This window comes from Bidens hawaiensis, unplaced genomic scaffold (genome assembly GCF_021521415.1).
Source record: "Bidens hawaiensis isolate Kalapana, Puna unplaced genomic scaffold, B.hawaiensis_p1.1 tig00028457_1, whole genome shotgun sequence".
NCBI lineage: Eukaryota > Viridiplantae > Streptophyta > Magnoliopsida > Asterales > Asteraceae > Bidens > Bidens hawaiensis.
Window position 1 is genome coordinate 150480 of NW_027494639.1, and position 127570 is coordinate 278049.

Here is a 127570-nt window from a genome sequence, read left to right on the forward strand (position 1 = left end):
GTGTTCAATTCGTGTGTGCGTTTAATCCTAACAGTGGTTACCTAAAAGGGTCAGCCGAGGCTCCAAAGCCTCGATTTCAATAAACGCAATGGTTACCTAAAAGGCGTCATCACTGAAATCATCGTCGCAATAGTTACCCTTGCAGTGGTGCTTCGCTTGCTCGCGTCACCTTCCGTCACCAGCTTCGGTACAAGCACCAGAAGGAGTTATTTATCGCTGCTAAAGGCATGTACAACGGTCAATTCCTGTTTTGTAGAAAGAAGGCTAACTTATGGCCGAAAATGTGCTGCCTCTTAGATCTTTATGGTGTGGGGAAGGTGGTGGTGGTGGCTGGTGGTGGATGAGGGGGGGGGGGTAGGCTAAGGTTTTGTGAAGATGATGAAAAGGGAATAAGATGTTTATTATTTAAATGGGTAAAATTATAAAACTACCCTCATGTACTTTGATGGCTGGAAATGTGTTGTTGCTTAAATCTTTACGGTGAGAGGAGGGTGGTGGCGGTGTGGTAATGGTGGGATGGTAGTGGTGGCTAGGGGTGTTCACGGTACAGTTTTGAGAACTTTAGGGTCAAACCATTAATAACGGTTTTTAATCATTCAAAACAGAAACCAAACCATTAAAAATTGAAACCGAACCATTACTAACGGTTTGGTTTCACGGTTTAAACCTTTTGACCTTTATACAAGTTGTAAACATTTAAATAAGTATTGTGTTATTTTGTTTTACCATTCCTTCTGTAAAATTTTTCATTGTAGTTTTAGTGTGATCTTCAACACAATTGAACCTCAAATAACCAAGAGTCTTAAGTAATGAGCTTTTTAGTTTTCACTACTGTTTATTTAGTTTAGGTATTTAGAACCAACAAATAATATTACCATTCTGTATAATCTTTCTAAATTTGGAGGGACAGGCATGCACTACTTTGTAACTTGAAAGATTAATCACTAATTATTTGATATCTGTTTTAACAAGTGCATTAAGAGGATGAGCTGCTTTATAACCCACTTATATTAAACCTATAATTACATGAAGAATGAAAGCTAAGCAAGTAATTTACCTATTTAGAATTAAGCCTAATGCACTCATATATATATATAAAATAATAATATGTTATAATTAACGGTCCGGTCCGGTTTTATACAGACGGTTTTTGGCACAAACAGCAAACCAAATCGTTAGTTACGGTTTGAAAATTTAGAAACCGACTGACTGAAAACTAGGCCATAAACCAAACCGAAAACCAGTTTAGACGGTTTCATGGTTTTAAACCAAACTGTGAACACCCCTAGTGGTGGTGTGGTGGATGATGGTGGTAGGCTAGGGTTTTGTGAAGATGGTGAATGGGGAAGAAGATGCCATATTTTATAAATGGACAAAATTACAAAACTATCTGCATGTATCTATCTAGACATAAATCTCAGAAATAATGTTCAATTTTTTTTACCATATTTCATACAATGTAAACAAAACAAAAGTAGAAACACGATAATAAATTCAATTAGACACATAAGTGCAAATTTCTCCTCTTCGGTTTTTGAAAGCTTGAAACCGAGCCATTACACACTCTTCTTTTATTTTATCAACATTTCTCTTTCAACCGTACAAATTAAAGCAATGTTCAAATACTCGTCACCCATTTGTTTGCGCAAACCCGCATTGATAAGCTTCGTTTTAGAAAAAAAACATATTTCAACAGTACCGGTTGCAATCGGTAAAATCAACTCTAGCTTCAGTATTCGATAAACCAAAGGAAAAGTGGTGCACTTTCCGGTTTCCACCATTACACGAGCAATGTCATACATTCCACCAAATCTTGAAAATTTATCATCTTCCCTTAAAATATGATAAAAGGTCGTAAGATCACCTGAAATACATCCTCTTTTCATTACTAAAATCGTTCGGATACATCTCCGAAAATGCCACTATCTTAGATATGTCAAACATTGAAAACGAATCTCATAGATTTAAACCAGACATATTTCCTAACAAACCAGTTGAGACCTCATTGAATCTATTTCCAAGTTCCTGAATTTGCATATCCAAAACCGTATTAAAAGCTTCAACCTCAAAATGATGATTCTGTTGAGCCTGTTTCTGTTTGATATTTCTTGTTCAAACAAAAGAAAAAATGGTTAATGGTTTTTATTTTCTTCAGGCTATAAACTTTGTTTAGACTTTATTTGACTTGAACTTTTAAAAAATGATGATTTCGTTGAGCATATTTATGTTTGAGCTTGATTCTGTTTGATGTTTCTTGTTCAAACAAAAGAAAAAAAAAAGAAAATGGTTAATGGTTTTTATTTGCTTTGTGTTATCAACTTTGTTTGGGCTTTATTTGATTTGAACTTTTAAATTGGCTCAGTGGCGGACCTAGCATATAACTAGGGGTAGCCTCTGCTACCCCTCAACTTTTCAGTGGTAGTACAAATTTTATATGTTTTGATCGGTTTTCTTATTTCGCTACCCTTGAAAAAATATAGCGTTACCCATGTTTCTTTAAAGCCCAACCAAATTAAAAGCCGAAACCAATTAAAGCCCAACCAAATTTAAGCATAGACTATATAAAACCATTTGTTTGTTTTTCCTTTATGCTTAAACGTTTGGTTTAGATCGGAAATCAACATTTAGCAAAACAAAGTTTCATTCAATCGTGGCTTACACCCCACACTGCCCCAACCCCCTGCATGCTACAGTTGAGTAGCCAACAGTCAGTGCTCCTTCAGTCCACATTCCCTCATCCACGGTTGAAATTTCACTTGTTCAATTTAGGTATTCTTCTACTTCTACTTAAAATTGTAACTGTTTATTTGTTTATATAAATTGTTAATTTGTAATTGTTTATGAACAATTAAATGATTTTTTTAACAGTAAACTTCTTTTAATTTTTGTTGTCTTTAGGATTTAAACCCAAGACCTCCTCTCCAAAATCGGTGTTTTAAAGACTTTGTCTTTGGTAACGAAACACCACCCCATTAGTAGCAATTGAATGATTGATTATGCTTTGTTGGATATTCGGATAATATAAATTGGAAATTGTAATTGATTAGAGATTTAGGGTTTATGTGTATTTTGAAATTGATTATAAATTTATGGTTTAAATTTTGTCCCTTTTAAAATTACGGAACTTGGAAGATAAAACAACAAAGTCTTATTATCAATCATTTTAAACGAAAATTACAAGAAAATGATGATATCGGTCCAAAGGTAAGTTAAAAAAAAGAAAAAACTATTGTATGAAATATCGTAAAAAAACGGTTATTGTATGAAATACGATAAAAAAATTTCGTTTACATTGTATGAAATACGGTAATTTTTTTTTTAACGTTACTCCTGAGATTATGGTCTAGATCCGCCACTGAATTGGCTAGACTTTAAACAAATAGGGATAACGTAATATTTTTTCAGGGGTAACGAAATACAAAAATAAACCCTAAATGAAAAAAAAATTACAATATCAACGAAAAGTTGGAAATCAAAGACAATAACTGAATTTAATACAAACATAAAAAACAATATTATAATTTTGTCTTTAAAAAAATCTATGTGCCGCACCCGCATTAAAAAGAAAAAACCATGTCTCAATAAACATGAAAAATTCATTCATGTAACAATATATTTTTGGAATATTATATCATATTATACAAATTGATTTTTATAGAAATCGAATACGCGTATTCTTAGAAACTTATATATCACCTTAATAACTTAATTATAATAATAATAATATTCAACCAATCCAAGTGAACCCTATATAAACACCAGCTGAAACCGACACGTTCAAACTCAAACGCAATTCGCTCAGATCTTTCGTTCCTTCAATTCTCCACGCGTTTAATTTCTATTCATTTCGGTGAGCTTTCATCATAATATTAATAATAATATTCATGGGTTTCATTTACCAGATCTTATTAATCAACTTATTCTCGTTTTTTTTCAATTTTCTTGAAATACGATGGTTTATTACTTGATCACATGTTTTGGGTTTATATTGAAATTATTATGCAATTATTAGTTTAGATTATTTTGTACTTGGAAGTTGAATATTGTAAGGAGTTTGAACAAGATCTGGTTTATGCAGAAGAAGACAATGATATGATAGTGTTGTTATTAGATCTGGATATGACACATTGTTGCTTATAAGTAGATCTGGTTTGATATGCAAGTTGTTTATTATATCTGGTTTATGTAGATTTGATGGTTTAGATGGTGAATCTGGGTGGGTGATAACTGGTAGCCAATGTTTTGGTTTTAGTTTTGAAAATTGCACACGTAAAAATCTCGTCTTTACGTGTACAAAAAAGAATCATTTTTGCACAATTTTGTTTTGAGTTTTTGTATATAAACACGTATAGAAGGCGTTCTAATAAAAAGAACGCATTTTTGTAAAAAAAATTATTTTACTTTTATTTACTGCTTATTATTTTTATTTTTATTTAATTGGCTTTTTACATGCTTTTATATGTTAAAGCTCTGAAAAAGATTATGTAAAATGAGTTTTTTACATGAAAAATGATTTTTTTAATGAATTTGTTACATGTAATTATGTAAAACACATGGTTTCCCACTCTTTTTTTTGACTTCTCATTAATTCACCCTTGCAATCTATTGCTAGATTTTAGATCTACTTATTGCCTGTTTGTGATGCAAGTATAATAGCAATTCTTCTGCTTTATTTTAATGCTGTTTCAGTGTCTGATAATAGATTATATATATATATATATATATATTCACTGATATGTGTAATATTTTGGACTGTAAATATATTTTAATGCCTAAATGCAAATCTTAATGATTATGAAGAGCAGGAGAGATAAGTTAGAAGCAGGTTCTTCGGAAACAATCTCCATACTGCATCTATTTGGTTTTTACTTGTTTATTATGCCTTTTAGGACCATTTGTCTTTTTTTTGTTGTCATTTTGTAGTTGTTTTGGGGCTAAAGGTTCTGTATGATTATTTAAAGTCCAAATGTGTGTACACTCCTTTCTTCTGTTGTAAAGGGGATGCATACTAGGTAGATTAAAATATATACATATAAGCAACAGGTAGCCACATTATATACTTGTTTATTGCTTTGACAAAGATTTTGACTACAAGGTTTTTGGTTGATTGCAGAATTTATTTATACTAACTGTAGTGTGAACTCATGGGGACTGTTGAAGCTGCCAACAAGGTTGTTATGTGCTCTGTTTTTTACTAATTTATTTTTCTTTATCGCTTTGATTTCTTGTTCGTGTGTGCCTTTTGTTCCTAACACCTATGGTTGTATCGGTTACAAATTGCTTTCTCAATTACCGGTTATTAGGCCGGTCGGTTTCGGTTAGATTAAACCGGCTAGGATTTGCAGCTCTACTCGTGTTCATCAACGATTACAAGAAAAGTTTACACGTGTAATTAAAATGTTTATGCATTTCTGATTGCAGCAAGTGATTGGAAAAACTCTTGATCAAAAGAAGCCCAAGGTTGTATTTGTTTTAGGTAAGAACTTTGGTTTCATTGTGTCTTTTTTCTGCTGTTTATATAATTAGTTTTTTGTTTATAATTTCTTTTTCAATGTTTCTGACAATTTTACAATTGAGCAGGAGGCCCGGGCAGTGGAAAGGGTACACAATGTGCAAACATTGTAGAGCATTTTGGGTACACTCATCTTAGTGCTGGAGACCTTCTTCGGGCAGAAATAAAATCTGGCTCTGAAAACGGGTAAAAATGTTTTCTTTTTTTTTTGTTATAAAATAAATCATAATGTTTGGTTATTGTCTATCGACATTAAGTTGTTTATAACATTTTGTAGGACCATGATTCAGAGCATGATCAAGGAGGGAAAAATTGTTCCTTCAGAAGTAACAATTAAGCTTCTTGAAAAAGCAATTTTGGAAAATGAAAATGACAAATTTTTAATCGATGGATTCCCACGTAATGAGGAAAACCGTGCAGCTTTTGAGACAGTTGTGAGTTTTACATTTTGTAACCTTGTAAACGAACCTAAAGAACATGGACGCAGCATGTTTGTCCGTTTATCTTTAAATAAACAAACATTCGGACATGAACAATTAAACTAAACAGAGTTTTCTTCGTGTTTGTTTATGTTCGTTTGTTTAACAGTATAAACAAATGAACAAACAGAACTGAAGATAGATGAATGATACAACAAACGTGTTGGGCCTAAAAAGTAATTTAAACTAAACTAAGTTGTAATGGGCCAATAATTTTAAATGAATATTCTAACGTATGAACGGTTCATAAACGTAAACTAACGATCTTAAATGAGGAACATGAATGAATTTAAATCAACAAATATTCATGAACATAAATGAACGAAGGAGTCATGCGTTCATGTTTGCTCGTTTAACTGAATGAATAATTTTTTTTGTTCTTGTTCGTTGTTATCTAACGAACTTCCTGCAGTTCGTTTATTAAATAAACATGAAGAAACTTCCTGCTGAACTGTTCACTGAACGTTTCGTTTAAAGGCCATTATTTAGTAAAGTCATCAACAAAACTAATATTTTAATGTAAATTTGCTGATATGCAGACCGGAATTGTTCCAGAGTTTGTTCTTTTCTTTGATTGTCCTGAGGAAGAGATGGAGAAACGACTATTGGGTCGCAATCAGGTTGGAACTTGGTCATGTTTTTATAAACTTAGTTTAGTTTTTTTAATAACACTTATATAATTATTGATTTTCTATTGTATGAACAATGAAGGGTAGAGAAGATGATAATATTGACACAATTAGGAAGCGTTTTAAAGTTTTTCTGGAATCTAGTCTTCCAGTTATTGAATATTACAACTCTAAGGGGAAGGTTCGCAAGGTAAATATTATTATTATTATTATTATTATTATTATTATTTTAAGTCAATGTTAAGATGCCAAATGTTTAAACAATTTGACAAAATTTGCTCTTAGATTGATGCTGCCAAACCAGTTGGAGAAGTTTTTGAAGCAGTCAAAGCTCTTTTCACCCCTGTGGAAGAAAAGGTACAGTTATATTAATCATGCCAAATTCCTAAAATGCCCCTTACATAATAGAGAAATATGTGTATTAAATATGTTGCAACTGATTCAACATGGTTGTTATGGTCTTGCAGGCTGCAGCCTAGGTGTTGCTGTGTTACATCTTGGATATCGATTTCAACCGAGGTTGGTTTTAGCAGCTTGGTGTTTAATATATATTTGAAGCTTGAACGGTGTTATAATGATTTATTTGGTTTTTAATAATTGGTGCAGTTTGGTCCTGGGACGAGAAGTTTGGTCGATTATATGTATTTTTACGTTTTTGAAAGTTGATGATTATTATGGTGTGGTATATGTTAGAAAGGTATTTTGTCATCATTTCTACAATTTAAACAGTACACCATTTAAACAGTATACCACGTTGTTTAAGTGTGACATATACTCGTATTATTTTTGATTGAAATGCTAGTAATAAAATATATCTTATTGTTGTTACTTTATGGCCCTGTTAATTTTGTATATCTCTAGTAAACTTGTCTCCAACTTTGGGGTAATCAAAAGGTATCTTGGAAGTCTTATCTGTTTACAAAATTACAAATATCGAAAATATAACCGTGTAACATAAAATGAGGCTTCTATGTATATAAAGTTATTATGATGTTACGAGCTTTAAGAACTGTCAAAAATGACATTATCAATGTAATTAGTATACTCCTAAAATCATTATATAGAAAAATAGATTATTACAATCATATTATGTCATATTAATAAAACTTTATGTGTCTATATGCCACCTCTAGTAAAAGCTTGTATTCATAATCCCATCTTTTTTATTTGAAAAAAGGGACACGTAAAAGCAAATAGGTGAATAAATATCTCCAAACTTGACACACTTAGCTTTAGTGTTCTATAATATAAAAATATCATATTCATATTCATATTCATATTTTCATTGTAGCAACTTAATAGTAACTTCATCATTATGTTACTTATTCAAAACAACTTACTTCGTTTAACAGTTTGGATTAAAAAGATGTTATATTAATATCCTCGAAATTGTTTATCTGCTTTAATAAAACACGAAGTACGCATGTTGTCACAAATACTAAATCTCTTATATTTTATTTTCAAACCATGAATACAATCTCGAACAAAACAAATAACAAAATTGATCACTAACACATAGATTTACAAACAATCGAATACATGAGGATTACAAACTAGGCAATTATCATAGTGATGAAACCCTAAAACAAATGAAAACAAAGAAGAGGATTCTGGGTGACAAGACGAGAGACGAGGAGTCACAATGATGATATAGCATTTTTTTTTTTGCAATGTTAATTTGCTATTTCTCATTAAACTCAAAACGTGGCAGGCAAACGGGTAACAAGCTGCGCCGCAACCTCCTTTCGAATAGCATGATCTCACTTGAACGTGCGAAATTCTCCCATATATATGAAAGCGGAAAGACTTAATGACACGCCTTGAGCCCACTCGCATACATCAGCCCAGCCCAACTTCAAGTCTTTAGCCCATACTTAAACAACTAGCCAGCCCAAACCCAACATTCTCAATATCACAAAAAGCACAAAACATATTAATCATTAGTTTACACACAAAAAAAAACCACACGTTTGTTATTGAATTGAAACAAACACATATATAGTTTAAACACGCAATCTTAAGCGCCCCTTAGTCTTTGTAACACATATTTATGGTCATATGATATTGCTATCTACTTCAGGACTCTCCTCAATCTCAAACCTGATGCTTGGAAGTTGTAAGCAATCTAGCATAGGCGATATTACCATGAGCTGTATACTTAGATCGGTAAAACTGCTAACAAAATTGTGATGAGTAACTAGGCGTAACGAGTTCATTCACTGAATAAGGTCAAACAAATACTCAAATGTTAATATGGTTTTGAACCAACACACAAAGATATGTATGTAATTTACATCGAAGGATATAAACAGAAAACTTGCTAAGCTATCCTAGACTTGTTAATCACTTAATCTTATACATGGCTAATGTTTAAAGTTTAATGCCTGACCTTCCTTCCTTTTGAATTTTGATCATATCACATTAATAAAGTTTAAAGGTGTTTCCATAAGTACATTCAAAAAGGATGTATGAAAAATGTGTAATTATTCTCGGGAGTGGGTATAGTATAGGTGAAAAAATGTACCGTTTGGCGGGTAACCGGTAGGTGGCATATATACGCCATCAGTCACGGGTAAACTAGACCACCAAACTCAGCATGTTTATTCATGGCCACATGTATGCTCGTATGGTCTATAAAATATATATTTTGTATGTTAAAATGTCATAGTCAATAGTTGAATAGATAAGTAGAAAAATCACATATTCACGTACGAATAATATTTTAATATAAAAAGTGAGTGAGTGACGGATCTAGACATTAATCTCAGAGTAACATTAAATTTTTTTTTGTTATCGTATTTTATACAATGTAAGTGAAACAAAGTCAGAAACACGATAATAAATGTTATTTTCTTGCATATCGTTATCAATATTTGAACTTGATATTTGAATATTTGAACCGGTGTTGGAGAGATATCATCATTTTCTTTTCTTTTTCGTTTAAAAATATTGCTAATAAAACTTTGTTTTATCATCTTCCAAGTTCCCTGAACAAAATTTAAATCATACACCCATAGTAATTCCAATTTAGACATAAACCTAAAATCTCAAATCACTTCCCATTTCTAATTTACATTATTCAAATATCCAACAAACCATAATCAATCATTCAATTGCCCATAAATCCAAATTAACAATTTATATAAACAAATAAACATTTACAATTTTAGATAAAAGTAGAAGTCTAGAAGAATATCTAATTGAATAAGTACAAGACGAACTGTGGAAGAGGACCCTGTCAGACGTTGACTGCTCGGCTGCAACGTGGAATTCCGGTGAGGGGTGATTGGAGGAGGGACAGAGGGTGACTGGTGGTGGTTATGGAAGGCTGGAAGCGGCCGTTGAGCATGTTTTCCGTTTGATGTTTCTCGTTCACATATAAAAGGTAAAAAAAAAAGGATTAATAGGCTTTGTTTGCTTTGGGCTTTATTATTTGAACTATTGAATTGGTTGGTTTTAAACAAATAGGGTAACGTAAAAACTCTTGAGTAACAAAATTTTACATCAATTAAGAAACATATAAACGAATAAGATGATGATATGCCCTAAAGAATACATAAACGTCGATAGATCGATTAAATACCATAATAAAAAGTTTCAATAGTTAATAGTACATTATTATTATATTATATAGTATAATTAAGGATTTGGTGCCGTAGAGACCTGATTGGTTCACATTGCGATACCTGATTGGTCCAAGTAAGTTATGGTTATAAGGTTCTCATTTTTGTTTTTTAGAATATGCATTGCAATCTCGTCTACCCATTTTGCTAAATTCCAGAAATAGCCCCTCTAAATTTAATTGTGGCGCTGAGATTTACGAAGTCAACAATTAGTTTTAAAAACCTACAAAAAAATTGATAAGTAGACATCAAAAACTCATAGTGACGATGAGTTTTGAGCTCAAACTCATCTTCACGATGAGTTTTGAGGAGCTTAAACTCATCTTCGACGATGAGTTTGAACGCTACCTGTCATCCTGTCATTGGTTCATATATCTCGTCGCCATGATTGGATTTGGAGAGGTTATTTCTAGAATTAAACAAAAGTTAAAAATATATTTAAACTTTCTCTTAAAATGGGTTATTTTAATAATTTTCTCTTTAAAACCCACAAGTTTACCCACACCTGTTAATACCCATTGGAGATGAGTACACGTGTAAAACAAAAACCGATTGGTAAATACCCGTACGTATGGAAAAAAAAATCTCGAGCACAAGTGTCAGGTAAATGGAATTCGTCATCCGTGCACGTCACATGAAAGTGTCGTCTCTTATCTTTGTATTTACCTAACTAGATCATTTATTTTAATACATGTTTTGTCTTAGTCAAAATGTTTTACCATGTCTTGTTTTAGTTTGGTTGGTTGATGAATGGTAAGTTCTAGGTTGTAGCACTTGTAACATCATGAATGGTAGACTGGTAGTTGGGGTTGGTTACTTGGTTTATATATGCATGCATCATCTCAGAAAATGAAGTTGTAATAATTTAACAAATGCGTATATAACCCACCGTTACCTTTTATGGATGTTCATTATTCAGCATCTATGTATGTACCTATCAATGATGCAACATTTCTGAACCTAAACAATGTTTCTTTTGGTTGATGATGCTGATGCTAAAAGACATTTAACGTCTGATAATGAAATAACATTAAAAGGTGGTTGATTTCTATAAATCATTTGGAGACGTAACCACAAATGAATACAAAATACAAAGTCTAGACTCGAGAATCTGAGTGTAATTAATAAAATTTGTCGATATATTGTTCTTCTTGTTTTATGTATCGGACGTGTCTAATAGGGATGAGCATTTGGTACTTGGTACCGGTACCGTACCGGTGTTTTATGTATCGGACGTGTCTAATAGGGATGAGCCTTTGGTACTTCTTACCGGTACCGGTACCGAAATCGGTATCGATCATGTACCGAATCGGTACCAAAGTTTTGAGTTTCGGGATCGGTACGGTACCGGTATTTCCCGAATTTTTACCTTCAATACCGGTATCGGTACCGAACCAAAGATTTGGTGATTATCGGGATCGGTATTTTCGGTACCGGTACCGAGCTCATCCCTAGTGTCTAATATAAGCAGAACAGAAGATATACACTACAAATAAAAGGCCATTTAGTGGCACACGTTTTTAATGACATTTAGCTTTTGTGCCACTAATTTAGGTTTTTAATAGCACTTTGCGTATGCCATCTTTGCTTATGACACATTTTTAGTGACATTTAGTTTTAATGCCACTAATTTATGATTTTAGTGGCACTTTGCGTATGCCACTAACAATCTAGTGTCACACGTTTTTAATGGCATTTAGCTCTTGTGCAGCTAATTTAAGGTTTTAATGGCACTTTGCGTATGCCATCTTTGCTTATAACACATTTTTAGTGGCATCTCGTTTTAATGCCACTAATTTATGGTTTTAGTGTCACTTTGTGTATGCCACTGAAAATCTAGTGTCACATGTTTTTAATGGCATTTAGCTCTTGAGCCACTAATTTAGGTTTTTAATGGCACTTTTCGTATCTCATCTTTGCTTATAACACATTTTTAGTAGCATTTAGTTTTAATGCCACTAATTTATGATTTTAGTGGCACTTTGTGTATGCCACTAACAATCTAGTGTCATGCGTTTTTAATGGCATTTAGCTCTTGTGTCACTAATTTAGGGTTTTAATGGCACTTTGCGTATTCCATCTTTGCTTATAACACATTTTTAGTGGCATCTAGTTTTAAGGCCACTAATTTATGGTTTTAGTGTCACTTTGCGTATGCCACTGAAAATCTAGTGTCACAAGCTTTTAATGGCATTTAGCTCTTGTGCCACTAATTTAGGTTTTTAATGGCACTTTACGTATGTCATCTTTGCTTATAACACATTTTGGTTGTAAGACGAGCCTGCTAATCCGAAGGCTTTATCGTTGGATTGGCTGTTAGCTCATCAACTTCTGAAGGTTTGCCCTGCTGTGTTGGTCTTGATATGTATCATAAATCATTATTTTAATATTTAATTTGCTTATAAATTAAAAACCACTACTAGAAAAAGGGGCTTTCTTGACATGCGCATAATGACACGCGTCGATTTATGACGGGCAATTGTACGAGCCATTAGAAAAATGCCATAATTTTTGAAAACTAGAAGATTGATGACACTCATTTTTGAGTGTTATTAAACAAATGTCATAAATTATAAAATTATAATTTTACGTGTCATATATGCGAGTCATCTTTCGGTCAAAGTTAAAAGATCTAAGTATCTAACTCCCTCCGTGTATACTTGTTAGTATATCCAAGTTCATTTTACCTAATTATCATATCAAAATATCTACCAATCCATCAATTCAGTTCAGTTGCTTGTGTATTTTGTGTTTTATTCATTCAAATGGATTAAGCGGAACAGAGAGTCCGGTGTACACACGGCAGTGGAACGGTCATCATCACCGGCGCATCCTCAGTCAAGGTTAGGTCAACCTTCTGGAAACTCAACGATTAAGCAGGCACAGAACGCAGCCGCGAAGGAATCTGCGAAATGTTTGGCGCAATTCATGGCTTCGCAGACTACTAACGATGAAGGCAGCGATGGCGATGAGGACCTAGGGTTCCGCTTTGCTTCTCCGAATTCGTTTAGGAGAAGCAGTGCTAATACTAATGGAAGTAGTAGTGCTTTGTCTGGTGTTTCCTTTGCTAGATCGCCGTCACCTGCGGTAAGTCAACGCAGCTCCTTGACTAGAGCTTAATCATATGATTTTGAAGAAACACTAATCGGACCACGGGCAGGTTACGGGTAACCTGGGTGTTAGATAGATGTTTCCCACGAGGGGTTAGACCCGGCAAAGATGGTTCTTCTGATAACCTGCAAAACAGACACCGTGAGCTCGTCACTGAGAAGGGGGGGGGGTTCCTCCTTGTGACCACCCTCCGGCGTGAGAATCAGACTAGATTGCTCTTGAATATAAATGTATATTAAGAGATTGCTAGAGCAGATATCAGGTATAATATGTAATACGAGATAGTATATGATGATCATACCATTTGGGGTATTTATAGCCGAAGGTAGGTTTCCAAGAAGGTGTGGCCGGCTGAATAGTATTCCTGTTCTACCAACTGTGGCCTACGCACGTGCCATGCTGGTAGTTGGTGGGTAGGCAGCGGCTGACAGTGACCAGGCCTGCTGTGTACTATTCCTTTTCCACCAACTGCCGGCTATGCACGTGGTATGACAGGAGTTGGTGAGTAGGCAGCGGCTAAGAGTGACATACAGTACAAGAGCATGCTGCTCGCCATACTGTTGTCAATGAGCTGTCGTATCTTTGGTCAGATCTTTTGCCCATACCTCGTCAGGTACAGTACAGAAGATCTTCCCGTATCGTACGGACTGGCTTATTTGGGCGGGAGTATTCCCCCTCCCGCCTTTGTGCGGGATTGTTCCCGGCTTTGCTCATCCCCTCAGGTGACTGCTGAGTTATTGAGAGCTAAGTGCCTTGTGCATGTAGCCTTGCTGCGCGGGTGGCCTTCCCTGATGGCTTGTATCCGCAGCTGCGGGAACAGGCAGAGTACTTCACCATTGGGAGGCATTTCCTGCGGGAACAGCTTGCGTACTGCACGTAAGGACGTCACGTCTCTGAGCATGGTGGGTCCTGCGGATCCAGTTGGTTTCTGCGCAGACGTCTCTCTTCAAGGTGAGTCTTGCGGGTCCAACTGGGCTCTGCTGGGACCTACCTCTTCAAGTCCCCCCAGTCCAATGTTCTTCTCATGAATGTTTAATAAAGTGAGGTGAACTTTTGGACTTAAGCAAAGGGTTTAGTTTTAAGGTTTTCCATGGGGATTCTTCCCGCGGAAGTCCTTATGTCACTTGCAGAAATTCCCGACTTTCCTGCTTGATCTTTGGGTATGATGCGGGTAGGTCTGTAACCTCCTCGCAAGTCAGGAGCGTTGAGTCCCACTTGTGTGGATTTTCCATGAGGTTTTGGTAGTTTTGAACATAGTGATCAATTATGTTAAAACCACCAATTCCATCCTGGAGCTTCAAACAATGTAGTTCTCGACGTTCCCGCTATGCGGGGATGTTATTTCCGTTTCCGCAAGCATTGCCCAGGAGATCCTTCTTGGTTTCAATTCCCTGCGGAGCGCTAGGTATGTGAAGGGTTTTGCCTTAACACTGTACCCGCGCTCGTCTTACGGTTACTTTACTTCCAAGGTATTCCTGGCGTCAATTCCCTGTGGGTGCTAAGTATGTGAAGGGTTTTGCCTTAACACTGTACCCGCACCCGTCTTATAGTTACTTGGTTGCCAAGGTATTCCTGGCGTCAATTCCCTGCGGGTGCTAAGTATGTGAAGGGTTTTGCCTTAACACTGTACCCGCACCCGTCTTATAGTTACTTGGTCGCCGAGGTATTCTTGGCTTCAATTCCCTGCAGGTGCTAAGTATGTGAAGGGTTTTGCCTTAACACTGTACCCGCACCTGTCTTACAGTTACTTGGTTGCCAAGGTAAGGGGTATTTTCCCGCTTACTTTTGAATCTTTTTGAATTTTTTGAAATTCGAAGAGTTGGTGAAAGGATAAGAACAGTCCAAACCTCTGAAACGTCGTGCGACGGTTTCTTCTGACTGTGTCAGGACGTGCAGGAAGTTATGGTGACGTGACAGTACATGGTCATTCCAGACGCTTTTTCAGGCGCGTGGGCGCGATTTTTCCGGCGCGTGGCCGCGAAATTAATGGTACGCGTCCTTTCAACAGCTGTTGCCAGCTTGCTTTTTGCCACGTGTCATAGTTTCATTGCACCTTCGATTTCTCTCTCTTCCGCATTAAATTCATCGCATTAATTGCGATTAGTATATAAAGGGGGAGAGGGTTCTTTGTAATCCACACTTTCACTTTTCTCTTCATCTTCAAAACGATTTCCGGCGAATACTCACCTTTTCAGTCGAGCATTCTCTTGAAATCGTTTTCTTCTTCCATCTGCAAGATGTCGTCTCACGATCTTGAGGCTACAGCCCAGGAGGCTGGGGTGTACGCCGATGACAAGAGTATTGCTGGCGAGTGCCAGTGTGCTCTGCCTGTCGATCTGTATCAGTACATCGTCAGGAAGTTCATGCTCGAGTCTCTCGAGCCTGAGTTTCCTGAACCCCATCAGACGGTGTATGATGCCCCCAGAGGCAAGATCGGGGTTTATGCTGCATTCTTTGTCTATGGGAATCTTAGGTTCCCGTTGACAAAGTTTGTGTACCGTGTCCTGGAGAGGCACGGTGTGCACCTGACCGAGGTGCACCCGATGGCGATCGCGAAGATTCGCCACTTCGAGTGGGTGTGCCGGATTCTGGGCATTGAGCCATTTGTCGACCGCCTGATGACCTTCTACTCTTGGAGGTGCATCCAGGGGTGGTATACTCTGATAACCCGGCTCAAGGGTTTGAAGATTAGCGCAACCGAGCGCAGTCTTCGCTCATGGAAACGGGAGTTCTTTTTCATCTCCGCTCGCGCCATCCCCCTTGCCATGAAGTTCAAGAATGGGCAAGCACTTCCCAGCCTTCACGCCTCCAACTACCAGGAGGCGGAATGGTTCTCGAAGATATCCCGAGTCCAATCTCCGGTTTACCGGTTTGCGGAGTCCGGGATGGTGATGCTCGGGATGAGCCGGGTGTGGAAGGATGCGGATGCGCAAAAGATCCCGATCGTCCTCGAATACGGTTTGAACTCTGTTCCTTACGGTATGCTCTGTTTCTTTTTGTTGATCTAGAATCTCTTCTAACTGCTTTTCTTTTATTTCAGAGGGGAACGACTTGCAGTCGCTCCTGTATCCGCGGGAGGCTGACAGTCCCGCTCGGATGGGTACTCGTGCTCTAGATGAGAACGAGTTGCCCATCCTAGCACAAACGGCGGATCGGTTCGTGGAGGTCTACCCGCTAGGCCACGAGATCCTGAGCGCCAGGCGGCCAGGTAAGGCGTTATTCAACCCTCGACCCCTCAATGCTGAAACCTCTGCTGGAATTCCTCTAATCTTATGTTCTGATGAGGAATCCGCAGATGGTCCTCCGTTGGTGCGGAAGAAGAAGGCTGCCGGCGGGAAGGGGAAGGAGAAGGTGGCCTCCACTGCCGATCCGGTGCCTCGGTCTGACTCGGAGGCCGAGAGCGAGGAGGTGGCGGGGAACCCCGGTGGTGATAAGACCACCGCTCCGGAGGCTGCGACAACTGTCACCTCCGGAGAGCCCAGGATGACAATGGTGAGCGGCGTGAAGAGGCCGGCTCCATCGGGTTCATCCCCGCCTGTCCGCACTTTTAGGCTCAAGAAAACCCGTAAGTACAAACTTTATTTTTAACTTCATAGCTTTCCATCATTAATACTTATCTTCTTTGTGCAGGCGTGGATGTTGACGCATTCCAGGGTGGAGCGCAGAGGAGTACCTCTCCGCCCATGACGGTAGGCTTGGTCAGCCTACCTGAGGCGACGACCCAGGCGGCTGCGCCTGCGCCTGCTTCCGCTGGTTCAGTTGCTCACTCCGTTGAGCCGACTGTTCCAGCTGTGATGACATCACCGCCGGCTGTCAGTGCCATTTTTACCGCATCTTTCACTGATCCGGCGGTTACTTTTGCTGCGGATTCCGCAGCGGCGACCGCGGCGGCTTTTACCATGCCTCCTCCGTTATCGGCAACGACGGCCGATCCTTCAGGTATGCATGGGGCTTATCGCCAACCTCTGCCTCCTTCCCATCTGCCTGACTTCTTGGATGGATTTCCCTTGGGTTCAGGTGATGGGTTTGGCGGCTATCGGCCTGTTGTTGACCCTACAGGTGCGTAGGGTTCTTTTGGCCCTTTTCATATTTTTATCATCTTTTCCTAACTGCTTTATGTTTTTTGCAGTGTCGGATTCCAATGAAGTGTATGTTCAACGATGGAACATCCGCCGAGGAACAACCCTTCGCACACCTGTGGAGTGCGTGGAGTGGGCTCGTCACGCAGCTCCCAGTGGTGCGTTGGGGGAAGCCATGGCTAGCTACCTGGAGGGTAGGCTAACCAATGAGCTTCGGGTTCTCCTGGCCCAGATGCAGCCGCGCGTCGAGCTGCTTTGTCGTGAAAACGACAAGTTAAAAGCAACTCGCATTAAAGAAGTAGCTCAGGCGCGGGCTGTCCGGGAGGAGAATAGGAGGCTCTCCGCGGCTGCTGCGGAGAAGGAGAAGGCGTTCAAGGCCCTTGAAGTTGAAGTTCAGGCCCGTCTCGAGGCCCGTTCCAAGGCTGCCCAAGCTGTTAACGAACAGCTTCGGCTGGCTAAGGAAACTGCTAGGAACGCAACTGAAAGGGCCACCAAGGCTGAAGCTGTTGCTGAGCCTCTACGCGTGGAGAATGAGGAGCTTAAAGCCAAATTAGAGGCTCTCCAGCAGGCTCATGATGCCTTGGCGATGGAAGACGCCAAAAAGCTCCAAGAGATCTTGGACCAGAGGGGGGTGCTTGACCACACTGAGCGGAAGCTAAAGGGCGTCGAAGAGGCTGCGGCTAAAGAAGTGTTGCTTGCCAACCTCAACAAAAGTGAAGCCGAACGCGCCCGTAACGAAGCTCAAGCTGCCCTCCAGGAGGCTCTGGTTGCCAAGGAATGGCTTCTTCGAGAAGCGTTGTCTCAGGTATGTTTAGCTTCATGTCTTCACGCTTTTCTTTGTAAATAGAAAAGGTTTTGATACTTGTATTTTTTCTTGTAGGTTGTGCATCGGGTCTTCGCGGGTACGTCTTATGACGATGCTATGAGTGCAGCCCTCAACGCTTCTCATGAGGATGGGGAAAAGGCCGGCTTCCTGCTTGGTCTAGGGTTCGTTGAGAAAGGCATCCCGCCTTCCAACTTCCCTTTATTTGATGTGGATACTGAAGCTGTATACGACCAAGCAGTGAATCAGTATGCCGCCTTCCCGCATCCGGTGGTGGAGAAGGTGAACGAAGCTGCTGCTGCTGATGATGGGCTAGCTATCCTTAAAGCTTTCCTTGAACCGCCACGCTCTACTGATGGTGCTGGTCCAAGTGGAAGTGGCCCTGAAGCTTGATCCTGAAGATCCCTTCCCACTGCTAGGATAGGTTTAGCTTGTATAGATTTATATTCTTGTAGGCGGGTAGTTACCCGGCCATTCTTGTAATGAATATTATGAAATATAAATCTTTGTGCGGTTAAGACCGCTATTTTCACTGGATTCCTTGCTTTATAAACGTTATATGACTTGCATACTTTAGTTTAAATTAGCAATTTTCCAAGTGTTTAGAATAAGTTAACCTTTGAACGTGGTAGATAATAGGTTGAAGTTTTGCTTCCTCTTTCGTGATTGTGCGGGTAGGACCGTCACTTGCACTTAGTAGGATGGCTAAACTTTACCTACATCTGACCTGCGTGGAGGTTTTCCTCATCTTTTTTAAAATTTCTAAGTGTTTAGGATAAGTTAACCTTTGAACATGCTAGATAATAGGTTGAAGTTTTGCTTCCTCTTTCGTGATTGTGCGGGTAGGACCGTCACTTGCACTTAGTAGGATGGCTAAACTTTACCTACATCTGACCTGCGTGTAGGTTTTCCTCATCCTTTTGTTAGAAATTCTCTGTTTTGAATAAGTTATCCGTTCGACGCGCGGTTGTCAATAGGTTCGGTTTCCTCTCATGATTTGTGCGGTTAGGACCGGCACTTTCATTTAGTTGACCAAAGTTTACCTATGACTGACCTGCGTGAAGGTTTGCCGTTTTTTGGGTTTATGCGGGTTTTGCCGCCTTCCCCACGCAACGACTTTCCACGTAATTATGCGGTGAAAACCGGCATATCCGTGTTGAATAAATTATCCGTTCGACGCGCGGTTGTTAATAGGTTAGTGTTCAGTTTCCTCTATCATGATTCATGCGGATAGACCGGCACTTTCATTTAGTGGGATGACTGAACTTTACCCTTCAACTGACCTGCGTGAAGGTTTGCCGCTTTTTGGGTTTATGCGGGTTTTGCCGCCTTCCCCACGCAACGACTTTCCACGTAATTATGCGGTGAAAACCGGCATATCCGTGTGGAAAGTTCATAAAGTATAAATGTAAAATCATCAGCGTCGATGTTCTAAGGAGGATTCATTTCCATTAGAAGTGGCTCTGGGCCTTTTCTTTACAAATTTGGAATTGATCTACATGCAAACTGTGTAATTGAGCTCCCTTCCATGTTGTTGGGATGGGAGTGCCATCGAGCCGATATGCACCTGGTTCGGGATCTCGTTCTTTACGCAGCATGTAGTCTCCACATTGAAGCTGCAATTTTATTCGTGTTTTCCCCAGCTGGGGTTCTACACGCATCAGCCTGCTCAGCGTTCATTGCGCCACGAGGTGCGCGAGCGTCCCATCTCTGACGAATGCTTCGACCATGTCCTTTACGTCTGTGCATTCTTCAGTGTTGTGGCCTTTTGTCCTGTGAAAGTCACAGTATTTGCTCCGAATTCCTCAGGCTGTTGGAGTGAACGTAAGCGTTTATCCAACTCGGCTTGGAATTCTTTTTGACGTGCCTCCGCCCACGCTTTAACTTCATCGAGTGTTTGGCGGGGGAGCCTCGTTCGTTCTTTCTCTAACCGGGTATCAGTGAATCCCAGTGAGCGATTATTTACTGCACTTGCCCCAGCTTGGGTAACTGGGGTAGTGTTCGTAAAATTTACTGTACTTGCCCCGGCTTGGGTAACCGGGGTAGTGTTCCTAAGAACTGTGTAGTCGCCAGTATTCCCCCCAGTAGCTGGGGTTGTGGTTACCGGAGTTTCTTTAACCATCTTTCCAGAAGTTTGAAAAAACTGAAAAGAAATGAAGTTCTAGCTTTTATGCACGGATGGCGCCAATGAAGAAACACTAATCGGACCCCGGGCAGGTTACGGGTAACCTGGGGGTTAGATAGATGTTTCCCACGAGGGGTTAGACCCGGCAAAGATGGTTCTTCTGATAACCTGCAAAACAGACACCGTGAGCTCGTCACTGAGAAGGGGGGGGGTTCCTCCTTGTGACCACCCTCCGGCGTGAGAATCAGACTAGATTGCTCTTGAATATAAATGTATATTAAGAGATTGCTAGAGCAGATATCAGGTATAATATGTAATACGAGATAGTATATGATGATCATACCATTTGGGGTATTTATAGCCGAAGGTAGGTTTCCAAGAAGGTGTGGCCGGCTGAATAGTATTCCTGTTCTACCAACTGTGGCCTACGCACGTGCCATGCTGGTAGTTGGTGGGTAGGCAGCGGCTGACAGTGACCAGGCCTGCTGTGTACTATTCCTTTTCCACCAACTGCCGGCTATGCACGTGGTATGACAGGAGTTGGTGAGTAGGCAGCGGCTAATAGTGACATACAGTACAAGAGCATGCTGCTCGCCATACTGTTGTCAATGAGCTGTCGTATCTTTGGTCAGATCTTTTGCCCATACCTCGTTAGGTACAGTACAGAAGATCTTCCCGTATCGTACGGACTGGCTTATTTGGGCGGGAGTATTCCCCCTCCCGCCTTTGTGCGGGATTGTTCCCGGCTTTGCTCATCCCCTCAGGTGACTGCTGAGTTATTGAGAGCTAAGTGCCTTGTGCGTGTAGCCTTGCTGCGCGGGTGGCCTTTCCTGATGGCTTGTATCCGCAGCTGCGGGAACAGGCAGAGTACACCATTGGGAGGCATTTCCTGCGGGAACAGCTTGCGTACTGCGCGTAAGGACGTCACGTCTCTGAGCATGGTGGGTCCTGCGGATCCAGTTGGTTTCTGCGCAGACGTCTCTCTTCAAGGTGAGTCTTGCGGGTCCAACTGGGCTCTGCTGGGACCTACCTCTTCAGATTTCCATTTGTTCCAGACTTCCAGTGTGTTTTTGAGTTACATCTTTCACTTTCTTATGAATTTAGGGTTAATTAGTTTGGAAGTAGAAGTAAAATTAGGTGCAGATTCCGATAATGTCATAAGTCTATTATTTACTTTGTCAGGACAGGAGTTTAGATTAAATTAGGTAGTTCTTGGTGCATGAAGTTACGGTTAGAATCTGAACCAGAGCATAATTAGTTCTAGAGTATTGCTTGATAAACTGTGGATATTTAATTAGGTGCAGAATCCGATAATGTCACAAGTCTATTAGGAACATTGTTGAGTTAGAATGAAAAATTTGTTTTACATAGCAGTGCGAAGATCAATCATCGGTTTGGTTAATTAAACACATAATGATTAAGATTGTGTTTGAATTGTATGCTTATTGTTTACTTTGTGTGTGTTGATGTTATTATCACTTTTGTATGTTTCTATGTAGTCAGGTAGGAACTTTATGGAGCATACTACTTCTAATCGATCCACCGGGCAATTTTTTAGCGTTTGCAGGTATGTGGTATTTGATTTCAATCCACATTGCATTATTTGATTCCATAATGGAATATTAATTTTTGAATCATCTGTTTGTTGTAGATAACTGAAGTTAGTTCTATGGATTTTAATAACTGAATCTGTGACATTCTTCAATTTCGGGTCTTGTTTGTATTTGTTTATTATGTAAACTGACCCGATTTGTAAACTGAAGCTTATGTTATAATCAAAATGATGGATTTATGTTACAATATTGTTTCACACTTGTTGGGTTTTGAAAACATCCTACCTTTATTTTTATTTTTATTTATTTATTTATTTTATTTTATTTTTTGTTGTTTTGTGTTTTTGTCTTGATCCATTTTGCATGAAAACTCTTGTGTCTCACACCCATATTTGACCACCAACATTACCCTATATATACATCACCTTTCCTCTTCATTTTCCTTTACTACAACTCCAAAAAAAAAAAAAAAAAAAAAAAAACTCTCTCAAACATCAAAGATTCAAGGTTATCTTCTTAAGTGTTCTTGAAGGTTTTTAGTCTTTCATCTTAATTAGTTTATGTAGCCTTATTAATACTTGTTTATGGTTGAGCAACATATATATAATATACACCCCTTGTTTACCTTTGGTAGTTACTTCTCCGATTCCGGTCGGTGAGGGTTCGGACCTCATAAGGCAAGGCTTCATGGAGGACTTCGTGTCCTTGATATATATACATCTATATAACTTGTTCAAACATATTAATCTTGCTTATTTTAGTTTTTTGGTCATGTTTACAAGTTCCATGGTTATGGGTTTTTAAAAGTCTATGCTTCGGTTTAACCGTAAATAGCTCTAAACCGTAAACCGAACATTGTTACTAGTTTTGTTAAATAATTGTTTAAACATACTTATTGTTAGATCTAAGTTTCTAAAATCATTTTTACAAATTCTATGGTTATGGGTTTGTAGAATCTTACCTCGGTCTTAATCCGAAACACGATCCGAACCGAAAACCGAACTTTTGTTTAAAGACTTTATTGTTAACTTTTGATTGTAAAACTTAAAGTATTTTTTTTATTTGTACATTATTATACAAGTTCTTTAGTGTTTGGACATGTGGAAACCAAACCGATTCTTACTCGCTTAAGACACACAAGTGTGTTTTTTTTAGCCATCAAGACTTGTATATTTCTTTTAAAAATAGTTACAAATTGATTTTTAAATATTTTCTTAAGTACTTGGAAATGTTGGATCCAACTTGATCTCATAACAAAGTTTGGACCGACAAAACCGAACACTCGCTTAACGTGCGTTGTTAGTTCTAAAACAATGGAACTACATACTTGGTTAAGTCTTATTAAATTTTATTGAGTTATCTCATAACATTCAATATTTTGGAAAGTTGACTTTGGGTTTGACCAATTATCAAGACCCGAACCGACAACCCGAACACTCGATAAAAAAAAACCGTTTTAGTATCTTTATTCCAAAGGGATTTGCATTCTTGCATTTTACCCACCTTATTACTTAACAAAGGTTGAGTAAATATTAAGGTTAGATACTTTAACCCGGTTTCGAGCAAACTTACATTTTTAAAGGGTTATTATTATAAATTCTTAAATAGTCACATTTTAAACCTTGAACTTTAATTATTTACATTTCTCAACATTTATTTTGTTTAAAGACCTTCAAGACAACCTTTCTAAATTCAAGACTTCTTTTCTTTTTAGGCATTGTGCGTTAAACTCGTCGTTCCGACAAATCTCCAAATTATCATCTTTCAAGTTTACTACTTGAAGGTGAGTACTTCATACCCCATTTTTCATCTTTTATTTTGGGGGTGACATTTCATACTTATTCAACAAAATGCTTTATATTTGAATCTTAAACCACAAACGTAGTTGTATACTTTACCTAAATAATTGCTCGATTTGGTGTTCTATGCTTATATGCCTATGTGTTTATCGCTTTTGGTTGGTGGAACTATAAAATCCTAGACTATTTGGCATCCCCTTATAGCAAGGTGTTGTTAACGTAATGCAATTAACGATAACTATAAAATCCCAGACTATTTGGCATCCCCTTATAGCTAGGTGTCGCTAATGTGTGTAGCGATATCTATTTATCCAAATTACCACTTTTATTTATCGTTTCGTATGCAAGTTTTGTGGCTATCTTTATTATATACTAATATGATTAAACTTATGAATTGCTCACCAACCTTTGTGTTGACAAACTTTATTTTATGAAATGTTGCAGGTTTGCATCTTGGTTGTTTATGATTGTGAAGAAAACGACATCAAAGACCTTAGGATATTAGTAAAAATGAACAATATCAAATTTGTCATATTTTGTGATCTCTTGTTTATGGTTATATTATGGATAATTGTTATATGACATTTTCGATGTTGTGAAATGAAATGAGTTTATTAAATACTGTCACTTTAATTAGTGTCATGTGCTTATGGACAATCGTTACACCTCGGCATGTTCCGCCGCCTTTGGTCGGGGTGTGACAGAATCTACAATTTAGTTATGTTATATTTAATATTTGATTTTAGTATGCCGACATGTTTTTGTTTATGTATCGATGTTAATTTGAATTATGGTCTGGTTATTCGTCTAATTATGACCAATGCATAATAAATGTTCTTTAGATGTTATTAACACATACAAAATGAATGTTGTTGATGTTCGGTTTATTTGTACATATTTTCGTGTGTTAACGTACTCGTTTTATTCGTTTAGTATAGGAACTTTGGTACTTCATACATGTTTATTGTGTTTCAGGTTACAGGTACTTAACGCGCTTAATTTGGACCTGTACAAGCATGGAATGAAGACCCGGGATGTCCAGCACGCTTACCGAGGCAGTTAAACGAAGTTGCTGAGAAAAGAGGCCCATCGCGTAGCGCGATGGGTGTTGAAGGTGGGGCATCACGCTACGCGATGCCCTGTAAGTTACAGCGTTGACTTTGGTCAGGAGATGAGGCCATCGCGCTACGCGATGGTCCCTAGAATCGTGAAAGTTAGGGTTTGTTTTATATTACGTTCTTGACGGCCCTAGACGCTATTATTCACCTTCCAGGCGATTTCCAGAGCAGAAGAGAGAGTCTCCATCACCTCCAATCATCTCTAAGTGTCCTACATGGCCTACCAGATCATAACCGAGGCCCGAGAGATGCCGATGAGCGGCTAGTTTCTTCGAGTCATACCCGGGATGTATAGTTTGAAATCTTTCAGTTTTTTTTCTAATGTACTAGAACAACTAATTGTAATTGTTTTGATGTTAATCTATGAGTATTGATGTTTAGTATGTTCGTACAATCAGTCGGTTTAGGTTTATTTCGATCAGAACGATTAGTTTGTCGATTGCTATAATAATTGCTCGTTGGATTGTTTGATCTGTTAATTGCAATAAAGCATACGTTTGCCCTTAGTTGAGTCACACTGGCAGAGACCGTTTGATAACCAGTGCCGTGTGTTAGTGAGCGTAGATGCCTAAGGTTTAACCGATTAGTCAGTCTGTAGTTGACACAAGATAGTTAATCTGTTAAGTTGCATGAGATTGCTGTTTGATTGCTTACTTGGATTCCCGGGTGTAATTTGTCTTTGTTAATTGATTGAATACGTGACTACTTGTTTGCTTATTATAACATATAAACTGTTTGCTAGTGTGATCAGCACTTTAATTGAATTACTTCATAATGTTAGGAATCATTGTCACTGTACACTGACCACATACTCCTGGTGGATACGATACCTGACTTACCCTAGCTATTTATGTTAATTAGGTTTTTGCACGACTCAAACGACGGTCATCAGTTGTTTATATGTTCCTTTATATGCAATTAGGGGTGTTTGTTGGGTCGAGTTTCGTGTTAATCGGGTTGGGCTATTCAAGTTTTTCTTTTGAAAAAACAAACCCGAAACCAGACCCTATTAAGAATTCGGGTTGTTCGGGCAATTTTGGGCACCCCTATATGAGATGTTCAGTACAAATTACACAATGAAGTGTTTTAAAGAATTAACCTGTAATCTATGTTTTCTCAATTAGCTACTATTTTTATACATTAGTATTTTTTTTTCTTCATAAATTTAAAATGCATTTGCTGCCATGAGAACATGTTCGTTCCATATCAATATTTGTTGAATTTATGAATAATTTTATTTAAACTATTATGATGTCAGGGCACATGTATGACATGCTTGGAATTGTGTGGGAAGTGTATGTTTTCAAGTTTTGTCCATCCAGTTTATTTTTTATTTTTAAGGATATATTAACTGCATTAAAATTTAACCAACTTGGGCCAATTTTCAGGTAACATTTCTTATTTATATAAGGTAAACCAACTTTCAAATGTTTTTATCTGAGGTAATTTAAGCAGGTAAAACTTAGTTAAAAAGCAAATTGATTGATCCGGTTAAATGGGTCAAATGTTATCCAAATTTCTCTGAATTTTTGGATCACCAAAGTTCATTTATTAATGTAAGAATTGCATCTCCAACTTACTTGTGCATATGTTTTTTTTTAAGTATTACTGTATTATATTAGCCATGTTCGGTCTATAACTCAGTGTAGGTATTTGGTAGCAAAAATTGACTTTGATATACTGAGTCAATTAGGTGCGGATATGGTCAACATGTTGTTTAATAATTAATATGCTAGTAATGATATTTGTATCGTATGCTTTTTTGAATGAATAGTATGGGTAAACGCAAAAGGCTACGTATAATTTCTAGCGACTTGAAAGAGACTATTGAAGAAAATGTTGTAGATAATGAGCAAGGCGATCATCCCAATGAAATGCAAGGTGCAATCAGATTCTGAAGAATGTTGGTCTACAAATAAACAAGGTATTGGTTAATCTAGTGATGCTCGTGCTATTTGATCTTGTGAATTACTGTGTGTTTTAAGCTTTGTAGGTGAGTTGTTGTCCCGAGTGTGTTTTTATGAAAAAAAAAAGAAAAAAATTCAGTTGGTTTTATGGTTTGTTGGATTTTTTTAATGTTTTTGGTAATGGTTTCGGATCGAGTTGAATGAAGTCTGGTGAGTTTTGTTATCAAATTGTAACCAACGAAAGGAATCGGTTAGGACTTTTCACATAGGAACCATTTAGAGTATTAATATATATATATATTATAAAAATGTTTGGCTCGAGCTCAACAATGAAGTTTGTGTTCGTTTATAGAACGAGCTCATTTTTGGCTCGGGCTCGGGCTAGCTTAGCTTTTTCACAAGCCAATCTTGATTAGCTCGCAAGCGTTAATATGGTTGATTTTAATAGGTTATTATCAATTTTAGATTAATAATTAAGCCGGCTACACAATTTAGTGTCCATATATTTACATATTGAAAAGTTTTTATTTTTCTTATTAGGTAACTTGCATGAAGATTGAAGATGGTGAAAGAGGCTAACAAGTGGTGAAATTTTTAGTTTTTATTCAAATATTTGTTACTTTACTTTTTATATGATTGATATTTTGACTTAACTTGAGAGTTATTAGACATTTAATATACATTTGGAATGTGATTGGCGTGTTTTTAGAATGCGATTGAACTTTTAATTGTGGTAGGGATATTATGATTTCTATATTTGATGGTTTTATTTTTATTTGTATTTTTACTTTATGTTGTTAAAAGGTGCTACTAAGATCCTAAAATTTATTGTGGTAGACTTAGTGTCACTAAGAGTTCAAGGTTTAGTGGCAGACAAAAAAGCGTCACCAATACCCAAAAGTTTGTAATGGCATACGAAAAAAAATGCCACCAAAAGTCCAAAATGTTTTTAATGGCATATGGAAAAAATGCCACTAAAAAAGTTCAAAATTTTTTTAATGGCATACGAACAAAAATGTCACTGAAAGTCCAAAATGTTTTAATGGCATACGGAAAAAATGCTACTGAAAGTCCAAAATGTTTTTAATGGCATACGGGGAAAAAAAGCCACTGAAAGTCCAAAATGTTTTTAATGGCATTCGAAAAAAATGCCACTGAAAGTCCAAATGATTTTAATGGCATATGGAAAAAATGCCACCGAAAGTCCAAAATATTTTCAATGGCATCTGGAAAAAAATGCCACTGAAAGTCCAAAATATTTTCAAAAATATTTTCAATGGCATCTGGAAAAAAATGCCACTGAAAGTCCAAAATGTTTTTAATGGCATATGAAAAAAGTGCCACTGAAAGTCCAAAATGTTTTAATGGCATATGGAAAAAAGTGCCACTAAAGCCCAAAAGTTTGTAGTGGCAGACGACAAAAGTGTCACTAAAAGGCTTTAGTGGTAGCGCTTCTAGTGGCACTTTTTTTGTGTGTCACTCATTCCAACAAGGTTCTTTAGTGGCACTTCTTTGGTTTCTTGTGACACTTTTTGTGTGACACTAAATGGTTTTTTATTTGTAGTGATAGTACATACTTATGTGGTAAATCTTAATAATACCATGCCACACACTGAAACACATCTCATGCCAGGGCCGTCCTTGAGAGTGCGTCGACCTAAAAGGGTCCTTTGCGAGTAAAAAAATGGGGTCATAATAATATAGTAATGTATGTAATCAATAATAGAACGATAAGAAAACATGACAAACACAATAGTTTTGTAGCAAAGTGATTTATTTGAAATAGTTACACGAATTATCAGGCTCTCATAGAATTTTTTTTGTAGCAATCAACTCTTTATACTTATATCCTGTAATTTCTTATTCATGATAGCTATCATGCAATGTCAATCAATTAAGTCTTTTTTCATATTTTATACCCATTTAGTTAGATAAGGGTTGTGCTGGGAACACCCCAAACACCACCTAATACGTCACGGATAGCTCCATGCACGGCGTATTAGGTGTCAGTCAACCTAGGCCTGCAAAAAGCAGTCTTAGGTTGTCACCTCGTACTATAATACGACCCGTATAGTACTATACGGGGCGTATTATGCCTATTTGAATTATTGGAGCCTGGCTCCCCTTCCTCTCCCTTCTTTCTCTTTATTATTATATATACATGCGTTTCACCGAAGTGAATTCTCATCATACACACAACACATATTTTATAACATATACACACAATGTCGTGGTTCAACCATTTATTTCTAGACTCGAACTCCAGCTCGCCGTTAACGATCAGCCTAGCAGGTCGTGGTTACCGGACTTGAACCAGGTTTCGTTTTATATTTATTTAGTATGAAGTTGTTAGTCTCTTTTTTAACTAAGATATGTTACATTACGTTTTGTTAGGAGTATGTTGGCTATGATATTCAGCCTGAACAATCTTACGGTCAGCCTAGCTCGCCGGGCTTACCAAATTTGAACCAGGTTTCGTTATATATATTTATTTAGTATGAAGTCGTTAGTTGTTTTTTTAACTAAGCCATGTTACATTATGTTTTGTTAGGAGCATGTCGGTTATTATATATGCATGCATCATCTCAGAAAAATGAAAGTTGTAATAATTTAACAAATGCGTATATAACCCACCATTGCCTTTTATGGATGTTCATCGTTTAGCATCTATGTATGTACCTAACAATAATGCAACATTTCTTAACCTAAACAATGTTTCTTTTGGTTGATGATGGTGATGCTAAAACACATTTAATTTCTGATAATGAAATAACATTAAAAGGTTGTTGATTTCTATAACTCATTTGGAGGCATAACCACAAATAAATACAAAATACAAAAGTATAAACTCAAGAATCTGAGTGTAATTATTAAAATTTGTCGATATATTGTTCTTCTTATTTTATGTATCGGACGCGTTTAATATAAGCTAAACAGAAGATAATACATACTTATGTGGTAAATCTTAACACTACGCCACACACTGAACACATCTCATGCCATGGCCGTCCTTGAAAGTGCGTCGACCTAAAAGGGCCTTGTGCTAGTAAAAAAATGAAGGCCATAATATAGTAATGTATATAATCAATAATAGAACGGTAAGATAACATTAAACAAACACAATAGTATTGTAGCAAAATGATTTATTTGAAATAGTTACACGAATTATCAGTCTCTTATAGAATTTTTTTATAACAATCAATTCTTTATACTTTATGTCCTGTAATTTCTTGTTCATGATAGCTATCATACAATGTCAATCAATTAAGTCTATTTACTTTTTCATATTTTATGCCCATTTAGTAAGATAATTTTTATATAATAGTATGAATAGTGGGCTTTTGGTCTTTCATTTAAAATGATTTTATTAGGCTTTTGTTTAAAAAACAAATTGCATATAAAATATAGATGCAATTTTTTTTGAATTTATGGGCCCAAGTTAGGAGACTCTCACACACACAAAATAGTAAAACATATAAATAATATTGCTTAATGATTTGAGTGTGAAGATTTTTGTCGAGTGATCAGTATTTTCATAATTAGGCGATGTGTAAAATAACGTGAAACTTACATTACATTATGTGACTAGTTAAATGCACATCGATCTCAGGTTGTTTTTTCTATTAATTAGGATTAACTTAGACAAATCATTTTTCTAAATTGAAAAACAACCTCAAGTCACCCTTAGTTTAATGGATATTTGACAGCTCAAAACAAGCCGTGGCTTCGACAAAAGAAAATAAAAACTTGGTTTTGACATTTGTAGCTACCATCCTTCGAAATTGAGTAAACCAAAGAAAACAATTGTTTATTGACTCAAAATTATTAGAAAGCAAGACCATAAACAATTAATTCCAACATAGTTTGCCAACAAACAAAAGGAAACGCGTTTTCTTAACTTTTGACCAACAGTAAAAGTAACCTTAAACCTTGTACTTTGTGAAGATAGAGTTGTCTTGTGAGTAAATAGAGTTTTCTGAATAAACTAATTCTCATCCATAAATTGACAAATTCTTCACACGTCTTGGTGTTTACGTATCTAGCTAACAACTACTAGGAATATAAGATGCACTTTCACAATAAGTCAATAAATATGAACATCAATTTAATATAGCCGTACACTTGGGTTAAAACTATTACGACTTCTCTTAACTTATATATTAAACTTATTACACCAAACACAAAATTTGATTGTTTTTCTTATTTAATATAGTTTTTGAAAGTAACTTTGCACAAAGAAACTTATATTTCGACCCGATTAATAAAATAATGTGGCATTACATGACTATGAGCACTTTCCGGTTCTATTTGTGTGACGTCAAATCTGTCTTCGAGTCCGTGGTCACATCTAAGTGGCCCCGAATATGGCACTCATATGGCATTTCCTTTCATACTCCACTGTTTTATTTTTAATAAAATAGAATACAAAAACCCAAATAAAACTAATTACCACAAAAGTAGCTATTTAAAAAAAAAGAAAGAAAAACTGTTTGGGTTGGATGGAGTATCAAATATACTATTAAAACAATAACTATTTTCATAGATAACATTTATTCTCATAATTTTTTACTAATAAAATAATTCAAAATTAAATTAAATTACATTCAACTCAATCACATTCAATATATAATTCAATATAAATTAAAAATTATCAGGTTTTTATTTTCAAAGTTTCATGATAGTTATTCTTATTTTGGTTTCATTTCGGTTTTTGGTTTTTGTTCGGTTTTAATTTTTATAAATTTATTTCGTTTCAGTTTCATTTTAGACGGGGTTTTCTTTATTCATTTTTTGTTTTGGTTTTTACAATTTTTGTTTTTGGTTCAGTTTCAGATTTATCGGTTTTAGTTTTTCAGTTTCATTTCGGGTTTGTTTTAGTTTTATTGGTATTTGGTTTTATTTAGGTTTTCGGTTTTAGTTTTGTTTTAGTTTTTTTTTTTTTCAATTTAGTTTCGTTTCAATTTTTATTAAGTTTGTTCGGTGTTTGGTTTTAGTATCTATTGAAAAATGAAATAATATGGAAGGTTCACAAATTAAGTGAAAGGTTCACATGGGTTTTAACTTTCAAATATTTTAAAGTTATTGAAGCTTTATATTTTTTTTGAATCTTCCCAACCACTAATAATGAATTCGCATTTGATAGAAAGGATTTCAAAAACTAAGAACGTTGTATGTGTTACCCTTCATTTTCTTCTTAATCTGCAAGTGTGTTATTATTTTCTTTAATGAAAATGAGTCGTTTAAGAAATGTTTTTGATTTGCTTTGGCTCGGATCAAAACGGATCATTTTAAAAGGGTATTTATTTAGTTTGGGTCAACGAGTCAATATAAAAGGCATCGATTTCATTCTGGTTTCAACGGGTTTTTTTTAAATCTCATTGATTTGGTTATAGTCATACCGGGTTAATTTAAAAGATATCGATTTGGTTTGTGTTTAAATGGGTCATTCTAAAAGCGTAACGATTTGATTCTGGTCAAAACATGTCATTTTAAAAAGGTTTAGATTTGGTTCTGGTTCTTAAATGAGCTTTGAATGTGCTTCTGTTTATGAGGGTGCCGGACTTTTCACATGAAACGTAAAACCAGTTTTCGTAGTCAGGCCGATACCAACCGAATTCGCGTCAACTTATGAAAACGACGCCCGAGTGTAACCAACACAGAACTGGCCAACGCGCCGGGTAACAACCTAATTTTGATTAATCATATAAGTTTCGTTGGTCGTTAAAAAAGAAGACATGTTCCTTTTTTATTTTTATTTTTTTATACTTCAAAAAAGATCACATGATCGACAATATTGAGTGGCACCCACAAATTATCAATCAAAAACCCAAATTCACATCCCCTTATTGTTCATCATACGTATATATTTTTCAGAAAAAATAAAAAGCATATGTATGAAATGTCTTAAAAAGATAATGCAATTTAGCGAAGAGATGGTTATTAAATTTGAAGAACCAACTAATCTACAAACTTTTGACGCACTTTGCTGTCATAGTTGGATCAAATAGGCGACTTTTGTTGTACCATCTCTTGTAGATTTTCCCATAATTTTGGGTCGTTATAATCCTTGATAACGAGCGATGCCCTGGCATCTAGTAGCATTTGTTCAGGGTTTCTAGTAGCCATACCAACAGCCGCCATCCCGGCTCCATTAGCTGCTTTAATTCCCTAAACAGAATCCTAGGCAACACACAAAAAGTTGCACATGAAAACACATGGCAATTGGCATACGTATTGAAACAGTTGGTTATTTTAACAGATGATTGAGTTGAGTTCATACCTCAAACACAAATGTGTGATTTGGGGAAAATTTAAGTGCATTTAGAGCCTTAAGGTACGGATCAGGAAAAGGTTTTGGCCTTGCACATTCTTCAACTAAAACTATCACTTCAAATAAATCTTGTAGTTTAAGCATTGAAATCAGCAACTCAGCATTTGATTTTGGAGCGTTTGTAACCGCAGCCCGTTTCAGGCCAAGATCTTCTACCCATTTGCATACATCGTTTAAGCCGCTTATAGGTTCCAATTGTTCGGCTGCCAATCTGTTTGTTTTTAGACAAGAATTAAAACGTTACATTTTAAGGTCAAAATGACTTGAATAACAGTACAATAAAGATTATAACTTTAAAAGGCATCATGTTTTACCTCAACGGGACAGCAAATCAGGTCTGAATGTGTTAAGCGGGCCAGACACGATTGACAGAAGTATTAAACACCAACACGCACGATTAATTAAATGTTTCATTTCCTCAAACACAAACATGGGCCCTTTTAACACGATTAATATTAAAATTTTTAACACGAGTTACTCAGAACTTTATGTCAAAGAACATATCTTTTTTTAGTTTTTATAGATTTTATCTTTGAAGGGCAAACTTACTAGCTTTTACTTAAATAATGATACAAACTACTAGGGGTGCAGACGAGCAGAGACGCACGTGAGCTACTCGTGATCAAATAAATAAAAAAAACTCGAAATGAGCCGAGCCCGAGCGTCAAATAAAAGCTCGTTTAGTTATCGAGCCAAAGCTCAAGCCTCGTATGGGAAGATCGTTTAGGTTTGTCGAGCCTTAACGGGCCTAGCGTAGTTTTGAGTTTTAACTTTTTTGAACTTCTATGTATTTATTTCACACTGCAGAGCCGAGCTTTAGGCTCGTTAAGGTTTTCTCAATAACACAAATAATTAAAAATAATAACAAACAAGCTGCGCACAAGCCGGGCTTGAGCTTGAAACATGAGTAATGAACCGAGCTCGAGCTTGAGCTCTCGTAAGTCAAAGCAAGCTGAGCTCAAGCCCAGTCGAGCTCGTACCCCTACAAATTACCTTCTAAACAAAGCTTCCTTGTCAACCATGAACTTCATGGCCTTTTCAAACTCCCAGTTGGGGAGAAGAACATTACAAAGCTCTTCGTTATGCTTGCCGCTATCGTTATTTATGAAGAATTCCTCATCGATAAAGCCTATCTATAAAAATCAAAAATGAAAATCAATGCTCTCTAAGTATGTTTTAGCAAGATTTAAAATGACAAACGGAGATCAAAACGGTTGAAAAAAGTACCTCCTGGAGCATATCACGGAAGGCGTAGTAATGAAGAGGATCGGAGTCACAGAGAGTTCCATCAATGTCGAAAAGGATTGCTTCAAGAGGAGCAATGGAAGATAATAAAGCATTGATGCATTAATAAGTTAACTAATTGAAATGCGCCTAACCGACATTTAAACATGCGTAACTGGTGCCGAAACCAGAAGCAAAGCTGAAATGTACAAGAATTTCAAAAACAAAATTGTAAACCAACCCGTCTCGGTCAGTCCTAACTGTATATATAACAAAGACTACATATATACCTGTTAATCGGGTAGGAGGTTGATGATATCGTTGTGGAGAAGAATGTGGTTTTGAGCGTAAAATAGAAATAGGATTATTGGGGAAGAGATGAATATAAGGAGCGAGCGTTGACATTTGTGTTGCTCAATGAGTGTTACTCTGTCTTTCACCAGACATTTTGGTGCTCTGTTCTGTCGACTGTTTTCTTGCCATAGGATTTGGGTGGAGGAAACATAACATAAAACATAGCTCCTGACACTGACAGGAAGCGATTGCAGCCAACCATGTTACTTTGGATTATACAAGGTTTAACCACAATTTCATACTCTTTCTTTCACTATAAGTTTTTATATTTTATCTATTCGTATGCTTTTAGATTACTTCGTGAGAGAGAGTGTAGTGGGCGACAAATTCCTTAAATTTTGGGCGATACACACTCAAGAAAATATTGGAAAGTGTCGATTTAGGCATTTAGCTTTAGCTTACGCTTTATCTCGAAGGATTTTGATTAGAACATGTTTTATGATGTTTAGAAACTAATCAAACATCAGAAATATGTATGTCCTATATTGCGTTGCTCAAAAGATGTAGATTATTGTTCCAAACCTATTTCAGCGTGAACAATTACATGTTCCCAACCCGTCCATCTTATCACCTCTTATATTAATTGTCAAATAGTTATTATCAAGGGTTACCCTTGTCGATCCCGACTACAGTCTTTACTAATAAATGAAGTGCTACAAAGATAATAAAATCATAATAACATAAAAGTCTTTACTAATAAATGAAGTGCTACAAAGGTAAAAATCATAATAACATAAATAAAATATTTATATAATTTGAATTAACAAAAAAACTTAACCACCACGTCAAATGGGTAATAAGACCTTGGCCGAGCATGTAAAACTCAAAGTTTAATTTGTGGTAAATCACTGTTAATATGCTTTTTATGTAATATATAGCATATAATATAAAAGCCATTTATAGCACACTATTATTTTCACCTATAGCAATGATATGCACGAAGTGTCAACTTTATGCAACTTCTAATTTCTATACAAGGGTAGGATTAATGTAAGAAAACTAATAATTTTATGAGAAGCATAAGAATAGATTTATCTCAGTAACAGTCGGACAAGCAGGGAATGTTAGGGTGAACCAGAAAAGTTTGGGTAGAATCGGATCTAAGCGTTGGTAGGTAAGCGTCCTGTAATAAGAGGAGTAGTTATAAACCCTGTAGACCAGAAATTCACGAGATGGTTGCAAAAAAATGTAGGATGAAATGAAATGTCTAAACAAAAGAAGGTATGTTAAGATAAGTTGGGCAAGATGTGAACCAGGAGCTACTATAAGTCAACATAATAATGTATTTTCACAATCTTCTACTTTGTGGAATTAATTATTTTATTCTCCTAACTACAAAAAAAAATTATTATAAAATGATTGCTTTAGGAAGTCTTTATACTTTTTAGACCTATAAAATGTGAAAACAAGATAATACTATTGTTTTGATTTACGGTGAGTATATCTTTTCACTCCACACAGGCAACGTGTTGGATCCTAAATGCCCCCTGGCTAAATGTTGGGTTTATTTTTTCAAGTCACGGAATATAATGATAATGTAATTTATATGTTTTATACTAGCTTTTATCCTCCACATTATGGGGTTGTTTCATATTTTTCGTTTCTAATATTTATATATTTTTTGAATTTTAATTTTATTTATTTTAAGGAAGTGAATAATATACTTAGGGATGAAAGGGCTCATAAATAAATGACATGTTATAACCCGTTTAAAAGCTATTTGGGTTTGGTGAGACCCATGACCCGCTTATTTTATTTTTACTATAAAGTTGTTTCTTAATTATAAATATCTTTTTTATTAAAAAGAATAGGATATTAATTTTTAGTGTATCCCTATTTTATAGGATTTTCAAATCAAATATTTGGTAAGATTAATTTTTAATGCAATGAGATGTTATAACCTGTTTAAGGGGTATCTGGGTTTGATGAGATAGAGGGGGTGGAGAGCAGCCAGCGGTCTATAAGGTCCAGACCATCAAAGGATGGATTGGTCTGGTTTTTGTCGGGTCGGGCATTTGTATCCTGGTCATTATAATAGCCCAGAAGTCTATAAGGGGGTGTTTGGTACAGAGAATGGAATTGTAGAGAAATGGAATAGAGAAATGGAATTGCAGAGAAAGGGAATTGGTCTGGAGAATGAGAATTGACTGTTCTGTTTGGTAGTACAGAGATTTCAGTAGAGAAATATAGCTGAGAATCATTTCTCTTGTTTGGTACATAGAAAATAAACAGAGAATTTATATCAACTTTATCATTAGCACAAGTATTTTTTTCATAACAAATATTTATTAAAAAATAAAAAACATATAAAAAGATGCATAAATTCCAACCAAAATATGCATTGATCAAACCAATTCACATACAAAACATAGTTTTTAAACAAAAACATCAACCATAGTTAAAACCAATTCACATACAAAACATACTTCAACCATACACAACTATCCCATTGAACCATCGGTATACAACTCGACCATCTCAATTTTCTCTTCTATTGTCAACGCAAGAAAAGAACGTCCTAGATCCACATCTTTACCAATCAAATGAGCTGCTTTGAACCGTTTTTTCGTAGTGATACCTGGTAAAGCTTTCAACTCATCACTAACCTTTTCATAGATTTCACGAGCCTCCATACCTTCTTTGCTAAGTTGTTCACCCACCATCTCCCCAAATCGAAGCAAAACTTCCTTGATATCTTTGCAAGACTCTCGATATATCTCATCTGCATCCGTGCTTCTACCTCCTTACCGAATATGGTACACAATTTGTCATAGAAAGGAAATGACTTGTCACGAAAATTCACAGCACCTTTGTGAGACTACAAGACAATTACAAATAAATTAGACTAAAATTTTAAAATCTAAAAAATATATTTTTTAGAATATACCTTCACGTATTCATTCCAAACACTTACGTTTTGAGGAGTTTCTTTGACGAGCACTTTCCCCCTCTGATCTGTAACCAGGAACCACATCTACAACAAACTGCTGGACATTACGCCCCGGTCTTTGTAGGTAAAAATCAGATGGTACACTGCTTCCAGCGGGATTAGGTTTATGCATCACAAGATCTTCGTCTCCAATCAAACCTTGTACATCCGTAAACAGCTCACACACATCCAAACCTGCTATCAGACATACAAGTTTAAAGCAATTCAATAAAGAAATTATTTCACGATGCAAATATAGCCAAGGGTAATAGCACATTCACAACTCACCCATCCGCCGCTTTAGGTTTTGCCTTTGTTTGGCTAGTCTTTCTTTCGAGTTGCTGCCAGAATCACTTGCAAGGTCATACTCCTAAAACAGAATAATCAATATATCAAGATTTACTATATCCACAAGACTCTAAGCTAAAAGTTCAAAAAAATACAGTACCTGTCCTCTGGAAGCCAAAAGAGCCCCATGTCCCAACACTTTAGAGAGTTCAAAGCTGTCAATAAAAAATGTCAGATCAATAGCTGAAACAGAGCAAAAAATGGGCGTACGTAAGGGACCAAGAAAAACCTCTGGAATGAAGTGCTAGCACTTATTTTGGGGAGAGATGTTGGCCAAAAAACAACCTCTTCAACAGAACAGTTTATGCAAGCCTCCTTCATCTTTGTCTCAACAAGATTAAAGAGATCAGTCATAGATAAATGCTTGAAACATCCAGCAATTGCTCCAATGGCATGAGCCGCCGCAACTCTGGTATCCCAGTTTTTGCTATGAAGATATTGTGATACCTGAAAAATGCATTAAGCAATAATCAAACCAATTTGAATGCACAACCGCCATAATATGTCCCAAACTAAAAAACAATACTAAAATAAATCAATGCAGTAATACATACCTTACGTAGCAAAGAGCTTAAATCTTGAGGATGTAATTTTGCAATCTCCCCTATCTGGCGAGCTGTAGTGAATCGTGTGGCTTGTGTCGAGCCAGCTTAACAACGGTCAAGAAATACAAGCAGCCAGCATGAACATGAAAAGGTACACATTTTCACTCTACCTTATTTCAAGCTAATATTAACCTAACTCTAGATTAAGCTGCTTCTCTCATACCAAATCCAAATTGTGACATTCAAGTTCCAACCGTTAATTATGTCAATCTGCTGCATCAGGTAGTATCACCACTCTAAATCCATCTAAACTATATATATTAATGATTTTTCAACTAAACTCCCATATTGCATGATTAGGCATACATGCATGGCACCTAATCACTTTTTAAACAATTCAAAGGCAAGTCGGTTATGAAACCAAACTATAAACTTATTGCTAAAAACTCATCCGTTTTCCCACAAAATATGCATTTACAATATAATAATGATAATAACAACAATAAGCCTAGAAAAGAAAGATTGCAATAAAAAGATTCGAGTAAAGTCAGCAACCGTTGGAGGCGAGAAGATTGTTGCTGTGCCATATCTCTTAATAATTATACCACTCACAACATTTCTCATTCTACCAAAAACAATAATCTTTCACAATCCTGTCAAATGATTTCATTCCTCTCACCAACACACAATCCTACACCAACCAAAAATTATAAAAAAAATATACAAATCAACATCCAAACCTAAATAATAATAATAAATACATTCCAATCGAATTACACTAGCAATACACAGCATTATCCAATAACTATTAACAATTTCGTTATTATAACGATTGAATCGTTAGCAGTGATGGTAATATACAGAAATTAAGAGAAATTGAACGTACCTTAGGGTTTTTTCGTGAATGGAATTGAGAAACCTAATAATAATTAATAATAATAATAATATTAAGTGTGAAGCATTCGATTCAATTGACGGTTATCGGCGTGGTGACGTGGCGGATGTGTGTTACGGTGATGGTGTGTGTGTGTGTGTGTTGTACGGTGAAGATGAAGAACGAATGAGGGTTTCGGGTTATTATTATTATGATGATGATAACTGAGATCGGTTCTTGGATTGGAGATGATTTGTGGGTGATTACAGGCTGCAAGTCGATCGAGCAGGGAGAGGCGTGAGAGAGTGAGGCTGAGAAATGAAACCTGGAAATCCAATTCTCCGTTTTTTGTAGAGAAAAAAAATCAGAGAAATGGAAATGGTTTATTTCCATTTCTCACCTCTTTCTTTCATAAACAAACAAGAGAATTCTTTCCAATTCCATTTCTCATCCCTCAATTCCCTCTACCAAACACCCCCTAAGTGTCCAGTTTATGATTTTAATACAGATCATCAATATTTGATAATTAAAAACAATACCAACCAATCTTTGACCACCGTTGACCTTCACACCATATAATCTATGCATAACATTTCCAGAAGCCCAATCCAAAACGTGACAACCTACAATAGGAAGAAGAACAATTGTTAATCTTCCAGAATTTGAAATTCAGTACCCTCAAAAAAGAATATAGAGCAAAACAGCTTCAAGAATGAACAGATCGGTTTTTTGTTTTCGATAGCCTATTGCTGCAGTTTAAATATTTATTTAAGTTCAGTCTCGAGTTTCTTGGTTGGTCTCTGGTTCAGACATAACCAACCCAAAACCGACTACAACATGTATATTTAAAATCGAGGCCCAAACTGGTTGGTTTCTTGGGCCGAACCGAATGTTGTTATGCCATAACAGGCTAACAAGAACCATAACACCATAAACATTATAAAGTTAAAAGCACCATGTTTCACCTTTGAACCCATATGTATTTGAGCAACTTAACAGCAATACATCACCAGTTTATCACATCAATCCAAGAACGGATAAACATCATCCATTAGCAGTTGACAAGTCATCAGTTAAGCAAAATCTGATCTGAATACACCAGCAGCACAAGTAATAAACATGTTACACATTCGGTTCTTATTAAAAAATATTTTAAACTTGTGCCCTGCACCAGTTAAAATAAGAACATGTTCAATATTTGTTGACTTTCTAAGTCAAAATTATGTGTATTATTAAATAATTTATGCACCAGATTTATGTGTATTCATTATATTTTTTATGTTCTCAGGTAAATATTCGTATACAATAAAGTTACACATAATTAATAATATCAGTTTCAAATATAAAAAACAAGAGTAAGAGAGCTAAATGGTGGAAGGGTATTTTGGTCATATGGAATGTAATTAATAACACCGAGGAACTAGTACACAAAGAAAATACAAATTGAATATAAAGAAACAAACATAAACGAAAACGATAGAGAATTGAAATCATATGATGGAACAAATCTATCAACGGCTTATTGTTAAACTCTTAACGAACTTATTTTCCAAAGTTGCAACTTCACCCCCTTTAAGTTCTTCAAAATGTACATCTTTATTATTAACTTCGTTAAACAAGATGTTTAACATGGATTTAGCATAAGCATCATATTTAACAGCATGCTTGCTTAACATAACGAATATAAAACGTATTTAACGCCCTAGTTCGGTAAAAAGTCACATGACTAATGATTAAAAATTCTTTGTCCAAATCTAAATTTTAATTTCTATTGGCCAGAGTTGACTTCTTTTTGTCAATTTTGACCAATAAGTCAAAAGTTGGTTAAATGGGCTATGCTTGAGAAATGAGGTGTCATGGGTTTATCGAAATGGTAAAACGAGAAAGGGGAATTAGATAAGCCCGGATAAAAGTGACTCCTAACTAGAACACTTAATGATATTTATAGTTCCAATTGTCCATAAACCACTGTTTATTTATAGCCACGAGTTTAAAGTTTATTTTTAAGGTCAAATGACTTAAATAATTTCAAAGTGACCCCTAACTAGAACACTTAATGATATTTATAGCCAAGGTATCAGGTATGACCGAACCGAATCGAAACCAAGAAAGGCAGTAAAATTGGCTGCCGGTTGGTTCAGGATCGAGACCAATAATTAGCTGCACATTACCGGGTTGATATAATGTCTAGGCGAGTCAGTTTTTGTATGAAATTAAACATGCTAATCATTTGTTTGCGGATAAATTACCTATAGTTACGTGTGATGTTACCTATACAGTCATAATGATGCTGAATTGCAGATAACAGTGCAAGTAAGTGCAATTTTACAAATTGATTTGATCATATTAGGGCACTGCTTATTGCTGCAGAGCTAATGTGAAAGTTCTTATGCTTCACCTTGCAGGCAAAGAATAATTTTACTATTGCATATTCAGAAATATTACTGTGAACATTTTAGAAATAAATATAATTGAAGCAATAATGTAACTTTTATCATATGTTTTTTGAGTCTTGAAAGATGAGGTGGAAAGTATGAAGATGAAAAAGAAACTGGCAAAGTTTGAGTTTTTAGTCAAGTTTGACTTTTGAGTCAAAGTTGGCTCTTTTATGGTCAAACCTGAATTTTTAAAATTTTTGACTATTTATTTAATCATGCTAGACTTTTTAAATCAAATTTGACCAATTTCGAATCAGCTTTGACATTTGTATTTTTCATTACCATTCTAGCCCGGAAATAGAGGTGGCAGCACCATGCTCTTAGGCCTGCTATTTACTTGGTACAAGATACTGCAGCTGGGAAAAGTTTGAAATTCATGTTTTGGTTGAATTTTTCTTTTTACTAAAAGTAACTGAGTAGCACTAATCCTCATATTCACCAAAGTGAAGCCTTTGCATTAATGGAAGACGAAGTATCTAAAAGATCGTGGTAGTTCAGAACCCTTTGAAAGGTTTTTGACAAAAGGGGTATTTTGGTCATTATGGAACAAATGGAAAAGAGAAGAAAACTGGTCAAAACTGGCACTCCTATTTGGTTTGACTCTTTTGGTGTCAACTTTGACTTATGGAGGAACTATGAAAGTCAACGGAATGTGTATATCAAGATTTGGAAATCTATTTGTCAAGAAATTGTTATGACCATAAAGGGTATTCTAGTCTTTCTGGAAAAAAATGAAGTTGCGAATTCTTTGTGCAAATCTGAAATTTTAATCAAACTCGAATTTCTATTGGCCAGAGTTGACTTTTGGAGAAGGTGGACTTTTTTGGTCACTTTTGACCAGTAAGTCAAAAGTTGGTTGAACAATAGCTGGAAGTCTGGAACTGTATCTTGATGGTGAATAGTATCGTTAACTGGGCTATGCATGGGTTTATCAAAATGGTAAAACGGAAAGGGGAATTAGATCAGCCCGGATACGGACCCAATTGATCAGGAATCGTGGGTTGAATGACGCTCGAAGGAAATATAGTGAGCCCTAATTAAAGATCGTTTGTAGTCAAAGTCAATCAAACTTGCAATGTTTGACTAATGAAAGTCAACTAATTCTAATGTAAACATTATTATACATTAAGTTGTCTGCTCAAACGAAAAAGAAAACATAGTGCTTCGTCCATCTATACAAAACGTATATCAACTTACAAGAAGATTCATTAATACTAATGTTCAACAAAAATTATATAACAGAAAAGTTTTGCAAGACGTAGACCTATTTGCTCTTAGTATACGAGCAAGTACCCTCTTCATTTCCATGGACTGTCCACTATTTCATTGCATTGGTGTAGATAACAGCTCCTAGAACATAAAAGAAAAACATTGACGGACAAGTGATTATAGGCTTATAGCAAAGTAATTTGAAGGTTAAGTCATTTAAGTTATTCATACAGTTATTCTTTTAGTTTAGTTAGAATAAGAGAAACAAATATCTTCCAGAAATGTTTAAACAAGCACAAGCTAGAAATAAGTAATAATATAATGTTTGTAATTGTATTAAATTCAAAGACAATCACAGCAGTTTGACTTTCCATACTGACCAAACCGTGTTCACAAGTTTAAATATAACAGAAAGTTATGTATAAAAGGATGGTTTCATATTAAGGGTTCATCAATTGACAGTTGACCTTTGGTCAACCTTTGGATTCTTGAACATAGACGCTCGTGATCTGTGATCAGTTCAGCAATATCAGAAGCAGCCATTATTAATTGAAGGTATGCTTGACAGATCTAGTGAAATATATGTTTTTCTGAAGAGTACGTCTTTGATCAGATGATTGCAAAAAGAGTAGCAATGTTTAAACAGAAGAATACATAGTAAACTAATGTCAGCAAGGATAAGGAGACCTGTTAAAAGTCAATATAATGTCAACATATTGTACTTTTACTAACTTTTACATTATTAATTGAAGGTATGCTTGGCTGAGGATTTCTAAATTGATTTCTAAACATGATTGTTTCTAAATTGATTGTTTGGCTGAGAAAATTTTTTTGATAATAACCATAAAGGGTATTCTGGTCTTTCTGGAAAAAAGTGAAGTTGCAAAAACAAAAAAAATAGAGCTCAGAGGACCTTATGGTATTTAACAAAATGGATATGGGCTAATCACCGGATGCCTTTGTACTCGTTTATGTGGGCCGAGAATAAGCAGTATTCGATCACAGGCCCTGGAATATACATTGGAAATTTGGAATTACAATTCTATGTGGGCCAAGAGTGTTAGTACATATTTTGGTTGAGTCAGGATTGATTCATGGCATTTTGACACGAGCGGGCCTCTATTTTGGTTATTATGGATTTTAGAGTTGTGATTTTGATTTGTAATAAAAATAGTCATAAAACGTATGTCATTAGGTTTGGTTCCTTCCAATATCTTTTTTAGTTTCTTTTTGTTGTTGGCGGTTATAGGCGCCTTATCAAAAAAAAAATAAATAAATAATTAAACTTTCGGGTTACTTGATTTAATCGAATTGACTTATTAATGGATTAATGAATTATTTCAGAGCACCCGCTGAAGCTTCTTGTAGATGCACTGATGCAGTAAGTGGTTGTTTTATTATCTGCTGTTTCCAATGTGTTATATTATTTAACAAGTGTTTGTATTTCAGGCGCATTTCGTCCTAAAAGAACTCGTGAGGAAGTCAATTTGAGAAACCGAGGTCAAACTCTTTCACTAAATTATAACAAAAACAGGATTTAAGGCGGTTTCCTACTCTGCAAACCGTCTCCCTGCTGCCGCAGGTGAAGCATTGGAAAAGTTTCGTGAAGAGAGTAAAAAGACAGTTGTTAGACTAGTAAACATGGAGTCTTCATATCTGACCGTCAATTTTTTCCGGAACTTACAAAATGGGGCTCACTCCTTGACATGGAGACTGCAGAAGCCCACCTGGTCCAGACCCATTATTTGACCGATATGCAGAAGCATATTTCAGAAGGATCAGGTCAAACGTGTCATTGTATATTGGTATGGTATCGGATACACAGAGAAGCATGATTCCCAAAGTGGTTGTTTATTGTCAAGTTAGCGTGGGTAAGCAAAATCTATTGAGTTACTTAACGCAGGAAGTCAATCAAACTTGCAATGTTTGACTAATGAAAGTCAACTAATTCTAATGTGTAAAACTTTATAAGAAAACATTATTATACATTAAGTTGTCTATTCACATGTAAAAGAAAACATAGCGCTTCGTTCATTTATCCAAAACATACATCAACTTACAAGAAGATTCATTAATACTAATGTTCAACAAAAATTATAGAACAAAAAAGTTTTGAAAGCTGTAGACCTGTTGTCTCTTAGCATATGAGCAAGCACCTTTTCATTTCCGTGGACTGTCCACTGTTTCTTTGCATTGGTGTACTTAATAGATCCTACAACATAACAGAAAAACATAGACGCTTAAAATATATAATCTCAAGATCATTGTCAAGTCATTTAAGTTATTCATCCAGTTATATATTTAGTTGAGTTAGAATAAGAGAAACAAATATCCTCCAAAAATGTTTAAGCATGAGCAAGCTAGAAATAAGTATAATGTAATGTTTGTAATTAGATTAAATTCAAAGAAAATCACAGTAGTTTGACTTTCCATAATAGTCAAACTGTGTTCACTAGTTTAAATATAACAGATATGTTATGTATAAAAGGATGGCTTAACATTAAGGGTTCATCAATTGACAGTTGACCTTTGGTCAACCTTTGAATTCTTGAACGTAGACGCAGGTGATCTGTGATCAGTTCAGATACATCAGAAGCACAAGTAACATGTTACAAATTCAGATCGATTGCATAAATATTTACAAAAATGCCCCTGATGCCAGTTAAAAATAAGAAAATTAAAATAACTTTGAACAATTAGTACTTGTATCCAAAAAAATCGATCCAAAAATGAAAAAAACCGAAAAGACCAACCAAAATAACCGAACCGAATCATAAATCGACGGTTAGACCGAACTCTTGATTCGTTTTGGTTTTGCATGTAACTAAAACTGAAAAAACGGAACGGGACCAAACCAAACTAATAGATTTATTTTAAAATTTAAATAATTTATAATAGTTTAATATATAGTTAACCCAAATGTTTTAGCTCAAATATACAATAATCAGTTAGTTATTAACTAACAAAAAAACTTAGGCCCAAATTCATTATTTCTAGCTAACCAGAAAAAGTAAAACTGAATCGAACCCAAACCAATAACCGAAAAACCTAAACCGGTCGATTTTCAAAAACTCAAAAACCGACACTTTGGTTTTTGTCCAGTTTTAGTCCAAAACCGAACCGAACTGAACCAACCCAAGCACACCCCTGGAACTATCCAATGTGCTAATTCAATACAAGATGACTGTCAAAGTCAAAATTCTGATGTATAATGTTTTCACTACCTTTATTTGTATTTATCCAATTATTTACATTAAAGTTATCCATAATCATTTCAATTTCAAATATTGAAAACAAAATAGGGCTAGAGTACTTGTATCCAATAGGGGTGTGCATGAATCCAAAAAAATCTATCCAAAAAAGGAAAAAAATGGAAAGACCAAACCCGAATAACCAAAATGAAGCAAGCTAAGACGGTTTGGTTTTATGTTTTCTTAAAAAACCAAACTCTCGATTTGGTTTCTGTGTTTGCATGTAGTTAAAACCGAAAAAACGGATCCGAACCAAACTAATAGATAGTTAACCCAAAATTTAATGATTTATAATAGTTTAATATTAGTTAACCCAAAAGTTTTGTCCCAGATGTATAATAATCAATTAACTAACAAAAAACTTAGGCCAAAATTCATTATTTTTTGGCTAACGCGAAAAAACTAAAACCGGACCGAACCCAAACCACTGACTGAAAAACTGAAACCAATTGGTTTTCAAAAACTCAAAAACCGATACTTCGGTTTTTGGTTCTGTTTTAGCCCAAAACCGAACCGACCTATGCACTCCCCTAGTATCCAAATTCCAACGTGTTAATTTCAATATAAGATAACAGGCAAAGTCAAAATTCTGTTAAATAATGTTTACACTAGTTTTATTTCAAATATCAAACACAAAGTTAACTAGCTGAAAGAGAGAGAGAGTACCTTTTAATCGAAGTGTAACTTCATCTTCAAAATCAGATTTTCAGATGGTTCATCTGAAGATTTTCAAACTTTTCAACAAATAAATGCTTTGTGGAAGATGAGTTATGCATGTATCCCTATAATTTAATAATTGTAAACATCCTAAATTACCCAGTTCCTCAGGCAATTTCTCAATATTCTCACATTCTTCAAGATTCAACAACCTGAGACGTTTCAACTTACAGATGCTGCTTGGAATTTCTCTTAAATTAGAGCAAAAGCGTAGATCCAATACCTCCAAAGATTCCAATTCACCAACATCCTCAGGTAATTTCAGACGTTTCAACATACAAATGCTATTAGGGAGATGTTTAACTTTTGTATAACTTAAATGTAGGTATTCTAAACATTCCAATTGGCCAAGTTCCTCTGGCAATTCCTCTATTCCACTGGCGTCAAGGTTAAGAGCTGTCAAATGTTGTAGACTACAAATGCTTCCTGGAAGTCTCTTAAGTTTGCTGCAATAAATGAGACGTAGAGAGACAAGGTTATGAAGATCTCCAATTGATGAGGGTATTTCTGATATTAAGTAATTAAATGAAAGACCCAGCACTCGCAAACTATTGCTGGAGTGCCCTGTGACTATACAACCCGGGAATTCCCTCAGACCTAATCCACTTATATTTAGAACCTCAAGTGATTCCAACTCCTCGATAAAAGATACAGACTTCAAACTGCTGCAGCCGTCTAAGTTTAAGTAGACAAGGCTTTTTAGGCATCCCCCGTCCACGTCAACTTTTACCAAATCCCGACAACATTCAAGATTTAACCTCTCGAGTTTGGGAGTCAGCCCAAGGTCAAGGCTCCTCACCTTTGATTCACTCAAGTCAAGGAATTTGAGCTTCTTCATAACCTATCACAAGATGAAAAGAGAACAAAATAAGGTAAATGTAAGTTGTTAGCTAATAGATATACCATTAAATAACAACCAATCAACCATATTACCTTTCCTCCTTCCCAAAGCTGTACGATATTGCTTCTACGCATTTCAAGTGCAACAAGATTATTTGCTTCAAACGTTTTGGGTAAACACCAGTGGGGGTACCTAAACCAATACAGATATCGTAACGAATCTGGAAAGTGTAGGCAAGCTTCGTCAATAGCAGAACTATCCTTGAACCGCCTGTTGTTCACAATAAGGCAAGTAAGTTTTTTCATGTTTCCAAGACCTTCCAAAAAAATACCAGGAGTGATTCTTAGATCTATACATCTTGTTCGTTTACGAACCTGCAATTCAAGAAAAATCATAAATGTTGAGTTATAACGGATGAAAATTTTACGAGTTTCGTCTCCACCTTACAAATAAATTGGACTCCTACCGAATTATCACCCAAAATATCTTCAATTTCCTTCTGAACCCATAATCGACTACGCTTGTGGGGCTTGTCCAAATGTTCACGACCTGCAATATTCTTGCCCATTTCTTCTATATGATCATGCATGTCTATGATTATATCCTTATAGCGTTTTAAAGTTACAATTAGAGATTTTTGCTCAAGAACTCTTAAACCATATTCAGTATAAAGTCCGCAACTTTCAAGCATACGAATGGCATCTTCTTTCTGCCACCCTCGAAGGAAGCATGCTACATTCAGGAACAATTCCTTGTGTTCATCCTCAAGGCTTTCATAACTTAATTCCAATTTTTTAAGAGTTTCCTTCAATGGAATTGTTTTAAGTCTTTCTAGTGTATGTCTCCATTGCCTTTCATCTTTACCGCATAATTTTGAACCCAATACTTTAATTGTCAATGGAAGACCAGCAGCATACCTTACAACTTCATGTGAATGCTTTTCATACCCTTGAGTTGGAATTTCTTTCCCAAATGCATGCCTACTGAAAAGGCGAATTGCTTCTTCATCCGTTAAAAGACTGGCATCGTGTATCCATTTCACGTTATGTTCTTCGAGCACCTCTCCATCTCTAGTTGTAATTATAACTCTACTTCCTGGCTTGAACCAAGTAGGATCTCCGGCTAACGTCTCAAGCTGTTCTTTACAGTCCACATCGTCAAGAACAACAATAACTTTCTTGCTAGACAACCTATTTTTCATTAAGTTTTTCCCTACTTGGATACCACTTACACTAATGCCTGTATTCTTTAATACATCTCTAAGGATTTGTTCTTGCAACTTCTCCAAGCCTAACTGTGAAGCTTTTTCCCTCACATTCTCAACAAAGCTTTTACCTTCAAAATCAGTGGATATTTTATCAAAAATAGCTCGGGATAAAGTTGTTTTCCCTGCACCTCCCATGCCCTTAATCCCTACCATGCGAACATCCTCCAAACCAATCTCTAAATACTGGTCAAGATCTTGCACCCTTTGTTCCATGCCTATCAACTTTTCATCGACGTTCATATCAATGGAACGTAACTCGAGCGAAATCCAATCAATAATTAAGTCAATGACTTTAGCTTCATACCTATAGAACATAAAAGAAGATTCAATTAGCTTGATCAAGAACCCACATGAATAATTATTTTTCACGTCTATACGCACTAAGCATGCCAATTTGACCCTATAACCAATAAACTCATGACTTGGGTTAAAAATAGTAACTTTGGGTTCATTTGGGTCTACTCAAATTATACAAGGGGATAGAACGAGCAGCTCATAAAACATTAAATGGGCCCGGGTGAGCAACCACTGCCGTCTGCATCACCACCCTAACCGGCACCGTCGCATACAACCCATTTACCCCACCATTCTTGTCGTTGCCTTCTCCATCACCACTACCGGCACCACTGTTGCGGTCATGACTATGGTCACTGTCGGTAATACCGTTGTTGCCACCTCTCCATCGCTCGTTTTCATTAAAACCAGCTATGACCAGACCCAGCAAGTCCGTTTGTGTGGCATAATACACACAGATTTAAAACATATTTCAGGTTTAAATATACATCTTTCAACGAGACTCAAATTTACTTCATGATTTGGCAATAGAGTATAGAACATGAGTATAGATATAATGAAGAATTACCCATTAGCAGTGTTCCTCACATCCAAACCAGACAAATTGGCTGCTTCTTTAAGAGCCTCTCTCCATTTTTCAACCTCTGACTTATTGTTATTTTTATGTTTTGCCAAGGCTTTTCCGACTGATCTAGTTTGTTTTCGGACATCAGAGGGATCCACATCGTAGAACACGGGGTAAGCAATATGCCCGCCAGTCTTACGGCACTCCATGATCTTCAGAAGCTCGTTTAAGCACCATGATGAAGATGCGTAGCGCTTGGAAAACACAATAATATAGAATCTGGAATCTTCAATGGCTTGTAAGAGCTCTTCACTGATCTCTTTTCCTCTCTCAAGTCTCTCATTATCCTTGAATGTGTAAATGCCTTGTCGATCAAGTGCAGCGTAAAGATGATCAACAAAGGTCTTGCGTGTGTCTACACCACAGAAGCTCAGAAATACGTTATACTTGTAGCTCTTGTTGTTGGCACATGAACTTGAAGAAGCCATTAAAGTTATGTTTGAAGTGCAGAATGCATATTTAGACAAGGCTGGGCAAGATGTAAAGTTGTGAGCCACACACAAAGAGTTATTAAAGTTAATATAATGTATATTAATATTTAATACAAACAATGAATAATCCAATTAAGTAATGAAACTAAGATTAATTTCCTGGAAAGCCACGGGCAACAACTTGGATTATAATTTATAAATGGGCCATGTCCCTTAACTTATTATTCAGTTTACATTTTAAAATCATATTAATAATGATGGGTATCGTTAGCGTTATTCTGGTCAGACCAAATTTTTAGTTTTTAGAGATCAGAAGTGGAGCACCAAGATTATAATATCACAAGTGCATAAAGAAAAAGTGCAGGTGGTTGGTCAAATAAATTCCTAGGAACCACACGTAACAACTTCGACATGGCCCTATTCTTTATTTTGGATTTACTGATCGAAAAGTCAAGTCTTCTTTATAATATTATTATTACATTTAACTAATGGTGGGTGTGGGTATCGTTTGATTCATGAGTTGGACTTTGGAGTTTTGTAATAATGGTAGGTAAGGTTTGATTATTTTTTGTAGTTTTTGTAATGACATATTATTATATTAGTGGTGGATATTGTTTAATTTATGTCTTGTAATAGGCGTCTTGTTGTGTACCGGATCTATTTATTTTATATACCGGATCTATTTTTTATTTTATATACGGATATACCGGATCTATTTATTTTATACACCGTGTACGTGCTTAGGAAAATCAGACGTAATTTCATCCCATCCTGACTTTATTTTTAAACAACCAACGAATCTTTCAAATTTGGCTACCTGCTAATTTCGTCACATTGGGATACACTCAACTTTCGATTCGGAGAAACCCTCACCTAAGGCCAACGCACATAAACATTAGCTCGAAGGCACGACAACGCAGTGAGATAAAACTCGTTCAGTTCAATGATCGAACTAGTGACGACACCTACTCGTCTGGTCTTCATCATCACCTGGTGCCGCTGAAACAAAAGAATTAGGGACAGAAATCGAACCTCGGTCACATAAAACACATGCAAATTCTCTCCCTTACTACTCCACCACCAAGGTCATTGGCAAATATACAGATCAAATGTACATGTATAGAAAAATATAATAAAACGTAATTTCATATATAATTAAGCCGTCTCATAGCACACCAAGAGACTATACATCCTTAAATCTCAAACTTATTATTACTCAATTAAAAAATGTTCTTAATTTGTTCAACGCGATCCATTATCATCTAATATATACAGGCTTTATTTTAAGTGTAAATTTATAAAATAAAATGAGTAATTGGGCAATGGACAGGTAATACGTGATTTAAAGTTGTATTGCTTTCTTAAAAATGTTTGTAATTCGTAGATATAATTATTGAAAAAACAATATTTGTAAAATGTCTATTAATTTTAAAACTAAAAAAAATTATATCCAATATACATATTCTAATCTAGTGGCTTATAAAGAAATATTGGGCTAGTAGTGGTAGAAACAGGCCGGCAAAAAATTAACGTGGAAGCGACTTCCTCCGTGACTTAGTTTCGTTAGTTTAAAGTATTAGATTATTAATTAACTAATTTAATTAATTTTTTTAAATGGCGTTTTGTGTTAGAAGATCTAGTTCGAGAGCCGGTTGGTCCCAAAAGTAGAGCCGGTTAGATAAGCATGTTGGTTTCGTTCACATAAACAAAATGTCTTTTTTAAGAAATCGGCAATTTTTACAAATGAGTAGCAATTGCATAACAAGAAACCTTATATCAATGTTGAAGGATTAGGGATAAACTTGAGAAAACTTATTAATTTTTCTAGAAAAAAACCATATATTGAACTATCTGTAATTTAAATTGTATGCCAGTATGTGTTCCTACCAAAACCCACACCATGGGTCGGAATCCAGGCAGCTGTGTGATGCCGAGTGTTAACCCGCTTGGCCACTTGTGATGTTCTTGATGACGTATGGAGTTGCTCTTCGTGTTCCCCATCTTGCCCTGGATTTACAATTTTGGGTCATCATAATCCTTGATAACGAGCGATGACCCTACGTCTAGTAGCATTTCTTCAGGGTCAACATACCAAGAGCTCCATTGACCGCTTTAAATCAAGAAAAAAAAAATCCTAGGCAACACACATTAAATTGCACATGAAAACGCATGCCACACGTATTGAAACAGTTTGCTATTTTGAGAGATGATTGACTTGAGTTAAAACCTCAAAACACAAATGTGTGATTTGGGGAAGCTTTAAGTGCATTTAGAGCCCCGAGGTTAAGGTTTTGGTCTTGCACATTCTTGATTAGCACAATATCTTCTACCCATTTGCATACATTGTTCAACCCGCTTATAGGTTCCAATTTGTTTATTTATACACAAGAGTTAAAAGTTGAATTATAAGGTCAAAATTGACTTGAATGATTTCAAATCTCTGCTAAATTAAACATTTTCATGATATTTGATGTAACTAGAACTAGGGATGTGCATCAGGCTGAAACCTGACCCGACTCACCCAAACCCGAGTTTTCCATAAAATGTCCAAGGCCCGAACCATCGAAGGATGGATTGGTCTGGGTTTTGCCAGGTCGGGCATTTGTATATTAGATTAGCTGGACCTTGACCCCTATCCGCAAGTATCCAGTTTATGATTTTAATACAGATCACCAATATTTGAACATTAAAAACAATACCAACCAATCTTTGACCACCGTTGACTTTCACACCATACAAGCTACGCCTAGAATTTCCAGCAGCCCAATTCAATAGGAAGAGCAATTGTTAATCTCCGATCTGTCGTCTTCCAACATTCGAAATTCCAGTACCACCAAAAAAGAAGAATATAGAGCAGAACAGCTTCAAGAATGAACAAATCGGTCTTTTGTTTTCTGTAGCCTATCGCTGCGGTTTATATATTTATTTAAGGTCATTCTCGGGTTTCACGGTTGGTCTTTGGTTCGGACACAACCAACCCAAAACCAATTACAACAATATATATTTAAAACCGAGGCCCAAACTGCATAACTGTTTGTCTGGTCGGTTTCTTGGGCCTAACCGAATATTGTTCACTCCTAACAGGCTAACAAAAACCATGATACCATAAAAATTATAAATTTAAAAGTATCATGTTTCACCTCTGTACCCATATGTGTTTGAGCAACTCAACAGCAATACATCACCGGTTTATCACATCAATCCAAAGAATGGATCAACATCATCACTAGCAGTTGATAAGTCATCAGTTAAGCAAAATCGGATCAGAATACACCAAAAGCACAGGTAATTAACGCGTTACAAATTCGGTTCTGTTTAAAAAAATCTTTTGAACTTGTGCCTTGCACCAGTTAAAATAAGAACATATAGATAATGTGTTCATTTTCAGTATTTATTGACTTTCAAAGTCAAAATTTTGTGTATTATTAAATAATTTTTGCACCAGCTTTATGTGTATTCATAATATCTCTTTATGTTCTCATGTAATCATCCATGTTACATGTACAATAAAGTTACACGTAATATAAAAAACAAGAGTAAGACAGCTAAAAAGTGGAAGGGTTTTTTGGTCATACTGAATTTGATTAATAACACCGAAAAACTAATAAACAAAGAAAACCCAAATTGAGCTAGGGCTAACACTAGTTTAATGATTATGAATCGAAAGAAACAAACAGAAACAAAACGATACAGGATTGAAATCAAACTGAACGGACAAATCTATGGCTAATTATAAGCCCGAATATAACGAACTTATTCTCCATAGTTGCAAGTTCACCCCTTGAAGTTCTTCAATTGCTCTTAAAACAACTTTGAAGAATTTACCAACCAGCCACTGAATTTTATTAACTACGTTAAACAAGATGTTTAACACGGAGTTAACTTTGCATCATATCCAAAAACTACATAATGTTAGGCCCCGTTTTGTATAGTTAGTCTTTTGTATTGATTCAGTTATGTATTTGGGCCGATAAGTCATTTTGTACATTGTTGGGCCACGGTTCATTGTAAAGAAGCCCATTGGGTATTAGAAGTGCTTTACTTCTCATGCATGCTTCCCTATAAATAGGAAGCATGCCATGAGAAGCAAAGGGTTGTTGAAGTTTGATATACATATAGAAAACCATTTGAAAAAAAAGTACGTTCATGACATTGTTCAGAAATTTGGATTCAAGGACTCAACAGCTTTCATGACACAATCTCTACTCGTCCTGTTCTCGCTCCTGATCCATCAGGAAAACCAGTCGATCAACACCTTTATAGGTCAATGATTGGTTCCCTGATGTATCTCACTACAAGCAGACCGGACATCATGTTTTGTTTGTCAATGTGCCAGATATCAGTAAGACCCAAGAGAATCCCACATGACTGCTGTCAAGCGTATCTTCAGATATTTGAAAGGGAGACCACGTTTGGGTCTTTGGTATCCAAAAGATTCTTCCTTGGAACTTCTGCTTACACCGATAGTGATTATGGGGGATGCAACTTGGACAGAAAATCCACATCTGGTGGATGTCAATTCCTGGGAGATCGGTTGATCTCATGGCAGTGCAAGAAACAAGTCACTGTGTCTACATCCACAGCCGAAGCCGAGTACATCGCCGCATCCAGCTGCTGCTCTCAAGTGATATGGATCCAGCATCAGTTGCTGGATTACGGTTTGAATTTCTATGGATCAACGATCAAATGTGATAATGAGGCGGCCGTTGCTATTGTCAAAAACCCGGTCCAGCACTCAAAGACTAAGAACATTGACATCCGGATACATTTTATTCGTGATTGTTATGATCGCAAGCTTGTCGACATAAAACGGGTCCATACTGATTTTAACTTTGCAGATCTCTTTACAAAAGCTTTCTGTCGTGCCCGATTTTTGTTTCTCATTGAGTCATTGGGCATGATTTCCTTTCAGTAAATTTTTATCGTCTATCTTTTAGTTTAAAACTGTAAATATTTTTCAAATATGTCTCACTTTTAGAGGGAGAAAATGAGTCAACCTTAACTCACCAAAAAGATTTTAAATTTCCTTTCAGTAAAACAAAAACAAGTCAAGTGTTTTTGTACAGTGTACAATAAGTCAAGGGAGAAAATGCGCGATAATATGGTATTATCCGACCTGATTATTATGGCCTGAACTTCTGCCTTATTTTAATCTTTCTAGATCCAGTCAAGTGTGCAAAGCACAAAGTGTCATGTGTACAGTGTACAATAAGTCAAGTTTGTTAATAAGTGTATTGTGATCAACTAAGAAAGGTCTAAGTCAAGTTGAGGTGATATGTTAACACAAAGTAGGCCTGAGATATGATGGAATCAGTAACATGTCCAATTAAGCGGGACCACATAATCACCGTCTCTAATTGTACTTTTAACGTATCATTTCTGGCATCAAAACACTTGTCAAGTTAAAAAGGAGGACAAGATCTACAGTCAATGATGAACTTGTGTCACAATAATTTCAAAATGGAAACGCGATCTAGGGCTTTGCAAATCAATATGATTCCATATCATGACCATTCTTTGAAAATTAACCAAAGAAAATACTATGTAAATTAATTTAATATTATTGTTTTTAACTTTAAAATTGTTTTAAATTTTATTTATTTTATTTTATCTTATCCTTAATTTTAATTTTATTTTTGATTTTATTTTAGTGTCTTCTTTTATTATGTTTTGTTTTGACAACAGAGATCGATCGTGCAAATGTTAACAATTATGGACCAACAAAAGAAAATATTATAAACAATCAAGTGCTCGGACTCGGTGGGTAAATGTTTTTCGGGTTTGAAAATGCAAACATTTTTAAAGAATGAGGACTGAGAGTGTATTTTCGGTGAATACTCACGATGTTTTGACCTTATCACGAGATAGGCTGACCCTATATATAAGAGAAACCTAAAATATCTTTCACTATTCACCAAACACTTTTGAGTTTTTACTCTCTTCTCTCTCTCATCTTCAATCTCTTAAACCCTAATCTTCATCCACTTTTCAAAGAATCCAGCCCTCATAATCACAAACATGCCGTTGAATCCAGAATATCCACCTTCGGTATAACATCAAAACACCATAAATCATTTCATCTTCATGTTTTCTGGGTTCTCGTGGATCGAGACGACGGTTCAGATGAGCCGTCGGCTTGATTCATGACTGATCTTCATATGAAATTGGTTCATATGTTATGAATAGTCTGTTTTTGGAATTATTGATCTTGGGTATCATCTTTAAGTGTTAGAATTAGGGTTGTTTGTATAAAGTTTGTAGATTTAAGTTTCAGTTCATATGTTCTAAGGACAAACTGACCTAGTAATCAAAGGAGTTTCAAGTTCAAACTTTCTAGAAACCTAATTCGCATATAGGCGATCTTGAGTAAAGAAAGGAATGGATAAAAAGGGGCTAAGTACAGGTCTTCGCATGAAAGGGTCTTACGCTTCGCTTGACCATGCGAAGCGAAACACCTTCCTGTTTCGCTTCGCTTGACCCCATGCGAAGCGAAACAATGTCTCATGCAAAAAACCCATACTTAGCAAATTTTTTTGCCACTGATATGTTTTTACTCAAACACACTGTTTGGTCTAGTGGACTGTTTTGAACTTGATCTTTGTACAGTATGATCTAATTGACTTATAAATTAACTTTTTAACTCATTTAATCTAAATTATACAGTATAAAATCTAATCTATCTAATATGTGAATTGTTAATGTCTATGTACATATCTTGTTTGTTTTGTTTTGTCTTAATGATGATTCTCATGATCTTTTGATTTTCAATTTCAGGGTCATAATAACTTTTGTGCTCTCGAGTGGCCTAAGGCAAAGGCTGATAAGGTGTTCACTCCTATGGTAAAGGGGCTCAGGCAATCTCCCCTTGCCTATGCCATCACTGCAGATCCAGCCATTTACTACAAGTGGGTCTTAGATTTTTGGGCATTTGCCAGGAGGATTGCTGAAGATTCTATGTCCTTCACCATGACGGTTGCAAGACAGGAATTAACCATCACCGAAGATGACATTAGAAGGGTGTTAAAGATTGATGACCAGCCCGATTACAAGTATGAAAGAGGAAACAAAAAGATGCTGGAAGGTTTCGTTGCTCAGATGGGGTATGACACGAAATGGAAGAGCTTAGAGAAGAGCCATCTGTCACCATACTGGAGATTTCTCTTCCACGTTATTGCTCATTGTTTCACAGACATTCGAGGTGGTTTTGACAGCATGAGTACGGACTGGGTTCGGGTTATGTCCGCATTGACCAACAAGGAGAAGTTCAATTACTCAAGACGAATATTTTTGTGCATGCTCGCGAACATCAAGAGTGGGGCCACATGGTTGATGTACCCGAGATTCGTGCAGATGTTATTAGATGATATGATCCCAGACGTTCAAAGGCCGGGATTCAAGAAGGCAAAGGACAAGAAGTCACACCCCGAGCCATTTCATGTTCACGAGATTAAGGTATCAGTTTTTGGTGTGTTATTGAGCACCAAGGGTAGTGGTCATCAGTATACGGGACCACAACCTGGCCCAAGTTTGGTTTGTTTGAAGAGACAGAGCCTACTAGGGAAGGGGCGTCTGGTGAAGGTGAAGGTGATGAAGAACCCGTAGCTGGAGGTGATCAAGATTCATCTGATGAGCCGGCCGAAGATCGAACAAAGGCCAAACATGATTTGAAAAGAAAGGTGGCAGAAAAGGGCAAAATGTTAGAACTTCAGGAGGAGGAAGAAGACTAGCGGCCCCTAAAGCGTTTGAGGAGACATGGAGACTCCCAGAAGTCAACCAAGTCTCATGTCAAGTCTCCCTCACAGGACAAGCCCTCAGACCAACCAAAAATAACCAAAGAAGCCCTGGCCCAAGCCCTCAAAACCCTAGATATGACTAAAATACAAATCCCTGCCCACAAACCAACAAAAACTAGAAAGAAAACCAAAGCTAAGAAAACCAAGACCTTACTTCATGACTCACCTGAATCCTCACCTAAACCCTCACCCACAGACCAACCAATTTCAACATTCCTACCCCAAATACCTTCCTTGCCACACTCACCACCACAACAACAAACTCAACCTGAACCAACTCAAGCCTCAACACCACTTGCACAACCAACCTCATCCATATTCACTTCTTCAGTCTTTAGCTCCCCAATACAAACAACAAGCCTATGGAGCAAAACCATCCTTACTTCCCCAACCCAAACCGTCACACCAACTACAATACAACCAACGCCACCCACCACTACAACTCCACAAATCCTTACTCTAGCCATCACCCTACCTTTACCAACTACCTCACCACCCATAACAACCACCACCCCACCATCCACCATTATCTCACCCAAACCAATCTCCCGAGGGATGTCTTTGACACCTCCGGTGTACGTTGATCCTATCCTCGATAGGATCGTCGCCCTGGAGGAATCAAACACCAAAAGGGCGGAACGAGAGATTGCACTCCTAAAGCTCATTAAAGATATGAAGCAAAAGGCTCTCGAGGATGAAAAGGAAAAGGCGGATCTGAGGGAAAGGATCTGGGTGTTGGAAGAACAGAAGGCAGCAGGTGATGAAATTGCTGAAAATCAACGATTATTGACCAACACCTTCCACACCCGAATCCAGAATCTACAAACGTTGATGAATCATGAGGCCTCTGAGAACGCTAATCTGAGAGCCGATCACACTAGACTTGGAGATAGATTGGCCACACTTGAAAGAAACTTACCAAGTGCTAGTGCTCTCAGATCAAGCGTAAACGAGAAGATTGAAGATGCTACGAGAAGGTGGGATGTTGAAAAGGAAGCTACAAACTCAAGAGTTGCTGATTTGGAAAATCAACTTGCTTCCTCCACCTCTCTCGATACGCTCAGAGCAGACATGGAGGCCATTAAAGAAAGAATCAAGGAACAAGACAGTCTGAATGAGCTACAGCTCAAGACAAATGAAGAGATGGTGAGCAAGTACCAGGCGGCCTCATACCTCATGGGCATTCAAGAAGACGAATTTCATGGTCTGGAGGATAGGCTTGATGCTGTGTTTAGAACTTGGAGAAGGTCTGGTGAGACTTCTCAAGTTGGGGGTTCGCAACTTGCCGCAGGTCCTTCTGTGACCACGCGAGGCGTACAGGCTGCGGTGTCTGAAGGAGAGGCGACTGTTGGTCGGTTAGTACAACAGGGCGGCCAATCTAGCGGTGTTGGTGGTGGCTATGATGGTGATGAAGAGGATGATGATGATGAAGAAGATGACGATGACGATGAAGTTCATGACAGCTTTGATGATGACGACAATGATGGTGACAACGGTGGTGGTGGAGATGGAGGGCCGGGGCGACAGGAGGTGGAGGTGGAGGTGGAGGTAACACTCAATCACCTCCACACTCTCAACACGATGCTCAAGACCTTGCTAACCCCGGCTCAGCCAGCAAAGTCAGAGAGGATGATTCACTACTTGACAGCTTGTACAAAGATATCATCTCCGACTGACAATACAGGTGTGATCGCTAATTTTATCAATGCAGGTATGAGCTTTGAGGAATTCATCGAGGGAACGAAAATGGAGAAGGCAGTAAATGAACAAGACAATGACATTAACTACTCGCCAAATCCAGATACTCCTCCCGCTCAGGCTTCACAAGCTCCTGCAACCGATCATGTCTTTGCTCATCCGCCAAAGAAGAAGCGAAAGACGCACATTGTCTCAAGCTGTGCGTCTACCCACATGCTCAACTATCCATATCACGACGACTCGGTGATCGTATATGCTAGGTATGATCAGCGGAATAAAGTTTGGGCCATCAGACGTTACAGCGGGGACCTCATCTATCTCAGTCATCACGAGCTTAAGACTCTACCTAAGCTTGATCTGAACTATCTTCAGAGCATGGGTCATGGTGCAACTGGAAGTACGTTGGAAAGTTGGGTCCCGACTTATCTATAGCGACAATCGAGAGTCAACTACAAGGACTTCGAGCCGAATAAGGGTCGCAAGTACAAGAACCCAAGAGAGATAAACCTGGCTACCGGAGAGCCTCGCACGATGTGGAGATACAAGGTGCCGAAAGAATGTCACGAGATTTATCTTGGCGAGCCTTATCTTCCCAACACTCTCCGAGACTTCATCGATTGGGAGTTCGACAACACAACCGGCGAGGCCGTCATTCACTGCCGTGATATGCACGAGATTAGAGTGTTTGACGAGCATGAGCTTATGGGACTACGCGTTGAAGATGTGAAGAAGCTCTACAACAAGCCGCTGGGAACCGTCGAGGATTTGGGACGTCAGAATACCGATCGGATAGTGGAAGCCTTCAACAAGTTCGTGCGTAGACTTGTTGAACTTCCACTAACCGAGGACGAATTCCTACGACACTGACGGGTTTCAATACTAAAGACTAGAGGGAGATTGTTAGGCCCTGTTTTGTATAGTTAGTCTTTTGTATTGATTCAGTTATGTATTTGGGCGGATAGGTCATTTTGTACATTGTTGGGCCACGGTCCATTGTAAAGAAGCCCATTGGGCATTAGGCTTTACTTCTCATGCATGCTTCCCTATAAATAGGAAGCATGCCATGAGAAGTAAAGGGTTGTTGAAGTTTGATATACATATAGAAAACCTTTTGAAAAAAAAAAGAGAGAGAGAGAGATCCAATGACCAGACACCCTCACCGGAAAAAAAAAATTATCCAGACTATCATTCATGGCAACCTCAGATCCAACATCACAATCACTGACAACCGTTTGGACAACCACCCCGAAAAGTGTCGGGGAATCCAGATCTGCGAACAAGACGAGCTTCGAACACGATTATTTCCCCAAATCTTCAAAATTTTATTTTCAAACATCAAATTTTATTTCCCAAAACTTTAACGTCTCGGTTCGGGTAATCGCGGAAATAGAACCCGATTATCAAGAACAAAGTTGAATCATAAGATTCGACCCGCTCTGATACCAATTGTAGGTCTCGAAACCGAATCCGACAACGAACGGCTTTGTTCTTGATAAACGCTCGAGACGGGTGCGGTGAAACAAACGACCGAATATAAATAATATAACGATAAAATAAAGGAACGATCTCGTTATCGGTTGCAAAAGATTACATATATGATAAAACGAACCGATCCCACCCAAGGTGAGCTCCCCTTGGGTGGTTGTTTACACCATCAAAACGCACACATAAATGACTAACATATGACATATTTATAGCTAAAAACAATAATATTCTAGAATATCTTCTTGTTAAACTTAAACGCGTGTCAAAGTTCTCGTCTCGTATCCGGATTTCTCGCCAACATTAATTATTAACTTGACCGTGAATAAATAACGGGTTTCATATTTTGATATCGCAAGTCACATTTTTGGCCTTACACATAAGCACAAAATACATATTTTACACCATAGTTCGGATAGAAATCACATGACGGATAAAAAAACTACATAGGCACAAAATCCCTAACTTGTTAAATAAGCAAATTAAGTATCTTCTTAAATTCATCAGGCCACTTTATATCAAACTCCATTCAATCAAAGAACATATTTGATCAGTTACGCACTGATTACTTTCTGTAATCATAATTTCTCATAACAATTTTGACAACAAATTCAATGCTTGCATATGCAACCGGTTGTCGGTTGGTGCAGGATCGAGACTGATAATTAGCTGCACATTACCTGTTTGATATAATGTCCAGGCGAGTCGATTTTTGTATTAAATTCGACCTGTTGATCATTTTGTAGTAAATTGTAAATAGATCAAAGAGAATCAATTACCTATATAGTTACAGTCATAATGATTCTGAATTGCAGAAAACAAGCGGCTAATTTACAAATTGAGTTGATCTTATTAGGGCCCTGCTTATTATTGCAGAATTATCTAAATCATGTTGTTAACTTTAATGTGAAAGTGCTTATGTAGATATGCTTTAGAAACGAAATAATTGAATTGCTCTATATTATTATTCTTCTGTAGTTGTGCTGTAATGGAATTTAAAAAAGACAACCGCAACGTACGTAGATATGTTGTTTGCTTTAGACAAACGTACAAGCAACTTAGATCATATGATGCAATAGTGTAACTTTTATCGTATGTTTAAGTAAAGTATGTTATTAGGAAGATGTTTAACATATGTGTGACTTACATTTAGCTCTTCTAAACGTTCCAAATGCCCAAGGGCCTCCGGCAATTCTTCTATGCCACATCTTCTAAGGTCGAGAGTTCTTAATTGTTGAAAACCCTGTATTTGACGCTTCCAAGTATCATATTTGGAACACATCATCATCTAATATTTAATTTTTAATTTCAGATATCTTGATTTTCAGACCTTTCAACAAAGAAATGCTATGTGGAAGATGAGTTATGCGAGCATCCCTAATATCTAGTAACTGTAAACATCCCACATTACCTAGTTCGTCGGGCAATTTCTCAAGCCTTCTACAACATCTAAGCTCCAACCCTGTGAGACGTGTGACACCCGGTAATTTCCCAATCCCATAAACCAAGTAATCACCTAATTATTAGGAGATTGTGAATATGATGCGCGCCATGTTAGAATCAGTGCGGGCATATGTTATATGCGCCAGCGCGGATGCGATGCGCGCCATGTTAGAATCAGCGCGGGCATATGTTATATGTGCCAGCGCGGATGCGATGCGCGCCATGTTAGGATCAGCGCGGGCATATGTTATATGCGCCACGCGCACAGGTTTTTGTTGTGTTTTCATGACAACTTAATTTTATGTCGTTTCTGTCTAATGGGTTGCATACCTCTTCAATGATCAATAAGTAAAACTATGTTCAAACAATATCCTAATTTCCTAATTAAGACCCAAATCATTTATGCGCGCGCGGAAAAAGGGAACTAACCTCCCCGTATGGCGGGAACATTGAGAGCTAGTTTGTTTGAAGCTCCAAGATGGAATTGACTTCAACATAACTGATCACTATGTTGAAATACCAAGACCTCATGGAGAATCTACAAATGAAACTCAACGTCCCTGACTACGAGAAGGTTACGCATCTACCCGCATCAAATAAAAAGGAGTTATGAGCGACACCTGTGGGAAGAATCCCCGCGGGACACCTTAAAACCAAACCCTTTACGCATGAACGTCTGCACAGAAACCAACCACCTTTTCGCTTAAATCCAAAAGTTCACCCTGTTAATAAACTCTGAGAACGCTGGTTCCAGCAGAGCCAGATGGACTCGCAGGATTTCCTTATAAGGACGCCTGCGCAGTGATACGCGCAGGATTCGTTACAAGGACGCTTGCGCGAAGACCAACTGGAGCCGCCGGACCCACAACGTTCAAGGAAATGGCCTTCACGCAGAAGGCTATACGCGCAAGGCTACACGCACAAAACACTTAGTCTATTCTTCAGATGTAAGGGGATTACCCCCGCCCAGAAAGAACCAATTGCGTGTTTCAGAGATTTTTACCTTTTGACTGCACACTGACAACAGTACCAGGAAAAGTATACTGTAACACGAAATGTCAGCTGTCAGCCGCACCTACTCTCACCAACCACAGTCCTGCATGTACTGTCAAATCCATCAGAATCTTTATAACCACTCCCTAGGACCATCACCCCATCCCTAAAATAAATAATAATAAACCCCATACCTAGTCATCATTACACCCAATATAAATAAGATTTCAATCCCCTAAATCAAGGGATTGTGTTCCCTTGAATTTGCCTATAAATAAGTATCAATTCTTGAATAAAAATATCACACAAACACACTTCAAACTCCTCTCTTAAACCTGTAGTTCTACACTAACCATCTCCCAAGCATCCGCTTCCAGTTCCATCGCTAGGTAAGCCGAAACTTTAGTCTTGAGATTTACTTTTCTGACAAGCCCTTATATTCTTCGATTACTTGGTCTTAATACACATATTTCTTGTTATTTAAACATATTCTAGACTTCCAATTTCGAGGCTAACATCAGGAAACCCGAATCTCGTTTAATCTCTAAACCATCACTTAACAAGAACCACAGGTGAGTCTCACAGCCCCTATTTTCACTGTTTTTAAACTGTTTTTGGGGCGAGGGACACGTGTTTAAATTATGTTTTATCATGGTATATTTACAAGCGATGCAAACGATTATCTGCTCATGGTGTTTATCTTGGTTTTCAATGTAAGTGCGCAAGTTTTAGACAGTGATCACTCGTCAGTGGAACTCTAAGGGTAGGGACTACTGTGTTTGATCAACCCACTCGTAGGGGTCGCACCTCTTTGCATAGACGAGTGCCTAGTATGGTCATGGGGTAGTACTACTGGTTGTAAAGCCCGCTCGTAGGGGTCGCACCTCTTTGCACGGACGAGCGCCTAGTTTTCCGAGCACAACGTCCGCGCGTAACCCACGGGATGGTATTGTTTTAGCTCGTAGTGGCAGCGCCACTTTGCATGGACGAGCCCGGTTTTCAGAAATGTCCGCGCGTAACCCGCGGGACGGTTTTATCAAGCATATGTTTTAATGATGTTATCAGAAATATGTTTCAATATGGTTTTATCAAGGATATGATGCAATACGATTTATCAAGTCACCAAAACTTGTGAACTCACTCAGTTTATACTGATTCAAATGTTTTTACGTGTCTTTCAGGTGATAATTAGTAGCGCAAGGAGTCACACACATAGAGCACTTCACGCAGAACATCTATAAAAAGGGTTTTTGGAAGATTTTAGTTCTATCCCTTCCACACGCGTGGTTGTTCCCGCCGTGTAAGGGGATATGGCGCGGAAATCTTCAACGTTTTTCATATATGGATGTTTTTATATGTAATTCTAAACAATGTAATGTATTTTGTACTAGACATTTCATGCGCAATGGAAAAATTATTTGAATGTTTGCAATGACCCGTGCTTGATTATCAATTCCCACTGGCGCGCACCCGGCTGTTTCCGCCGTTTAGGGCCGGGTGTGACAAGACGTTTCAACTTACAGATGCTGCTTGGAATTTTTATTAAATTAGAGCAAAAGTATAGATCTAACTTCTCCAAAGATTCTAATTCACCAGCATCCTCAGGTAATTTCTCAAGAAGCCAACAACATCCAAGAATTAGGGTTTTTAGACGTTTCAACATACAAATGCTACCGGAACATGTTTAAAATCTGTACCAGATAAATCTCGGTATTCTAAACATTTAGTTGGCTAAGGTCATCGAGCAATTCCTCTATGCCACTGGATCGAAGGTTAAGAGTTCTCAAATGTTGTAGACTACAAATGCTTCCCGGAAGACTCTTAAGTCTGCTGCAATGAGCGAGATTTAGATAGACAAGCTTATGAAGATTTCCAACTGATAAGGGTATTTCTTCTATATCTTCATTATGTGAAAGATGAAGCTCTAGCAAATTGTTGCTGGAATGCCCTGTGATTATATAATCCGGGAATTCCCTTAAATTTAATCTACTTATATAAAGAACCTCAAGTGATTCCAACTGCTCGATAAAAGATACAGATTTCAAACTTCTGCAGCCATGTAAGTTTAGGTAGACAAGGCTTTTTAGACATCCACCGTGCACGTAAAGTTCTACCAAATCATCACAATGTGGAAGACTTAACCTCTCGAGGTTGGGCATCAGCCCAAGGTCAAGGCTCCTAAATTTTGTGTTAGGTCCCGTTTTGTATGTTTTAGTCTTTTGTATTGGTTCGGTTATGTATTTGGGACCGATTGGTCATTTTGTATGTATTGGGTCACTATCCATTGTAAAGAAGCCCATTGGGCCTTAGTATATAATTCATGCTTCTCATGCATGCCACCCTATAAATAGGGAGCATGCCATGAGAAAAATAACCTTTTGTCAAAAAATCTCATTACACATCTTCTTTCTCTCTCTGCTCTCTCTCTCTCACTAACTTCCTTAACCGAACATAATATCAAGATCCGAGACCTCTTGGTTGCTTAGTGTGATTTCCGCTAGCACTAAGTTAGGTTGATCCAAAGACGTTGTTAGATCCACCCGAATAGGGACTTACGATTGGTATCAGAGCTTCGGCTCACTAGTTGAGGGTTTTTGGATCACAACCTTGGGTTTTGATCTTGAGAAGAAGAAAACAAGTGCTCTTTACAAGAAAGTTCACAAAAACCTCAAAAACAAGAAAAATACAAAAAGAATTGGGCAAAATCTTCATAAAAATGTCTTAGAAAGTGTTCTTGGTAAAAATATCAAGTCTAGATCTAAGAAGTTTTGGGTTAAAAGGTGTTAAAGCTTGGGTTACGGGTTCAAAAAGTTGGTCAAAATTGATAAGAAACAATTTCGCTTCTCATGGCATGAAAGTTTGCGCAACAACCTTTGACCTAGTACTGATAAGGTTAGGTGAAAATTGATCCCGAGGAAGATTTCTTCTAGAAAGTTGGATCAATTTCGCTTCGCTTGGATCCATTTCGCTTCGCTTGGATCTATTTCGCTTCGGTTAAGGCTGTTTCGCTTCGCTTAGATCTGTTTCGCTTCGCTTGAAGCAGTTTTGTGCGAAATAGTTGACTGTCTTGAAGATTAAGCTTTGTTAAAGGCTTTTAACTGCTTAGACCATGGCTAGCACTGATTTAAAGTTGTTGCTGTTGAAGGGTTATTTGCTGTTCACCTATAAAGCCACTAAAGTATATGACCTTGGATGATAACTTTGCAGATTTCAAATGGAGATTTATGAATTATATCTCATTGACTGAGACTGATTTAATGAGATGTTTTGAACAAGGTCCTCATGTTCCCGTGACTCGCACTGATGCTGGGGAACAACTTAAGGCTCCAGAAAACTATGATCAAGTAGACAGGGACCTGTTGGCATAAGATAAGAAAGCCTATCTCATATTTCATATTGACTGTTTGCCTCTCAAATGAAATCACTGAAACTCTTTGTGAACACACAAGTGCAAAGGGACTGTGGGAAGCACTTATTGATAAAGTTGAGGGCAATGCCGAAATTAGGGAAAACAAGAAGGCCCTTTTAAAGGAAGAGTTCAATATTTTTAATCATCGTCAAGGTGAAGCTATTTTGGAGTTGGTAAAGAGATTTGAGAAGTTTATGGTAAGAATTAGGGCTGCTAGTGTCAACATTGCAAATGCTGAGGTCAACCACAAGTTGATGAATTCATTGCCATACAACTGGAGTACCAATACTATCACAATCAAGAGAACTACCAATCTAAATATGATGTCAAACACTGACTTGATATCCACTATCAGGTCATTTGAAATGGATGAGCAGATGAGAATGAACAATCATCTAAGTTCTCTGAATCAAGCTGGAGTGAGTTCTGCTTCCTCAATGCCTACTGCCTTTATAAGCAAATCTCAACAGAATGTGTATCCCGTGACCACTCCCAAGTACTCTCCAAGTGTACCTTCACAACCAACAGCATTCATCTCAACAACTAATAAATCGGATTCTTCCGATACAAGTTCATTTCAAAAGGCAGTCGACAGTGCAATTGCCCAAGCCTTAAAAGCTCAAGGGATTTCCTCATCTTCAAAACCTCAACCAAGCAAACCTTAAAGTTTCTGTGAAGCACAACCCATGTTGAATGACTCAAACATTGCAGTAGTTCATGCTTTTCTGTCAAGCCATGAAGAGTTGATGCAAGGAAATCTATTGCCACCATAGTTTGAAGCTGGAGAATTAAGAGATATCAATCAAAAGGATTTGAAAATATGGATATCAAGTACCAGATAGCAATGGCGGTGCAAAGAGCTACCAACTTCATGAAAACGTACGGGAAGGATAGCTTCAATGATTCAGACAGGAAAAGGATCGGGTTCGATAAGTCAAAGCTGCGTTGCTACAATTATGGTGAGATGGGTCATTTCTCCCGAGAATGCACGAATCCATCAAAACATGCAAATGATATTCGTGTGACTGAGGTGACAGAGGAAGAGAACAGCAAGGCTGCAGGAAAAAGGCATGAGGTGCAGAACCAAGCAGCTCATCACAAAGAATTGGAGGTCATCCACACAAGGGCAACTCAAGCTCAAACTCAAAGGCCCTTGTCTCCCAATCGGAGGTCCAAGTTGGTGTGGATTGGGATGATCAATTCCAAGAGCTGTAGAATCCTCTCAACATGGCTGGCATGGCTCTCACAAACAATGAAGCTTCTTCATCTACTGCTGCAAGTCCTGATGCATCACCTTCTGATGAGGTAAAAAGAAATCTATGCACTAAAGCTTGCGTAAATGAAGTTACATACTATAGATATCTTCAGGACGAAGTTTTGAAAGAAAACGCAAAACTTCGTCAACTAAATGCTGAATATGTAAAGGCTGACAAGATATATGTTGAAAAGATTAAAACACATCACGATGATGTTGCAAATCTTAAACTCAAAATCTTTCAAGGAGAGCACAATGTCATCTATTACAAGGACATTGTAAACAAATTAAAAGATGAAATTGAAAAGTTAAAACTTGATCTTTCTGATAAACGAGAAAAGGAAAAACAACTTTTCAAAACTTGATCTTTCTGATAAACGAGAAAAGGAAAAATAGGTTGAAAGATTTGAAGCATCATCTGAACAATTAGATGATCTTATCAGAGCTCAGAGAAGTACTAAAGATAAATCGGGACTAGGTTGTGATTATTTAGCGGTGCCTCCACCAATGAATGATAATTACACTTGCCTACCCCATTTTAGCTATAATACTTCTCCTGAAGAAGAGATGGCCTGTGCTATTGGTAAACTACCAAAACCAGTGAAATTTGTTTCAGCTGCCTCTCCATCAACAGCCCAAATTTCGTCATCTGATAATTCTAACGTCAACATGTCTTGAGTAGCAAGTGATGTAAGTGGTGGGAAGGTTAACCAGGGTTGTAAACCAAAGGGAGAGTTAGAACCACGTTTTGAATCCTGTGTGGGTCTAACAAAATCAATTAACAATCCGGTTTGTAACAAAATGTGTGAATCAATGATAGGAAGTTTAATGTCTAGATCAAAGGATGTATTTTGTGAATCATCAAGTGATGACAGCTGTATAAATGTTTGCAATGAAAGTGAATTTTCCTCGTCTGATTCAGAATGTGAGACTGTATTTGATGAAACCGTGGTGGTCAAGGTTAATGAACAGACTAGTCAAAGCTGCTCATCAACTGATGATAAAATTGAGAACTTAATAAAAGAGAGAATTAGCTTTGAAAATGAAAAACCAAGCACTTCATGTAAATATGTGCCACCCAAGAAAACTTCTTTTTCTCAAAATACAAATTATAACAATAGTTCTCAATATTATGATCAATTTGATAGTGACTTTTACTACTCTCGACAGAAACCTAGGCAATCAAATTATTTTGCAACTCATCATTCAAATGCTTACAATTATCAGTTAGATAGAGGTCACCAACATGTTAACCAATCTACATCACCTCATCCCACATATCTCAGTGAGCAAGATGTCTATATATGCAACCAAAGAAAATGTTGCTTCATTTGTGGAAATCCGTCCCATCTTGCAAGGCATTGCAAGAACTGGCATAAACAACAAAAAGTTTTCAACAGTAAGTTTGGTCGGACATTTCCTAGGTATAATGCTCAAACCAAGAAAATGCCTAACCAAACTTACACTTCAGCCAATGAGATGAATTTTAGGTCCGAAAGAACCAAAAAACCCAAGAAACCATTTTGGCTAACCCAAAGAGAAAGAAAGCGGTTAGCTAAGGGGTCTGAGGTTGAAAAGCTCAAGAGCCCGTCAAAGGTTTTCACAAAAGCTAATCAAGAAGATTTTGTGGTTAAGCCAAAACCAAAACGAAGGCAATCTAGAAAACTTTTCAAAAACCGAGGAAATCAAAATTCAAGTTCCTCGAGGGATTGCTCTTCAGATTCTGATTCACCAAAGGATTACATTTTCAGAAATCATAAAATTAAACTTGGTGATTTTATGTTTAACCTTCCCGAGACAAGTGTGTCTCGGGAAACCCTCCACTAATTGGTTCTTCGTGTGTGCAGGGACAGCCTGGACGGCCTGTCAACAGTATTTGGTACTTAGACAGTGGCTGCACCCGACACATGACAGGAGACGAGTTGCTGTTGTTCGATATCAAACCATTCAACGGTGGTCACGTTTCTTTTGCCGGTGACATTGGAGGAGAGATAACCAAGCAAGGGAAGGTCACTAATGGCACTTTGACATTCGATGAAGTCAATCTGGTGGAATAGCTCAACCACAACCTGCTCAGCATCTCTCAGATCTGTGATAAGAAATTTTCAACCCTATTTACTGAAAATGAATGTCTCATTCTGAAACCAGGTTTTGAAGTCCCTGAAGAATGAATTATGATGCGTACTCCGAGGCACAATGATGCCTACATTCTGGATATAAGAAGTAATTATTCCATGAGGTCTGCTTCTTTTTTAATGTCCAAGGCCTCGGAGAACGATTCATCCTTATGGCATCGATGGTTGGGTCACGTCAACTATAAGAACTTGAACAAGTTGGTTAAAGGTGACCATGTGAGGGGTCTGCCAGTAAAATCTTTTCACTGTACTGAAAAACGTTTATCTTGCTCTAAATGCAAACAACACAAACTCCTTCATAGACCCAAGCTAGTCAATTCCATCAATTCCACTCTTCAGTTGTTGCACATGGATCTTTTCGGTCCAATTCAACCAATGGCAACGGTCGCAAAGCCTATTGTCTGGTTATTACTGATGAATTTTCGCATTTCAGTTGGACATTTTTGTTAGGGTACAAGGACGAGACGTCACAGTTTCTACTCAGGTTTATCATGTTGGTTGAGAATCAAACTGATAAGAAGGTGAAATGTATCAGAAGTGACAACGGCAATGAATTCTGCAACAAGGTGGTGAATGAATTCTGTCAAAACAAGGGAATTGTTCATCAACTCAGCACACCTTACACTCCCGAACAAAATGGGGTGGCTGAGAGAAGAATCCATACTTTGGTGGAAGCCGCTAGAACAATTGATGTGTGTCTAATAATCCTATAATAATGACCCTCACAACTAAGCTTTAATATTAAAACGAAAATCCTAAAACCACACACAACCGGCAAGTGTACCGATCGCAAGTAGTATAGACCTAGGAAGTCCGAGTATCGAACACGTGGACACGTAAGACGCTAACGATTACTAACCCTAGTCAAGACCTACCTTAGAATAATATTTAATTGATTTTTGATTTCTTTTAACTTAACTGAACTAACCTAACTGACTGACAAAACTTACCAAAAATAGAAAACTTAACGGAAAACTAACTGTGTTAACTTAGGATGAAGAAAAACGTCTACCTAGGTCTGAATCAAATTTTAGGCCTAACAAGCTAATGGATTGGATGACTTCAAGACACCGGTCTCTAAAGATGACATGACTAAGGATCGCTCGGGCTCACTGGATTACCTCTCGGTCTCACTCAATAAACCCTAACTACTCAAAATCGGCTAAAACGACCAAACCGGGAAATAATTGCTAACGTGTTCTAATGCTAGATCACCTCTCGGTCTCACCAACACTCGACCCTAATGGCAATGAATACTACACAACCAAGGATGGAGGAACAATTCAACTTAAACTAAAATAGATCAACTAGTCACTCAAAACACCTAAACCTGACAAGAAACGAACTCGCTCTCGCGCAATCCTTATTCTAGCATGTAAAGGAAATGAGATGACCCTAACTTCCTATCACATCTCGGTCTCAAAGAAGGTGTCTAACCGCTGTACTTTAATCAATTAATCATGCAACAAAACCCTACGGTTGTTCCTACCGCAAACAAACCCTAAACACCAAGTCTAGAATCAAACAATGCATCGATCAAATAATACAAAACTAATCAATCAACACACGGGGTTTATGCAATAAATTAACCAATAATTCCAGCCCTTAAACACAACCTATTTGAAGTCTAAATAAAACTTTACAATAGCCAAATACGTCTAGCAATCAAACAATCCAACAAGCTCATCAAACATTAACAATTTTCATCATTCCTAAGTAGAACTAACAAGTTTAGCCGTGCATATTTTTTGGACAGCAGCAAACACTTAACAAAATCATCATTAAACTCATACCAATCATCATAATAATCATCCAATGATCAATACTAATCATAAAAAAATTCAATCTCTCAATCAAGTACAAAACTAGTTAACAATTAAACAAGAGAAGTAAAGTTGTTGAACAATGTTATGAAAGAAAGGATATTGGGTGTTCTGGGCTGCTGTTTGCTGCTGTAAAATGATGGTAAACGATCACCGAGGCTTGTTCTTGTTTGTTCTTCCTTCCCTTGCCGCTACAAGTCCAAACCCTAGCTCCCAAAAAACTTTTTTCTCTTTTTTTTTCTGTCCGATCGCAGCCCCTGTTCAGCCCTTAGGGTTTTTTTATTTTTTATATATTATATTATAATGTAAGATTTGGGCCTCCATGATGCATACGGGCCAGGCCTTGAGCTTTGTCTTGAACTTGTATGCGTAAAAGGCTCGTAAAATGCTCGAAAAGTCCCGGTTTCTTCTTCCTTGTAACCCATAACCTACAATATGAATAAACTTACGTAAAACCTATCTAAAACAAGTTAAAACATATAAAATATAATATAATATGTAGATAAAACGTGCGGAAAGTTGATGTGTTTTACAACACATCAACAATGCTCTCATATTCCAAACTACCATTGATTTTCTAGGGTGAAGCTATCAATGTTGCTTGCTTTACCCAGAATCGTGTGCTTCTGAACAAAAGACTAAACAAGACTCCGTATGAAGTCTTCTATGGAACTAAGCCAAGGGTAAATTTCTTCAGAATGTTTAGATGTCTCTGTACCATACTCCAAACGAATGTTGGAACAACTTCCAACTTTGCTGAAAAGGCGGATGAGTGCTACTTTATTGGTTATTTTGCTGTTAAAAGTGCTTATCGTGTATACAATAAGAAATCAAGAGTGATCTTGGAGTCCTTCAACATTGATTGGCAGGAGTTAAACCCTACTGATGCACACAATGGTCCGGACTGGATGTTTGATTATGAAGCATTGTTCAAGCAGTTTCGTGGAATGTATATGACACTCGCCGCACCAATGGTTTCCCCTGTTGTGTCTCAAACTGTTCAAACCGCGGATGATCAGTCTATCCTTATGCATGTTGTTTTGAAAGATCTTGGACATGTTGACATAGCTACTGCTGCACCTATACTGAATGTACAACCAATGGCTAACCAACAAGCCCTGGTTGGAGATGAGCATGTTGGGGAGTTTTTCAGCGAGATCTGTGGAGGATCTGCCTCCGACACTCAGATTCTCGATAGGGATATTCCGGAGATTGAGATGGTTGCCCTGACCGATCAGTCAACGGAAGATGACACCGAGTTACATACCCCTGAGTCTGAGGTGTCTGCTGGGATCGTACGTGACGATCCGATGGACCGACCTTCTGTCAAGAGCCCCCCTCTTTCCTTAGAGCTTAAGGATCTGCCTGACCATCTGGAGTACGCGTTTTTGGACGAGGAAAGGAAGTTGTCGGTTATCATTGCATCTGCTTTGACGGAGGTCGAGAGAGAGAGATTGTTAAGGGTGCTTCGAGAGCACAAGGAGGCCATTGCATGGAAGATTATCGACATCAAGGGTATCAACCCTTCGTGTTGCACGCATAAAATCCTCATGGAGGATGACTTTAGGACTGTCGTTCAGCCGCAGCGGCGGCTTAATTCGAGGATGCAGGAGGTCGTGAAGAATGAGATCATCAAACTCCTTGATGCGGGGATCATTTTCCCCATTTCTGATAGTGCGTGGGTTAGTCCAGTCCAAGTGGTTCCTAAAAAGGGTGGCATGACTGTCGTCACCAATGAGAGGAACGAGCTCATTCCCACTAGGACTGTGACTGGTTGGACAGTCTGCATCGATTATCGCAGACTGAATGATGCCACGAGGAAAGATCACTTTCCTCTACCTTTCATCGATCAGATATTGGAGCGTTTGACGGGTCAGCAGTATTACTGCTTCTTGGATGGTTTCTCTGGGTACTTACGACCAGGAGAAAACCACGTTCACCTGCCCATACGGCACGTTTGCCTATAGACGTATGCCGTTCGGACTATGTAACGCTCCAGCCAAATTTCAGAGGTGCATGGTGGCTATCTTTCACGACATGATCGAGGACTCCATGGAGGTTTTCATGGATGACTTTTCGGTGTTCGGGAGTTCCTTTGATCGTTGTCTCTCTAACCTTGAGAGGATGTTGGCCCGATGCGTAGACACCAACCTAGTCCTTAATTGGGAGAAGTGTCACTTCATGGTACGCGAGGGCATCGTTTTGGGGCATCGTATTTCGAGTGCGGGGATAGAGGTCGACCGAGCGAAGATCGATACCATCTCTAATCTTCCCCCGCCCATTTCCGTGAGATCCATCTGGAGTTTTCTGGGTCATGCTGGGTTCTATCGCCGGTTCATTAAAGATTTTTCTAAAATCTCGAGACCCATGACCAAACTCCTGGAGAAGGATGCCCCATTTGTGTTTTCTGAGCAGTGTATCGAGGCGTTTGATCTCTTGAAAGACAAACTCGTTAACGCCCCGATCATGATTTCTCCCGACTGGTCGCTTCCCTTTGAGTTGATGTGTGATGCGAGCGACTTCGCAGTCGGAGCGGTTCTTGGACAGCGGAAGGATAAACACTTCCATCCGATTTACTACGCGAGCCAGACCTTGAATGGTGCGCAAGAGAGTTACACCACCACCGAGAAGGAGCTTTTAGCTGTGGTGTTTGCGTTCGATAAATTCAGGTCCTATCTTGTTCTGTCCAAGACGATTGTGTACACGGATCATTCTGCCATTCGTTATCTCTTTAGCAAACAGGATGCTAAACCACGCCTTATCCGATGGATCCTTTTGCTTCAAGAGTTTGATATTGAGATCCGTGACAAAAAGGGGGCCGAGAATGTGGCGGCCGATCATCTTTCACGTCTTGAGGGTGCTGATTTAGGAGAGCCATGGGTTAGGATTAATGACCATTTTCCGACGGAGAGTCTCATGTTTGTTTCGGCTCAGGATGAGGGTTTTCCATGGTTCGCCGACTTCGCAAACTATCTTGCTGACGGGTACTACCCGAAGATGTCTTACCAGCAAAAGAAGAAATTCTTTGCTGATGTTAAGTTTACCTATGGGACGACCCGTATATTTTTCTTATAGGTGCTGATCAGTTGATCAGGAGGTGTGTTGACGTTAAGGAGGGATGGCAGATTCTTAGCCATTGCCATGTTGGACCGACAGGAGGTCACCACGGTGCGAGTTTGACGGCAAAGAAGGTGTTTGATTGTGGATTCTATTGGCCTTCGATTTTTAAGGATGCGCACGCGTTCGTGAGGAGTTGTGATCGTTGCTAGCGGGTCGGCAACATTTCTTCGCGAAATGAAATGCCCCAGAATGCTATTCAGGTTTGTGAGGTTTTTGATGTTTGGGGCATTGATTTCATGGGACAGTTTCCATCTTCGCGTGAGAACAAGTACATACTCGTGGAGGTTGATTACGTCTCAAAGTGGGTTGAGGCCAAGGCCTTACCCACTAACGATGGTCGAGTTGTACTCCGTTTTCTCAAGAGCCTTTTTGCTCGTTTTGGTGTCCCGAAGGCTCTGATCAGTGATAGAGGAACTCACTTCTGCAATGCGCAGATGGAGAAGGCATTGCGACGCTATGGGGTCACCCATCGGCTTGCGACCGCCTACCACCCACAGACCAATGGGCAGGTAGAAGTGAGTAATCGGGGGATCAAGCGTATTCTTGAGAAAACAGTTGGTTCGAATCGTCGGGATTGGTCCGACAAGTTGGATGATGCGTTGTGGGCCTTCCGTACTGCCTACAAAACTCCGACCGGTTTAGGTGTTTTGAGCGATTAGATGGTCCATTTTGGTCTAGATTAGATTGTTCCTCTATCCTTGGTTGTGTAGTATTCATTACCATTTGGGTCGAGTGTCGGTGAGACCGAGAGGTAATCCTTCATTAGAACACATTAGCAATTGTCTCCTGGTTTGGTCCTTTTTTATCGGTTTTAAGTAGTTTAGGCTTGTTGTGTGAGACCGAGAGGTAATCCAGTGAGCCCGAGCAATCCTTAGTCGTGTCATCTTTAGAAACCGATGTCCTGATATCATCCAATCCATTAGCTTGTCAGTTTTACAATTTGATTCAACCCTAGGTAGACGTTTCTCCCATCCGAAGTTAACACCGTCAGTTTTCCGTTAAGTTTTCTATTTTTGGTAACTTTTGTCAGTTAGGTCAGTCAGTCCAGTTAAGTCATTTTATAAAAACAAATTTAAAAATCAAAAATTAATTAATTATTATTCTTAGGTAGGTCGTGTCTAGGGTCGTAATCGTTAGCGTCTTTCGTGTCTTCGTGTTCGATACTCGGACTTCCTAGAGTTATATTACTTGCGACCGGTACACTTGCCGGTTGTGTGGTTAGGATTTTCGTTTTAATTAAAGCTTCGTTGTGAGGGTTATCCGAGGCACATCATGTATCTCACTACAAGCAGACCGGACATTATGTTCCCTGTTTGTCAGTGTGCCAGATATCAGTCAGACCCGAGAGAATCCCACATGACGGCTGTCAAGCGTATTTTCAGATACTTGAAAGGTAGACCACGTTTGGGTCTTTGGTATCCAAAGGAATCTCCCTTGGAACTTCATGCTTACACCGACAGATTATGGGGGATGCAACTTGGACAGAAAGTCTACATCTGGTGGATGTCAATTCCTGGGAGATCGGTTGATCTCATGGCAGTGCAGGAAACAAGTCACCATGTCCACCTCCACAGCAGAGGCCGAGTACATTGCTGCATCCAGCTGCTGCTCTCAAGTGACATGGATCTAGCATCAGCTGCTGGATTACGGTTTGAATTTCTATGGATCAACGATCAAATGTGATAATGAGGCGGTCGTTGCAATTGTTAAAAACCCGGTCCAGCACTCAAAGACCAAGCACATTGACATCCGAATACATTTTATTCGTGATTGTTATGATCGTAAGCTTGTCGACATAAAAAGGGTCCATACTGACTATAACTTTGCAGATCTCTTTACTAAAGCTTTTAGTCATGCCCGATTTTTGTTTCTTGTTGAGTCATTGGGCATGATCTCTTTTGAGTAAATCTTATCTTTTAAGTTTTTAAAACTGTAAATATTTTTCAAATATGTCACAATTTTAGAGGGAGAAAATTGAGTTAAGTTTAACTCACCAAAAAGATTTTGAATTTACTTTTAGAAAAACAAAAATCAAGTCACTTGACTTAACAAAAAGATTTTAATTTTTATATATAATATTAATTTCTTCCTTACTCCTATTTAAGAAAATTCAAAAAGTGGTGTCCCGCTTAGAGGGAGCTTCTTCGTAGAGGGAGTCGTATATTTAAAATTTTCAAGTTTTGAGAATTTGATCCGATCATTTGGAAAGTGATAGTACATTGGTTTGTAATGATTCTAGCGCGCTAAAAGAATAGAACGAAAGGCTATAAGATCATTCATAGATGTGTAGGTAGGCTTGACAAACAAGTGTCGAATGATATAAACCTAAACTCCTACCGGTACTAGTGGATATACGATTATGAAACGGTTGCATGATTTCGTAAAGTCATATTCATGAAGGCAAAAATGTAACTATACATGTCATACCCAAGCCTCTCTTTACCTAATCACAGTAGTCTTATGAAAGTCAGTGTCAATTTTTATTTTCATTGAGTTAAGAAAAGAGTCAAGTAAAAAGTCAAGAAAAGCAAGAAAAAGAAAACAAAAGAGTCAGAAAAACAAAAGAAAAAAAGACAGAAAAGGAGTCAGCCCTAGGAATTTTAACTTCTGTTTTATTTCTTCATTTATTTTCGACTCAAGCCTTGGACTTTCTACGTTTGTAGTCATACAAGATCTGATTGTTAAGGCTCTGAGTCTTCTGCTTTGTTTTATTTTCTTTCTTTTGTTCAAGCCTTGGACTTTCTCTACGCGATAATATGGTATTATCCGACCTGATTGTTATGGCCTGAACTTCTGCTTTATTTTAATCTTTCTAGATCAAGTCAAGTGTGCAAAGCACAAAGTGTCATGTGTACAGTGTACAATAAGTCAAGTGTGTTAATAAGAGTACTGTGATCAACTAAGAAAGGTTTAAGTCAAGTTGAGGTGATATGTTAACACAAAGTAGGCCCGAGATATGATGGAATCAGTAACATGTCTGATTAAGTGGGAACCAGATAAGCACCGTGCCTAATTGTACTTTAAATGTGTTATTTTTGGCATCAAAACACTTGTCAGTTAAAAAGGAGGACAATATCTACAGTCAATGATGAACTTGTGTCACAATAACTTTAAAATGGAAATGCAATCTAGGGCTTTGCAAATCAATATGATTCCATGTCGTGATCGTTCTTTGTAAATTAACTAAAGAAAAAGAACTATGTAAATTAATTTAATATTATTGTTTTTAACTTTAAAATGTTTTAATTTTTTTTTAAATCTATTTTGTTTTTAATTTCTAAAATATTAAGTATCTGCATACTCTAATATTTTAAATTTTATTTTATTTTATTTTATCTTTAATTTTAATTTTAATTTTATTTTTGACTTTATTTTCGTGTCTTCTTTTATTATGTTTTGTTTTGACAAAAGAGATCGATCGTGCAAACGTTAACGTTTATGAACCAACAAAAGAAAATATTGCAAAACAAACAAGTGCTCGGATTCGATGGGTAAATGTTTTTCAGGGATTGAAAATGCAAATTATTTTAAAGACCGAGGACTGAGAGTGTATTTTCGGTGAAAACTCGCGATGTTTTGACCTTATCGTGAGATAGGTTGACCGTATATAAACCTAAAATATCTTTCACTATTCATCAAACAATTTTACCTTTTACTCTCTCTTCTCTCTCATCTTCAAGCTCTCAAACCCTAAAAACTCTTCAATTATTCAACAATCCAACCTTCATTATAAAACATGTCGTTGAATCCAGATTATCCACCCTCGGTATAACATCAGAACAACTTCTTATGAACCGTCGGCTAGATCTGAGTATAGATCTTCATAATTTGGGTTGCTATCATGTTCAGATTCTGTTTTTAAACTTTAGATCTTGTTTATCATCATTATTAATTAGTTTTTAGGATTGATATGTAAAGTTTGTAGTAGGATTTAGGTTTTTGTTCAGATGTTCTAAGGATAATCTGACCAAGTAAACAAAGGAGGTTCAGGCTCAGACTTTCCACAAACATAATTCGCACCTAGACGACCATGTGAAAAGAAAAGGGGGATAAAAAGGGCTAAGTACAAGTTTTCGCATGGATGGGTTTTTCGCTTCGCTTGGTGATGTGAAGCGAAACATATTTCTGTTTCGCTTCGCTTGACCTCATGCGAAGCGAAACGTATTTCTCTTTCGCTTCACCTCATGCGAATCGAAACATATTTCTGTTTCGCTTCGCTTGAACTCATGCGAAGCGAATGGATTGTCTGTTTCGCTTCGCATGATTCCATGCGAAGCGAAATAAGACCTCACGCGAAAAACCAACACTTAGCAGAATTTTCAGAATCTTAAGTGACTGTTTTTGAACCAATGCACTGTTTTGACTCTTGGACTGTTTTAGACATAATCTTTATACATTGTAGACTAATTGCCTAGTGAACATACTAAAACTAACTTATAACCTTGTTAAAACTAAAATGTATATAATTTTTTTAATTATAATATGTAAATACTTAATGCTTATGTATATATCTTATTTATTTTGTTTATTTCCCAATGATGATTCTCATGATCTCTTGGTTTAACTTTCAGGGTCATAATAATTTTTGTGCTCTCGGGCTGCCAAAGGCAAAGGCAGACAAAGTATTTACCTCCATGGTCAAGGGACTCAAGCAATCACCCCTTTCCTATGCTATCACCGCCAACCCAGCTGTTTACTATAAATGGGTCTTGGACTTCTGGGCATTTGCCAAGATTGCTGATGATTCTCTATCCTTCACAACAACCGTGGCAAGAAAGGAGTTGACAATTACAGAAGCAGACATTAGATGGGTGTTAAAGATTGCTGACTAGCCAGATTAAACGTATGAAAGGGGAAACAAGAAGAAGCTGGTTGGTTTTGTTGAACAGATGGGATACGACACGGAATGGAGGAGCCTCGAAAAGAGTCATCTTCCACCATACTGGAGGTTTTATTCCACATAGTCACCCATTGTCTGACTGATATTCGTGGAGGATTCGACAGTATGAGTACAGACTGGATTCGTATTATGTCTGCATTGACTAACAGAGAGAAGTTCAACTAATCTCGAAGGATATTCTTGTGCATGCTGGAAAACATCAAGAGTGGTGCTACATGGCTCATGTACCCGAGATTCGTGCAGCTGCTTTTAGACGATTTAATTCCAAATGTTCCACGATCGGGGACCAAAAAGGCCAAGGCAAGAAGTCACTTCCTGAGCCGTAACATGTGAATGAGATTAAAACTTCGGTTTTCAGTGTGTTGCTTAGCACCAAAGGGAGGGGGCATCAGTATCAAGGACCAAGGCCGGGTCCTAAGTTTGGTTTATTTGAGGAAACAGAGCCTGCCGGGAAGAGGCGTCTTCTGAGGGTGAAGATGATGATGAACCCGAAGTTGAAGGTGAACAAGATTCCAGTGATGAGCCGGCCGAGGATCGAACAAAGGCCAAGCATGACTTGAAGAGGAAAGTGGCTGAAAAGGGCAAAGTGATAGAACTTGAGGAGGAAGAAGAAGACCAGCCGCCCCTGAAGCGCTTGAGGAAACTTGGGGACTCCCAAAAGTCAATCAAGTTTCTTGTCAAGTCTCCCTCACAAGACAAACCATCCGACCAACCAAAAATCACAAAAGAAGCCCTGGCCCAAGCCCTCAAAACACTAGACGTAACCAAGATACAAATCCCTACCTACAAGCCACCAAAAACCAGAAAGAAAACCAAAGCCAAGAAAACCAAGACCCTACTCCATGACTCACCAGAATCCTCACCTGAACCCTCACCAACAGACCAACCAATTTCAACATCCTACCCCAAATACCTTCCTTACCACACTCACCACCACAACAACAAACCCAACCCGAACCTTCTCAAGTCACAACACCACCTACCCAAACAACCACATCCATATTCACCTCATTAGTTTTCAACTCACCAATACAAACAACAAGCTTATGGAGCAAAACCGTCATTACCTCCCCAACCCAAACCTTCACACCACCTACAACACAACCAACACCACCCACCACTACAACTTCACCAATCATTACCCAAGCCATCACCCTACCTTTGCCAACAACCTCACCACCCATCATGGCAACCACCCCACCATCCACCATTATCTCACCAAAACCCATTTCCCTAGGGATGTCTTCGACACCTCCAGATCCTATCCTCGATAGGATTGTCGCACTGGAGGAATCCAACGCTAAGAGGGTGGAAAGAGAAATTGTTTCACGATCGGGGACCAAAAAGGCCAAGGACAAGAAGTCACTTCCTGAGCCGTACCATATGAATGAGATTAAAACTTCGGTTTTAATGTGTTGCTGAGCACCAAAGGGAGGGGGCATCAGTATCAAGGACCAAGGCCGGGTCCTAAGTTTGGTTTATTTGAGGAGACAGAGCCTGCTGGGGAAGAGGCGTCAACTGAGGGTGAAGATGATGATGAACCCGAAGTTGAAGATGAACAAGATTCAAGTGATGAGCTGGCCGAGGATCGAACAAAGGCCAAGCATGACTTGAAGAGGAAAGTGGCTGAAAAGGGCAAAGTGATAGAACTTGAGGAGGAAGAAGAAGACCAGCGGCCCCTGAAACGCTTGATGAAACTTGGGGACTCCTAGAAGTCAACCAAGTTTCTTGTCAAGTCTCCCTCACAAGACAAACCCTCCAACCAACCAAAATTCACCAAAGAAGCCCTGGCCCAAGCCCTCATGACACTAGACGTTACCAAGATACAAATCCCTGCCTACAAGACACCAAAAACCAGAAAGAAAACAAAGCCAAGAAAACCAAGACCCTACTCCATGACTTACCAGAATCCTCACCAGAACCCTCACCAACAGACCAACCAATTTCAACATTCCTACCCCAAATACCTTCCTTACCACACTCACCACCACAACAACCAACCCAACCCGAACCTTCTCAAGTCTCAACACTACCTACCCAACCAACCTCATCCATATTCACCTCATCAGTTTTCAGCTCACCAATACAAACAAGAAGCTTATGGAGCAAAACCATCATTACTTTCCCAACCCAAACTGTCACACCACCTACAACACAACCAACACAACCCACCACTATAACTTCACCAATCCTTACCCAAGCCATCACCCACCCTTTTCCAACAACCTCACCACCCATAACGACCACCACCCCACCATCCACCATTATCTCACCCAAACTCATCTTCCGAGGGATATCGTCGACACCTCCAGTGTACGCCGATCCTATCCTCGATAGGATCGTCACACTGGAGGAATCCAATGCTAAGAGGGCGGAAAGAGAAATTGTGCTCCTCAAGTTCATTAAGGAGATGAAGCAAAAGGCGTTGGAGGATGAAAAAGAAAAGGCGACTTTGAGGGAAAGGATAAGGGTGTTGGAGGAGTAGAAGGAGGCAAGTGACGCTCTTGCTGAAAATCAAAGATTGTTGACAAACACCTTCCACACCCGAATTCAGAATCTACAAGCGTTAATGAACCGTGAGGCCTCTGAAAACGCTAATTTGAGCAGATCACACAAGACTTGGAGATAGGCTGACTACACTTGAAAGAGACTTACCAAGTGCTAGTGCTCTCAGATCTAGTGTAAACAAGAAAATCGAAGATGCAACGAGAAGGTGGGATGTTGAAAAAGAAGCTACAAACTCAAGAGTTGCAAATCTGGAGAAACAGCTTGCTTCCTCCGCCTCTCTCGATACGCTCAGAGCAGAAATGGAGGCCATACAAGGAATTATTAAAGAGCATGATCGTCTGAATGAGCTACAGCTCAAGACGAAGGAAGACATGGTGAGCAAGTACCAGGTGGCCTCAGACCTCATGGGCATTCAAGAAGATGAATTTCATGGTCTGGATGATAGGCTTGACGCTGTATTTGGGACTTGGAGAAGGTCTGGTGAGACTTCTCAAGTTGGTGGTTCACAGCCTACCGTAGGTCCTTCTGTAACCGTGCGAGGAGTTCAGGCTGTTGTGTCTAAAGGAGAGGCGACTGTTGGTCGGTTAGTACAACAGGGCGGACAGTCTAGCGGGGTTGGTGGTGGATATGAGGGTGATGATGATGGTGATGAAGAAGATGATGATGAGGAAGAAGATGATGACGATGATGAAGTTCATGATAGCTTTGATGAAGATGACAATAATGATGATGAAGGTGGAGCAAGTGGAGACGGAGGGGCCGGAGCAGCAGGAGGTGGAGGTGGAGATAACACTCAATCACCTCCACCAGCTCAACATGACGTTCAAGACCCTGCTGCTCACGACTTGGCTGGCAAAGTCAGGGAGCATGACACACAGATCACTGCCATGTATAAAGATTTGTTTCCTGATGACTTTGCAGGTGTTATGGATGACTTTATCAAAGCAGGAATGAACTTGGAGCATCTTGTTGATCAGAACACTGAAGCGAGGGTTGAAGATGACTACATCAACTACTCACCCAACCCAGACACTCCTCCTGCAAAAGTTCAAGCTTCAGAAACCGCTGCTACTGATCCCGTCTCCAATCCACCTTGACGACTTGACATAGGAACCACCAAAAAAGAAAAGAAAAACGCACATTGTGTCAAGTCGTGCGTGTGCTCGTGTGCTCAACTATCCTTATCATGATGATTCACTCATTGTTTACGCGAAGCATGATAAGAGAAACAACTGTTGAGCCATCAGAAGATACAGCGGAGATCTGATCTACCTCAACCACCATGAGCTGAAATCACTACCAGAGCTCGACATTAATTATCTTCGACAAGCTCTCTAGGCCATGGTGTAGTTGGGAGTTCGTTAGAGATCTGGGTTCCAGACTATCTCCATCGTCAATCAAGGGTGGACTACAAAGATTTCGAGCCAAACAAGGGTCGAAAATACAAGAACTTAAAGGAGATGGACCCGGCTACCGAAGAGCCACGCACTATGTGGAGATACAAGGTGCCGAAAGACTATCACGAGATTTATCATGGCGAGCCCTATCTTCCCAACACTCTCCGAGACTTCATAGATTGGGAGTTTAACAATAAAACCGGTGAGGCCGTCATACACTTCCGTGATATGCACGAGATTCGAGTGTTTGACGAGCATGAGCTTATGGGACTACACATTGAGGATGTGAAGAAGCTCTAAAACAAGCCACTGGGGACCGTCGAGGACTTGGGACGTCAAAACACCGCCCTGATAGTTGAAGCTTTCAACAAGTACGTACGCAGACTTGTTGAACTTCCACTAACAGATGAAGAACTTCTCGTCTACGACACCGACGGGTTCCAATACTAAAGACTAGAGGGAGATTGTTAGGTCCCGTTTTGTATGTTTTAGTCTTTTGTATTGGTTCGGTTATGTATTTGGGACCGATTGGTCATTTTGTATGTATTGGGCCACGATCCATTATAAAGAAGCCTATTGGGCCTTAGTGAATATAATTCATGCTTCTCATGCATGCCACCCTATAAATAGTTTATAGGGAGCATGCCATGAGAAAAATAACCTTTTGTCAAAAAATCTCATTACACATCTTCTTTCTCTCTCGGCTCTCTCTCTCTCTCTCTCTCACTAACTTCCTTAACCGAACATAATATCAAGATCCGAGACCTCTTGGTTACTTAGTGTGATTTTCACTAGCACTAAGTTAGGTTGATCCAAAGACGTTGTTAGATCCACCCGAATAAGGACCTACATTTTGTATAACTAAAATCTAGGAATTTGAGCTTCTTCATTTTGTATAACTAAAATCTAGGAATTTGTATAACCTATCACAAGATGAAAAGAGAACAAAAAAAAGGTAAACGTATGTTGTGATAACTAGCCAATAGAGATACATATATACCATTATAGCATTAAAGAACAACCAACCAACCATATTACCTTTCCCCCTTCCCAAAGTTGCTTGATGTTGCTGAAAGGTATTTCAAGTGCAACAAGATTATTTGCTTCAAACGTATTGGGTAAACACCAAAGAGGGTATTCGTACCAATATAGATATCGTAGAGAATTTGGAAAGTACCAGCGGGCTTCGTCAATCTTCAAACAATCATCAGAAAAATTGTACTTTTCATGGATTCTTACCGAGTTAGCAGCCATGACTTGTTCAATTTCCACCTGAACCCATAATCGACTGTGTTTGTTGGGCTCATACGCATGTTCACGTCGTACAATATTCTTTCCCAATTCTTCTATATGGTCATGCATATGTATATAATACTTGTCCTTCAAATTTATTAGAGATTTTTGCTCAAGAACTCTTAAACCATGTTTAGCATAATATCCGCAACTTTCAAGTATTCTTATTGTTGTATCTTTATCCCAAACTCGAAGGATGCATGCCACGTCAAGGAATATTTCCTTGTGTTCGTCCTCTAGGCTTTCATAACTTAGTTCCAAATTTTCAAGAGTTTCCTTCAATGGAATTGTTTTGAGTCTTTCTAGTGTATGCGCCCATTGCCTATCATCTTTACCACATAGTTTTGAACCCAAAACTTTTATGGTTAACGGAAGACCCGCAGCGTAAATTACAACTTCACGTGAATGCTTTTCATATGCTAGAGTTGGAACATCTTTCCCAAATGCATGCCTACTAAAGAGACGAATTGCTTCCTCCTCCGATAAAAGGCTGACATCATGTATCCATTTCATGTTATGTTCTTTGAGCACCTCTTCATCTCTGGTTGTAATTATAATTCTACTTCCAGGCTTGAACCAAGTAGGATCACCAGCTAACATCTCAAGCTGGTCTCTACGATCCACATCATCAAGAACAACAAGAACTCTTTTACTAAGCAACCTCTTTCTCATTAAGTTTTTCCCATCATAAACACCACTTATACTAATGCTTTTATCATTTAATACATCACTAAGGACTTGTTCTTGCAACTTCTCCAAACCTAACCAAGAGGCTTTATCCCTCACATCCTCAACAAAACTTTTACCTTCAAAATTAACGGATATTTTATCAAAAATAGCTCGGGCTAAAGTTGTCTTCCCTGCACCTCCCATGCCCTTGATCCCTACTATGCGAACATCCTTCAAACCAACCTTTAAATATGCATCGAGATCTTGCATCCTTCGTTCCATGCCTATTAAATTTTCATCAACGTTCATATCAAAGGGACGTAATTTGAGTGAAACCCACTCAACAATTAATTCTATAACTTTAGCTTCATGCTTGTAAATCACAAAAGAAGATTTAGTTAGCTTGCTAAAGAACCCACATGAATAACTATTTTTCACGTCTATACACACTAATTAAGAATGTCAATTATTTCTCTGTAATTAATAAATGGGTTTTTGGGTAAAAACAAATATACGTTTAGGTCTACTCAAATTATACAAAGGGTTTAGGCGAGCAACCACTGTTGTCATCGCCTTCTCTATCACCATTACCAGTACTGCTGTTGTGATCACGACCATGGTCACCAATGGTAATACTTGTTGGTTCCGCCTTTTTTGCTAGGGTCTCCACCATGAATACTTGTGTCATTAGTCGCCATAAATAAATGTAGCCCACGACTTATTTCAGCCAAACTGATTTTACTTGTGTCACTAGTGATACTTTTGTAAATCTGCATGTTGATCCAAGCTCATTGATGTGCAAAAAGTAGTTATTAATTTATTAACTAAATAAACGTTAATCTAGACACTAAGTAATAAATTCTAGACTCTTAAACTTAACTAAACTGTCAACCGGTAAGCACACATATGCATCGAATAAATAACAAGAAACCTCTTAATCATAAACCATAACAAAAACAAAGTCCAAACTAAAATCCAACATTAACAAAAGTTCATCATAAGCCTAGGCGGTCTAGGGGTTTAGCCAACAACCATACTGTTAGGTCCTTTTTGTATGTTTTAGTCTTTTGTATTGGTTCACTTTTCACCCAACACTTTTATCTTTTACTTTCTCTTCCCTCTCATCTTCAAACATTCAAACCCTAAAATCTCTTCAAATTCTTCACCGATCCTCCTCTTTATTCTCCAATATGCCGTTGAATTCAGATTATCCACCCTCGGTATAACATCAGAACCCCATAAATCCTTTCATCTTTATGTTTATGGGTTCACAGAGATCGAGGCGGCGGTTCTTATGAACCGCCTGCTAGATCTGAGTATAGATCTTCATGATTTGGGTTGCTATCATGTTCAGATTCTGTTTTTAGACTTTAGATCTTGTTTATCATCATTATTAATTAGTTTTTAGGATTGATTTGAAAAGTTTGTAGATTTAGGTCTTTGTTCAAACATTCAAGTGTTCAATTGACCATGAAGATATAAGGGGTTTGCCTTCAAACTTTCCAGAACCCTAATTCAGATCTGGGCGACACCAAATAAAAGGAAAAGGAATCAAACATTCAAGTGTTTGCTTGAAAGGAGGTTTCGCTTCGCATGAACATGCGAAGCGAAACACCATCTGTTTCGCTTCTCATGGTCATGCGAAGCGAAATGAGCCCTCAAGCGAAAAACCAACACTTGGAAATTTTTTGGAATTAAAAGTCTGATAAAGCTACTAAACTGCTTGGACATAAATGGACTGTTTGGACTCCTGGACAATTTTTTTTTTTTTTGGACTTGATCTTTGTACTTTGTGGATAAATTGACTTGTTAATAGATAACTTTGTTAACTTATTAAAACTAAAATTATACTTAAACTTTATTAATTGAAGTAAATTAGTTAACTTATGTAGATGTAAATACTTAATGCTTATGTACATAACCTTTATGTTTATGTTTTAACTTAATGATGATTCTCATGATCTCTTGGTTTAAATTTCAGGGACATAACAATTTTTGTGCTCTCGGGCTGCCTAAGACAAAGGCTGACAAAGTATTCACTTCAATGGTCAAAGGGCTCAAGCAATCACCACTTGCCTATGCTATCACCGCCAATCCAGCCGTTTACTATAAATGGATCTTGGACTTCTAAGCATTTGCCAAGATTGCTGTTGATTCTCTATCCTTCACAAAAATTATGGAAAGAAAGGAGTTGATAATTACAGAAGCATAAATTAGACGGGTGTTAAAGATTGCTGACCAGCCAGATTATACATATCAAAAGGGAAACAAGAAGAAGCTGGTTGGTTTTGTTGAACAGATGGGATACGAAGGAGCCTCGAAAAGAGTCATCTTCCGGAGGTTTTTATTCCACATAGTCACCCATATTCTGACTGATATTCGTGGAGGATTCGACAGTATGAGTACAGACTGGGTTCGTATTATGTCTGCATTGACTAATAGAGAGAAGTTCAACTCCTCTCGAAGGATATTCTTGTGCATGCTGGAAACATAAAGAGTGGTGCTACATGGCTCATGTACCCGAGATTCGTACAGCTGCTTCTAGACAATTTAATTCCAAATGTTCCACAATCGATGACCAAAAAGGCCAAGGACAAGAAGTCACTTCCTGAGCCGTAACATGTGAATGAGATTAAAACTTCGGTTTTCAGTGTGTTGCTTAGCACCAAAGGGAGGGGGCATCAATATCAAGGACCAAGGCCGGGTCCTAAGTTTGGTTTATTTGAGGAGACAGAGCCTGCCGGGGAAGAGGCGTCTACTGAGGGTGAAGATGATGATGAACCCGTAGTTGAAGGTGAACAAGATTCCAGTGATGAGCCGGCCGAGGATCGAACAAAGGCCAAGCATGACTTGAAGAGGAAAGTGGCTGAAAAGGGCAAAGTGATAGAACTTGAGGAGGAAGAAGAAGACCAGCCGCCCCTGAAGCGCTTGAGGAAACTTGGGGACTCCTAGAAGTCAACCAAGTTTCTTGTCAAGTCTCCCTCACAAGACAAACCACCCGACCAACCAAAAATCACCAAAGAAGCCCTGGCCCAAGCCCTCAAAACACTAGACGTAACCAAGATACAAATCCCTACCTATAAGCCACCAAAAACCAGAAAGAAAACCAAAGCCAAGAAAACCAAGACCCTACTCCATGACTCACCAGAATCCTCACCTGAACCCTCACCAACAGACCAACCAATTTCAATATTCCTACCCCAAATACCTTCCTTACCACACTCACCACCACAACAACAAACCCAACCCGAACCTTCTCAAGTCTCAACACCACCTACCCAAACAACCACATCCATATCACCTCATCAGTTTTCAGCTTACCAATACAAACAACAAGCTTACGGAGCAAAACCGTCATTACCTCCCCAACCCAAACCTTCACACCACCTACAACACAACCAACACCACTCACCACTACAACTTCACCAATCATTACCCAAGCCATCACCCTACCTTTGCCAACAACCTCACCACCCATCATGTCCACCACCCCACCATCCACCATTATCTCACCAAAACCCATTTCCCGAGGGATGTCTTCGACACCTCCAGATCCTATCCTCGATAGGATCGTCGCACTGGAGGAATCCGAGGGCGGAAAGAGAAATTGTGCTCCTTAAGTTCATTAAGGAAATGAAACAAAAGGCGTTTGAGGATGAAGAAGAAAAGGCGGCTCTGAGGGAAAGGATAAGGGTGTTGGAGGAGTAGAAGGAGGCAAGTGACGCTCTTGCTGAAAATCAAAGATTGTTGACAAACACCTTCCACACCCGAATCCAGAATCTACAAGCGTTAATGAACCGTGAGGCCTCTGAAAACGCTAATCTGAGAGCAGATCACACAAGACTTGGAGATAGGCTGACTACACTTGAAAGAGACTTGCCAAGTGCTAGTGCTCTCAGATCTAGTGTAAACAAGAAGATATAAGATACAACGAGAAGGTGGGATGTTGAAAAGGAAGCTACAAACTCAAGAGTTGCAAATTTGGAAAATTAGCTTGCTTCCTCCGCCTTTCTCGATACGTTCAGAGCAGAAGTGGAGGCCATACAAGGAAAGATAAAAGAGCAAGATCGTCTGAATGAGCTACAGCTCAAGACAAATGAAGACATGGTAAGCAAGTACCAGGCGGCCTCAGACCTCATCTCATGGGCATTCAAGAAGATGAATTTCATGGTCTGGAGGATAGGCTTGACGCGGTGTTTGGAACTTGGAGAAGGTCTGGTGAGACTTCTCAATTCGGTGGTTCATAGCCTGCCGCAGGTCCTTCTGTGACCATGCGAGGAGTTCAAGTTGTAGTATCTAAAGGAGAGGTTAGTACAACAGGGCGGCCAGTCTAGCGGTGTTGGTGGTGGATATGATGGTGATGATGATGGTGATGAAGAAGATGATGATGAGGAAGAAGATGACGACGATGATGAAGTTCATGATAGTTTTGATGAAGATGACGATAATTATGATGAAGGTGGAGCAGGTGGAGACGGAGGGGCCGGGGCAGCAGGAGGTGGAGGTGGAGATAACACTCAATCACCTCCACTAGCTCAACATGACGTTCAAGACCCTGCTGCTCACGACTCTGCTGGCAAAGTCTGGGAACACGACACACAGATTACTGACATGTATAAAGATTTATTTCCTGATGACTTTGTAGGTGCTATGGATGACTTTATCGAAGCAGGAAAGAACTTGGAGCAACTTATTGATCAGAATACGGAGGCGAGGGTTGAAGACAATTACATCAATTACTCACCAAATCCAGACACTCCTCCTGCTCAAGTTCAGGCTACGGAGACACCTGCTGCTGATCCCGTCTCCACTCTAACAGATGATCTGACACAGGAACTACTAAAGAGAAAGAGAAAGAATCATATAGTGTCAAGTCTTGCATGCGCCAACGATCTCATCTATCCTTACCACGATGATTCGCTGACTGTATATGCAAAGTATAATAAGGAGAACGCGTGTTGGGCGATTAGGCGATATAGTGGTGATCTAATTTATCTCAACCATCATGAGCTGAAGTCACTACCAGAGCTTGACCTCAATTATCTTCGAAAAGCTCTAGGTCATGGTGCGGTTGGGAGCACTCTGGATAGTTGGATCCCATATTATCTTCATCGACAGTCGAAGGTCGATTACAAGGAGTTTGAGCCAAATAAGAGTCGGAAGTACAAGAACCCAAGAGACCCAGTCACTGGAGAGCCACGAACCATGTGGAGATACAGGGCACCAAAGAATTGTCATATCATCTACCATGGAGAGCCCTTTGTTCCCAACATCCTCCGAGACTTCACAGGCTGGGAATTTGACAACACAACAGGGGAGGCCATCATACGCTGCAAAGATCTGCCTGAGATTCACGTATTTGACGAGCATGAGCTAATAGGGTTGCATATAGAAGATATCAAGAAGCTCTACAACTCACCCCTGGGAACCGTCGAGGACATTGGTCATCAGAACACAGACCAGATGGTGGAAGCCTTCAACAAATTTGTTAGAAGAGTTGTTGAACTTCCACTACCCGAGGACGGCTGGCTAGATTATGACACCGACGGGTTCCAATACTAAAGACTAGAGGGAGATTGTTAGGCCCCTTTTGTATGTTTTAGTCTTTTGTATTGGTTCGGTTATGTATTTGGGGCCGATTGGTCATTTTGTATGTATTGGGCCACGGTCCATTGTAAAGAAGCCCATTGGGCCTTAGTGAATATAATTCATGCTTCTCATGCATGCCACCCTATAAATAGGGAGCATGCCATGAGAGAAATAACCTTTTGCAAAAAAATCTAATTACACACTTTCTCTCCTTCTCTCGGCCCTCTCTTTCTCTCTTATTACACTCAACCGAACATAATCTCTAGATCCGAGACCTCTTGGTTGCTTAGTGTGATTTCCGCTAGCACTAAGTTAGGTTGATCCAAAGACGTTGTTAGATCCACCCGAATAGGGACCTACACATACTCAAGAACAAAAGAAAATAAATTGGTTCAAACAATAAATTCATGACGAAAATAATATATTCAAACCAAATAAATAATAATGATGTTTTGATGAGTATGTGTTGAAACCTACTCGAACCAACGGCCTTCCTCTTCTTGTTTCTTTCTTTTTGCGTGCTGTCCCCTTTGTCTGATTTTCTCACCTGATGCGTAGGGGTCTCCTCCTCATATTATCACTAAAACCTTTTTTATATTAATAATTATTGCCGACATTCCAATTACTGAAACAAAACCCTTTCTTTTTTTTTCTTTGTATTCAGCCTACATCATGTGTGCAAAGCTCGTTGATCCAGTCCATGTTCAAAAGCACTAAACAAGCCCAATATAATAAACTCTATAGCCTACTACATTATTTCTTGGTTCCTGCCTACATCAAATAAATTGTTGGAAGGGTTACATAATATTATTATATTTTAAATGTAAAGCAAAGAATTCAATCACTAAAATCACTTAAACGTTATGTGTTAAAATAGTAGAATTCTATTTATAATAAAATTATAATAACATATCAGATATATTAATTTTTCATGAACTTAGTTTAGTATTGATAAATACTCTTTTTAGCTCGTTGACTCATGAAATCTTTAAAAACTCGCATATGAACCAAATATTAATAATATTCAATAAAAACTTGGCTCACAAGCACTTAAAAGTGTAGAGAATATTTATGTAATAATATGTATATTTTAGACCATATCACTCATTTTCATTCAACCCGTTATGACCCAGCCCGACCTGGCCGTCCGTTTGCGTTGCTATTATCCATACAATTTGGAATGCAAGTCTTTTACATTATAATTTGCCAATAGAACATGAGATGCCATAGTGTAGATATAATGAAGAATTACCCATTAGCAGTGTTCCTCACGTCCAAACCAAACAAATTGGCTGCTTCTTTAAGAGCCTTTCTCCATTTTCCAACCTCTGATTCATTCTTATGTGTGGCAAGGGCTTCCCCAACTGATCCAGCTTGTTTACGCACATCAGAAGGATCCACATCATAGAACACGGGAAAAGCAGTATGCCCATTGGTCTTAATGCACTCCATGATCTTCAGAAGCTCGTTTAAGCACCATGATGAAGATGCGTAGCGTTTGGAAAACACAATAATATAGAATCTGGAATCTTCAATGGCTTGTAAGAGCTCTTCACTGATCTCTTTTCCTCTCTCAAGTCTCTCGTCATCCTTGAAGGTGTAAATACTTTGTCGATCAAGAGCAGCATAAAGATGATCAACAAAGGTCTTGCGTGTGTCTTCACCACTAAAGCTCAGAAACACATTATATTTGTAGCTTTTGTTGTGATCACATGAACTTGAAGAAGCCATCGATCGAAGGTATGCCAATACTTGACAAATCTATGAAGTGCAAACCTGACCTATGAAGTGTAACCGGTTGTCAGGTGATTAGTTGGTTAGCATGTGCTTCACTGAGTAATTATATAGATCCCCTCTTGAAAGGGGGGAAACAAACAGAGACAAATTTAAAATCTGTGAGCATTAAGTTTGAAAAAGACAAGCGAATATCTTCCAGAAATGTTTAAACAGGTGTAATTTTGAAATCTGTAAATTATAATGTTATAATTAGGCTGAAATCAAAGAAAATCACAGCAGTTGACTTTCCATAATATGTATAAAAAGGATGCGATTCTGATCTCATTACTCTGGAGATTTTAGAGAGGATATGGACACGATGGGCACACTTTGAAAACACAGAAATGCGGTTTAATTTTAAGGTTTACATGTGTTGGTATTCCAGTATTAGAACCGGAAATAATAAAATAGAAACAATAAATGATAACGGTGAACCGGGCTTGTGTTTGACACAATTCCCTTAAACAGATTCGCGGTCTGTTCCCAGGGTACTCCGGTTCAAAGCAGTAGCGGACTGCCGGACTTGATCACTTGTCTGAAACGAAACCGTAATAATGCTGCAGCGGAGAGGACGAGAGAGTTGTGTGTTTTCTCGGGTTGTATGAAATGAAGCATTTCATCTAGTTTTATAACAATAAAACTCATAACTTATTGTTGACCATTAGTGCATAATAATAACTAGTAATTATCATAATAATGGTCATTAGTACAATGAAACTGAAAGATAATAATCATTACTGATTAATGATCATTAATATCATTGACTATTCAGTTAAGAGAAACTGAAATTTAATAATCATTACTGAATAATGAACATTAATGTCATTGACTTTCAGTTACGAAATGCACCAGCGAGCAGTCTCAAAAAACAAGTGCAAAAAAAAAACTACCTCACGCGAGCCCAGGTTTTCGGAGTTGCATTCGTGTCCGCGGGATGTGCGGGCACGCACGAGCTCGAAGAATTTAAGTCCAGAAACCCAATTTTGCATCAACAGTTGACCTTTGGTCAAACTAATGAATTCTTGATTTAATTGCTCATGGTATAAGAAGTTTAGGAGATGTGTATAAGCTTGTTTCAATGATTATAACTACCTAACAATCATTAAGAAACTAAATAGGGAAATGACTATAATACCCCTGTATATATAAAACCTGTCTAACAGTTCTCATGTACTAACAGTCACACTGCGTCCTTCATGTATTTGAGTAACTAAACAGCAATACAATCTAAAGATCGGATCGACATCATCCACTAGCAGTTGATAAGTTATCAGTTAAGCAAAATCAGAGCAGAATACACCAGAAGCACAGGTAATTAACACGTTACACATTTGATTCTGATTAAAAAAGATATATAAATATATATTAAGCATGTGCCCTGCACCAGTTAAAATAAGAATATTTTGAACTTTACTTCCTGTTGACTTTACTTTAGTCAAATACTAGTTGTTTTACTAATTTACCCCTAAGCCATTGCTTAGTTGCAATTCTCCAATTTCATTGAGGAAAAAGTTATTTGGTGGAGTTCCAAACTTCTATTGACTTGATTTTGTATTATAGGATGGTTTATGGTAAGTTCAGAAGCTTTTTGATGGTTTTTGACAAAAAGGATATTTTGGTTATTATGGAACAGATGGTCAAAACTGGCAATTCTATTAGGTTTGACTTTTTTGGTGTCAACTTTGACTTCTGGAGGAACTATGAAAGTCAACAGAATGTGTATATAAAGATTTGGAAATCTATTGGTCATAAAAGCTGAACAAAAAATTGCTATGACCATAAAGGGTAATCTCGTCTTTCTGAAAAAAGTTTAAGTCGAGAATTCTTTGTCCAAATCTGAAATTTCAGTTAAATCTGAATTTCTATTGGCCAGAGTTGACTTTCGGAGAATGTGGACTTCTTTGGTTAATAAGTCAAAACTTGGTTGAACAAGAGCTGGAACTGTTTCCTGATGGCGAATAGTATAGTTAACAGAGTTATGCTTGAGAAATGGGGTGTCATGGGTTTATCTAAATGGTAAAACGAGAAACAGGAATTAGATAAGCCCGGAATAGGGCCCAATTGATCAGTTAGAGTGGGTTGAATGAAACACGAAGGAAATATAGTGAGACCTAGTTAGAGATCGGTTGAATAAAAACAATTGAGCCTGGTTTAGTCAAGTGTTGAAGTGCAAACAGTTCTGGGCTAGTTATGTTACACTGGCTATTAATTAAAAAAAACAAAATATTAGAGCCCAGAGGAGCATTGCTAATTGCCGATGCCTTTGTACTCGTTTATGTGTGCCGAGAATAAGCAGTATTGCGATCGCCGGCCCTGGAACATACATTGGAATTACAATTCTAAGTGGGCCTTTTTTTGATTATTTTGCATTTTAGAGTTGCGATTTTGATTTGTCATAAAACGTATGTCTTTAGGTTTGGTTTATTCGAACATCTTGCTCAGTTTCTTTGTCCCAAGAAAGCTTTATCATTATTTAACAGGTGTTTGTATTTCAGGCGCATTTCGTCTTAAAAGAACACGTGAGGAAGTTAATTGGAGAAACCGAGGTCAAACTCTTTCACTATTATTGATACTGAATTTGTAAGTAACACTAAGGGTATGTTTGGCAAAACTAGCTGGTGGCTGGAAGCTGGTGACTGGTGTCTGGAAGCTGGTAGCTAGATGCTATAGTTTTTAGATGTATTTAAGTGTTTGGCAGAGTAGCTGGATCTTTTAATAAATGTATAAAATGACCAAAATGGGCATAATTAAAAAACAATAATATTAAATATACTTATTTTGGAAGGTTATTTAAGTAATTAAAATACTAAAAGCTTGTAGCCCTTTTCAAACGCTACTAGTTGGAGCATTAAGCTTTTTCTCATGACCTAAAAGCTTCAAGCTCCTTCCAACCAAACAAGGCTTTTAATAAAGTATGAGCTTTTTCTTAAAAGCTTGAAACCCCTAAAAGCTCCTTGCCAAACATACCCTAAATGACTAAATTATAATGAAAACAGGATTTCAGGCGGTTTCCTACTCTGCAAACCGCTCTCCCTGCCGCTGCGGGTGAAGCATTGGAAAAGTTTCGTGAAGAGAGTAAAAAGACAGTTGTTAGACTAGTAAAAATGGAGTCTTCATATCTGACCGTCAATTTTTTTCCAGAAGCTTACAAAATGGGGCCCACTCCTTAACCTGGAGACTGCAAAAACCCACCTGGTCCAGACCCATACCCATAGTTGACCGATATGCAGAAGCATATTTCAGAAGGATCAGGTCAAACGTGTCATTGTATATTGGTATGGTATCAGATACACTGAGGAGCATGATACCCAAAGCGGTTGTTTATTGTCAAGTTAACGTGGCTAAGCAAAATCTATTAAGTTACTTCTACACGCTGGAAGTCAATCAAACTTGCAATGCTTGACTAATGAAAGTCAACTAATTCTAATGTGTAAAACTTTATAAGAAAACATTATTATGCATTAAGTTGTCTATTCAAATGAAAAAGAAAACATAGCGCTTCGTTCATTTATCCAAAACATATATCAACTTACAAGAAGATTCATTAATACTAATGTTCAACAAAAATTATAGAACAAAAAGGTTTTGAAGTTAGCATATGAGCAAGTTATTCATTTCCGTGGACTGTCCACTGTTTCTTTGCATTGGTGTAGATAATAGATCCTACAGCAGAAAAGAAAAACATAGACGTTTAAAATATATAATCTCAAGATCATTGTCAAGTCATTTAAGTTATTCATCCAGTTGTATTTTTAGTTGAGTTAGAATAAGAGAAATAAATATCTTCCAGAAATGTTTAAACATGCGCTAGCTAGAAATAAGTATAATGTAATGTTTGTAATTAGATTAAAAATTCAAAGAAAATCACAGTAGTTTGACTTTCCATAATAGTCAAACTGTGTTCCCTAGTTTAAATATAACAGAAAGCTATGTATAAAAGGATGGTTTAATATTAAGGGTTCATCAATTGACAGTTGACCTTTGGTCAACCTTTGAATTCTTAAACGTAGACGCAGAAAGGTCAACTTTGAATTCTTAAACGTAGAACCAGGTGATTTGTGATCAGTTCAGCAACATCAGAAGCACAAGTAACATGTTACAAATTCAGATCGATTGCATAAATATTTACAAAAATGCCCCTGATGTCAGCTAAAAATAAGAAAATTAAAATAACTTTGAACAATTAGTACTTGCATCCAAAATATTGGATCCAGAAATGAAAAAAACCGGAAAGACCAACCAAAATAACCAAACCGAATCAGAAACCGAAGGTTAGACCAAACTCTTGATTCGTTTTGGTTTTGCATGTAACTAAAACGGAAAAAATGGAACAGGACCAAACCAAACTAATAAATTTATTTTAAAATTTATATAATTTATAATAGTTTAATATATAGTTAACCAAAATGTTTTAGCCCAAATATACAATAATCAGTTAGTTATTAACTAACAAAAAAACTTAGGCCCAAATTCATTATTTCTAGCTAACCAGAAAAAGTAAAACTGAATCGAACCCAAACCAATAACCGAAAAACCTAAACCGGTCGATTTTCAAAAACTCAAAAACCGACACTTTGGTTTTTTGTCCAGTTTTAGTCCAAAACCGAACCAAACCGACCCAAGCACACCCCTAGAACTATTCAATGTGCTAATTCAATACAAGATGACTGTCAAAGTCAAAATTCTGATGTATAATGTTTTCACTACCTTTATTTGTATTTATCCAATTATTTACATTAAAGTTATCCATAATCATATCAATTTCAATTATTGAAAACAAAATAAGGCTAGAGTACTTGTATCCAATAGGGGTGTGCATGAATCCAAAAAAAATCGTTCCAAAAAAGGAAAAAAATGGAAAGACCAAACCCAAATAACCAAAATGAAGCAAGCTAAGACGGTTTGGTTTTATGTTTTCTTAAAAAACCAAACTCTCAATTCGGTTTCTGTGTTTGCATGTAGTTAAAACCGAAAAAACGGGTCCGAACCGAACCAAACTAATAGATAGTTAACCCAAAAGTTTTGGCCCAGATGTATAATAATCAATTAACTGACAAAAAACTTAAGCGAAAATGCATTATTTTTTGGTTAACGTGAAAAAACTAAAACCGGACCGAACCCAAACCAATAACCGAAAAACTGAAACCAATCAGTTTTGAAAAACTCAAACATTGATACTTTGATTTATTTTAAAATTTAAATAATTTATAATAGTTTAATATATAAGTTTAGGTAGACAAGACTTTTTAGACATCCCCCGTCCACGTTAAGTTTTACCAAATCTTTACAATTATTAAGATTTAACCTCTCGAGTTTGGGAGTCAGCCCAAGGTCAAGGCTCCTCAACTTTGATTCACTCAAGTCAAGGAATTTGAGTTTCTTCATAACCTATCACAAGATGAAAAGAGAACGAAATAAGGTAAACATATATCAGTATAACATTAAAGAATAACCATATTACTTTTCCCTCTTCCCAAAGATGTTCGATGTTGCTGTTAGACATATCAAGTGCAACAAGATTATTTGCTTCAAACGTTTTGGGTAAACACCAGTGGGGGTAGTTGTACCAATACAAATATCGTAACGAATCTGGAAAGTGTAGGCAAGCTTCGTCAATAACAGAACTACCATTGAACTCTCTGTTGTTCACAATAAGGCAAGTTTTTTCATGTTTCCAAGATCTTCCAAAAAAATACCAGGAGTGATTCTTAGATCTATAAATCTTGTTCGTTTACAAACCTGCAATTCAAGAACAATCATAAAAGTTGAGTTATAACGGATGAAATTTTTGCAAGTTTCATCTCTACCTTACAAATAAATTGGACTCTTACCGAATTATCAGCCAAAATATCTTCAATTTCTTTCTGAACCCATAATCGGCTACGCTTGTGGGCTTGTCCAAATGCCCACGACCAACAATACTCTTGCCCATTTCTTCTATATGGTCATGCATGTCTATGATTGGACCATAATATTGGTTTAAAGTTATAATTAGAGATTTTTGCTCAAGAACTCTTAAACCATATTCAGCATGAAGTCCGCAACTTTCAAGCATACGAATTGCATCGTCTTTCTGCCACCCTCGAAGGAAGCACGTCACATTCAGGAATAATTCCTTGTGTTCATCCTCAAGGCTTTCATAACTTAATTCCAATTTTTTAAGAGTTTCCTTCAATGGAATTGTTTTAAGTCTTTCTAGTGTATGACTCCATTGCCTTTCATCTTTACCGCATAGTTTTGAACCCAAAACTTTTACTGTCAATGGAAGACCAGCAGCATAACTTACAACTTCATTTGAATGTTTTTCATACCCTTGAGTTGGAATATCTTTCCCAAACGCAGGCTTACTGAAAAGGCGAATGGCTTCTTCCTCCGTTAAAAGACTGACATTGCGTATCCATTTCACATTATGTTCTTCCAGCACCTCTCCATCTTTAGTAGTAATTATAACTTTACAATCCACATCGTCAAGAACAACAAGAACTTTCTTGCTAGACAACCTATTTTTCATTAAGTTTTTCCCTTCTTGGATACCACTTACGCTAATGTCTTTACTCTTTAATGCATCTCTAAGAATTTGTTCTTGCAACTTCTCCAAACCTAACTGTTTTCCCTCACATTCTCAACAAAGCTTTTACCTTCAAAATCAGTGGATATTTTATCAAAAATAGCTCGGGATAAAGTTGTTTTCCCTGCACCTCCCATGCCCTTAATCCCTACCATGCGAACATCCTCCAAACCGATCTCTAAATACCGATCAAGATCTTGCACCCTTTGTTCCATGCCTATTAAATTTTCATCAACGTTCATATCAATGGAACGTAACTCAAGCGAAACCCAATCAACAATTAACTCAATGACTTTAGCTTCATGCCTATAGAACACAAAAGAGGATTCAATTAGCTTGATCAAGAACCCACATGAATAATTATCACTAAGCATGTCAATTTGACTCTATAAACAATACATGGGTCGATTTGGGCAAACAATACATTCAAGTTCATCTGGCTCTACCCAAAGTATACAAAGTGTTAGAACGGGATGCTCAGAACACATTAGTTAATCTATAATGCGTCCGGGCGAGCAACCACTACCATCACCATCACTCCGTCAACACCCTAACCGCCACCGTCGCATACAACACCACCGTTGCAATCACGACCATGGTCACCGCAGATAATACCCGCTGTTGCCGCCTCTCCACCGTGAATACCTGGTGTTACTAGACATATAAAAAGATGTAGCCTGATCACCTATTTTGGTACTTATATTTATAAAACGACTAATTTCAACCAAACTGATTTTAGTCTGAACCATGATCCCGAGCTCAATTTCATTCAAACCAGTTATGGCCCAATCCAATTCGGCCCCTCGTTCTCCTGGCATTATACACAAACTGAAAAACAAGTACCCATTAGCAGTGTTCCTCACATCCAAACCAGACAAACCGGCTGCTTGTTTTAGAGCCTCTCTCCATTTTCCAACCTCTGATTTATTCTTATGTGTAGCAAGGGCTTCTCCAACTGATCCAGTTTGTTTGCGGACATCAGAGGGTTCCACATCGTAGAACACGGGGAAAGCAGTATGCCCATTGGTCTTAATGCACTCCATGATCTTCAGAAGCTCGTTTAAGCACCATGATGAAGATGCGTAGCGTTTGGAAAAAACAATAATATAGAACCTGGAATCTTCAATGGCGTGTAAGAGCTCATCACTAATCCCTTTCCCTCTCTCGAGTCTCTCATCATCCTTGAATGTGTAAATACCTTGTCGATCAAGTGCAGCATAAAGATGATCAACAAAGGTTTTGCGTGTGTCTTCACCACTAAAGCTCAGAAAGACATTATACTTGTAGCTCTTGTTGTGACCACATGAACTTGAAGAAGCCATTGAATGTATCCTATGCATGAGAGATCAAAAAAGATCAGACCTTTTTGAAGAATTATTCACCAGCAAAGAAAGTAGGATAAATTGAATGTTTTAACTACAGCATGTGTATTAGGATAAAATGCTATTAAAGATGTCAATACAATGTCCGCATAATGAATTTTCACAATCTTTTTACTTTTTGGAATTAATCTGTCTTACTTTCTTAACTACAAATTGAAGGGTTAATCCTAATTGTTCTTGTTAGAAAATAAAGTAAATTATAAATATTTCAAAGGATCGGATTATCATCATTTCCCAAAATAGAAGATGTGTACAACAATATGACAGCAAAGATTATAACGTTAGAGGCTGGAATCAAGGGATATTTTTTTACTTTTATTTGTTTTTTCCTTGTTAAAGGTCAACACCTTTGTTTGTTTAATTACTTGTCTTGTACCTTTATAAAATAACAAAAGAAAAGTAAAATAAAATAACACGTAACGGGATTTGTTTGTTTAACACGCCACGGGATTTGTTTGTTTAATTACTTGTCTTGTTAAAGGTCAACGCCTATGTTTGTTTAATTCCATGTTAAAGGTCAACACCACGAGTTTGTCTTGTACCGAGGATTCTTTTGTGTTTTATTACTTTTGTTTAATGTTTAATTACTTGTCTTGTTAAAGGTCAACACCTTTGTTTGTGGTGCAGGGTACAAGACAAACTCATGGTGTTAATTACTCGGTACAAAATGCCATGCCCCTCAAAGACTTCTGGATCGTGATGCAGGGCACTTGGGGAGAAATCGAGTGAATTGATCCCAATCCCATGACGTGTGCAGCTATTATCAAAACATACAACATAATCAGGTCTGAACAAAAATTATTTCAATTCCTTATCGCTTTAGAACGGAAATATGATCATATAAAGAGGGAAGTTTTGAGATGGGATCCCATACATACCCTCACCAGAACATCTTGGGTGCGGATGTATCATCACAGCAAGGAGTGGCGGCTGGGTTGGCTACCACCAGACCAGGGGAACCGATCGGAACCAGGTTTGTATCATAAGGGCACTACTGCTCAGACCAGGGGTGAAAATCGAATGGGCCATCATCCCGGGAAGATAAATCACAATTAAAATGCAGTCATTGCGGGATGTCGAAAGAAAAAATTCGTTGGAGAGGGAAGCTGCGGGTTTGGTGGTTTTGCAGGTTCCACCGGAGAAGAAGCAGCTGGCACTCCGTGGGGATCTCAAACCCTTGCATTTTAGATTCTGTTTTTTTAGACCCTATTAAAATACCCTTTTGAATCTTACAAGACATGAGCGATTATTGGGTGTCGCACTGACCGTCAGGTATGGAAGAAGTGACTCATAATACTATGATGTTGGCTCATGGGACTAAAAAAAGAGAAGATTGGTTATGACATAGAAGATTGGAACATCCATCTATCGGTTATTTACGTATTTTATTTTCAAAATTATTTCTTTTCAATGAAGATTTACTGTGTAATGAGCTAAGTGTGGGAATCGAGAGGGAGCCTTGCGAGGAGAGCCATGAGGATGTAAGTGACTTGGTTACTACGGAATTACACCTCATATCTGATAAACCAAAACACGCACCGTACTCAATCTCCATTCGGGACGTGTCGAGGTTTGAAAATATGGTTAGAAGAGAAAGGATAACGAGGCTCAGGGATCGAATTGTGCGTAGGAATTTGTCATACCCAACTAACTTCACCGATGCATTATGTAAGGATGACCACCTCTTGGATTACATACGTATCATACAGTTACATACGCTTCAAGTACGATAGTCGGTCGTTTGATATCACCCCTAACATACGCCCCTCGAAACTCCCGTGGATAATTCCTCCATTCGATATGTGTACAGTCGATGCTACCGAGCATCCCTGGAAAATGCCATCTAGCCTCATGCGCGGCGTAAAGACGTGTAATGTCATGTCTTGTTGGTTTTCGTAGAAACACTTTGCCATACAATTTAATAATCGCGTTACAAAAGAATTGCAGACATTCACGTGAAGTTCTCTGAGACATTTGTAAGTATTCATCGAATTGATCGGGTGGGTTACCTGTCGCTAATTGACGAATAGCGGATGTGCATTTTTGAAGCGCCGTAAAACTTCGTTTGCCCCTCGCATCGTAAGATTCTTGAAACCATTCTTCGCTTGCTTCGACGTCCGCTACAATCTTTAAAAATAAAGATTTCGGCAAATGAAACCGATCCCTGAACGTCTCGTCATTGTATTTCGGTTCCTCCACAAAATAGTCGTTCATTAGCACTTCGTGGGCATGTATACGATCACGATCCACCATTTTTTTCTTTGGACGGCTCGGGCCTTCAAGTTCGTTATATAACAACGGGAACCATTCAACAATGTCATCGTCCGAAGAAGAAGAGCTATCGGTGTCTAGAGGAAACGAGTTGCTCGGAAAATCCATATATTTTTGTATTGAATTGAAGTGGTGAAGAAATAGGTTTTTGTAGTAGAAGATTGAGAGTGTTTTGAGTTGGATTTGATTTTGAGTTGGATAGAAATGGTTGTTAATTTATATTGTTTATTTATTTATTTTTTTTTTACACCCAACGGTCGGATTCCTTGGTATTCACCACGTGATGGCCATACGGCCGGACCCCCATCACGCGTGATGGGGGACCGGCGGCGGTGTTCGTGAGGCCATCACGCGTGATGGCACTTGTATAACAGACCACCCCCGTCCCCTCTTATTAGAGCATTCTCATCCTACCCCCTATCTCTAAACCAAAAATTACACTAAAACTCACAACATTTTCTCTCTCCATTTCAATTAAATAATACTTTTTATACCTTTTATCATTACCTTTTCTCTTTCCGTTACTCACAACCACTTTCAAAATATATTAAAAAATTATAGGGGATGAAAAGTAGCTTTTCAAATATACAAAAAAATCACTATTTTTTCTAAAATATAAAAACTCTTCACTCACAAATCACTCTCTAAATTATAAAAACACCCCTCACATAAAATAAGGAGTTTGATGAGAATACTGTTAGATAACATATTAAGAATCTTCTTAAATTCTTCAAAGCTCTTCACTTCCCTCACGGATAGACATGACTGAATTACCTATAAATAAATTTATAGAATATGTAAGTAAATAGATAATTTATAAATACTCATGTATTCGTGTATTCAAAGTTTAAATTCTGTTAGTTTATAATTCGAATGTATAATTCCTAGACTTTATTATTTTATAAAAGTTTAAAATTCAAATTATTAAATATCATACAACTATAATTGTATTTAGTAAAATGTGTAAGTAAAGAAATGTTAAAGTTAAAATATAAAAGACAACAAAAATGAGAAGTGTGAGAATGAATCTAATTCATTGATCTTAAATTTGAATTGTATAGATTAATTTAAGAAAAATAAATTGATGAGAAGAGCATAAAGGTAATAACTCACTTTTGTTGACATTCTCTTTCCACATGCAAGACACATGTTAATTCCCCCATCATTTTAAAACGTCCATAGCTTTTTCATGCAACATTTTTTTTAAATCTCACTATAATAACAAGCGTTTTTTATCTTTAATATGAGTATTATATTGTTATATAGCAAGCGTTTTTTTATCTTTAAAAAAATAATGTTGCATGAAAAAGCTATGGACGTTTTAAATGATGGGAGAATTAACATGTGAGTTGCATGTGGAGAGAGAAAATATGTACTATTATTTTTATACTCTTTTACCTTTGGTCTCCACTTAACACATGTCAATCAAATATGACTTCTCATACTTCTCATTTTTGTTGGCATTTATAGAATAACTCAACCCAATAAAGAAAATGTAATCTAGTGGGCTTAATAAGAAATATTTGGCTAGTGGTGACAAAAGCGTGGGCCTTGATTTCTTGGCCGAAAAAACAAGTGATCATCTTTGGTAACAATTTCGGTGACCTAGGTTCATTACCTCTCTTAAAATCAATTATAACTCGTTATATGATTAGAGACAAAATAATATTTGTAAACTTTACATTAGAAAATTTTAAAACTCAAATTATGATTATACTTAAGACAGAATTACAACTTTTGTCCTTTAAACATATTCAATTTATGAATCGGGTCCTTTAAAAAGTTTACTTTGATTCTCTGTCCTTTAAACGACAATGTATCTCGCTTTTTGTCCTTTGGACTAACGACCATCCAAAAAATCAGTTAACTCTTAGCATGTGCTAGGCACATGAGGGTATAAAGGTAATTTCAACCTTAATATAGTAATAAAGATAAAAATTCATATATAATTTTAAGTAAATGGGAGCCATTTGAATATCAAAAATTAATATATATATATATATATATATTAATTATATCTATAAAAATAATTAAATTCATCAACCCCACCACAACCATGTTTCTTCTTCCCAGGCCAACCACCATCACCACCGTGGGTCTCCACCGCAGAACACCAACTCCTCTGTCTTCCTTTGTCTGGATAAAATACGAGCAAATCGATTGATTGATACCGGAGTATTGACTGTGGAATATGATGAGGATGGGGTACGGTTGGGGAAGTTAATGCGAGGGCGTGATGGTCTTGAACGGAAGTTCTTGGGTGGTTGCCGATGAGATAGAGAGGGTGGAGGGGTGCTTTAGGGTTGAAAGATGTGAAAATAGTTTATGGTGATAATAAAGATTTAGGTTTAAAACGATCGTTGGTACCGGAGAAGATGAAGTTGGTAGCAGGTCCAGTTTAGATTAATTAATTTGAATATTTTGGGTTTATTTGTAATTTATTTTCTCTAAAAACAAAAGGAGTAATTTAGTCATTTCCAATAAGTTAATGGTTAAATTACCTTTTTTACCCTCGCATGCTACAACTTAACTGAGAAAATGGATGGTCGTTAATCCAAAGGACAAAAGGCGAAACACTTTGTCGTCTAAAGGACAAATAGTGAAAGTAAACTTTTTAAAGGACCCAATCCGTAAATTGAATATGCTTAAAGGACAAAAATTGTCAATATTTAACTTGCATAAAATTTGTATTTGGTAGAATTTGTATGGAATCTAGTGGGCTTAAAAGGGAATTTTGGGCTAGGTAGTGACAGAAACTGGACCTTGATTTCTAAGCTAGTAGGGATGAAAATAAGTAGACATCGACTCTGAATAGCTTGAGCCTTAAAGTGAAAGTCTTCTTGTTTCTAGGACAACTTTTGACACAACATTTTCTTCTAATTCTATAACTTAATTTTAATCAATTAACGTTTGTTCCAAAATCAGTTTTAACTCTCTTTAACTTCCTCATACCAGGGCTGTTCAAGAAGCTCGAGGCTTGAAGCTCGGGCTCGTGGCTCGCTTGATAAAAGCTCGACATGTTTCACACACTACATTTTAATCACCATTAAAGGAAAAGTCAATGCTGACATAAATTTTTCAAATTTGATAAATGTTAGAAGCGTTAATAGGCCTGGAGGTAGCATGTCGAAAGTGTTCGTCGTCTTTTCTTAAATTTTAATAGTTTTGGGAAAATAGTCAATTAGCCAAATCCCGAATCTTTTTATTATTTCCAAAAATGTGATTGAAAATAAATTCAAAACCTAAATCACGTTTAAAATTCCAACTTTCATTTGTTTGACATTTTCAATTCAAAACTTTGAACCCGTAACAAATTTGATGATAAATCTACTTGTATTCTCAAACTTTTAAAATTACTCATATTACCCCTTTTTGGCTTGTAACAAATTTTGAGCCAAACGTAGTTAACTTGTACCACACAATCTATTTACCAACTTTTGACATGTAACAATCAAATTTAAGTTTCACAAAGAACCTGAAACAATCATTGATAAAAAGAAGCAAGAAACTTACCAGGATAAACTTTATTATATATGAAAGTGAATGGTATATATTATTACATTTTAACATATATATAGTTTAGTAAATTAACTGAAAAAATAAATGGATAAATTAAAGCATATATTTATAATTTATAAAAAATATTTATTTTTATAAAAATGTATAGCATATATGTAATAAAATAGAGTTAAAAGAAAAGTGAATAATTTAATCATGTTATAGATATAATATAAATGGAGTGTAAAAGAAAAGTGAATAATTATTGATTTATGACATAATTATTAGTTTGTAGGGAAAAAAGTTATAAGGTTTAATCACAAACTGACACGTGTAAATAGTCATTTTACTTTATTAGAATATGTAGAAAGATGTTGAAAAGTGCTTTTGTTTATAGATAACATGGAACAAACAAAAACGAAATATCTAGACTTCCACAAATACTTAAATCGTATATCTTTTTCGTGATGGAGTTTATCAAGAATTATTTACGCGTCAAAATGAGTATATTTTTCTCATGCTTTTACTGGCATGCTATGTCAAGAAAAATGTTTTCGCATATGTTGAAAGTGAAATAATTTCCACATATGCTATATCAAGAAAAAAATACGTTCTCTCATCATGTAGAATCATTTCTTTTTAAGGCGTTTTGAGGATTGTTAACCTGACAACTATTATACTATATATAAATAGAAACCCTTAGCTACAGTAAAAGGGGTTGTGACAGCCACTAACTTTCTTTTTTTTTTATTATTTTTGAAATCTGTTTGAAAATTTATTGATTTGAAACTAGGAGAGATAACAAAATGGAAGCTAGTGGGGGTGGTTTTGTTGTGTTGTTGCAAAGTTTAGGTCGTGAGTTTAAGCCTCTTTGAGGCCCCCCTCCTTTATTTTATTTTGTTTTTGTTTTTGTTTGTCCTTATTTGAAAGTAATAAAAATAACAAAAAAGGAAGTTGCTTTTGTGGTATTTTGTTGTTGCAACTTGCAAGTCCCAAGTTCGAGCCTTTTTTAGGCAAATTTTTTGTTGTTTTCCACATATGCTATATCAAGAAAAAAATACATTCTCTCATCATGTAGATTTTTGTATTTATATATTTCATACTTAATCAAGAAATGAAAATGTAAGATGGTGTTTCGGTTTTTAATTTGTTTTAAATACGTTAGTTTGACGAATTATTTTTTTGGTTTAGTTTTGATACCGTAAAGAACGTTGCCGATACCAACCGAATTCGCGTCAACTTATGAAAACGACGCCGAGTGTAACCAACACAGAACTGGCCAACGCGCTGGGTAACAACCTAATTTTGATTAATCATATAAGTTTCGTTGGTCGTTAAAAAAGAAGACATGTTCCTTTTTTATTTTTATTTTTTTATACTTCAAAAAAGATCACATGATCGACAATATTGAGTGGCACCCACAAATTATCAATCAAAAACCCAAATTCACATCCCCTTATTGTTCATCATACGTATATATTTTTCAGAAAAAATAAAAAGCATATGTATGAAATGTCTTAAAAAGATAATGCAATTTAGCGAAGAGATGGTTATTAAATTTGAAGAACCAACTAATCTACAAACTTTTGACGCACTTTGCTGTCATAGTTGGATCAAATAGGCGACTTTTGTTGTACCATCTCTTGTAGATTTTCCCATAATTTTGGGTCGTTATAATCCTTGATAACGAGCGATGCCCTGGCATCTAGTAGCATTTGTTCAGGGTTTCTAGTAGCCATACCAACAGCCGCCATCCCGGCTCCATTAGCTGCTTTAATTCCCTAAACAGAATCCTAGGCAACACACAAAAAGTTGCACATGAAAACACATGGCAATTGGCATACGTATTGAAACAATTGGTTATTTTAACAGATGATTGAGTTGAGTTCATACCTCAAACACAAATGTGTGATTTGGGGAAAATTTAAGTGCATTTAGAGCCTTAAGGTACGGATCAGGAAAAGGTTTTGGCCTTGCACATTCTTCAACTAAAACTATCACTTCAAAGAAATCTTGCAGTTTAAGCATTGAAATCAGCAACTCAGCATTTGATTTTGGAGCGTTTGTAACCGCAGCCCGTTTCAGGCCAAGATCTTCTACCCATTTGCATACATCGTTTAAGCCGCTTATAGGTTCCAATTGTTCGGCTGCCAATCTGTTTGTTTTTAGACAAGAATTAAAACGTTACATTTTAAGGTCAAAATGACTTGAATAACAGTACAATAAAGATTATAACTTTAAAAGGCATCATGTTTTACCTCAACGGGACAGCAAATCAGGTCTGAATGTGTTAAGCGGGCCAGACACGATTGACAGAAGTATTAAACACCAACACGCATGATTAATTAAATGTTTCATTTCCTCAAACACAAACATGGGCCCTTTTAACACGATTAATATTAAAATTTTTAACACGAGTTACTCAGAACTTTATGTCAAAGAACATATCTTTTTTTAGTTTTTATAGATTTTATCTTTGAAGGGCAAACTTACTAGCTTTTACTTAAATAATGATACAAACTACTAGGGGTGCAGACGAGCAGAGACGCACGTGAGCTACTCGTGATCAAATAAATAAAAAAAACTCGAAATGAGCCGAGCCCGAGCGTCAAATAAAAGCTCGTTTAGTTATCGAGCCAAAGCTCAAGCCTCGTATGGGAAGATCGTTTAGGTTTGTCGAGCCTTAACGGGCCTAGCGTAGTTTTGAGTTTTAACTTTTTTGAACTTCTATGTATTTATTTCACACTGCAGAGCCGAGCTTTAGGCTCGTTAAGGTTTTCTCAATAACACAAATAATTAAAAATAATAACAAACAAGCTGCGCACAAGCCGGGCTTGAGCTTGAAACATGAGTAATGAACCGAGCTCGAGCTTGAGCTCTCGTAAGTCAAAGCAAGCTGAGCTCAAGCCCAGTCGAGCTCGTACCCCTACAAATTACCTTCTAAACAAAGCTTCCTTGTCAACCATGAACTTCATGGCCTTTTCAAACTCCCGGTTGGGAAGAAGAACATTACAAAGCTCTTCGTTATGCTTGCCGCTATCGTTATTTATGAAGAATTCCTCATCGATAGGTGATCCATCATTAAAGCCTATCTATAAAAATCAAAAATGAAAATCAATGCTCTCTAAGTATGTTTTAGCAAGATTTAAAATGACAAACGGAGATCAAAACGGTTGAATAAAGTACCTCCTGGAGCATATCACGGAAGGCGTAGTAATGAAGAGGATCGGAGTCACAGAGAGTTCCATCAATGTCGAAAAGGATTGCTTCAAGAGGAGCAATGGAAGATAATGAAGCATTGCTGCATTAATAAGTTAACTAATTGAAATGCGCCTAACCGACATTTAAACATGCGTAACTGGTGCCGAAACCAGAAGCAAAGCTGAATGTGGTTTTGAGCGTAAAATAGAAATAGGATTATTGGGGAAGAGATGAATATAAGGAGCGAGCGTTGACATTTGTGTTGCTCAATGAGTGTTACTCTGTCTTTCACCAGACATTTTGGTGCTCTGTTCTGTCGACTGTTTTCTTGCCATAGGATTTGGGTGGAGGAAACATAACATAAAACATAGCTCCTGACACTGACAGGAAGCGATTGCAGCCAACCATGTTACTTTGGATTATACAAGGGTAGGATTAATGTAAGAAAACTAATAATTTTATGAGAAGCATAAGAATAGATTTATCTCAGTAACAGTCGGACAAGCAGGAAATGTTAGGGTGAACCAGAAAAGTTTGGGTAGAGCCGGATCTAAGCGTTGGTAGGTAAGCGTCCTGTAATAAGAGGAGTAGTTATAAACCCTGTAGACCAGAAATTCACGAGATGGTTGCAAAAAAATGTAGGATGAAATGAAATGTCTAAACAAAAGAAGGTATGTTAAGATAAGTTGGGCAAGATGTGAACCAGGAGCTACTATAAGTCAACATAATAATGTATTTTCACAATCTTCTACTTTGTGGAATTAAATTATTTTATTCTCCTAACTACAAAAAAAAATTATTATAAAATGATTGCTTTAGGAAGTCTTTATACTTTTTAGACCTATAAAATGTGAAAACAAGATAATACTATTGTTTTGATTTACGGTGAGTATATCTTTTCACTCCACACAGGCAACGTGTTGGATCCTAAAGGCCCCCTGGCTAAATGTTGGGTTTATTTTTTCAAGTCACGGAATATAATGATAATGTAATTTATATGTTTTATACTAGCTTTTATCCTCCACATCATGGGGTTGTTTCATATTTTTCGTTTCTAATATTTATATATTTTTTGAATTTTAATTTTATTTATTTTAAGGAAGTGAATAATATACTTAGGGATGAAAGGGCTCATAAATAAATGACATGTTATAACCCGTTTAAAAGTTATTTGGGTTTGGTGAGACCCATGACCCGCTTATTTTATTTTTACTATAAAGTTGTTTCTTAATTATAAATATCTTTTTTATTAAAAAGAATAGGATATTAATTTTTAGTGTATCCCTATTTTATAGGATTTTCAAATCAAATATTTGGTAAGATTAATTTTTAATGCAATGAGATGTTATAACCTGTTCAAGGGGTATCTGGGTTTAATGAGATAGAGGGGGTGGAGAGCAGCCGGCAGTCTATAAGGTCCAGACCATCAAAGGATGGATTGGTCTGGTTTTTGTCGGGTCGGGCATTTGTATCCTGGTCATTATAATAGCCCAGAAGTCTATAAGTGTCCAGTTTATGATTTTAATACAGATCATCAATATTTGATAATTAAAAACAATACCAACCAATCTTTGACCACCGTTGACTTTCACACCATATAATCTATGCATAACATTTCCAGAAGCCCAATCCAAAATGTGACAACCTACAATAGGAAGAAGAACAATTGTTAATCTTCCAGAATTTGAAATTCAGTACCCCCAAAAAAGAATATAGAGCAAAACAGCTTCAAGAATGAACAGATCGGTTTTTTGTTTTCGATAGCCTATTGCTGCAGTTTAAATATTTATTTAAGTTCAGTCTCGAGTTTCTTGGTTGGTCTCTGGTTCAGACATAACCAACCCAAAACCGACTACAACATGTATATTTAAAATCGAGGCCCAAACTGGTTGGTTTCTTGGGCCGAACCGAATGTTGTTATGCCATAACAGGCTAACAAGAACCATAACACCATAAACATTATAAAGTTAAAAGCACCATGTTTCACCTTTGAACCCATATGTATTTGAGCAACTTAACAGCAATACATCACCAGTTTATCACATCAATCCAAGAACGGATAAACATCATCCATTAGCAGTTGACAAGTCATCAGTTAAGCAAAATCTGATCTGAATACACCAGCAGCACAAGTAATAAACATGTTACACATTCGGTTCTTATTAAAAAATATTTTAAACTTGTGCCCTGCACCAGTTAAAATAAGAACATGTTCAATATTTGTTGACTTTCTAAGTCAAAATTATGTGTATTATTAAATAATTTATGCACCAGATTTATGTGTATTCATTATATTTTTTATGTTCTCAGGTAAATATTCGTATACAATAAAGTTACACATAATTAATAATATCAGTTTCAAATATAAAAAACAAGAGTAAGAGAGCTAAATGGTGGAAGGGTATTTTGGTCATATGGAATGTAATTAATAACACCGAGGAACTAGTACACAAAGAAAATACAAATTGAATATAAAGAAACAAACATAAACGAAAACGATAGAGAATTGAAATCATATGATGGAACAAATCTATCAACGGCTTATTGTTAAACTCTTAACGAACTTATTTTCCAAAGTTGCAACTTCACCCCCTTTAAGTTCTTCAAAATGTACATCTTTATTATTAACTTCGTTAAACAAGATGTTTAACATGGATTTAGCATAAGCATCATATTTAACAGCATGCTTGCTTAACATAACGAATATAAAACGTGTCGAAGCACGAAATGAATCTGACCTGATCCATGACGATGTTTCCACGGATTTTGAGATGAACGAACCACGTCTTGATCTTCTCCTCCGGCTGCTCGTGATCTGCAATGACTTTTTGGGGGTGTGGAGGTGACCGCTAAGAAATCTCCAGGATCTCTTGTTCACAGACACAAAAATATGGTGGTGGCTCTTATTGAGAATGACCCCCCTGAATAAGGATGTGGAGACCTCCTTATATAGGGAGCCTCATGGCCACCATCATGGTACCCTAATGGGCCTAGCCCAGTTAGGGTTACCTCCACAAAACCCCCTCAGCCCAATAACATTGTATTAGTCCATATAATAAAATAAGCCAAACATAATAAATTTAGGGTCGTAAAACCAGGTTTAGTACCATACCCCTACAAGCCCCCCAAGTCCAGCGTTGCTCCTGGGCGCGCAAGCGTTTAGGTGGAGCGCTGGACTTTATGAGGTGTGTTAGGGCGTGAGGCGGTTTTTCCCTTTTCTTCGGCCTTATCTTTATTGTCTTTGAGTTTTTGGGAGGCTTTCTTCATGATGGTGACGTGTTGTGGTTTTTATGATAATGATGGTGCACTAGCATGAATAAGATATAGCACGCATCATAACAATAGTGGCGCGGGGCCTGACAAAAGATAGAGTGCGCGTCTCGATAATAATGTAACATAACTTACGCGCGAGGCAGCTTACGAGCTATAAAAATAATAAAGCTTGCGCGCGAGGCGACTTACGAGCTATGAGAATAATAAAGCTTGCGCGCGAGGCGACTTACGAGCTATGAGACTAAAAAAGCCTGCGCACGAGGCGACTTACGAGCTGAGAATAATAAAGCCTGCGCGCGAGGCGACTTACGGGTCTGAGAATAATAAAGCCAGCGCGCGAGGCGACTTACGGGTCTGAGAATAATAAAGCCTGCGCGCGAGGCTACTTACGGGCTGTAAAAATAATGAAGCCTGCGCGCGAGGCGACTTATGGATCTATGAGAATAATGAAGCCTGCGCGCGTGGCGTCTTACGAGCTATAAGAATAATAAAAGCTTGCGCGCGAGGCGTCTTACGAGCTATAAGAATAATAAAAGCTTGCGCGCGAGGCGTCTTACGAGCTATAAGAATAATGAAGCCTGCGCGCGTGGCGTCTTACGAGCTATAAGAATAATAAAAGCTTGCACGCGAGGCGTCTTACGAGCTATAAGAATAATAAAAGCTTGCGCGCGAGGCGTCTTACGAGCTATAAGAATAATAAAAGCTTGCGCGCGAGGCGTCTTACGAGCTATAAGAATAATGAAGCCTGCGCGCGTGGCGTCTTACGAGCTATAAGAATAATAAAAGCTTGCGCGCGACCAATGGGTTTATGAGGATTCCCAACCTTTAAGTTTGGCGCGTGGCCTATGGGTTTATGAGGATTCCCAACCTTTTAAGTTTGGCGCGTGGCCTATGGGATATTATGAGGATTCCCAACCTTTAAGTATGGCGCGTAGCCATATGGGATATTATGAGGATTCCCAACCTTTAAGTATGGCGCGTAGCCATATGAGATATTATGAGGATTCCCAACCTTTAAGTATAGCGCGTAGCCATATGGGATATTATGAGGATTCCCAACCTTTAAGTATGGCGCGTAGCCATATGGGATATTATGAGGATTCCCAACCTTTAAGTATGGCGCGTAGCCATATGGGATATTATGAGGATTCCCAACCTTTAAGTATGGCGCGTAGCCATGTAGGATATTATGAGGGCGCGTAGCCATATGGGTACAATCATGGTTGTTCTTATCCTGATTTGGATTAGACTGTTCCTCATTTGTTGTGTCGCTTTCGCGCGGCCTGCGCAAGGTCTTCTTTATTCTCACGCGCAGATGTGGTGCGTGAGCGTGCATGATGCGTGAGCATCTGATATGCATGAGCATACGTGAAGCCCAATAACATAAGTGATGCGTGAGCATGTGATATGCGTGAGCATACGTGATGCGTGAGCATATGTGGTATGCGTGAGCATATGTGGTACGCGTGAGCATGCGTGATGCGTGAGCATCTGATATGCATGAGCATACGTGAAGCCCAATAACATATGTGATGCGTGAGCATATGAGATGCGTGAGCATGTGATATGCGTGAGCTGTGGCGTAGAGTAATCGCCGGGAGCGCGCATGCAACCCGCTGTGGCGTAGAGTGATCGCCGGGGGCGCGCATGCGACCCGCTGTGGCGTAGAGTGATCGCCGGGGGCGCGCATGCGACCCGCTGTGGCGTAGAGTGATCGCCGGGAGCGCGCATGCGACCCGCTGTGGCGTAGAGTGATCGCCGGGAGCGCGTATGCGACCCGCTGTGGCGTAGAGTGATCGCCGGGGGCGCGCATGCGACCCGCTATGGCGTAGAGTGATCGCCGGGAGCGCGTATGCGACCCGCTGTGGCGGAGAGTAATCGCCTGGAGCGCGCATGCGACCCGCTGTGGCGCGCATGATCCAAAGATTTTGAATATCCACATCAGGTAGGTTTTATGTAAAACCAACAGATCTGATAGGGTTTATAGATCTATGAATATGAAATGTGACTGTTGCTCAAACGAACCCAGATCTGAAAAAATCATAACTAGATTTGGTAGATTTCACTTAGAAAAAACACAGATCTAAGGGTTTCCCCCAAAAGTTTGGTGGTATTTCTTCCTGTGTATTTCCAGATCTGGAAGTATTTTTAGATCTACGGATTTTTGGATTTCCATAGAACATATCTGAAAGAAGAGACCGTAGACCTGAGATATTGATGAACAGATCGGAGGGCCGAGACGAGAAGCAATTGTGGTTCATTGCCGTCCCACGGATGGCGCCAATGTCGAAGCACGAAATGAATCTGACCTGATCCATGACGATGTTTCCACGGATTTTGAGATGAACGAACCACGTCTTGATCTTCTCCTCCGGCTGCTCGTGATCTGCAATGACTTTTTGGGGGTGTGGAGGTGACCGCTAAGAAATCTCCAGGATCTCTTGTTCACAGACACAAAAATATGGTGGTGGCTCTTATTGAGAATGACCCCCCTGAATAAGGATGTGGAGACCTCCTTATATAGGGAGCCTCATGGCCACCATCATGGTACCCTAATGGGCCTAGCCCAGTTAGGGTTACCTCCACAAAACCCCCTCAGCCCAATAACATTGTATTAGTCCATATAATAAAATAAGCCAAACATAATAAATTTAGGGTCGTAAAACCAGGTTTAGTACCATACCCCTACAAAACGTATTTAACGCCCTAGTTCGGTAAAAAGTCACATGACTAATGATTAAAAATTCTTTGTCCAAATCTAAATTTTAATTTCTATTGGCCAGAGTTGACTTCTTTTTGTCAATTTTGACCAATAAGTCAAAAGTTGGTTAAATGGGCTATGCTTGAGAAATGAGGTGTCATGGGTTTATCGAAATGGTAAAACGAGAAAGGGGAATTAGATAAGCCCGGATAAAAGTGACTCCTAACTAGAACACTTAATGATATTTATAGTTCCAATTGTCCATAAACCACTGTTTATTTATAGCCACGAGTTTAAAGTTTATTTTTAAGGTCAAATGACTTAAATAATTTCAAAGTGACCCCTAACTAGAACACTTAATGATATTTATAGCCAAGGTATCAGGTATGACCGAACCGAATCGAAACCAAGAAAGGCAGTAAAATTGGCTGCCGGTTGGTTCAGGATCGAGACCAATAATTAGCTGCACATTACCGGGTTGATATAATGTCTAGGCGAGTCAGTTTTTGTATGAAATTAAACATGCTAATCATTTGTTTGCGGATAAATTACCTATAGTTACGTGTGATGTTACCTATACAGTCATAATGATGCTGAATTGCAGATAACAGTGCAAGTAAGTGCAATTTTACAAATTGATTTGATCATATTAGGGCACTGCTTATTGCTGCAGAGCTAATGTGAAAGTTCTTATGCTTCACCTTGCAGGCAAAGAATAATTTTACTATTGCATATTCAGAAATATTACTGTGAACATTTTAGAAATAAATATAATTGAAGCAATAATGTAAGTTTTATCATATGTTTTTTGAGTCTTGAAAGTGGAGGTGGAAAGTATGAAGATGAAAAAGAAACTGGCAAAGTTTGAGTTTTTAGTCAAGTTTGACTTTTGAGTCAAAGTTGGCTCTTTTATGGTCAAACCTGAATTTTTAAAATTTTTGACTATTTATTTAATCATGCTAGACTTTTTAAATCAAATTTGACCAATTTCGAATCAGCTTTGACATTTGTATTTTTCATTACCATTCTAGCCCGGAAATAGAGGTGGCAGCACCATGCTCTTAGGCCTGCTATTTACTTGGTACAAGATACTGCAGCTGGGAAAAGTTTGAAATTCATGTTTTGGTTGAATTTTTCTTTTTACTAAAAGTAACTGAGTAGCACTAATCCTCATATTCACCAAAGTGAAGCCTTTGCATTAATGGAAGACGAAGTATCTAAAAGATCATGGTAGTTCAGAACCCTTTGAAAGGTTTTTGACAAAAGGGGTATTTTGGTCATTATGGAACAAATGGAAAAGAGAAGAAAACTGGTCAAAACTGGCACTCCTATTTGGTTTGACTCTTTTGGTGTCAACTTTGACTTATGGAGGAACTATGAAAGTCAACGGAATGTGTATATCAAGATTTGGAAATCTATTTGTCAAGAAATTGTTATGACCATAAAGGGCATTCTAGTCTTTCTGGAAAAAAATGAAGTTGCGAATTCTTTGTGCAAATCTGAAATTTTAATCAAACTCGAATTTCTATTGGCCAGAGTTGACTTTTGGAGAAGGTGGACTTTTTTGGTCACTTTTGACCAGTAAGTCAAAAGTTGGTTGAACAATAGCTGGAAGTCTGGAACTGTATCTTGATGGTGAATAGTATCGTTAACTGGGCTATGCATGGGTTTATCAAAATGGTAAAACGGAAAGGGGAATTAGATCAGCCCGGATACGGACCCAATTGATCAGGAATCGTGGGTTGAATGAAGCTCGAAGGAAATATAGTGAGCCCTAATTAAAGATCGTTTTTAGTCAAAGTCAATCAAACTTGCAATGTTTGACTAATGAAAGTCAACTAATTCTAATGTAAACATTATTATACATTAAGTTGTCTGCTCAAACGAAAAAGAAAACATAGTGCTTCGTCCATCTATACAAAACGTGTATCAACTTACAAGAAATAAAGCACCCTAGCCCTGACAGAAATAAGTGACATGTTAAATAAAAAAATTAAACATAATTTTATTCATATTAATTAGCTAACACAAGAAGTCTGTAACTTAGTAGACTAGTGGAAGTGCCCGCGCGTTGCAGCAGAGAACCTAAGATTCGATCGGTATGGTTCGATTAGTTATGGTACCGGAATTTGCTATAGCAAAATTCATATTCATTATAGTTTACGAAACAAGAAATAAGAAATTTATATTACAGCATTATTACATCATTATCAAAATTGGGGATTATTTAGCTGGTTGATGTACAACTACAAGTCAATGATATACAATTATGTATTGGCTGATTGGCATGTTAATTGGTCATATGCTTGTTTACTTGGTTGATGCATTGCCTATTTTTTCTTCTCATACTTTGTATACTTTTTTTTATCTATCATGCAATGTGATATTGTTTTATAAAGATATCTACCTTCTGAAAATTGAAACAAACTCTCTCAATGATTCTATGTCATCTAGTTAAGTATACTAAAGGTTATATGTTATACCAATAAGTGTCTAGTTTTATTGGTTTTAAGGCCATAAGCTGGTGTTCCATAACATATACATACAACATGAGCCGACAATGTTGTCATCCACCAAATTCCTCTATATTGTCTTATGTTGTGTTCCTGAGTATCATTTAGGGAAAGAAAAGAAACGAAAAGGTAGGAAATAAGATTGGTTGTGTTCCCAAGTTTCATTTAAGGATGGAAAGGGAAGGAAATAGGAAAATGTGTGTTTCCGAGTTTCATTAGAGGAAAGAAAGGGTAGGAATTGAAAGGAAAAGTAAGGGTAAAATGGAAGGTTTTATTTGGATGGAAAGAAAGTTAGTGAAGAAAAGGAAAGGAAATGAAAAGAAAGAGAAAGGAAATGATTCTTTTCCTTTTCTTTCTTTCGTTTAATTATCTCGGACTTTTCTTAAATTTCTCTCATGAGTCGATTAATGTTGCCATTCTATCTTCTAACTTACCTTTTAAGCTATAATTGCATACTCTCATCATGTAGAATCATTTCTTTTTAAGGTGTTTTGGGGATTGCCAACCTAGCAGCTATTTTGATTTATCATATAAGTTTTGTTGGTCGTTAAAAAAAAGATCTGTTCCTTTTTTTATTTTTTTACTCTTAAAGAAAGATCACGTGATCGACAATATTGAGTGGCACCCACAAATTATCAATCAAAAACCCAAATTCAGATCCTCTTATTGTTCTTAATCACATGCATATATTTTTCAGAAAATGAAATGTTTTAAAAAATACTGCAATTTAGTGAAAGAGATGGTTATTAAATTTGAAGAACCAACTAATCTACAAACTTTTGACACGCTTTGTTGTCATAGTTGGATCAAATAGGCGACTTTTGCTGTACCATCTCTTGAAGATTTTCCCATAATTTAGGGTCGTTATAATCCTTGATAACGAGCGATGCCCCTGCATCTAGTAGCATTTGTTCAGGGTTTCTAGTAGCCATACCAACAGCTGCCATCCCGGCTCCATTGGCTGCTTTAATTCCTGAAACAGAATCCTAAGTAACACACAAAAAGTTGCACATGAAACACACGGCATACGTATTGAACAGTTGGGCTATTTTAAGAGATGATCGAGTTGAGTTCATACCTCAAATACAAATGTGTGATTTGGGGAAACTTTAAGTGCATTTAGAGCCTTGAGGTGTGGATCAGGAAAAGGTTTTGGTCTTGCACATTCTTCAGCTAAAACTATCACTTCAAAGAAATCTTCTAGTTTAAGCATTGAAATCCGCAACTCAGCATTTGATTTGGAGCGTTTGTAACCGCAGCCCGTTTCAGGCCAAGATTTTCTACCCATTTGCATACGTCATTTAAGCCGCTTATAGGTTCCAATTGTTCAGCTGCCAATCTGTTTGTTTATAGACGAGAGTTAAAAGTTACATTTCAAGGTCAAAATGACTTGAATAACTTCAAATTGACACCTAATTTGAATATTTATGGAGAAAGAACAATACCATAATTATTATGACTTTAAAAGTCTGCTTTACCTCAGATGGCTTGCAAAACAGGTCTAAGCGTGTTAAACGGGTCAGACACGACACGATTAACTAAATGTGTCGTTTCCTAAAACACAAACACCGGAACTTTTATGAATATGTAACACGACCCGTTTAACACGATTAATATAACCTGGTCAATATCACGGCACGACACATTTAACTCATCAAAAGACACGTCTTTTTAGTGTTTCTAGATTTGACCTTTTAAGGGAGAACTTACGAGTTTTTGCTTATATAATGATACAAATTACCTTCTAAACAAAGCTTTTTAGTCATATGCCTGATCCATATGGATTCTAAATTTAGAAAGTAATGTTTGACCTCAAAAGTCAAAGCACGTGATAAACTAGTGCACTTGACATGATGATACAAATTACCTTCTAAACAAAGCTTCCTTGTCAACCATGAACTTCGTGGCCTTTTCAAAATCCCATCAGGGAGAAGAACATTACAAACTCTTCGTTATGCTTGCCACTAATATTATTTATGAAAAAATCTTCATCGATAGGTGACCCATCAATAAATCCTATCTATAAAAACAAAAACCAAATGCTCTATAAGTATGTTTTAGTAAGATTCAAAACGATAAAACAGAGATCAAACGGTTAAATAAAGTACCTCTTGGAGCATATCACGGAAGGCATAGTAATGGAGAGGATCCGAGTCACAAAGAGTTCCATCAATGTCGAAAAGGACTGCTTCAAGAGGAGCAATGGAAGATAATGAAGCATCGCTGCATCAGTAAAGTTGACTTGAAGATCAAATGGACTGATTTCAAACTTTGAATTATATGAATATTTGTATTCTTTGATAACTGACGGCTGAACACGCGTAACCGATGCCAAAACCAGTCGCGGACCTACACCTTTGGTGTAGGTGTCGGCCGACCCCTGTGAAATTTTTGTTTAAAAGGTATATATATATGTTAAAAATCCTTATCGACCCTATGAAATTTTGACATCCGACCCCTATAAATTTTTTTTCTGGGTCTGCCACCGGCCAAAACCAGAAGCAAAGCATAAATGTACAGTAGTTTCATAAACTAAATTTTAAACCAACCCATTTTCAACCGAAACCCATCTTGACCTTACCTCTTTCGACCCGAATCAAAGTAACCCTTTTTTTGAATCGACCCGTGCCGGCATGTGACCCGTTTGCCCGTCTTAAATAAATAACAAAGCCTTATTAAAACAATTATATTATATTATATATACCTACCAGTTTTGGGTAAGAGCTTGATGAAATCGTTGTGGAGAACGATGGGAAATGTAGTTTTGTGCGTAAAATTGGATTATTGGGAAAGAGGTGAAGAGAAGTAGTGAGCGCTGACATATTATGTTATGTTGAGCGTTACTATTACTATTTCTTTCACCAGACTTTTGGAGCTCTGTTTTGTCGACTGTTGTCCTGCCATAGGATTTGGGTGGAGGAAACATAATATAACTAGAGTAATTATTAATATTTTATAACTTTTGAACTAAAATTATTATATCACTGTTTTATTTTTTTTAAAACTGTAATTACTATAGTTATATGTTTAGTATGTTAATTTTATTTATATGGGATCTCACTCTTATATAAAAATCATATTAAAGTGATGTCCCACAAATTAAGCTTGGAGTTTTACTCACATGTGATGGTTAAGGTTTTTTGTTTCTGTTTTTTTAAAATTAAATTATATAAATATTTTATTTTTGTTATTACAAGTATCTCTGTTGTTATGATTATTACCTTTGGAGCACTTTATGTATTAGTAAAGACTGAAGCGGGGACCAAGGGTAATGCTTGACAACAACTATTTGACAATTAATACAAGAGGTGATGGGATGGACGGGTTGGAAACGTGTAATTGTTCACATTGAAATGGGTTTGAAACAATAATCTATATCTTTTGAACAACGCAATATAGGACATACATTTTTTCTGATGTTTGATTTGTTTCTAAACATCATAAAACCTTTTCCAATCAAACTCCTTTGAGATAAGACGTAAGCTAATAAATCGACACTTTCAATATTTCTTTGTGTGTTTATTTTTAGAGAAAATTACTGTTTGAGTCCCTGTGGTTTTAAGGCGAAGGCACAATGAGTTCCAAAAAATTTTTTGAACTAGTTGAGTCCCCGTGGTTTCAGAAACGAACTATTTGAGTCCCTGCCATTACTTAACTTTCAGGGTAAAACTTTCATTTTACTGAAACCATAGGGACTCAAATTGTCTGTTTCTGAAACCCCGGGGACTCAAATTGTTCGTTTCTGAAACCACGGGGACTCAACCAGTTCAAAAAAATTTTCAGGACTCATTGTGTCTCCGTCCTAAAACCACAGGGGCGTAAACAGTAATTTTCTCTTATTTTTTATGTTAAAAGGATAGACTCAACATTCAAAAGCACATCTCATAGAAACAAGATGAGTAGTTAGCGAAATGGCTTTAGGCCTTTTTGTCCTTTTAAGTTCAGCCTACGCCCTACAGTGAGACCAAAATAATCAAACATGTTATAATAAGCCCATTAGAAGAATCCTTGGACCCAAACTAACCAAACGTGTTTTAATAATAAACGTTCATATGGCCCATCAAACTTTGATAATTGCATTTGTTTTGCCTAGATACAAATTAGATCTTTGAAGTGACCATAGATGAAGATGTTTTTAAGATATATTCAATTTAGGAATGATTTATTGAAATAATAAACATTTTTGAATTCATAAATAATCCAAATAAAAGTACCATTTTCCCCTTAAGCGGGAGTGTTGCTGATACATTTGCTATAAGTGGAATTATATTTGGTACTTTTTGTTCGTGTTTTTTTTTCTATAAGATACATCACTTAATCTGAAATTATTATTATATAAACCATACTATTGAATAAAATTTAAAGATTATGGACCCTGTTTGATGGCAATTTTATTCTTGGCTCTTGATTCTTGATGTTTTAAAAATGTGATTTAAATTTTTTTTTTATGATTTTACACTTTGGGCCAAAACAGTCGGTAAATATATAGTTGCTGTTATAAAATTATATTTTGAAATTTTTTCATAAAGTTTGATTTCTTTAATATTAATGAATTACCCTTGAAAAGTTATATTAAATATTAACAATGTGGTTCATAAACTTTCTTAGTTTAATACAGCTAAAGGTATTATTGATCCAGGCATCCGGTATATATATATTTTTTATCATATGTTATATAAACTTTCTATAAGAGATCTTATTCGAGATTATAAAATAAAAATATTAATATAATAATTAGTATGATTATAAGTTTTTTTTTATTTAAAACTTAAAAGTATAGGTTTTTTAGTTAATGAGTCATACTCTACCCTATCAAAAAACTATAAAAGACTGTAACGTCTCTAGAATGGAATTTGATACCAACACGCACTCATTCTTTTGTAGATTTAATTAGTTGTCTATTCGGTATAAAAGGAACGTGGCCGTGAGAGGGCTCGGATGTTAGTTTGTTGTAATTTAACTTTTATAAATATTCGTCACTAAATAAATAAATGAATAAATAGATTTCAATCTCTCTATTTCGACTCTCAATCCCACAAAATTGAGTTTTTCATGAGACTTGAACTCTCACTATTTGAAAAGATAGAAGATGTTATTTAAGGTCATGATACAACTAGACCAAAGATAAAAGGTGATAAAGGTGTTCTATTTTTATTTCTATTTTATAAAATAAAACATTTACCTTGAATAATTAAAAAATAAAATTATTTCATCTTGAACTTTTCTTTAGATTTGGCATAAACGAATCTGGATACACTTAAACTCGAGAGTGGTTTAAAACCTTAAATATTAATGAAAAATGAAAAGGTTATAGAGCTAAGCTAGATCATCTAATTTTAGTAGCCCTTATTAGTTGCCAATGAGCTGGCGGTAGAAAGTGGCAATCACATTGTATATGGATGATGACCAAGCAGTATGGTTAAATATTAAGGGTTACATGTTCATGTATTGACAGTTGACCTTTGGTCTAACTTTGAAGTCTTGATGGACTCACTTATGGAATCAGAACTCAGATGTGCTAACGGTTGGCAATTAAAAGCAACTTAACAGTATTACATCAGTAGTTGATCTGTGAATAGTTTAGAAAAATCAGATCAGAATACACATGTGAGCTAATTTAAAGCATCATGAGATTAGCAACATCATAAGCACAAGAAACATGATGACTGTCAGAATACACATTCAGATCCGATTACATTAAAATTTAAAAACCCGCTCCCTGCACTAGTAATAAAATAAAGATAACTTTGATTAATTAGTAGAGTACTTGTATGCAAGGTGTTAATTTCAATTCATGATGACTGTTAAAGTCTTGTTAAAAATGTATAAATAATACTCAAATCAATATTTTCTATCATCTAATGTTGTGTGTTTATTTTGTGAGGTTTCTACTTCCGATTTGGGCTTTTTGTTAGCTGCGGGCTTTATTTTGGGTTTTTGGACAAGGGGCTTGGAACTGAAGTCTGGCTCATAGCCCATTTGTTCTCTGGTTATTATTTCTTTCCGTTTGTTTTGTGGATAAGGTTATCAAGAGTGACGTTAAATTTTCATCTCTGGTGATCTCTCTCAAAAAAAAACAAGCTACACGCCGAATATCATTGTTAGATCTAGGGTGGGTTTCTCCGTGTTCTTTGAGTTTGTTATTGTTCTTGATAAGTTTGTTCAGAAGATTGTTGACTGTATTTGTGGTTTGATTTGAATACAAGTGGTGCTCAGATTTCTGACAAGTCTAAATTCTGTTAACTAATGTTTACAGTAGCTTTATTTGTACTCATCATATATTTTACTTTCTCATGTAGTTATCCGTTTACAATAAAGTTATCTATACTCATATCAGTTTCAAATATAAATATGAAGCACAAAGTAAGGAAACTAAAAGTTAGCTGAGAGAAGGATCACCTACTAAAAATCTTACCTAAAAATGGAACGGAATTATCTCAAAAACAACACAGCCGCAATCAAATGTCACTAATTATGTTGCTATGGGAAATCTAGGTGTTTTGTGCATACCATTGGGTGGGAAACCCTCATTTTTAAATATTTTCTTGACAGCCTTTTCGTGTTTTTTGAGTCTCGAAACTGTAGGTGGAAAGTATGAAGATGAAAAAGAAACTGGCCAATTTTGAGTTTTTAATTAAGTTCGAATTTTTAGTCAAAGTTGACGGTCAAACCTGAATTTTTAAAATCTTTGACTATTTTCAAAGTAGCTGAGTAACACTAATCCTCATAATGAAGCCATTGCATTAATGGAAGACAAAGTATCTAAAAGATCATGAGGTGATTTTTGACGGCTTAGTTGCAGTTCTCCAATTTCTTGAATTGCGTTGGAGCAAAAGCTATTCGGTGGAGTTCCAAACTTCTATTGGCTTTATCTTGTATTATAGGATGGCTTATGGTAAGTACAGAAGCCTTTAAAAGATTTTAAACAAAAAGGGTAGTTTGGTCGCTATGGAACAGATGGAAAAAGAGAAGAAAACTTGTCAAAACTGGCACTCCTATTTGGTTTGACTTTTTTGGTGTCAACTTTGACTTATGGAGGAACTACGAAAGTAAACGGAATGTGTATATCAAGATTTGGAAATCTATTGGTCAAAAAATTGTTATGACCATAAAGGGTATTCTGGTTTTTCTGAAAAAAAATGAAGTGGCGAATTCTTTGTGCAAATCTGAAATTTCAATCAAATTTGAATTTCTATTGGCCAGAGTTGACTTTTCGGAGCATGTGGACTTTTTTGGTCAATTTTGAACAATAGCTGGAACTGTTTCTTGATGGCGAATAGTATTATTAATTGGGCTATGCTTGAGAAATGGGGTGTCATGGGTTCATCGAAATGGTAAAACGAGAAAGGGGAATTAGATCAGCCGGGATAAGGGCCCAATTGATCAGTAATCGTGGTTGAATGAAGCTCAAAGGAAATATAGCGAGACCTAGTTAAAGATCGTTTGTAATAAAAACAATTGAGCTTGGTTTAGTCAAATGTTGAAGGGCAAACATTTCTGGGCTATTAATCAAAAAACAAAATTATAGAGCCAGTGGAAAAGAAAGATTGGGCCTAATGGAAATTAAATAAAATGGATATGCATTTGTACTCGGTTATGTGCGCCAAGAATAAGCAATTTTGTAACATAGTGCCTGTAATTACAAGTCTAAGTGGGCCGAGAATAAGCAATATTGTAGTAAACTATTACATATTGGGAAAATCCTCAAAATAGCCCATCTACAAAATGAGATTCCAACTTTATCCCATAAATTTAATATTTCCAAAAATGGCACTCTCTAACTCATCTTTGACCATGTATTAGGAAATCTAACGCGTCTTTGACGACATTGACGACATGTTAGCATAACACATCGTCAAAGACGCGTTGGATTTTCTAACACATGGTTAAAGACGCTACCATGTCGTTAAAGACACGTTAGATTTCCCAACACATGGTTAAAGATGAGTTAGGCATCCAAACACGTAGTCAAAGATATGTTAGCATCAAACGCGTAGTCGAAGATATGTTAGCTTTTTTGTTTGTTTTTTTAATATTATATTTTTATAACTAGTTTTACTTATATTTGTTTTTCTTTTATAACTTTTAATATATAAATTTTATATTATTTCGAATATACCGACGAGAAATGTTTACTTTTATCTACGGACCGACATAAATTTTATTTAAAACGAGCGGGGTCAAATTTTATTGAATATTTCGATATTGATTTGGCACGGCTCGATTTTTAGTTAGTTTATGTCGGTCAGTAGGTAAAAGTAAGCATGTCTCATCGGTATATTCGAAATAATATAAAACTTTTATATATTAAAAGTTATAAAAGAAAAACAAATATAAGTTAAACTAGTTATAAAAATATAATATTAAAAACAAACAAACAAAAAGCTAACATATCTTTGACTATGCGTTTGATGCTAACATATCTTTGACTACGTGTTTAGAAG

At 37.4% G+C, this 127570-nt stretch overlaps 6 protein-coding genes and 3 pseudogenes across 11 annotated transcripts; 1 reads left to right on the forward strand and 8 right to left on the reverse strand.

Moving 5' to 3' along the window:
* Positions 1-3730: 3730 nt before the first annotated feature.
* Positions 3731-7229, forward strand: LOC143577044 (UMP-CMP kinase 3-like). Of its 2 annotated transcripts, none has more exons than XM_077060988.1 (9): positions 3731-3850; positions 5114-5171; positions 5422-5476; positions 5581-5698; positions 5790-5946; positions 6531-6611; positions 6703-6810; positions 6906-6977; positions 7088-7229. In XM_077060988.1, exons 2-9 carry the CDS (start codon positions 5145-5147, stop codon positions 7097-7099), a joined length of 630 nt encoding a protein of 209 aa, XP_076917103.1. In that variant the 5' UTR covers positions 3731-3850; positions 5114-5144; the 3' UTR covers positions 7100-7229. The 2 variants fall into 2 exon arrangements, with proteins under 2 accessions (XP_076917103.1, XP_076917104.1); XM_077060989.1 differs by lacking the exon at positions 3731-3850 and adding an exon at positions 4903-5012.
* Positions 7230-32760: 25531 nt separating this feature from the next.
* LOC143577045 (haloacid dehalogenase-like hydrolase domain-containing protein Sgpp) lies at positions 32761-34201 on the reverse strand. Its single transcript, XM_077060990.1, has 3 exons — positions 34083-34201; positions 33039-33300; positions 32761-32938 (listed from the first exon to the last, which is right to left on the reverse strand). Exons 1-3 carry the CDS (start codon positions 34118-34120, stop codon positions 32927-32929), a joined length of 312 nt encoding a protein of 103 aa, XP_076917105.1. The 5' UTR covers positions 34121-34201; the 3' UTR covers positions 32761-32926.
* Positions 34202-37564: 3363 nt separating this feature from the next.
* LOC143577041 (TATA-binding protein-associated factor BTAF1-like) lies at positions 37565-38731 on the reverse strand. Its single transcript, XM_077060987.1, has 6 exons — positions 38713-38731; positions 38499-38593; positions 38174-38391; positions 38045-38099; positions 37885-37966; positions 37565-37791 (listed from the first exon to the last, which is right to left on the reverse strand). Exons 1-6 carry the CDS (start codon positions 38729-38731, stop codon positions 37565-37567), a joined length of 696 nt encoding a protein of 231 aa, XP_076917102.1.
* Positions 38732-46976: 8245 nt separating this feature from the next.
* LOC143577031 (TMV resistance protein N-like) lies at positions 46977-93701 on the reverse strand. 2 transcript variants are annotated; one of them, XM_077060980.1, is made up of 4 exons: positions 93196-93701; positions 48286-49390; positions 47912-48193; positions 46977-47819 (listed from the first exon to the last, which is right to left on the reverse strand). In XM_077060980.1, the coding sequence occupies exons 1-4, from the start codon at positions 93672-93674 to the stop codon at positions 46977-46979; spliced, it is 2709 nt and encodes a 902-aa protein (XP_076917095.1). In that variant the 5' UTR covers positions 93675-93701. The 2 variants fall into 2 exon arrangements, with proteins under 2 accessions (XP_076917095.1, XP_076917094.1); XM_077060979.1 differs by lacking the exon at positions 93196-93701 and adding an exon at positions 49949-50442.
* LOC143577036 (TMV resistance protein N-like) lies at positions 62189-87042 on the reverse strand (annotated as a pseudogene). The gene is made up of 5 exons (XR_013143045.1): positions 86913-87042; positions 85419-86803; positions 85239-85273; positions 65350-66023; positions 62189-62269 (listed from the first exon to the last, which is right to left on the reverse strand). The product of XR_013143045.1 is annotated as a TMV resistance protein N-like (transcript).
* A 5242-nt stretch (positions 93702-98943) lies between the features above and the next one.
* On the reverse strand, positions 98944-100230 carry LOC143577037 (TMV resistance protein N-like). The gene is made up of 3 exons (XM_077060985.1): positions 99551-100230; positions 99181-99458; positions 98944-99107 (listed from the first exon to the last, which is right to left on the reverse strand). Exons 1-2 carry the CDS (start codon positions 100228-100230, stop codon positions 99434-99436), a joined length of 705 nt encoding a protein of 234 aa, XP_076917100.1. The 3' UTR covers positions 98944-99107; positions 99181-99433.
* An 89-nt stretch (positions 100231-100319) lies between these two features.
* LOC143577038 (disease resistance protein RPV1 pseudogene) lies at positions 100320-101620 on the reverse strand (annotated as a pseudogene). Its single transcript, XR_013143046.1, has 2 exons — positions 101131-101620; positions 100320-100593 (listed from the first exon to the last, which is right to left on the reverse strand). The product of XR_013143046.1 is annotated as a disease resistance protein RPV1 pseudogene (transcript).
* Positions 101621-109064: 7444 nt separating this feature from the next.
* On the reverse strand, positions 109065-113337 carry LOC143577039 (haloacid dehalogenase-like hydrolase domain-containing protein Sgpp). The gene is made up of 5 exons (XM_077060986.1): positions 113204-113337; positions 110625-110739; positions 110376-110530; positions 109332-109593; positions 109065-109231 (listed from the first exon to the last, which is right to left on the reverse strand). The coding sequence occupies exons 1-5, from the start codon at positions 113335-113337 to the stop codon at positions 109220-109222; spliced, it is 678 nt and encodes a 225-aa protein (XP_076917101.1). The 3' UTR covers positions 109065-109219.
* Positions 113338-119934: 6597 nt separating this feature from the next.
* On the reverse strand, positions 119935-121349 carry LOC143577042 (haloacid dehalogenase-like hydrolase domain-containing protein Sgpp pseudogene; annotated as a pseudogene). The gene is made up of 3 exons (XR_013143048.1): positions 121235-121349; positions 120994-121146; positions 119935-120465 (listed from the first exon to the last, which is right to left on the reverse strand). The product of XR_013143048.1 is annotated as a haloacid dehalogenase-like hydrolase domain-containing protein Sgpp pseudogene (transcript).
* Positions 121350-127570: the final 6221 nt, after the last annotated feature.

Bases quoted from the DNA above. Each gene is read 5' to 3' on its own strand.
- LOC143577044 (XM_077060988.1), top strand. From the start codon at position 5,145: ATGGGGACTGTTGAAGCTGCCAACAAG. The intron at 5,699-5,789 runs GTAAAAATGTTT...AACATTTTGTAG, and splicing joins AAATCTGGCTCTGAAAACGG to GACCATGATTCAGAGCATGA. The intron at 6,612-6,702 runs GTTGGAACTTGG...TGAACAATGAAG, and splicing joins GACTATTGGGTCGCAATCAG to GGTAGAGAAGATGATAATAT.
- LOC143577039 (XM_077060986.1), bottom strand. From the start codon at position 113,337: ATGTTAAGCAAGCATGCTGTTAAATATGATGCTTATGCTAAATCCATG. The intron at 110,531-110,624 runs GTACTTTATTCA...TGATTTTTATAG, and splicing joins TCCGTGATATGCTCCAGGAG to ATAGGCTTTAATGATGGATC. The intron at 109,594-110,375 runs GTAATTTGTAGG...AAAAACAAACAG, and splicing joins AAGGAAGCTTTGTTTAGAAG to ATTGGCAGCCGAACAATTGG.
- LOC143577031 (XM_077060979.1), bottom strand. From the start codon at position 50,433: ATGGCTTCTTCAAGTTCATGTGCCAACAACAAGAGCTACAAGTATAAC. The intron at 49,391-49,948 runs GTAATTCTTCAT...TATGTTCTATAG, and splicing joins GTGAGGAACACTGCTAATGG to GTATGAAGCTAAAGTCATTG. The intron at 47,820-47,911 runs GTAATATGGTTG...ATCTTGTGATAG, and splicing joins AGCTTTGGGAAGGAGGAAAG to GTTATGAAGAAGCTCAAATT.
- LOC143577041 (XM_077060987.1), bottom strand. The intron at 37,967-38,044 runs GTACTGTATTTT...ATTCTGTTTTAG, and splicing joins TTTTGGCTTCCAGAGGACAG to GAGTATGACCTTGCAAGTGA. The intron at 37,792-37,884 runs GTGAGTTGTGAA...GTCTGATAGCAG, and splicing joins AAACCTAAAGCGGCGGATGG to GTTTGGATGTGTGTGAGCTG.
- LOC143577045 (XM_077060990.1), bottom strand. From the start codon at position 34,120: ATGAAGTTCATGGTTGACAAGGAAGCTTTGTTTAGAAG. The intron at 33,301-34,082 runs GTAATTTGTAGG...AAAAACAAACAG, and splicing joins AAGGAAGCTTTGTTTAGAAG to ATTGGCAGCCGAACAATTGG.
- LOC143577037 (XM_077060985.1), bottom strand. From the start codon at position 100,230: ATGAAAAATAGGTTGTCTAGCAAGAAAGTTCTTGTTGTTCTTGACGAT. The intron at 99,459-99,550 runs GTAAGAGTCCAA...CTTGAATTGCAG, and splicing joins ATATTTTGGCTGATAATTCG to GTTTGTAAACGAACAAGATT.